The 144179-nt window shown below is 44.6% G+C and overlaps 6 protein-coding genes and 1 long non-coding RNA gene across 13 annotated transcripts in view; 3 read left to right on the forward strand and 4 right to left on the reverse strand.

Annotated features, from left to right (window-relative positions):
* Positions 1 to 1916, reverse strand: part of LOC111982110 (A-kinase anchor protein 1, mitochondrial) — an 8602-nt gene extending 6686 nt beyond the window's left edge. Inside the window, exons 1-4 of the mRNA XM_024013681.2 lie at positions 1826 to 1916; positions 1482 to 1705; positions 849 to 968; positions 1 to 729 (exon numbers count right to left, since the gene is read on the reverse strand). The exon at positions 1 to 729 is cut by the window's left edge and continues 13 nt beyond it. Coding sequence (XP_023869449.1) covers positions 1 to 324 — 324 coding nt within the window. The 5' untranslated portion in view covers positions 325 to 729; positions 849 to 968; positions 1482 to 1705; positions 1826 to 1916. The remainder of the gene's footprint in view (positions 730 to 848; positions 969 to 1481; positions 1706 to 1825) is intronic.
* A 23633-nt stretch (positions 1917 to 25549) lies between these two features.
* Positions 25550 to 96729, reverse strand: nf1b (neurofibromin 1b). 2 transcript variants are annotated; one of them, XM_024013353.2, is made up of 58 exons: positions 96501 to 96729; positions 89305 to 89448; positions 89110 to 89193; positions 87616 to 87806; positions 86528 to 86634; positions 86298 to 86365; positions 85092 to 85167; positions 83423 to 83580; positions 83138 to 83311; positions 82857 to 82985; positions 80416 to 80490; positions 79481 to 79612; positions 72685 to 72819; positions 72075 to 72188; positions 71893 to 71972; positions 71621 to 71744; positions 71129 to 71375; positions 70876 to 70949; positions 70670 to 70753; positions 70220 to 70561; positions 69975 to 70114; positions 69737 to 69859; positions 69362 to 69445; positions 66937 to 67053; positions 66625 to 66806; positions 66148 to 66359; positions 65724 to 65885; positions 62299 to 62402; positions 61916 to 62051; positions 61552 to 61614; positions 60218 to 60376; positions 60002 to 60099; positions 59730 to 59876; positions 59355 to 59501; positions 58361 to 58471; positions 46953 to 47385; positions 46357 to 46697; positions 45992 to 46194; positions 45709 to 45902; positions 43651 to 43791; positions 42304 to 42583; positions 41872 to 42086; positions 38442 to 38503; positions 38088 to 38229; positions 37590 to 37691; positions 37050 to 37190; positions 36765 to 36891; positions 36547 to 36678; positions 36241 to 36376; positions 35905 to 36062; positions 35549 to 35674; positions 34529 to 34650; positions 34347 to 34447; positions 34093 to 34235; positions 33943 to 33989; positions 33635 to 33851; positions 32107 to 32224; positions 25550 to 31752 (listed from the first exon to the last, which is right to left on the reverse strand). In XM_024013353.2, the coding sequence occupies exons 1-58, from the start codon at positions 96558 to 96560 to the stop codon at positions 31593 to 31595; spliced, it is 8424 nt and encodes a 2807-aa protein (XP_023869121.1). In that variant the 5' UTR covers positions 96561 to 96729; the 3' UTR covers positions 25550 to 31592. The 2 variants fall into 2 exon arrangements, with proteins under 2 accessions (XP_023869121.1, XP_023869122.1); XM_024013354.2 differs by lacking the exon at positions 32107 to 32224.
* LOC139029457 (protein EVI2A-like) lies at positions 48274 to 50772 on the forward strand. The gene is made up of 2 exons (XM_070449472.1): positions 48274 to 48399; positions 49352 to 50772. The coding sequence occupies exon 2, from the start codon at positions 49356 to 49358 to the stop codon at positions 50235 to 50237; it is 882 nt and encodes a 293-aa protein (XP_070305573.1). The 5' UTR covers positions 48274 to 48399; positions 49352 to 49355; the 3' UTR covers positions 50238 to 50772.
* LOC111981870 (oligodendrocyte-myelin glycoprotein-like) lies at positions 51652 to 55481 on the forward strand. The gene is made up of 2 exons (XM_024013355.2): positions 51652 to 52018; positions 53148 to 55481. Exons 1-2 carry the CDS (start codon positions 52008 to 52010, stop codon positions 54481 to 54483), a joined length of 1347 nt encoding a protein of 448 aa, XP_023869123.1. The 5' UTR covers positions 51652 to 52007; the 3' UTR covers positions 54484 to 55481.
* Positions 57187 to 58310, forward strand: LOC111981873 (uncharacterized). The gene is made up of 2 exons (XR_002879633.2): positions 57187 to 57584; positions 57862 to 58310. It is a non-coding gene; the product is annotated as an uncharacterized lncRNA (long non-coding RNA).
* A 3242-nt stretch (positions 96730 to 99971) lies between the features above and the next one.
* LOC111981872 (galectin-9) lies at positions 99972 to 110887 on the reverse strand. 2 transcript variants are annotated; one of them, XM_024013356.2, is made up of 11 exons: positions 110438 to 110887; positions 109729 to 109817; positions 108902 to 109109; positions 103063 to 103188; positions 102388 to 102429; positions 102114 to 102191; positions 101907 to 101933; positions 101668 to 101718; positions 101463 to 101551; positions 100617 to 100773; positions 99972 to 100426 (listed from the first exon to the last, which is right to left on the reverse strand). In XM_024013356.2, exons 1-11 carry the CDS (start codon positions 110465 to 110467, stop codon positions 100280 to 100282), a joined length of 1044 nt encoding a protein of 347 aa, XP_023869124.1. In that variant the 5' UTR covers positions 110468 to 110887; the 3' UTR covers positions 99972 to 100279. The 2 variants fall into 2 exon arrangements, with proteins under 2 accessions (XP_023869124.1, XP_023869125.1); XM_024013357.2 differs by lacking the exon at positions 102114 to 102191.
* A 644-nt stretch (positions 110888 to 111531) lies between these two features.
* Positions 111532 to 144179, reverse strand: part of LOC111981262 (kinase suppressor of Ras 1-like) — a 36028-nt gene continuing 3380 nt past the window's right edge. The window contains exons 2-21 of one of the 5 annotated variants that reach the window (XM_024012460.2): positions 133831 to 133971; positions 126300 to 126447; positions 125542 to 126037; positions 121810 to 121991; positions 120713 to 120782; positions 120495 to 120578; positions 120278 to 120339; positions 120069 to 120178; positions 119813 to 119975; positions 119090 to 119131; positions 118653 to 118701; positions 118496 to 118553; positions 118124 to 118411; positions 117818 to 118014; positions 117607 to 117703; positions 115438 to 115571; positions 115217 to 115348; positions 114948 to 115083; positions 114567 to 114700; positions 111532 to 113317 (exon numbers count right to left, since the gene is read on the reverse strand). In XM_024012460.2, the coding sequence (XP_023868228.1) occupies positions 113311 to 113317; positions 114567 to 114700; positions 114948 to 115083; positions 115217 to 115348; positions 115438 to 115571; positions 117607 to 117703; positions 117818 to 118014; positions 118124 to 118411; positions 118496 to 118553; positions 118653 to 118701; positions 119090 to 119131; positions 119813 to 119975; positions 120069 to 120178; positions 120278 to 120339; positions 120495 to 120578; positions 120713 to 120782; positions 121810 to 121991; positions 125542 to 126037; positions 126300 to 126447; positions 133831 to 133971 (2730 nt within the window). In that variant the 3' untranslated portion in view covers positions 111532 to 113310. Of the gene's footprint in view, positions 114701 to 114947; positions 115084 to 115216; positions 115349 to 115437; positions 115572 to 117606; positions 117704 to 117817; positions 118015 to 118123; positions 118412 to 118495; positions 118554 to 118652; positions 118702 to 119089; positions 119132 to 119812; positions 119976 to 120068; positions 120179 to 120277; positions 120340 to 120494; positions 120579 to 120712; positions 120783 to 121809; positions 121992 to 125541; positions 126038 to 126299; positions 126448 to 128242; positions 128328 to 133830; positions 133972 to 144179 lie in introns of those variants that run through there. The other 4 variants (XM_070449473.1, XM_024012458.2, XM_024012462.2 and 1 more) reach the window with 4 other exon arrangements.

Raw genomic sequence — 144179 nt, forward strand, 5'->3', positions numbered from 1 at the left:
CATCCACCGACCGTTAGTGAGGAACATGCTGGTGGCCCCCAGTCCTTCAGCGGGTCCTCTGGGTGGTTGCGGGCTCATACTGGTGCTCAAGTCCTTGCCACTGGAGACCTTTTCGGTCTGAGCAGAGCTGGATCCAGAATCACCTACTGCAGAATCTTCTGCTAGCTCCAGCTTCTCAGTCTCAATCTCAGCTCTACTGCGGTGGTCGTGTTTCACGTCCTCCTGAACTATAGTAGATGAACTGATGTTCTCTCTGCCGGTTGTTGAACACAGAACCTCTTGGAATAGAGGTGGCATCTCATGCTCAGGTTCACTGTTATCCATTGAGATGTGGTCTGGGGCTTTGCAGGGGTCCTCGCTACGGAGAGGACTAACACTATGTCCTAGCTGGGTCTTTTCCTTCAGGAACTGACTCACTGCTGCGGAGACCACATCAGTGATGAGACCTGACGCCAGCTGGTTAATTACTGCGGTGTTGCTCCTGATGAGTTTATATTCCTCAGACTGGTCTTTCTTCTGAGGTGTCCTCAGAATTCCCAATGGCTGCTTTGAGGCAGACACCTGACTGGTTATAAGGTGGCTGGGGGAAGCCAGACACGTGTCAGCCTGTAGACTTGACTCACAGGTTGGTTCTTCCACAGCAGACAGGATGTCTCCCTCTGGCGCCAGTCTAACCTCCTCCTCTGCGGGCGCCAGTCTAACCTCCTCCTCTGCGGGCGCCAGTCTAACCTCCTCCTCCTCTGCGGGCGCCAAGTGCTAACCTCCTCCTTCTCTGCGGGCGCCAGTATAACCTCCTCCTCCTCTGCGGCTCCAGTTAACCTCCTCCTCCTCTGCGGGCTCCAGTTAACCTCCTCCTCCTCTGCGGGCTCCAGTATAACCTCCTCCTCCTCTGCGGGCTCCAGTATAACCTCCTCCTCCTCTGCGGGCTCCAGTATAACCTCCTCCTCCTCTGCGGGCTCCAGTATAACCTCCTCCTCCTCCTCCTCTGCGGGCTCCGTATAACCTCTCCTCCTCCTCCTCTGCGGGCTCCAGTATAACCTTCTCCTCCTCCTCCTCTGCGGGCTCCAGTATAACCTCCTCCTCCTCCTCCTCTGCGGGCTCCAGTATAACCTCCTCCTCCTCCTCTGCGGCTCCAGTATAACCTCCCTCCTCCTCTGCGGGGCTCCAGTATAACCTCCTCCTCCTCCTCTGCGGCTCCAGTATAACCTCCTCCTCCTCCTCTGCGGGCTCCAGTAAAACCTCCTCCTCTGCGGGCTCAGTATAACCTCTCCTCCTCCTCTGCGGGCTCCAGTATAACCCCTCCTCCTCTGCGGGCTCCAGTATAAACCTCCTCCTCCTCTGCGGGCTCCAGTATAACCCCTCCTCCTCTGCGGGCTCCAGTATAACCTCCTCCTCCTCTGCGGGCTCCAGTATAACCTCCTCCTCCTTCTGCGGGCTCCAGTATAAAACCTCCTCCTCCTCTGCAGGCTCTCCAGTATAACCTCCTCCTCCTCCTCTGCAGGCTCCAGTATAACCTCCTCCTCCTCCTCTGCAGGCTCCAGTATAACCTCCCTCTCCTCTGCAGGCTCCAGTATAAACCTCCTCTTCCTCCTCTGCAGGCTCCAGTATAACCTCCTCCTCCTCCTCTGCAGGCTCCAGTATAACCTCCTCCTCCTCCTCTGCAGGCTCCAGTATAACCTCCTCCTCCTCCTCTGCAGGCTCCAGTAAACCTCTCCTCCTCCTCTGCGGCTCCAGTATTTCCCCTTCCCCCCCCCCGGCAGCTCCAGTATTACCCTCCTCCTCCTCCGCAGGCTCCAGTATTACTCCTCCTTCTGCCAGGCTCCAGATAACCTCCTCCTCCTCTGCAGGCTCCAGTATAACCTCCTCCTCCTCTGCAGGCTCCAGTATAACCTCCTCCTCCTCTGCAGGCTCCAGGTTCAAAGTGCTGTTTGTAGTGTCCTCCAGTGTCTCAGACTGTGGTGGTTGATTTAAACCTGCACTTTCACCGATGGACTTAGATTTACCAGAGCCTAGGTGACAGATTGATAAGGAGCAAGTTGACTCGAAGCATAGCTGGTGTTCCCATTGTAATTCTAGATCCTGCTCAGGTCCACCCTCAGCTGCAGTCTCTAGGAACACTTGAGCTGAAGACTCAGTGCTCTCGTAAACAGGCTTCACGGCAGCAGTATCCAGGCCCCTAATGAGACCGTCTGCAGCCACAACCCTTACCTCAGGTTGTGATTGGCAGAATGGGACTATACCCGGCTCTGCTGCTGCTGGTGTGTTTGTACTATCAACAAGCTCCTGTTCCACTAATGACCGCTCCCTCACTGCGTGCCCGTCCATATGCGTCCCAGTCGAGTGGCCATTCTCCACAACACGGTTACCTACGTCTCTGGGGGAGGACAGGTGCTCCTGGTCTGCGGTCGTCTCATCATTTGCGTCATCCTTGTCAGTGAGGTGGTGTTCTTTCTTCCGAGAGGTGTACCACCACAGGCCTAGGAAAGCCAACACTCCTGACAGGTAGAGGGTCAGAACGGATTGAAGCCTCTGCACCATCACCTAACCTCCTACTGCTAACAGCAACACCTGAGAAGAGAGACAGACAAGTTAACAGCATAGAGACAAAACAACACCCTGTCTGTTAACTGGGATAGAAACGGGTAAAGCACTGATAAGGCTCCAGTTAAGAGGGCTAAGAGGTCATACCCACACCATCCTTCTATATCCAGAAAAACCTGTTGGTCTCCACCACACCAACCCTCTGGGCAGCAATCCCATTAACAGCCAGGCCATGGTGACAGCATCTGATTACAGCCAACAGAGCTCAGCTCAGGTGCTACATGGTACCCTCTGCAGTAGTTCACTTAGGGACGCAGGGTCTGGGGCAAAGGGCCCTGATAGGATAATGGTGACACACCACTTAAAAAATAGGACGTCAACAGTAATTATTAGCTACTGTATGTGGGGAACCACTATCCCTTTTATTATCAGTCATATAACCAATAGGCTACATATCTTGTGTATTAATTATCACCAGTAATATACTGAACAAAAATAAAACCCAACATGCAACAATTTCCAAGATTATACTGAGTTGAACAAAAACAAAAGTTTGTTGATTTTTTTTTATTTTGCTCTAATCTATGGATTTCACGACTGGGAATACAGATATGCATCCGTTGGACAGATATGAGACACTATGCTCACAACTTTGACATCAGCAAACCGCTCACCCACATGAAGTGGTCTGCGGTTGGATGTACTGCCAAATTCTGTAAAACTGACATTGGAGGCTGCTTATGGTGGAGAAAGAAACATTCAATTCRCAGCAACAGCTCTGGTGCACACTCCCTTACCCGGCTCTGCTGCCACTGTGGCATTGTGTGACAAAACTGCACATTTTAGAGTGGCCTTCTGTCCCCAGCACAAGGTGCACCTGTGTAATGATTTCTTATTAGCTTCTTGATATGCCACACGTGTCAGGTGTATGGATTCTCTTGGCAAAAMATGATTGTGTTCTTTCCACAGAATATAAGTCAACCTAGCTAGAAGTATTGTTTGTAGTTAGGACAGCCGGTCAGGGTCTGGCCAATGTGCAGGTCCACCCATAACCTTTTTGTGGAGCATTATAAAAAAGTGGTGAGTGAAAGGCATGCCATTCCCTCACAGATCCTATCTGTGCAATGAAACAACATCATGGGCTACATTGCAGTTCCACTAAAGCCTCTGACCTTCAGGCTCTGGCATACCGACAAGCTGGCTACTCCCCTCGCCAGGCATGCCCGTCAAGGCAGATAGGCTAGAGAAGTTAGTTACACAACATGACAAGTACTGTTGCACTTATTTCTCCAAGGAGGGAAGCTAACATATTTACAATAGTTGGTTTCAAATTCCAAAAGGAAAGAATAACTTCATAGCATCATAAATATGCAAATGTAAGGTTCAGGAAAAAAATGCAACAACCTGCCCTATGCTATAGGCTACAGCAGTTTATTTATGAACAGTGATCTTCAAGACAGGACAAGAGGAGCAGCCTAAAAGTTTGACAAACAAGCAGGTTCATGTGATGGTCCAGTCTTCGTATTCCTCAAAGGATTTCCTAACCTATGCTCCATATCCGTCTCTGTTTACAGGGCCTCCACTCCCAGCAGGAGAGGTTAGTGATAGGCCTACCTACCATGCTCACCAATATCCCCTCCCACAAAAGCCAGACCCCTAACTGCAGACATTTGCCAAATCATAGATAGATGACTAATGGCTGTGTTCATGGTCTGACTGTAGTCTAACTAGAGTATGTTTTTATATATAGAATTGTAGCCTATAAGTCTAAACCAAACAGATCAAAATGTTGAATCCTTGTAGAATAGCAAATTATTTAACATGTTTCCTAGAATTTATTTTGCCGTTGAATTTTTCCAACTGTACATACTGATTWAAAAAAATGTATATTTAATGCCTAGCTAATTATCCTAATAGGATTGAGGGACCTCTAGKTATTGCATTTGCTTTAGGTCAAAATAGTAAATTGAGCAAGCATGGACCCTCGGAGATTGGTCCATGCTTGCGTTCCTTATAACTAACAATTCCCTGGTAGCATGTTTCTGGTCTTAGGTTCAGGAATGGCTGAAAAAGCAAAACAAAAGTTGACCCTAGAAATAGCATTGTTGGGACATCTGGACAGATTGTCAGTTAATAAATAATTTTACTAGGAGTATTATTAATCTTCAACTTAGAATTTGAATCTATTGAATAGAATCCACAAATTACATGTTAAACATCACAGCATAGTTGAAAGATATTGGTGCGTAGAAATCCGAAGAGGGTGGCAAGCAAAGATTGGTGGGATGGGCTGAGGGTTGGGATGTGGAATTGGAGACAAGTAGGAGTGGAGTTGCTGGGCGGGGGATAGAATGACGGTCAAAGATAAGACCAAAAATAGTCAAAAGAAAACAAGTTCGAATGACACTAAGGGGAAACGTTGTTACACCTAATGCCCATTTGCCTGAGGCGGATGCCGCCCAGGTGTTTGTACACACACGTAAATAGTGTTGTTCTTGATGTCTTTTGCATCGCTGTTTTCCTTTTTGGTCGTTGGTGCATTAGGGGATGGGGGTCCTCAGGGTGGGGAATGGAATAATTGTATTAATTTCTSGGGGGGGGGGGGGGGGGGGTRTTGGACTGGTGGCMTGGCCTGTGGCTGATGGATTGCTGGTTCGGGTCCATGTTTTTGACCTTGTGGGATATATTTTGTACTGAGTGAGGAGTTCCCTTGTCAATTTAGCTACCAGTACTCCATTGTAAAAAATAAATAAAAACATTTTGGGACGCTATAGAAATGCATTTATACTGAACAAAAGTTTTAAAAAACAGCCTCAACCACAGACCACATGGAACCAAGCCGCCCAGGACATCCACATCCGGCATCTGCAGGATTGTCTGAGACCAACCACGCAGACAGCTGATGAAACTGAGCATTTCTGACTGTAATAAAGCCCTTTTGTGGGGAAAAACCATTCTGATTGGCAAGGCCTGGCTCCCCATGGGTGGGCCTACGCCCTTCCCAGGCCCTCATGGTTGCGCCCCTACCCAGTCATGTGAAATCCATAGAGTAGGACCTAACAAATTTATTTAAAATTGACGGATTTCCTTATATGAACTCTAACTCAGTGAAATAGTTGAAATTGTTGCATTTATATTTTTGTTCAGTATATTAAGGTGTACAGTCATTTGACAAGTATTATTCTATTACACATTCATGCACACAAATGTGAACTGAACATAAATATGAAATGCAACATGGAAAATGTTGTTCCCATGTTTCATGAGCTGAAAAAAAAGATACCATAAACTTTCCATACAAACAAAAGGTTTCTCTCAAATGTCTCCTTTGACAAGATAATCCAGCTACCTGACCAGGTGTGGCATGTCAATAAACTGATTAAACAGCATGATCATTACACAGGTGCACCTTGTGCAAGGGAAAATAAGAGGCCACTAAAATGCGCAGTTGTCACAACAATGCCACGTCGCAAGTTGAGCGAGCATGCAATTTGCATGCCGACTGCAGGAATGTCCACCAGAACTGTTGCCAGAGAATTGAATGTTAATTTCTCTACCATAAGCCGCATCTGTCATTTCAGAGAATTTGTCAGTATGTCCAACAGGACTTACAACCGCAGACCACGTATGGTGTCGTGTGGGGGAGTGGTTTGCTGATGTCAACGTTGTGAACAGAGTGCCCCATAGTGGCTCTGGGGTTTTGGTATGGGCAGGCATAAGCGACGGACAACGAACACAATTGCATTTTTAAATCGATGACAATTTTAATGCACAGAGATACCGTGATGAGCGCCTGAGGCCCATTTTAAGGTCAACTTCCTTTTTACTGTGACCAACAGATGCAGATCTGTATTCTCAGTCATGTGAAATCCATAGATTAGGGACTAATGAATTTCAATTGACCGATTTTCTTATATGAACTGCAAGACCATAAACTCTGAAATTGTTGCATTTATATTTTTGTTCAGTATATAAAAATATGCTTTCGCATACAGTACCAGTCAAAATTTGACATGCCTACTCATTCAAGGTTACTTTATTTTTACTACATTGTAGAATAACATGCTGACCGGACACGTCGCGTGCGCTGCAAAATAAGTGTACATATACATGTTATTCAAATCATTGCACCCACACTGCTCGCGGGCGTCAGCGAGTGTTCGTGTGGCCAGCGGGCTAAAATAGAAAYATTGGTTCTATTTGTGCCGCTCAAAGCACTGCAAGTCCGGCCTCTCCAATCTCCTCATTGGTTCTTAGAAGCATATACCCATGTGGGTGATTGAAAGATGAAGGTCCGCACTCCGGTAGGTTGTAGTAGTGTAAAGTTGGTTGCCAACCGCCATATTGACTCCAAAATAAGAAGCTGGAAGGAGAAGCTGACGAGAAACGAAATCGTTTTATGTGGATTAAATTGTGGGAGTTGAGGACTTTGTYCATTTCAGGTAAAATAACCAATGTTTATATCCCAGGACAAATGAATTAGCAACAGCAAGCTAGCCAAATTGCCATAAATGTTTATTGCTTTTTGACCTGTCCCCAAATTAAATATAAATTGTTTCAGTTTGTTTTGATATTCCAACCTGCGTGTCCTGATCGTGTCTGGTGTGGGGGTATAAAATCAAAATGCGCGCGATGGAGCGCGATCCGTTTGGTCAGCATGTAATAGACAATAAAACTCTGAAATTACACATGGAATCATGTAGTAACCAACAAAGTATTAGACAATTCAAAATATATTTTAGATTCTTCAAAGTAGGAACCCTTAGTCTTGACAGCTTTGCAGACTTGGCATTCTCTCAACCAGCATCATGAGGTAGTCCCTTGGAATGCATTTAAATTAAACAGGTGTGCCTTGTTAAGTTCATTTGTGGAAGTTCTTTCCTTCTTAATGCGTTTGAGCCAATCACTTGTTGTGACATGGTAGGGATGGTATACAGAAGGATGGCCCTATTTGGGGGTAAAAGACCAAGTCCATGTTATGGCAACAGCTCAAATAAGCAAAGAGAAACAGCCCATCATTACTTTAAGACAAAAGGTCAGAAAATTAAGAACTTGAGCTTGCAAGTTTGTAGAAAATAGTAAAAATAAAAATCCTGGAATGAGTAAGTGTCCAAACTAGGGTGGCTTAACAGGTGGGTGTCACTTTCACTTGTGATGGACCAACTAAACAAATCCAGTGTTGTGATTGGCTATTACGAGCCTTCTGTTCCCAATTCACTGCAGACTTTAGCTAGCCGGCTTGAGCAGTAAGCACCGACCGACTTGTGAAACCAAGCAACTTGATAACCAAAATAATTGGATAATAAATTCTAAAATATATACACACACTATACCTTGAGTTGAGTGGAATATACTTGCTGAAGTTTACTTTTCACAGATTAGTAAACTAGCTAACAGTCAGCTCCAGAAAATACCATAAAAACAAGTCCACTATAATTGCAGGCAGGAGACAATAATTTGGAAATTAAGCTCAAGGACACATACACCACATGGAGATATAGACTTTATTGTATTATTGACTGCATGTTTGTTTATTCCATGTGTAACTCTGTCGCACTGCTTTGCTTTCTTGGCCAGGTCGCAGTTGTAAATGAGAACTTGTTCTCAACTAGCCTACCTGGTTAAATAAAAACGAAATAAATTAAAAACATAACCAGACACAAATAATAGAATGTAAACTGAKAAACCAGCTAGTCAGGTTAACATGCCAGAATCCGCTTTATTCGCCAAATACATTTGCATGTACAGGAATTTGACGCAAATGGCGCTACCATAAGACAGAGGATAAACAGAATATACAGACAAAAAAATAAAAAAGTACGCAGAAATTCCAGATCCACAGAGTACATGCATGTAAGAAACGTGCAAAAAGCATTCTGCAGTTCTGGGATGACAGTGAAGGGTACCAGGTCCATGAGTGAGAGCATTATCGTGTACCAGGTGGCCGTTGGTGAGGGCCACGGCATGGGGGAAGAAACTATTAGTCTTCGGAAGAGTGGGTGGAAGGGGTAGGCGATGCTCTTTCCTGCACAATAGTCTTGCAGGACCTTGGAGGGCAGGTGTTAGCCAATGACCCGCTCAGCAGTGATGATGGACGCGGGTATTCGTTTAGAACGTAGGACAAAACACCATGCATTCGCCAAAGATTGCACTGAGGAAAACGTTTTTTAGTAATTGTCTGATTGGAAACTACCATGGTCTTTCAATTACAGAATCTCAAATTATTTCAATTTCAAGTTATTGTAATGGAGTCAAATCACAGGGAGTCTCAGATGTTATCAGCAAGCCAGAGCCATGTGGAAAGTGCACAAAATAATCACTCAACACAAGTTTCCACCTTAAAATAAACACATTAGCTTGGTCCCAATTAAGCTCTGCTCAACTCCTTCAAAACCCATTGGAGGTCTGAGGCAAGGAACCATGGGTTGTCTCCTTCAATGGGGTTTTAGGAGGTGCAATGGTCAGTCCTTGCATCTATAGTTGTCTATGAATTTCAGAGTGGTGACATTTCTCCAGCCCCATCCCTCAGCTTTTTACCAACTGTTGATTGCGACTTTAACACAAATGAGCATACAAGTATGTAGAGAGGGCAGAACAATACAGGAGATGGAATTACACTGAACAAAAATATAAATGCAACATGTAAAGTGTTGGGCCCATGTTTCATGAGCTGAAATAAGATACCAGAAATGCTTCATACGCACAAAAAGCTTATTTTGGTCAAATGTAATATTTATATCGACCAATGCCATCAAGCCACAGCTGGCCTTGATTACATACACCTGTGTGTCCTTCCAAACTATATAAATGAGTGACCCGCAGTGTTTGTCATTATACCCTGATGAAAACAGCTTGTTTGTCGAAACGTTGGTTATTAAATTATTGCGTCGGAGCACCTAGAGTGCGAGGCTCTCCTTTTCTTTCTCACGCATCACAGTTGAACCTTGTGCTGGTGACAATAAAAGGCCACTCAAATGAGCAGTTGTCACAAAATGCCACAGATGTCTCAAGTTGACGGAGTGTGCAATTGGGAAAGGGTACAACAGAAATGGGTATTCCGCATTTAACCAAACCTGTCTATCAGAGAGGTGCGGGGGCTGCCATAACCCACTGTTCCCCGGGCACTGAAGACATCGATGTTAACTGCATTGCTCAGGGGCAGAACGACCGATGTTTAACTTGTCAGCTCAGGGATTCAATGAAGCAACCTTTCAGTTACTGGCCCAACGCACTAACCACTAGGCTACCTTCTGCCCCGCATGCTGACTGCAGGAATGTCCACCAGTGTAAATAGTCTGGGTGACCATTTGATTTATTGTTTAGCAGTCTATTGGCTTGAGTAGAAGCTGTTGAGACTTTTGGACATCCACTTCGCGCTCTAGTACCGCTTGCCGTGCGGTAGCAGAGAGAACAGTCTGCCTAGTGACAATTTTTGGGGCCTTTTCGGGCCTTCCAAAGCCTAGTATATAGGTCCTTGATGGCAGGAAGCTTGGCTCCAGTGATGGTTGATTCGTACACTACCCTCTAGCGCCTTACGGTCGGATACCGAGCAGTTCCCACACCAGGCGGTGATGGAACCGGTCAGGATGCTCTCGATGGTGCAGCGGTAGAACTTTGAACATATTTGGCATGGGTCCTCAGTCTGAGGGGAAAGGTGTTGTCGTGCCCTCTTCACGACTGTCTTGGTGTGTTTGGATCAAGATAGTTCGTTGATGTGGACACCAAGGAACTTGAACCTCAACTAGCTTTACTCCAGCCTGTTCAGCCCTCCTAGTCCACCATCAGCTCCTTTGTCATGATAACGTTGAGGGAGAGATTGTTGTCCTGGCATCACACTGCCAGGTCTCTGACCTCCCTATAGGCTGCCTCATCGCTGTCTGTGATCAGGCCTACCAATGTGTTGTCAGCAAACTTGGTGTTGAAGTCATGCTTGGCCATGCAGTCGTGGGTGAACAGGGAGTACAGGAGGGGGCTAAGCACTCACCCCTGAGGGGCCCCCGTGTTGAGGATCAGCGTGCCAGATGTGATGTTGCCTACCCTTACAACCTGGGGGTGGCCCGTCAGGAAGTCTCGGATACAGTAGCAGAGGGAGGTGTTTAGTCCCAGGGTCCTTAGCTTAGTGATGAGCTTTGTGGGCACTAAGGTGTTGAAAGCTGAGCTGTAGTCAAAGAACAGCATTCTCACATAGGTGTTCCTTTTGTCCAGATGGGATATGGCAGTGTTGAGTGAGAACGTTACCAGAGAATTTACATCTCTACCATAAGCCACCTCCATCCTTTTAGAGAATTTGGCAACCGGCCTCACAACCGCAGACCACACTGCCCAGGACCTCCACATCAGGCTACTTCACCTGCCGGATCTGACACAAGCCGTTGAAACTGGGTTTGCACAACTGAAGAATGTCTGCGCAAACCATCAAGAAAGCTCATCTGCATGATTGTCATCCTCACCAGGGTCTTGACCTGACTGCAGGTCGGCATCATAAGATTAAATGGGCAAATGCTCAACTTCGATGGCCACTGGCACGCTGGAGAAGGATGCTCTCCACAGGTGAATCCCGGTATAGGCTACGGACAACGAACACAATTGCATTTTAAAATCGATGGAAATTTGAATGAAGAGAGCCTAAGGCCAATTGTGGCATTTATCCACAGCCAACACCTCATGTTTCAGCACAACGCATGGCCCCATGTATCTGTACACAATTCCTGGAAGCTGAAAAAAAAGTCCTGGCCTGCATACTCAGACATGTCACCCATTGAGCATGTTTGGGATTATCTGGGACGACAGCATGTTCCAGTTCCAGCTAATATCCAGCAACTTCACAACAATTGAAGAGGATTGGGACAACATTCCACAGGTCTCAAACAGCCTGATCAACTCTATATGCGAAGATGTGAGGAAAATGGTGGTCACACCAGATACTGAATGGTTTTCTGATCAACGTTGCCAAATTTTTTAAAGATATACACTACCGTTCAAAGTTTGGTCACTTAGAAAAGTCCTCAATTTTGAAAGATATTTTAAAACGGACAAATGCGCATATCACATTGATCAGAAATACAGTGTAGACATTCATGTCAGAAATTGCTACTGTAGCTGGAAACGGCAGACTTAATATGGAATATCTACATAGGCATAGAGGCCCATTATCAGCAACCATCACTCCTGTGTTCCAATGGCACGTTGCGTTGGCTAATCCAAGTTTATAATTTTAAAAGGCTAATTGAGCATTAGAAAACCCTTTTGCAATTACAGTTGAAGTCAGAAATGTACATACACCTTGGCCAAATGCATTTAAACTCAGGTTTCACAATTCCTGACATTTAATCCAAGTAAAAATAAATTTTAGGTCAGTTAGGATCACCACTTTATTTTAAGAACGTGAAATGTCAGAATAACAGTAGAGAGAAAGATTTCAGCTTTGATTTCATTCATCACGTTCCCAGTGGGTCAAAAATGTACATACTCAATTAGTATTTGGTAGCATTGCCTTTAAATTGTTTAGCTTGGGGCAAATATTTTGGGTAGCCTTCCACAAGCTTCCCACAATAAGTTGGGTGAATTCCCCCTGACATAGCTGGTGTAACAGAGTCAGGTTTGTATGCCTCCTTGCTCACACACGCTTTTTGAGTTCTGCCCACAAATTTTCTATAGGATTGAGGTCAGGGCTGTGTGATGGCCACGCCAATACCTTGACTGTGTTGTCCTTAAGCCATTTTGCCACAACTTTGGAAGTATGCTTGGGGTCACTGTCCATTTGGAAGACCCATTTGCGACCAAGCTTTAACTTCCTGAATGATGTCGATTCAATATATCCACATAATTGTCCTACCTCATGATGCCATCTATTTTGTGAAGTGCACCAGTCCCTCCTGTAGCAAAGCACCCCCACAATATGCTGCCACCCCCGTGCTTCAGGGTTGGGATTGTGTTCTTCAGCTTGCAAGCCTCCTACTTTTCCCTCCAAACATAATGGTCATTATCAGACCATTATCAGACATAATCAGACCAGAGGAKATTTCTCCAAAAAGTACGAGCTAGCTGACGTTCGCTTCCTAGCTAGCTGACCTAGCTTGCCTCAACTAATTTCAATATTGTAGGTAGCTAGTTTCTCTACTGAAAAAAACTAACGAACTTACCTCGTCTGCCATCGTTCACTGTCCCACTGTTCAGTTAGAGAGCAGTCAAGCTGTGATTGGTCAAAAATAACCTGACCAATTGTCTTTCAGTAGACTGCTACAGGCTGTTCATTGGCTAGAAATGCACAATTATAAAATTATAAGCAGCAGTTGGGAGAGCAAAATAAAGAGCACTGGAAAATTGGTGTGAGGGAGAAAATACAGCCGTGTATTTGAGAGTGCAGTAATCTGAGTGTTGACACAGTACATTCAGAAAGTATTCAGACCCCTTGCCTTTCCCACTGTTACATTACAGCCTTATTTTACAATTAAAATAATTTKACCTCCCTGGTCACCTCCCTGACCAAGGCCTTTCTCCCCCGATTGCGCAGGTTTTCCTAGAGCTGGCCACCAAGACAGTCTCGGGTGTTCCAAACTTCTTCCATTTAAGAACAATGGAGAACAGTGTTCTTGGGGACCTTCAATGCTGCAGCAATTTTTGATACCCTTCCCCAGATATACGCCTCAACACAATCCTGTCTCAGAGCTCTACGGACAATTCCTTCGACCACATTGCTTGGTTTTTCCTCTGACATGCAGTCAACTGTGGGTCCTTATATAGACAGGTGTGTGCCTTTCCAAATCATGTCCAATCAATTTACCACAGGTGGACTCCAATCAAGTTGTAGAAACACCTCAAGGATGATCAATGGAAACAGGATGCACCTGAGCTCAATTTCAAGTCTCATAGGAATGGTCAGAATGCTTTAAAAAAATACAATTGCAATCAATTTAACCTGTTTTTGCTTTGTCATTATGGGATAGTGTGTAGATTAATTTAATCAATGTTACTCATCAATTTTAGAATAAGGCTGCACCATAAGACAAACATTTAAAATAGGCTACATGTCATATTAAACAGCATAAAGACTAAATTGGTCAGGAGCCTAATGAGGATGGAACATGTTTTATTTAGGCTATATTATTTCAACGCTATAGCCTACAAAGAAATACATTGAAGCATTTGAGAGTGCGACACAATAGGCTGGTAGGGACAAAGCGCTCAGCATTTAAAACATTMTTTTTTTTTWWWAATCATTGTATAGTCTATAAAACTGGGCATATAGGCCGTGACCTGTATTACTTTCTTTGCTACAACATACAGTACATATCACATTTTTGGACTCACCGTTGTGCTGTGCCCACTTGAACAGGAAGGTGGTACGGCAGTCCTTGTAGGCAAATTGGCTAAACTTCTGTCTGGCATTTTCTGGATTTATGGTGCTTTCAAGACGACTTTAAACTCGGGAAAAACACGGTTGAAACAAGACGTCAGTGATCTTCAGGACYGAGTTCTACAAAGAGGCCCGAACACCCGATTTGGAATCCCGAGTAGGATGGCCGTTCAAAACGTATTTTCCCAGTCGGAGGTCGTTTTGAGTTCCCAGTTGCCTTGAACTCACGGAAGTATGAGATTTCCCATTTCCGAGTTTCCAGTTGTTTTGAACGCGGCTCATGCTGGATTGACAGTATGGCCAATGTATTCAATTTTCTGTCCCACAGTAAATTGTTGTTTACCGGACTTTTTGGAACACTGGCACTGAAGTTTACATTTCTATCAACTTGTCTGGTGCACATGCCTTAGGTCATGAGTAAACATCTATTGCCACACATACACCCGCGTTTCGAAGTCGGTTCTAATATAATTTTATTAATCATTCGTGAACAGACAAGGGACGTAGATGTGAGTGGTGCCTGCACAATTGAAGGCATCGCCACGTTTAGTGACAAACATACAGATAGGCCTAGTCAGCTCTTTCACTAAAATTAAGCTAACCAATAGAAATAGTTACGTTACCTCTGATCAAATATGTTTGCAACCAATAATTTTTGCTTGCATCAAACGTCTGCTCTGGTTCCTCTCCATTTACTTGCAATGCATTTGGCACTGGTGCAAGATAAAGTAGCTAGCTAGCCCAAAAAACATTGTAAGGTAGATGCTATGTACTCACCACGTTCTCAATATCCTGCATATAACTGCACACCTGCAAGTTGCTCTACCTCTTAGATGTCTGGTCTCCACATGCTTCTTTCAGCAAGCAGCCTAAATCACTCTCAAGTTCGGCAGCTTTGTTCCAAATCCAGCAACCAATCAAACCTCGCGATATTATTCCCCAGGGAGGCAGCAGGGTTTCGTATGCAAGCAGATAATGTGTGAGGAGTTCCTGCATCTACAAGAACGCGCACCCCATTGGTTCCTTCATGAAAGCCCTCCCTGACAACGCACTCCAGTATGGTACAGACATGGGGTATTTCCTTTACATACATTTCCTCCTTCACTCATAACCCAACAACGGCTGTATTCTTTTTTTATCATTATAAAAACATTTTGTATATGCTTGGTTGGTAGTTTTTATCATACTTCCATGTAGTCGTAATCAACAAACATATTATGGTAAGTATAATCAAAACGTGTATCTCATTGTGGTAAGTGGTGAAATAAGTATAGCTAGTTATAATTATAATGGTTCAGAAGATAATAAGAAAAGACAATCAGTCTTTACCTGGTTAAAAGAGAATGAACATAAAAATMTTGTTTACAGGAAACTCATTCTACACCTTTAGACGAAGTTGTATGGAACAAGGACTGGGGGGCGAAATACATTTCTCCCATGGCCAAAGAAACTCAAAAGGAGTGATGATACTAATTAACAATTTTGCAAACTGTTCAAACAGATCAGCAAGGAAGGTGGATCCTTTTAAATATGCTATTGGACAATAAACAGACTTGGCTCTTTAATCTTGTGGACTTGTTTACGTGCTGCTGTGCGGTTTGTTGCTAACGTTACTTTGCTACCAGCCAACTTTACAGTTTTACCATTTTACATTTTTTTTTATTATGTCGCTCAACTTTTTTCATTCAACTTTTTCACCCCGGATGCTTTATCTGGACATGGTTCTACAGGACCTCCACCAGCCGAAGCTAAGTAGTAACATTAACATTATGCCTTCTAACTGCAGTCGTTGTACTCYTAATTTACAGGAGAACGGTCGCCTTATGGCGAGGATAGCCGTGCTGCAAGCCCAGCTTCAGACGCAATCGTTAGTATTGGGAACTTTCCGAACATGTTTGTTCATTTCAGAAGAGTCAGCAAGAATAGTGCACTCTATATGTGCATCTGGGTCATTAGACACCATTAGACATGCACCTGTCTGGGGAGTGGACATGTCTATGCATTTTTGAACCATTGCTATGGCTCTAAAGTGTCCATGCTCTAATGTTAAACCAAACTAAAATTAGTGCAAGGCAAAAAGATAACGGTGGCTAAAAGCCAGAGTGGATGAGTCATTAACATAAAGAGGAGTTACTATGTGTGTGATGTAAGGATGAAACCTGTATAAAGGGTGTGTGCCAAGACTGGAAAGTTAGTTTTTTTCATGAACCACCTCAGCTTATATTACTATTGTAATAAAAGTATATTTGAACTCACAGGCTCCGGTATTTGAGAAATATTATTGACTGAATATTTTCACGACATAAATGGCGAGCTTGCCAGGAGTGGTGAAAAGGGACCAGAGACGGTGAAAATCTGCAGCTGTGGACAGGCTTCTTGGACAAACTGCACACATAAATGGCCACTTGAAAATACATGTAAGCTACGTTCTTACCTATAGTATAGAGTTTTTGTGTGGTTTGCTCTGGGAACCTGCCTCAGCGGTAGGTCACCAAGTGGGTCTCTCCAAATTTGATGAACCAAAGAAATATTGGGAGCTTTTGAGTTCAATGAAATGCATGCAAAATAATGGGGGGATAAAAAGCTTTGAGGGTTCCAATAGTGAAAATATAGTATAGTAATTGGTGTGTGAGACCAATTGCAGAGGGAGATTTATGTGCTTCATCTGTCTTGACTGGCTCAGTTGAGTGGGGTTATTCACTAATTTGTTCGGACAGTTTATGTGGCCAGTTTGTTTGAGTTGTGACTGTGTTGTCTGATTCAGTTTGGCTGGACTTATTTGTTTAGACCTGTTTGAGTTTGCGCACAAAACGCAGGCCATTCATCTTATTCAGTCAGTCCGAGTCAGTGGGCCCTTCAATTCATCCAGCTCGCTCAGTCGCTCATCTGGGATGGTTGTTCAGTCTCGTTCAGGTTATCTGTCTGTCCTATTGACTGTGCTGTTCTAGTTTGAAGTGGCAACTGTCTATCTGCATGGTCGAATAACATTATTTGTGAATTGATTGAGGGCTGCTCGGACAGGAAATGAAATCTGTAGTTACCGCTCCGTAAATTGATTGATAGAGGACTGCTCGGACAGGAAATGAAATCTGTAGTTACCGCTCTATAAATTGATTAATTTACTGCTCAGACAGGAAAATAAATCTGTAGTTACCGCTCTAGAGTAAATTTATCGATACAGGTAAAATCCTGTATAATCAGGCTGCTTAGGAAAGCATAAGAGTTGTGTGAAAGTGCTCTGCTGTTGGTGAGAAAGGGTTGTGCGCCTCTCCTGAACCGTCACTTGAGTGTGACCTGGAGGAGGGGACGCATCTGGTCCTGCACTATGGGAGGTGAATGTAAATGGTATGAGAAAGACTGTTGAAGTAATATAAATATTAGAAGTTTGAACAGTCAGGATAAATAAATAAAATATATGAACATTATAGTAAGATAGTAATAAATGTCAAGACGACATCAGCGATTGCCCAGTGAGGCCATTAAAAATGGCATAATGTATTGCAAGATAGAATAATTTACAGTATAGAGAAATTGGAACATTTGAAGTAAGAATATACTGAAAAAGAGAGAACAATTATAACAACCTAGAGACAGGGGCAATAACGAATAGACCAAGTACAATAATCAGAGAAAGAAAAATAACGTGGATATAAATAGGAGGGAATAGGGTGTGGTCAAGCAATCTAGGGCTTAAACAGACCGTTGAAGATGTTTAGCCCTGGACCTGTAGGGAGAAATCTAAGAGCAAGAGAAAGAGAGTGGTTTTAATAAAGTGAATAGCACAATAAAACGAAACTAGGGAGCAAAGAATAAATACTAATATCACAGGAAAATAGGGAGAGGCTTGGAAAATAGTTATTTTTAATAAAACCATGAAGTCGCTGAAAGAAGCGCACGCAAATTCTACCAATTCGGTTCGAATATGGAAAGAATTGAGCAAACTGGATAATATTGAGCAACATTTCCCTGCTAACGCAGAATTCAAATCAAATAAAGAATTCAGGGAGGCAATTATGAATAGGCACAATCACATAAAACCAGAATAAAAAGCTCAATATACTAGCGTATTGAAGTTAGCGGTCTATCAGCGTAATCACTCGACACTTCCAGCGCCGACAGAAATGGCCGCCTCGCTTCGCGTTCCTAGGAAACTATGCAATATTTTGTTTTTTTATGTGTTATTTCTTACATTGTTACCCCAGGAAATCTTAGATTTTATTACATACAGTCGGGAGGAACTATTGGATATAAGAGCAACGTCAACTCACCAACATTATGACCAGGAATACCACTTTCCCGAAGCGGATCCTCTGTTTGGTCCACCACCCAGGACAATGGATCGGATCCCAGCCAGCGACCCAAAACAACGGCGCCGCAGAAGGGGCAGACGGAGCAGTCTTCTGGTCAGGCTCCGTAGATGGGCACATCGCGCACCGCTCCCGAGCATACTACTCGCCAATGTCCAGTCTCTTGACAACAAGGTAGACGAAATCCGAGCAAGGGTTGCCTTCCAGAGATACATCAGAGATTGTAACGTTCTTTGTTTCACGGAAACATGGCTCACACGGGATACGTCATCAGAGTCGGTACAGCCACCTGGCTTCTTCACARATCGCGCTGACAGAAACAAAAATCTCTCTGGTAAGAAGAAGTGCGGGGGTGTATGCCTTATGATTAACGAGACGTGGTGTCCTTTTGTTTACCTGACCTAGAATCCCTTACAATCAAATGCCGACCGCATTATCTACCAAGAGAATTCTCTTCGATCATAATCACAGTCGTGTATATCCCCCCCAAGCAGACACATCGACGGCCCTGAAAGAACTTCATTGGACTCTATGTAAACTGGAAACCACATATCCTGAGGCTGCATTTATTGTAGCTGGGGATTTTAACAAGGCTAATCTGAAAACAAGGCTCCCTAAATTTTATCAGCATATCGAATGCGTGACCCGGGCGGGCAAAACCCTGGATCATTCTTATTCTAACTTCCGCGACGCATATAAAGCCCTCCCCCGCCCTCCTTTCAAAAAATCTGACCACGACTCCCTTTTGTTGCTCCCAGCCTATACACAGAAACTAAAACAGGAAGCGCCCGTGCTCAGGTCTGTTCAACGCTGGCCCGCCCAATCGGATTCCACGCTTCAAGATTGCTTCGATCACGTGGACTGGGATATGTTCCGCATAGTGTCAGACAATAAAATGTATGAATACGCTGATTCGATGAGCGAGTTTATTAGCAAGTGCATCGGTGATGTTGTATCCACAGCGTCTATTAAAACATTCCCCAACCAGAAACCGTGGGTTGATGGCAGCATTCGCGCAAAGCTGAAAGCGCGAACCACTGCTTTTAATCAGGGAAAGGCGACCGGAAACATGACCGAATACAAACAGTGTAGCCATTCCCTCCGCAAGGCAATCAAACAAGCTAAGCTTCAGTATAGAGACAAAGTAGAGTCGCAATTCAACGGCTCAGACACGAGAGGTATGTGGCAGGGTCTACAGTCAATCACGGACTACAAAAGGAAAACCAGCCCCGTCGCGGACCACGATATCTTGCTCCCAGACAAACTAAACAACTTCTTTGCTCGCTTTGAGGACAATACAGTGCCACTGACACGGCCCGCTACCAAAACCTGCGGGCTCTGCTTCACTGCAGCCAACGTGAGTAAAACATTTAAACGTGTTAACCCTTGCAAGGCTGCCAGCCCAGACGGCATCCCCAGCCATGTCCTCAGAGCATGCGCAGACCAGCTGGCTGGTGTGTTTACGGACATATTCAATCAATCCTTATCCCAGTCTGCTGTTCCCACATGCTTCAAGAGGGCCACCATTGTTCCTGTTCCCAAGACAGCGAAYGTAACTGAGCTAAATGACTGAGCTAAATGACTATCGCCCCGTAGCACTCACTTCCGTCATCATGAAGTGCTTTGAGAGACTAGTCAAGGACCATATCACCTCCACCCTACCTGACACCCTAGACCCACTCCAATTTGCTTACCGCCCCAATAGGTCCACAGACGACGCAATCACAATCACACTGCCCTAACCCATCTGGACAAGAGGAATACCTATGTAAGAATAGTGTTCATCGACTACAGCTCAGCATTTAACACCATAGTACCCTCCAAACTCGTCATCAAGCTCGAGACCCTGACCCGCCCTGTGCAACTGGGTACTGGACTTCCTGACGGGCCGCCCCCAGGTGGTGAGGGTAGGTAACAACATCTCCACACCGCTGATCCTCAACACTGGGGCCCCACAAGGGTGCGTTCTGAGCCCTCTCCTGTACTCCCTGTTCACCCACGACTGCGTGGCCATGCACGCCTCCAACTCAATCATCAAGTTTGCGGACGACACTACAGTGGTAGGCTTGATTACCAACAACGACGAGACGGCCTACAGGGAGGAGGTGAGGGCCCTCGGAGTGTGGTGTCAGGAAAATAACCTCACACTCAATGTCAACAAAACAAAAGAGATGATCGTGGACTTCAGGAAACAGCAGAGGGAGCAGCCCCCTATCCACATCGACGGGACAGTAGTGGAGAAGGTGGAAAGTTTTAAGTTCCTTGGCGTACACATCACGGACAAACTGAAATGGTCCACCCACACAGACAGCGTGGTGAAGAAGGCGCAGCAGCGCCTCTTCAACCTCAGGAGGCTGAAGAAATTCAGTTTCTCACCAAAAACACTCACAAACTTTTACAGATGCACAATCGAGAGCATCCTGTCGGGCTGTATCACCAGAAATAAAATAAAATGTAATGGAACATTTTTACAAAAACATTATAATAATTATAATTAAGGAGCAACAATAAAATAACAGTAGCAAGGCTATATACAGGGGGTACCAGTACAGAGTCAATGTGCGGAGCCACAGGTTAGTAGAGGTAATTGAGGTAATATGTACATGTACAGTAGGTAGAGGTAAAGTCTCTATGCATGGATAATAACAGAGAGTAGCAGCTGCGTAGAAATGGGGGGTGAGGATGAAATAGTCTGGGTAGCCATTTGATTAGCTGTTCAGGTGTCTTATGGCTTGGGGGTAGAAGCTGTTAAGAAGCCTTTTGGACCTAGACTTGGCACTCCGGTACTGCTTGCCGTGCGGMAGCAGAGAGAACAGTCTATGACTAGGGTGACTGGAGTCTTTGGCAATTTTTAGGCCCGTCCTCTGACACCGCATGGAATAGAGATCCTGGATGGCAGAAAGCTTGGCCCCAGTGATGTACTGGGCCATACGCWCTACCCTCTGTAGTGCCTTGTGGTCGGAGGCCGGGCAGTTGCCATATCAGGCGGTGATGCAACCAGTCAGGATGCTCTCGATGGTGCAGCTGTAGAACTTTTTGAGGATCGGAGGACCCATGTCAAATCTTTTCAGTCTCCTGAGGGGGAATAGGCGTTGTCGTGCCCTCTTCACGACTGTCTTGGTGTGTTTGCACCATGATAGTTTGTTGGTGATGTGGACACCAAGGAACTTGAAACTCTCAACCTGCTCCACTGCAGCTCTGTTGATGAGAATGGGGGCATGCTCGGTCCTCCTTTTGCTGTAGTCCACAATCAGCTCCTTTGTCTTGATCACGTTGATGGAGAGGTTTTTATCCTGGCACCACACTGCCAGGTCTCTGACCTCCTCCCTATAGGCTGTCTCATCGTTGTCTATGATCAGGCCAACCACTGTTGTGTCGTCGGCAAACTTGATGATGGTGTTGGAGTCGTGCTTGGCAATGCAGTCATGGGTGAACAAGAAGTACAGGAGGGGACTGGGCCCCCATGTTGAGGATAAGCATGGCAGATGTGTTGTTACCTACCCTTACCACCTGGGAGTGGCCCGTCAGGAAGTCCAGGATCCAGTTGCAGAGGAAGGTGTTTAGTCCCAGGGTCCTTAGCTTAGTGATGAGCTTTGAGGGCACTATGGTGTTGAACGCTGAGCTGTAGTCAATGAATAGCATTCTCACGTCGGTGTTCCTTTTGTCCAGGTGGGAAAGGGRAGTGTGGAGTGCAATAGAGATCGCATCATCTGTTGGGGCGGAATGCTTATTGGAGTGGGTCTAGGGGTTCTGGGATAATGGTGTAGTCATTTAGATTATATAAACGGTATAATCTTTGTAAATTATATCAAATGGGACTGGTGGAGCTATGTCACACTTGCAGTTAACAAAAATATATGGACATGTATGCTCTATTCAAAATTACCAACTGATTGTGGCATTACCACAAAAGTGGAGGAAGCAAGTGGAACTTGTCTGTTGGTCCTGCATTAAAGACTAAAATTGGCTAAAGAAAATTGTGATAAATAAAATAGTATAGCAGTTTCATTTAAGGGCCAAAAACGGCACCATACATGTTGAGAAATAGTTGGGAGGAGATTGTCCATGTACAGATTCCATGGCCCATGAACTGATATACCAAACAACGTCGGATTCAAAACCTAAGAATTTTTAATTTAAATGATTATACAATTTTTTGGCAACCAATAGAATGTTATATATAAACTCAGCAAAAAAAGAAAGATCCCTTTTTCAGGACCCTGTCTTTCAAAGATAATTCGTAAAAGTCCAAATAACTTCACAGATCTTCATTATAAAGGGTTAAAACACTGTTTCCCATGCTTGCTCAATGAACCATAAACAATTAACGAACATGTGGTCAATTAATGAACTGTCACGCCCTGATCTGTTTCACCTGTTCCTGTGATTGTCTCCACCCCCCCAGGTGTCGCTTATTTTCCCCAGTCTCTCTGTGCCAGTTCGTCTTGTAAGTCAAACAGCGTGTTTTTCACGTACTCCTTTTGCTATTCTCTTTTTGATAGTCCTCCCGGTTTTGACCCCTGCCTGGCTCTGGACTACTTTCCCGCATGCCTGATTATCCTGCCTGCCCTGACCTTGATTCTGCTAGCCCTTCGGTACCTTTCAGACTCTGAACTGGTTTTGACCCTTTTGCCTGTTCACAACCATTCTCTTGCCTTCCCCTATTGGATTTATAAATATGGTAAGACTCCAACCATCTGCGTCTGCATCTGGGTCTCACCTTGTGTCATAATAGGAACGGTCGTTAAGACACTAACAGCTTACAGATGGTAGGCAATTAAATTAAAATTAATTAAAATCAAGGTCACAGTTATGAAAACTTAGGACACTAAAGAGGCCTTTCTACTGACTCTGAAAAACACCAAAATAAAGATGCCCAGGGTCCCTGCTCATCTGCGTGAACGTGCCTTAGGCATGCTGCAAGGAGGCATGAGAACTGCAGATGTGGCCAGGGCAATAAATTGCAATGTCCGTACTGTGAGACGCCTAAGACAGCGCTATAGGGAGACAGGACGGACAGCTGATCGCCCTCGCAGTGGCAGACCACGTGTAACAACACCTGCACAGGATCGGTACATCCGAACATCACACCTGCGGGACAGGTACAGGATGGCAACAACAACTGCCCGAGTTACACCAGGAACGCACAATCCCTCCATCAGTGCTCAGACTGTCCGCAATAGGCTGAAAGAGGCTGGATTGAGGGCTTGTAGGCCTGTTMTAAGGCAGGTCCTCACCAGACATCTCCGGGCAACAACGTCGCCTATGGGCACAAACTCATAGTCACTGAACCAGACAGGACTGGCAAAAAGTGCTCTTCACTGACGAGTCGCGTGATGGTCGGATTCGCGTTTATCATTGAAAGAATGAGCATTACACCGAGGCCTGTACTCTGGAGCGGGATTGATTCTGAGGTTGAGGGTCTGTCATGTTCTGGGGCGGTGTGTCACAGCATCATCGGACTGAGCTTGTTGTCATTGCAGGCAATCTCAACGCTATGCGTTACAGGGATGACAATCCTCCTCCCTCATGTGGTACCCTTCCTGCAGGCTCATCCTGACATGACCCTCCAGCATGACAATGCCACCAGCAATACTGCTCGTTCTGTGCGTGATTTCCTGCAAGACAGGAATGTCAGTGTTCTGCCATGGCCAGCGAAGAGCCCGGATCTCAATCCCATTNCGTTCTGTGCGTGATTTCCTGCAAGACAGGAATGTCAGTGTTCTGCCATGGCCAGCGAAGAGCCCGGATCTCAATCCCATTGAGCACGTCTGGGAGCTGTTGGATCGGAGGGTGAGGGCTAGGGCCATTCCCCCCAGAAATGTCTGAGAACTTGCAGGTGCCTTGGTGTAAGAGTGGGGTGGTGTAACATCTCACAGCAAGAACTGGTAAATCTGGTGCAGTCCATGAGGAGGAGATGCACTGCAGTACATAATGCAGCTGGTGGCCACCCCAGATACTGACTGTTACTTTTGATTTTGACCCCCCCCTTTGTTCAGGGACACATTATTCAATTTCTGTTCATCACATGTCTGTGGAACTTGTTCAATTTATGTCTCAGTTGTTGAATTTATGTTCATACAAATATTTACACATGTTAAGTTTGCTGAAAATAAACGCAGTTGACAGTGAGAGGACGTTTCTATATGGTGGATACACCCATCCCAACTCGGCAGATTTTGCTGTGAAAATGCAGAATCATTAGATCACTTGTTTTGGTACTGCCCATATGTACAGTAGCTTGTTTTTGGTTGCAGGTTCAGGAATGGCTGAACAAAATATAACATTTACTGGGAGTTAACTCTGAAAATAGCACTGCTGGGTGAAGTCCTAGTCAATCAATAATATAGTAATACTCTTAGCAAAATGTGTTTATCTTTAACTTACAATCTGTAGAAACTATGAGAATAGAAAGGTTCAGAACTTTTGTGAAACATCACAGCACAGCGGAAAATTACATGGCAGCTAGAAATCAAAACTGGATGGTGTTCAGAGATAGATTGGAGGGGTTGAGGGTAGCTGAAGGCTGGGATTAAAAACAAACAAAAGATAACTAATGTAAAATATACTGTCCGTTAAATGTATGTATAAGCTGGAAGTGGAAGCATAAGTATTGTTGGCCATTAGTTTACTCTAATTAGGGGAGGTGTGTTAGGGGAAAATACATATTAAAACTTTAAAAATAATATATATATTTACAACAAAAAATATGGGGGATCGGAAATGATGCAGACAATTACATTGATAGAAGGCCCAATCTATCTGCAATATTAAAGCTGAACTACCCCCTAAAGAATGAAAATAATAAAACTACATCATACCTAAAAACACTTGGCATGCTAGCCGGCACATGGTGTCGGCTCCGCCTGCTGTGCACCGGAGTCCTCCTTACAGGGGTGTCAAACTCATTCCACGGAGGGCCGAGTGTCTGCAGGTTTTTGGTTTTTCCTTTCAATTATTAAGACCTAGACAACCAGGTGAGGGGAGTTCCTTATTAATTAGTCACCTTAATTCATCTATCAAGTACAAGGGTGGAGAGAAATCCCGCAGACACTTGGCCCTCCGTGGAATGAGTTTGACACGTGTCCTAGAACTAGCTAGCGCAGTGTCCTTCGCTCCCGCCTCCTGAACACCCGCCCTCGCCATCGTTAACAGAACTGCAGGAAAACAGTGCCCGACATGCATGGGCGAAGGACGCCTCTTCTGTGGGGTTTATTTTTTTCTCTCTTATTTGACTAATTAGGGAGGGGCAGCACTATTTTTTTTATCATCAATAAATTGTTCATCAAAAGCACATTCAAAAACACACATACATTCCATTATCTTCAAGTATGACTCCAGCAGCTAGAGGTCAGACAGAAATTATTTATTAGGGCAACATCTGTAAATGTCAGATGAGGACAGCAACCTATCATACAGTGGAGGTTTAGAGTACACAGTCATCTATATCCTCGATTTGAACCTTTTATTTTCCTCAATATAGTTAATGACAATGCAGTGACATGATGGAGAGAGGTCATCATTACTAACACTAGAATAATTCAATTTGTATGTTTTACATGTACAGCAACTAACTGCTTTACAAAAAGCTAAATAATACAATATATCATCACATGTATTTACAGTGTAGTAAATATACCTTTGTCAATTTTTACACAAAATTATTTACAGAGGTGGAGCTTACTGTGTAAAAAAAATGCAGAAAAGAAACAGTAAAACTGTGGCCAGTGGTTAAAAATATTTTGCATAACCTTGAGATGTGCCAAATTAGGAGATATCACACCGCTTTTAATATACAGGAATAGCCATTTGGACTTCCTTTCAAAATGGTAAAGCATAGAAATTACAGCTGAAAAAGTTTTGGATGCAGAGCAACGTTTGAAGAGAAAATATATTTTAAAATTGTTTTATCCTTTGCATTGAACAAAGTGGTTAACTGATATCTATATACTGTCTCTCCTATGCTGCTGCAAATACATGTTAGAGCCTTCAAGTACAGACATGTTCAATTCAGGACACATTGTATGTGAATTCATTCCTTTCAGTTCTTTAAAGTGGCACATTTCCATTAAGTAAAACCAAGGCGAAAACATTCCCTCCGGCCTAACCTTTCAGATGAGACACTGAGAAGAAGGGGTCTATTGAAGATAGGGTTATCAAAGTGTTCTGTCTGCCTGGTATACACTGTAAAATAAAGAAATATCAAATAGAAACAGTTGGTTGGGTTCACTCTTCAAAGCATATGCGCTTGAAACAGAGATCTGTACAGTTCCTAAAAGTCTGATGAGGACAGAGCTAAATAACTAATACTTTCACGATACACACATCATAGTACATGATGACGAAAGCTGCGATTTTGACTAAAAAGCAAAAAGCATTGATTCATAGCTTGGTCCATCTCTCTTTCACTAGTTGTATCATCTCTCATTCCCATAAAAAAAGCAAACTGTTATTTGTGGGTTATTTGTGACTTTATCAACACACAGTTTTAGAGTTTGTTTGTACTATATTGCCGTTCCTTAACTTTGGTTTCCTTCACATTAGATCTTTTGAAATCTTGTTGATTACGTTTGGTAAACTTGCTCCATTTTATCTTTAAATCTTAATTTTTCCCCCCTTTCCATGATGTGGAACTGCTTCTTCTGGACATATATCCTCCTGATTCAAGTATAATAAAATATTTGTAAACAAAATCCAGGCATGGAGTTCAACTTCATTACACATTACACTTCATTACCGCTCAACAGCACCAACACACTTTGAATTTGGAGAAAAATAACTAAGTGTGCACATTGTTCATTTTCTTGTGGTCATGTCAAATCTAAACCAGATTAATAGAATAGGAAAACAAATGTATGGTTGAGCATGGTTGTTGATTGTTAAGATGGCTGGATGTATGTGACAAACTAAATGGCCAGTAAAACACTAGTGTTTTTTAAAACTGTCAAGTCTTCATATCCTCCCTCCTATCTCTATACTCATTTTTATACACCAACTCCTACTCAGTGCACAAAATGCACATGCTCTCCTCAGCAGAGGCAAGTCAAAAACATCTCATGGAATTGTGTTTTACCCCAGGATTATCATTATGATAACAAGTACTTTACAAAAAACATTCTGAAGGAGTTGGCACAAGCATCCAAAACAACCATGACTAAGTCAATGAATGGCACTCGTTGGTAACCTCAAACAGCAGAAATGAGGAACCAGGCTCCACAAGAAATTGAAAGGTGTAACCAGAGGACTCCTGTGCTGCTCAACAAACTGCACCTTGTTGTTACAGAAAGGGAAGTCTCTACAGTTTGAAACACGTTCAGTCTATCTGTGCAATACATATCGGGCRAACTGAAAAGGCTCAGAGAAAGTAAAAAATGATAAAACCACAGAACAGGTTAGATTTTCCTTTCGCTACTGCAAGCTAGTCTTTGGTGCAGCATCCCAGGGCCTGCCGCACTGCATCACGGGAKCCCTATGCCTATACCTTTACACGTGCCACACTATCGACTAATGAGGGAAGACAATGGCAAGAAGGGCCAGTAACACCCTGTACAGCTATACTCCCAATACACATAGTTCTCCTATCTGAGAACAGACTGTCTGACTATAGTCTCAATCCCTTACAATGCTTTTTTTGGCAGCATTTCAGTAGGCTGATTTTAAACATGGAAAACACTATTCAGTAGGTATGTGTCTTGAGGTGATTACTACCATAGGTTATTTTTTACTATAAACTGGGTGGTTTGAGCCCTGAATGCTGATTGGCTGACAGCCTTGGTATATCAGACCGTATACAACGGGTATGACAAAATATTTATTTTTACTGCTCTAATTACGTTGGTAACCAGTTTATAATAGCAATAAGGCACCTCGGGTTTGTGGTATATGGCCAATATACCACGGCTAGGGGTGTATCCAGGCACTCAGCGTTGCATCGTGCTTAAGAACAGCCCTTAGCCGTGGTATATTGGCAATATACCACACCTCGTGCCTTATTACTTAATTCATATTTCTAATCTTTCAAATTAAATATTTATTTTGCAATTATACAATTCAATTAAATTCTAAAATAATTCATAACTATATCATTGTGTATGCGACCAATACAATTTGATTGTAATTACCTTACATTATTTTACTATTTACATCAAGAACAGGGACAGATTTACTTTAGCTTTTGATCCCGGAACATAATTGGCACCAATTTTCACAAAACAAAGAGCAAACTGAAAACAATACTGTTGTGACTTCAACATTTCATTGTCTTAAATACAGGTGCAACATTTGTAGATGCAAACCCTCAGCAAATCTGGTCCCTAGAGTCATGGACTTTCTGTTTGAATACTTATTTGACAAGAGGTACCGAATGTTAACAATGTTTTACATGAATATTTAACCATACAGGTTCATTATTGTCAGGCAGCTGATTAGTAATGACTGTATACTTGTATCATAAGGTATTGTGTGTGTGTGTGTGTGTTTATATACTGTATCAGTCAAAAGTTTGAACACACCTACAAATTCCAGGGTTTTTCTTTATTTGTACTATTTTCTACATTGTAGAATAATAGTGAAGACATCAAAACTATGAAATAACACATATCATGTAGTAACCAAAAAAGTGTTAAACAAATCTAAATATATTTAACATTTGAGATCCTACAAAGTAGCCACCCGTTTCCTTGATGACAGCGTTGCACACTCTTGGCATTCTCTCAACCAGCGTCATGAGGTAGTCACCTGGAATGCATTTCAATTAACATGTGTGCCTTGTTAAAAGTTCATTTGTGGAATTTCTTTCCTTCTTAATGCATTTGAGCCAATCAGTTGTGTTGTGACAAGGTAGGGGTAGTATACAGAAGATAGCCCTATTTAGTAAAAGACCAAGTCCAGATTATGGCAAGAACATCTCAAAATAAGCAAAGAGAATTCACAGTCCATCATTACTTTAAGACATGAAGGTCAGTCAATCCAGAAAATCTCAAGAACTTTGAAAGTTTCTTCAAGTGCAGTCTCAAAAACCATCAAGCACAATGATGAAACTGGCTCTCATGAGTACCGCCACAGGAAAGGAAGACCCAGAGTTACCTCTGCTACAGAGGATAAGTTCATTAGAGTTAACTGCACCTCAGATTGCAGCCCAAATAAATGCTTCTCAGAGTTCAAGTAACAGACATAACTCAACATCAACTGTTCAGAGGAGACTGTGTGAATCAAGCCTTCATGGTCAAACTGCTGCAAAGAAAGCACTACTAACGAATACCGGACATTAGACCGGTGGAAATCTGTCCTTTGGTCTGATGAGTCCAAATTTGAGATTGTTGGTTCCAACCGCCGTGTCTTTGTGAAACACAGAGTAGGTGAACGTATGATCTCAGCATGTGTGGTTTCCACCGTGATGCATGGAGGTGGTGTGATGGTGTGGGGATGGTTTGCTGGTGATACTGTCAGTGATTTATTTAGAATTCAAGGCACACAACCAGCATGGCTACCACAGCATTCTGCAGCGATACGCCATCCCATCTGGTTTGCGCTTAATAGGACTAGCCTTTGTTTTTCAACAGGACAATGACCCAAAACACACCTCCAGGCTGTGTAAGGGCTATTTGARCAAGAAGGAGAGTGATGGAGTGCTGCATCAGATGACCTGGCCTCCACAAATCACCCGACCACAACCCAATTGAGATGGTTTGGGATGAGTTGGAACACAGCGTGAAGCAAAAGCAGCCAAAAAGTGCTAAGCATCTCCTTCAAGAGTATTGGAAAAGCATTCCAGGTGAAGCTGGTTGAGAGAATGCCAAGAGTGTGCAAAGCTGTCATCAAGGCAAAGGGTGGCTACTTTGAAGAATCTTAAATATAAAATATATTTAGATTTTTTTAACACGTTTTTGGTTACTACATGATTCCATGTGTAATTTCATAGTGTTGATGTCTTCACTAATATTCTACAATGTAGAAAATTGTAAAAACAAAGAAAAACCCTTGAATGAGTAGGTGAGTTCAAACTTGACTGGTACTGTATATATACGGTACACACACACAAAAACCCTAGAAAAGGCACACAATGAACAAAACAACCTCCCAAGTGTGTGTTGTGTGTGCATATATATATATATATATATATATATATATATATATATATGTGTTTACAGTAAGTGTGGGCAAGAATGAGACAATTACAACTGAGACTACCAATATTATACATTTCAAGTCTCAAAGCTAAGGCGGATTTTCAATGTCCATTCCAACATAAGAGGACATGGTCTATTCCTGTTTTTCCTCCAGATTTTCCTTCCCAACTTTCCCTGACATAGTGTTGTGAAACGTGAACAGCGTGCTGATTAAAAGCTTAAGTTCTGAAACCTGCAGGGCTGCTGTCCTCCAACACCAGAGTGGCCTGTCTAGTTGACCCTCTCTGGCACTCCATCATGTGAGAATAAAAATACTGCCTAATCAAGAGGAATCTCCACAGCTTGGACAATCAATAACCAATGAAGACACATGGCTTGGCCATCATTGGATTGTGTCTGACAAAGCTCAAACAGAGCAAATTGATCATCCAGCCCCCACCTCCACAGCACAGTAAACCACTAATGTCTGTTATTGGCCATGCTTTTCACAGATGTTGCAAATACAGGATGGTTTTAGTGCTTTCAGTGATTTCCTCCAGAACAGTGTGTGTGTGTTTCAGGGTAGTGCTCTCCCTCTGCAGTGATGGTGGGTGAGAGGGATCCCTTTCCTCAACACTGGGTCCCAAGGTCCAATCTCTATTGTCATGTCCATGTCTCAATGAGAGACATTTGCAGCTTATACTTTGATCTAGTTCAGCCCAATTGTCAAAGCTCTCTCAGCTTGAAGAAAAATGTCCTTCTAACAACACTTAAAGGCAAAAAACAAACAAATGTACATGCATGTTGAATTACAGAACGTTGTGCAAATCACAGAAATGGTTCTCATAATACTTTGTCATTATGATAGAAAATTCAACCAAGACAACAAAATGGCTTCAGATACTATGATCCCTACTGTTTCTGCTGTGTTGTCAATGTCAGTGCTTTCTTTCAATTAATGCTGTTTTTAAAAAACGATTCCAATGTAGCTCATTATGTGACACAAAAAGACCAAACGAAACAACGCCAGACTCAGACACTGACTGCTTCACAAACAAAACAACGCATCATATTCAGACAGTTCTTAAATATATGTTGATCGTCAAGCAAATATGGCTGACTGGACAGGTTAGGGTAAAAGAAACACGCAAAAAACAACATAAGGAAACTGAGGAGAATCAAGGCTGAGAGAGAGAGAGAGAAAGAGAGAGATCGATAAGACAGGAGTTGGAGTAGAAGTGCAGCATGATGACTGGCGTGGGCGGCCCTGGTAGGGTGGTCCTAGTGGTGGGCATCTCTCATACGATCTTCTTGATGCTGGGCCGTTTGAAGCTGCCTGCACTGCGCTGTTTCTGCACCTGGCTGGCAGAACCATGGCGTGTACGTCCGCTGTTGCTGTGACCCGTGGTCGGAGAGAGCTCCACGTTCTCCTTGTCGATGCCTGCCGGAGGACGGACGAACACACACGCCATCAGGTATAATATGTCACACTAATAATTGAGAAACTATTCTATTATATAATTCTACAGAAATGCTAACGCTTTTGAGACATCCACCTGAAGAGTGTATATAACTACAGATATTCTCTGTTATATACAAATCCAACAATAGGGGGAGTAGTCAACCCATGGACTGATGTAAGTGCTCCAACTTATCGCAACAGGGTTGCTCTGTGTTTTGAACAAACAGAACATATGGTGTACGGGCATTGAAACATTATGTACAAAGACTTCATCACAAACGCTCCAGTAGTGTTGTTGGGCTTTGTGATGGGCCTCTGCTACCCCCCACACACCTCTGAGAGGCTGTGTCYTGTGCCTGGGAGTGAGGAGCAGCATGGGGACGAGGGGCTGTAATACCTGGCCGGACGAGGTGTGGGGTGAAAACGGCAGACTTAGAGCAAGGCAGAGAAGCTTCTCAGACACAGAGTGGGAAAGAAACAGGAGGGAGTGACCATGGCAACCCAAAAAGAGGAATGACAGGAAACAAAAGAGCAACATGATTAACAAAAACAAAACATAACAAAGTGTCAGAAATCAATCATGACGGGGAAAAAAATGATTCATTCAGCATTCTCAGGTGTATCAGACAATATGGTTTAGATTATAAGTATACATACTCCAGTCTATCTGTATAATCAAGTCTCTTTAGTTCCAAATAAAATGTACAATATACATTCTTTCTTCCAAATAGGGGCATATCATGAATTACTCAAATGTTCTTCAAGACTAAAACAAATGAAACATTTCCAAAAGTATATAGACATCCAGTATAATATTACATTTTCAAATAAAATAGAGAATAGAATATGTTCTGAACACAAATGTGGATGCTACCATGATTACGGAAAATCAAGAATGAATGGTGAATAATAATGAGGGAGAAAGTTAGAGGCATAGATATCATAACCCCCAAAATGCTAACCTCCCCTGTTACTGGTACTGCATCAATTACTTTCTCACACATCATTATCACCATTCATTCAGAATTATCTGTCATTAATTCATGATTATCACCATTCAGTCATGGTAGCATCCATAAATTATAAGTGAATTTTTCCAAATACTAATGACACCTTCAAAATGGGGGACTAGATGCATAAAGTGCTTTCATTTCTAAACAGTAAAACAGATATGTATGAAAATACCCTCACAGAAAAGGTGACATTCTGTACTGTCGCCTCACATCAAACTTTTGATGGAGTATAGAGCCAAATTAAAAGTTTTAGCTTCTGTCCAAATAAATACATTGTGGGGTGTATATAGTTTGTAGTTGTACCCGTCATTTCTAATGAGACAAATTGGAGATTGTTGGAGATGGTCTATAAACTACACCGCATCAAGCATAACAAATGAGGAAGAAAAGGGAACAAAAACATGAAATTAAATGTGTATGAACACTAAATAATACATTTTGAGAATATCATGCATTAATTAGTTAAAGAGAGAATAAGCCTTACACATGGCCCAGGTTGGGGAACCACTATGTAATGCTACATATAGTGGATGGAACTTTTCAGATGATGTTGGATTCAGTTGGAAATGGATGGATTGGTAATTTATATCTCTCTCTAAGTATGTGTTTGTTAGCACAAGTTGATTCTTCTGATTAGTCTTTCCATTTTACCAAACAGGCCAGACTATATTAAGACGAAGATAAAATGCAGACAGYTCAATGGATCAAATATTTATTTTGTTTGAGATAAAGGTTACTGTAAAGTATCACAGCTATTCCTTAGAATCAAATCTGCCAAGAGACAGAAGGGCTGGATTTGACTGCATGTGTTCGTGTGTGCGTGTGTACACTGGTATCTGTGATCAGACCTGGGGAGTGCTGGGAGGTGGCCAGTGAGGTCATGGAGTTGGAGAGGTTGAGGTTGGCTGTGATGCTGAGCTGGCTCTGGACCGGCGGGGGGTAGGGCGACGTGGGCGTACGCAGACACTCCTCGCTCGTCTCCTCGTCGATCCCCGGCAGATACGTGTCAATCAAAGCATCCAGGAACTTCACTATCAGCTCAGCGTAGTCTGGGAACTGGGTTTGCTGTTGGCACAAGCAGAATGGAATGTCATTTACTAACACTGACAATAAACCTTCCATACTCTAAAGAGGCAAATGAGTTGTGTCTGCTCACCTTTGAGAAGGGCCCAGCGAATCTCCATAGACCGTTAAACCCAAAGCCTGAGAGAGAAACAGAAGAAACACTGATGAGTATTAAATTGGCATTTTCACTCCAGAACCCATAGTTGTAACTGTATGGAGGGAGGAGTGGGTGGAGTCTCACTCTGCAGGTAGGAGGGCTGGTACAGGGGGGGTGACTCCTCGTGGTATACCATACTCTGCACGATGCCATGGATGGGGTTTAGGAGGTTAGGGTCCTGGCACAGTGATAGGAGGGTGTTGATCTTTGAGTCCAGCAGGTTATGACTGGAGAGAAAACCACAAGATATGAAGGATGAAAGTTATTTACGCATGCGTACACATTAAAAGGGGATTGGAAAAAAGACATACTTTTTTGGGTTGAAACGAAACACTTACACAACTGGAAAGACTTTAGGGAAGACAACACTAGCTTCAGCTAAAAACTCGTAGAGGATTCTCTGGTCAAACTCATCTGTTGTATTCTTCACCAACGTAGCCTATAGTATAGAGGCAAGCATGTTAGAAATAGGCACAAACTAATAGAGGAAGTGGGAGAGAAGCGGAGTGAGTGGTCTCACCAGGACAGTGAGCAGCAGAGCCTGGATCTTGGGGTCTGTGAGGACCTCCTCATCCAGCAGCACGTTGGACTCTGACACAGACACCTTCCTCAGGGTATGGTGGGAGATTCTTTGGGTCGATTCTGTGGAATGGAAGGGAGGGGAGGAGAGAGCGAGCGAGGGTGTGAGAGCGAGCGAGGGTGTTTGAGAGCGAGCGAGGGTGTGTGAGAGCGAGCGAGGGTGTGTGAGAGCGAGCGAGGGTGTGTGAGAGAGCGAGGGCGTGAGAGAGAGCGAGGGCGTGAGAGAGAGCGTGAGAGAGAGCGAGGGCGTGAGAGAGAGCGAGGGTGTGAGAGAGAGCGAGCGATAGGGACCTGTGTCAGTTTCAAAGAATCTGCAGTTGCCACAATAATTTTTGGACTTATAAATGAATTATATGTACCCAATGATTCTTGAAGAAAATATATATATATTTTTAACCTTTATTTAACTAGGCAAGTCAGTTAAGAACAAATGACGGCCTACCCCCCCGGCCAAACCCTCCACTAACCCGGACGATGCTGGGCCAACTGTGCGCCGACCTATGGGACTCCCGATGACGGTTGGTTTTGACACAGCCTGGGAACTAACCAGGGTCTGTAGTGAAGCCTCTAGCACAGCAATACAGTGCCTTAGACCGCAGCGCCACTCTGGAGGCCCAATATAACTTATAAAATGCCTCATGAGCTTAGTTCAATTGTTTTACCCCACCAGGACCCAAAATAAGGTTGTTTTACTCCAAAGTAAATGTAAAGAAACACTTCATAGCCTCAGAACATGGTTAAAACTATAAATTTGATATCATGGATTGTCAGTTCTTGAATCAGTGGCGGTCTATGAATTTGAGATTGGTTAAATTTCTCCAGCCCCATGCCTCAGCTTTTTACCGAAACAGTGGCGGGGAAAACGCTTTATTATTGTTTCAACTACGGATTGCCCCTTTAACATCAGTGTCAACAGCCACAATCATTGTGTAAGTGTCTGGTATACAGGAGAGAAACTGACCTGGACACTCATAATCGTTCTCCGCCACCCTCCTCATCTTTGGAGGCGTGGTGATTCCAGACTCCATCTCTGGCCTCTTTGGTGCTTTACTGTCTGATATCAAGTGATCAAAACTCTTCCTAGTGCCTGGTGAGCCAGCGTTGAAAAACTCATGTTAAACAATGGGGCATACATACATAGGTCAACTCCCCATACGTAAACTAGTACATACCTACATGGATATTTTATGGATATCCAAGTCATCCTGTATGAATGTGTATAGTCTAAATACCTCTGATCAGTTGTCACATGTTAAAACTCCTCTGTTGGTCAGAGGCCTGGATCTAGCAGTAGAGAATGACTGACAGGTGTCTTACCCAGCAGTTTCTTAGTGTTTGCTTGGGAAGGCTGGCCCATGTCCAGGCTCATGGACTTCCGTGTGCGCGGGCTGATCTGCCCCCCCGTGGGGTAGTGGACCACTAAGTAGCGCTCCGACACCTTGGGGGACGTCCACGGCTGACTCTCCCTAAGAGTTCTGACACAGAGGGAGGGGAGGGAAGAACAAAACATTCTGAAAGGTGAACACATACACATAAAATTCCTCTTTGACATTGTTCGATACAGCGAGAGACAAATTCTGCTTAGTCAGCTGGTGCTGCAGCTACTCTATCAGCCTCTACATCAACTCAGCAGTTAGCCCTGTTGTCATTCACCGGCAGCTGGGGTCGCTGTGGTGCACAGAGTACGTGTCCATGGGAACATTCTCCATGGTAACGTCTGAGAGGAGCAGGGACTTTCTGTGCTTGAGGCTACAGCGGCTCCGGACCTCCTCTGAGACAGTGAGGAGAGCTACACACAGACATTTCACAGGTCAATTCAATACTACATCAGTCTATTTTCTACACAGAAACAGTTGCCATGCGAATAAAGAATATCATTGTTTAAAGACAATATGAACAATCCTACTATGGCTGAAAAATAAAAGTATGGCTTCATTGTGGAGCTCTCCGTTAACTCACCTGCCAGGTAGGCCACACTCTGGGTGTTCACCTCAAACTTGTCACAGTTGAGGTGTTTTCCCACCAAGGCCAGCAGTGTGTGGAGGATCCGGATGGTCCGCGCCACTGTGTTGGGGGAGGGGTGTCTGTACCCTAGACAGAGAGGTGGGTGGTTAGACAAAGAGCTAAACCATGCAGTCCCCGGCCGACCCGAGGCTTAGACGCCCCCATCTACTTACCTTTCAACAGATGACCCACTAGTGCAAAGTTGAAGTTGGAGTTGAAGTTGAGGCCCACGAAGTGGTCCATCTGTTTACAGTGCCACTCCAGAGGCTTCCTGATCTCCATAAACACCTCCTCTGGACTCTGGACAGGGAGAAACGGGAGGAACACACACACAATTCAAGTTAGGGAAAGATAATGAAATCAAAGTGAAACTGTAAAATGTTTATGGAATGTTTATGGAAGACAAACCTTCTGAATGGGTATGTCTAGTACCGTGTGTATGTTTGTGTGTTTAGTACCTTGTCATTGAAGACCCTGAGGCTGTCCAGTGTGTGGAGGTTCTGCTCCAGCAGAGCGGTGCCGGCAGAGTAGAGGTTGACCTCATCCAGCTGGAGCACAGCCACGGCCACCCAGAACAGAGCCTTGTGCATGGGGGAGTCCTGAAGGAAAAACACAGGCTGTTATTTACTCTCACCACCACTACTGTCCAACACACAATCACCATCCAACACACGCACACACACAAACTTAGGGCCTTGTGCATAGGCGAGCCGTGGAGGGCCAACAAACACACTTGCAGTCAGAGTGAGTCTCACATGACCATTTACAGCCAACATCCATTGTCACTCAGCAGCCAATTCACCACATACAGGCCAGGGCCAAAATAACTTCCCTCCTCTCGGTCAGCCTGCTTTAAACATGTGGGTTATACGCAATAGAATGTGGTTCGCAGGCGCACACACACACACACACACACACGAGGAAGTTAGCTCACCAGAACATTTAGCACATCTCTTAAATTAGCCTTTGAGAGTTGCCATCTGTGTGTTTGTGTGTACCTTGTTGAGGAGCGGCTGTAGCTTGGTGAGAGCAATGACTGTGGCTTCTATTAACACCTGGCTGTTGTAGTTATCAGGTCCCTTTAGACAGCTCTCCAGACCCTATGGAACCCAAGACAGCTGGTCAGTTCAGTCTGAGCAGCACAGGTTATACAAACAGACCCTTTCAACAGACAGGATCAGACACCGTACAACTACTCCCAATACTTGTAGCAGAATCTATTTGAAAACGTGCGAAGTTACCACTAGGAGGAGTGATGTTCATACGGACTTAGAATGTCACTTAACAGATAAAAAAAGTACACAAGATGCAAGCGCAGTTACTTGAAGTGATAAAATAAATGTGTGTTTTTCTCTAACAAAGACACAGTACAAGATACACTACATATACATGTGACAAGATAGTACAGTCATTCAGGAAGTGGTTTCCATGAGATGTCCTAATTCTGGGTATAATATGACGTAGCGAGCAGCAGGGCAGAGTGATGGGACACAGACCCGGTCTATGCTGAGCAGGGGGCTGGCCTTGCTGAGGATCCTGATGATCTGTTTGATCTGGCCGTGGGTCACCCTCTTACTGATGCAGCCAAACACCACCAGGGCTCTGGGCTGCAGGGACGGGTTGTACTGGAACGCAAACCTGACAGAGGGAAGGGAAAGGGAACGAGGGAGAGAGGAAGAGCATGCCTTATAAAAGCCAATCAAGTGGTCTGAAGCCTCTTTACATTGCTCTGACATCAGAAAATATGTACGCTAAGCATCAGGTAATTGATTTAGAGCAGACAGTGTGGTTGGCTCCACAGAGTCAGTGTTAGTTAGAAGAGGGTAAAATGTGGTGTGAGTTTACCATACCTCTGAGCCAGCTCTGTCCACTGGTCCAGCCACTTACAGCTAGGAATGTCCCTCATACAGGCCTTGTGGAGGAGGGGAAACACAATTATGAGCATGTACAGTACCAGTTAAAAGTGTGGACACACTTACTCACTTAAGGATTTTTCATTATTTAGACTATTTTCTACATTGTAGAATAATAGCGAAGACATCAAAACCATGAAATAGTACATATTGAATCATGTAGTAACCAAAAAAGTGTTAAACAAATCTAGATATATTTTAGATTCTTCAAAGTAGCCACCCTTTGCATTGATGACAGCTTTACACACTCTTGACATGCTCTCAACCAGCTTCACGAGGAATGCTTTTCCAACAGTCTTGAAGAAGTTCCCACATATGCTGAGCACTTGTTGGCTACTTATTTATTTTTTTACCTTTATTTAACTAGGCAAGTCAGTTAAGAACAAATTCTTATTTACAATGACGGCCAATTTTGCGCCGCCCTATGGGACTCCCAATCCCGGACGGTCCTTCACTCTGCGGTCCAACTCATCCCAAACCAGTTCGGATGATTGTGGAGACCAGGTCATCTGATGCAGCACTCCATCACTCCTTGGTCAAATATCCCTTACTCAGCCTGGAGGTGTGTTGGGGCATTGTCCTGTTGAAAAACTAATGATAGTCCCACTAAGCGCAAACCAGATGGGATGGTGTATCGCTGCAGAATGCTGTTGAAGCCATGCTGGTTAAGTGTGCCTTGAATTCTAAATAAATCACSAACAGTGTCACCAGAAAAGCACCCCCACACCATCACACCTCCTCTTCCATGCTTRACWYTGGGAACCACACATGCTGAGATCATCCGTTCACTTACTCTGCATCTCACAAAGACGCAGCGGTTGGAACCAAACATCTCAAATTTGGACTCATCAGACCAAAGGATAGATTTCCACCGGTCTAATGTCCATTGCTCGTGTTTCTTGGCCCAAGCAAGTCTCTTCTTCTTATTGGTGTCCTTTAGTAGTTGTTTCTTTGCAGCAATTCGACCATTCACGCAGTCTCCTCTGAACAGTTGATTTTGAGATGTGTCTGTTACTTGAACTCTGTGAAGCATTTATTTGGGCTGCAATTTCTGAGGTGCAGGTAACTCTAATGAACTTATCCTCTGCAGCAGAGGTAACTCTGGGTCTTCCTTTCCTGTGGCGGTCCTCATGAGAGACAGTTTCATCATAGTGCTTGATGGTTTTTGCGACTGCACTTGAAGATACTTTCAAAGTTCTTGACATTTTCCGGATTGACTGACCTTCATGTCTTAAAGTAATGATGGACTGTCATTTCTCTTTGCTTATTTGAGATGTTCTTGCCATAATATGGACTTGGTATTTTACCAAATAGAGCCATCTTCTGTATACCACCCCTACCTTGTCACAACATAACTGATTGGCTCAAACACATTAACTTCTTATGGCTGCAGGGGCAGTATTGAGTAGCTTGGATGAAAGGTGCACAGAGGTGCCCATAGTAAACTGCCTGCTCCTCAGTCCCAGTTGCTAATATATGCATATTATTATTCATATTGGATAGAAAACACTGAAGTTTCTAAAACTGTTTGAATTATGTCTGTGAGTATAACATAACTCATATGGCAGGCAAAAACCTGAGAAGTTCCACTTCCTGTTTGATTTTCTTTTGAGGTGGCAGATTTTCAACAAAGCTCTCATTGAAATTACAGCGAGATATGGATGAGTTTTCACTTCCTACGGCTTCCACTAGATGTCAACAGTCAATAGAACTTTGTCTGATGACTCTAATGTGAAGGGGGGCCGAAGGAGACAGGAATTAGTCAGGTCTGTCACGAGTTGACCATGCTTTCACATGCACTTTCACATGCGCGTTCACATGAGGAGGACCTCCGTTCCACCGCTCTTCTGAAGTCAATCTAATTCTCCGGTCGGAACGTTAATCAAGATGTATGTTAACAACATTCTAAAGATTGATTCAGTACATCGTTTGACATGTTTCAACTGACTGTTACGGAACTTTTGGACATTGTCACGTTATAGTGGACGTGCTTTGTGACTTTGGAATTGTTTACCAAAAGCGCTAACCAAAGTAGCTAATTGGACAAAAATAACGGACATTATCGAACAAATCAAGCATTTATTGTGGACCTGGGATTCCTAGMACTGCATTCTGATGAAGTTCATCAAAGGTAAGGAAATATTTATCATGTATTTTCTGGTTTCTGTTGACCCCAACATGGCGGCTAATTTGGCTATTGTTCTGAGCTCTGTCTCAGATTATTGCATGATTTGCTTTTTCCGTAAAGTTTTTTTGAAATCTGACACAGCGGTTGCATTAAGGAGAGGTATATCTATAATTCCATGTGTATAACTTGTATTATCATCTACATTTATGATGAGTATTTCTGTTGAAACGATGTGGCTATGCAAAATCACTTGATGTTTTTGGAACTAGTGAATGTAACGCGCCAAATGTAAACTCAGATCTTTTGTTATAAATATGAACTTTATCAAACAAAACATGCATGTACTGTGTAACATGAAGTCCTATGAGTGTCATCTGATGAAGATCATCAAAGGTTAGTGATTAATTTGATCTCTATTTCTGCTTTTTGTGACTGCTATTTTTCGCTGGAAAAATGMCTGTGCTTATTGTGGTTTGGTGGTGACCTAACAATCGTTTGTAGTGCTTTCGCTGAAAAGCATATTTGAAATCGGACACTTGGTGGGATTAACAACAAGATTACCTTAAAAATGATATAAGACACATGTATGTTTGAGGAATTTTTATTATGAGATTTCTGTTGTTTGAATTTGGTGCCCTGCACTTTCACTGGCTGTTGTCATATCGATCCCGGTAGCGGGATGCAGCCATAAGAAGTTTTAAGAAGGAAATAAATTCCACAAATTAACTTTTAACAACGCACACCTGTTAATTGAAATGCATTCCAGGTGACTACCTCACAAAGCTGGTTGAGAGAATGCCAAGAGTGTGCAGAGCTGTCAACAAGGCAAAGGGTGGCTACTTTGAAGAATCTCAAATATAAAATATATTTAGATTTGTTTAACACTTTTTTGGTTACTACATGATCCCATATGTGTTAAATCATAGTTTTGATGTCTTCACTATTATTCTACAATGTAGAAAATAGTACAAATAAAGAAKAACCCTGYAATGAGTAGGTGTGTCCAAACTTTTGACTGGTACTGTATTATACCTGTATTGTATACCTGTACTGTATTATATTATGAAAAACATATTTTTTAAAACAACTTTTAAATTCTAGACTGGATTTGTGTGAAGGCAAGTAGAATATTGAATTTGGTTAGTGTTCACCGAACATCTAGACCGGTACAGACAGTAGTGTCATGCTATAGTGATGATGTAATGGTAAGTGATTATGTTAGTGGGGTGATCTCCTGACCTCCATGATCTCCAGCAGGGCCTCAGTGACGGTCTCTAGGGAGGAGAGGGCGAAGGTCTCCCTCTCGTAGGACCCGGGGGAGAAGGAGCGGTCGCGGTAGCTGGAGCGGAAGGCGATGACCGCAGCAGACTTGACCTTACTGATGCCAAACAGCAGGTAGAACTTAGGCAGGGAYAACTCTGTCAGGCTCAGCCTCAGGACCTGCTTGGTCTCCTCTGGAAGAGAGAAACACACATGGGAATAGTTATCACTGAGTCTCAGCAAGGCTATACATCAAGAAAAAAAATCTCTAGCTATCCAACTGCTTTCAAAACACTGAATCAACACGACACTGATCAACCCTCTGCCTTTTAATCATGTTCACTTCTCCCTATTTCTGTCTGTCTGTCCTCAGTCTACAGCCAGGGTGCTGTGTGTGTGTGGCTTCCTCACCGCTGAAGTTGAGCTGGGAGCAGGTACAGAGGGAGTGGATTATGTTGATGACCAGGCCGTGTGTGGAGGCTCGTAGGGACAGGGGACCGGTGGCCACCAGCAGAGTGACCACATGGAACAGGTAGGGCAGGTGAGTGGCCACGTCCAGAGAGTTGTTGAAGGACAGCATGAGCATGTAACGGGCCAGGATGGCGATGTCATCCCACATCAGGTGCTGCTCCAGGGTGGGCGTGGGAGACAGACACGTCTTATCGATGATCTTACACATGCGGATGATCACCTGCCAGACAAACAAAGGTCGGGGTTAAGGTTACATCAAAGGTAGGGTATGTTACCACATTTTACATCCTATCTATTATCTCTCCCTTCCACCCAAGGGAAAGAACAGAATGACTCAGGACTCTCATGTCACCTAGCATCTCTGGGAAGATCCATTATCCCTCCTGTTTTTAAAGGTTACAGGCAGAACTGGGAATGCATCAAGTAATGCTTTATATCCCAGTCTGGTGTTGATCCATTGTACATTCACAATATCTAAACGTGTGTTCAGCTTTTTGCCTTGACATATGAGAATAGATAGAAGAGAAAAGAGACGTCACCCCGACAGACTGGCCTTTGTATTCAGAGGTTATACTCTTCCTGGCACTAGATCACATGATRAGCATTGTACATTTTTTWAAATTATTTCACCTTTATTTAACCAGGTAGGCCAGTTGAGAATAAGTTCTTATTTCRAACTGCGACCTGGCAAGACTACTTCATTGGGCAATACATTAAACTCCCTCTTTCTTTCTGAGAAATCAGCTCAACAGTCAAAAGGAAATGATAAATAACGCAGACCACCAAATGACAGAAATAGTTGTGACACAAACAGCACTGTTGTTGAGAGGTACTGTGGTCATGTTAACTGGAAGAGTTGTTCAATGTCAGCGTGCCAGGGTAGGCACTTGGATATGTGTCTGCCTGCATGTGCAGTTTGTGAGATTTAAAAACAGGCTTCATTCATACTGTAGGAGTACAAATCCTAATCTGTAACAATATGTAATATCATCTATAACATTGGATACTGTATTAGCTACTATTAATTCAGTGACATTACAAGATCACAACTTGCCATAAAGAAGTATAAGGAATGCACATAACAGACTTTTCATGGCATTTGATAGGAAAACGGACATCCGGAAATCCTTTATTCATCTGTAGAGGATCTGTATTGATGCTTGCAGCAGATATTCTTGTCTAGACTCAAGTCACAGAATCAACCTTTGAAGGGAATAGCCTGTGCAGMGTTCAAACTATGAAGGGAATAGCCACAGTGGTAATTCCTGAGGTGTGTGTGTTGCTTACCTTGCTGGACACCAACTTGACGTTCCCTGAGGCCAGAGCCACAGCCGTGTCGGCCATCACCTCAGCCTTGATAGATCCCAGGCCTCCTGTAGCGCTGGTCTTGATGAAGCTGTCCAGCACCACGTCCAGCAGGTCCGTTATCTACAGAACAAGGATGCAACAGGACCTCAGCTCAGAGACTAAATAAATTCCCCTCCATTACTAACTAGTGTATTTGTCTCAAGTAATTTCTATTTCAGAATGCCAGCATCTTTTTCAGTCAGACCACAACATCCCGCTCAACAGAAACACGCAAAGATACGCGTTTCATGATTTTCAGGTGGCTAGCATGATAACAGGTTGAGATCTGAAAAGTACAGGGACGCTGACAAAGAGAGTTATTTGTAATACCTACATAAGGGGATAACACACTCTCATAATATCTGATAAGGCCTCTATAACATCCTGAACAGTGAGTCCACTGAATCCTTCAACCATTTTCCAGATCCTAAATCAGCAGTAAAATAAAGCCAACAGCAGACTGGGCTGATGGATGGAGTACTGTACGGCCTCAATAACTGCAGACTGGGCTGATGGATGGAGTACTGTACGGCCTCAATAACAGCAGACTGGCGCGCCCCTTTGAAATGGATGTCTTTTTGAAAAACGGGTTTTTTTTACGTACGGCCTCATAACAGAGACTGGGCTGATGATGGACGTCACTAGTACGGCCTCAAATGAACAGCAGACTGGGGCTGATGGATGCGAAGTACTGGATCTGAACGCGGCCCAAAACACAGACTGGGTGATGGATGGAGTACCGTACGGCCTCAATAACAGCAGAACCCTGGGCTGAATGGACTGGAGTACTCGTGACCTCAATCATCAACAGACTGGGTCTGATGGATTGGAGTGCTTCGTAACAGAGCCTCAATCAACAACAGAACTGGGCTGATGGATGGAGTACGCGTACGGCCTCCAATAAACATGCAACCTGGGCTTTGAATGGATGGAGTACTGTATCGGCTCCAATAACTAGCAGGACTGGGCTGATGGAATTGGAGTACTCGTTGACGGCCTCAATAACAGCAGGACTGGCTAGACGTGGATGGAGTACTGTACCGTCGTCAATAACAGCAGACTGGGGCTGATGGGCTGGGAGTATTTACGCTAGACTCAATACAGGCAGGACTGGGTACTGTATGGCAATGGCAGTACTTGTAGGTCCTTCAATAACAGCAGACTGGGCTGATGGATGGAGTACCTGTACGGCCTCAATAACAGCAGACTGGGCTGATGGGATGGAGTATGTACGGCGTCAATAACAGCAGACTGGGCTGATGGATGGAGTACTGTACGGCCTCGTAAATAACAGCAGACTGGGCTGATGGGATGGAGTACTGTACGGCCTCAATAACAGCAGACTCGGCTGATGGATTGGAGTACTGTAACGGACCTCAATAACAGCAGACTGGGCTGATGGTGGAGCCTACTGTAAGCGGCCTCATAAGACAGCAGACTTTAGGGCTGATGGTGAGAGTATAGTACGGCCTACAATAACAGCAGACTGGGCTGAGTGGTATGGAGGTACTGTAGGCCTCATAACCAGGCAGACTGGAGGCTGATGGATGGAGTACTGTACGGCCTCAATAACAGCAGCACTGGGCTGATGGTGGAGTACTGTACGGCCTCAATAACAGCAGACTGGGGCTGATGGATGGAAGTCTGTACAGGCCTCATAACACAGGACTGGGCTGATGGGTGGAGTACTAGTACGCCTTCAAATAACAGCAGACTGGGGCTGATGGATGGAGTACTGTACGGCCTCAATAACAGCAGACTGGGCTGATGGGTGGAAGTACTGTACGGCTCAATAACCAGAAGACTGGGCTGATGGATGGAGTACTTAGTACGGCCTCAATACCAGCAGACTGGCTGATGATGGAGTACTGTACGGTCCTCAATACAGCAGACTGGGCTGATAGGATGGAGTACTGTATGCCCTCAATAACATCCAATATACTGGTTGGCTGATACATGGGCCAACACCCACACAGAGCAGAGAAGAGAGATCCCCACCTGTCCCAGACTACCCCAGATCTTAGCCTGGATAGAGGGGTACATCTGCTTCTCGTTGATGGTCATGGTGATGAGCTTGTCCAGGATGGCAGTGACCCGCTGGCGCTTGGCGTCGTCGTTGTGCTTACAGAACCTCACCAGGTTGAGCAGCCAGGGGGTCATGTACTCCAGACACAGGTGCTTCAGCTCAATACCTACACACATCAGAGAGGATGTTACAACGTGTGCGTGTGTGCGCACACACACACACGTGTGTGTGGAGGGCAGGAACAAGGATACTGACTGGATTTGCTGAAGCCAGAGATGCACTCCTCCAGGAACTCCAGGGTGAGGTGTGGTTCGTTGGCGGCCAGCGTCTTGCTGATGGACACTATGAAAAGCGTGTTGTTGGCAGGGATACACAGCCCTGAGGTCTCCAGCAGCTGGCCTTCTATCTTCAGGTTGAAGGTGCAGGTTAAGGCACACAGCAGGTTGTAGGCTGCAGACCTGCACACAGCAGACAGAGAGAGAGAGAGAGGGAAGGAGAAGAAAAGGGTCATTAGTAAGCATAATCCATGTATGATTCAAATATCCCTAAGAAGACTGTCAGCTCTCATAGTCCCACCAAAATCTAAACATGTATGACTATTTTCCTCAGCTGTGTCTGACCTGAGGCTGGGGTCAGAGCTGCCCAYGTTGAGCAGGGCGATGTTGAGCAGGGTGCCTGGCACGTCTTTGGGCCTGATCTTGGTGTGCTGGGGGATGGAGTCTGGCTGGGACAGCTCCCAGCGCGTCCTGATGTGGATGATGGAGTGGACGATGGCCTCACACTCCTGGTGCATGAAGGTGAGCGGTGTGCCTTGGTTGGCAATGGTCAGGGTGAACTGGTTCTCGTCCACCAGGCAGATCTCCTCGATCTCCGAGGCGTAGTAGATGTCGTTCAGGAAGACCGACTGGCCCAGGACCCGGGTCCGCTCTGCTGATGTCACCTGGACCGCTGTGGAACCCACCTGGGTACATAAACACAGAGACATTGAGAGGGAGTTACTATGCTAGCTGGCACACAAAATGGTACCATTGTTCAAAAACGTTGACGCTCCCGACTCCAGACCATATATGCCTCCTGGGGACAAGGATTCAATCTGTCTCAGCCATTTCTGTCATTCTTGTCTGTGTCTGACTTACTTTCAATGATGTCCCACAGCCCCAAGAATATGTAAGAAATGCATTACATTCTGAATCTACTGACTCCCTCATGTCCTAACCTTGATGGAGACCTTGGTATCCTTGTGGGCCAGTTTGAGGGCGTTGTGYAACACCTTGAGGTCCTCCTCCAGGGCTAGCGTGGCCGCAGGCAGCTTCTGCTGGTCAGGCTCCACGTGCTCCGCTAGCCGCGCRGGGGAGTCAATGAACAGCAGCTTCTTGCTCCCCTTCAGGCCTGTCAGCAACCTCTCGTGATACTTGGTGTACTCCCTCACCCACGTGTTGCAGTTGTAGATGTAGATGGCCGCCACATTCTCGTAGGCGAAGCCCGGGAACACCACGAACCACTTGGACAGGAAGTCGGTCTTGAAGCGGTTGCTGGGTCCGGCGTGGGTCAGGTCCACAACGATCTCATAGGGCTTGGCGTAGTAGGGCTTCAGGGTCAGCAGCACGTGGTAGATGAGGAGATCACCATTGATCTGGCCAGTCTTAAATCTGGGAGGGTGAGGAGGGAGAGAGGGAGGCAGAAAGGGACATCACAGAAGCATTTTTAAGTCCTTGTAAATTGAATAGGGTGCAGGGGACAGGAAATGTGTGTGAGTCATGCCAACCTGATTGAGTCACAGTTCAACACTTGACTCGGTTGGAAAATTACACACCGACAGTGTGGGCTAATAAGCAGACAGCCAGCATGTTTTCACTTCCTCTCAACCCCCCACCTGTTGTTGTGTGTTAACCATTGTACTACTGTACCATAGTGCTAACCATGGAGGTCACTGAACCGGGTCAGACCGGCTGGACGTCTGATGCCCATCGCCAGTCGCGGGCGCTTTTACTTGGGTACCATAGTGTTAACCATAGTACTACTGTACCATACCGTGCTAACAATTGTACTACTGTACCATAGTGCTAACCACATAGTACTACTTCTAGTGTAACCTACTACCTGCTAACCATAGTACACTGGATCCACTACGTGTTAACCATAGTAAACTGCTACTGGTAACCATAGTCTAAACCATAGTACTACTGTACCATAGTGCTAACCATAGTACTACTGTACCATAGTGCTAACCATAGTACTACTGTACCATAGTGCTAACCTAACATAGTACGCGTAAAAAGACACCTGAGCGTAGTCCCCACATCTGTTTTTCAGGGGAAACAGAAATTTGGTTGAAAATATTGAATCCCTGAAAAATGGAAACATCCGCTTTCTTCCAAACCCACGGAGAGTGCCATAGTGCTACCCCTCTGAGTGACCAAGCTAAACATCACAGGAAATCAAGTAACTAGCTTCAAATAAATCAGCAAAGGAGAAGTGAGAGAGGAACAGGAAACTGGTCATTACTGAATGAGTAGCTGACGTCGAGGGTGTCTTTCACACCTCTCTTCTCATAGGCATTTCTCGTTTCTGAAACTGGTCACACATACGACTGCGCTTTTTGAATCTCTGCCTGGATTCTCTCGTGTTAGGAAGTACCACACAGACTGGTCAACTCCATCAAGGTAAGTGATATCAACATGTTCAAGAAAATAAACAAAGTTTGAAAATAGTCTACCTTCACAGGGTGGAGGGTACTGTGTTGAACTGAAGGACAAGTATCCCTGAGGGAAGTGGTTTTTTGTAGTGTATTATTTTGAGATCCTAAACGATAAGGAGATTCAGTCTTGAGATTTTGTACATCATACACATACATTATAAAATCCAGTTTATATTGACCAGAATCACTTGATTTAAATTTCTGGGAGATGGAAATTYCACAATGAAATACAATTGTATTTGTCACGTGCCAAATACAACKGGTGTAGACCTTACCGTGAAATGCTTACTTACAAGCCCTTAACCAACAATGCAGTTAAGTAAATAGAGTTAAGAAAATATTTACTAAATGTTTTAGTTTTTAAAAGTAACACAATAAAAACAATAAATGAGGGGGTACCGAGTACATGTGCGGGGTACAGGTTAGTCAAGGTAATTTGTACATGTAGGTAAGGGTAAAGTGACTGCATAGACAACAAACAGAAGTAGCAGCAGTGTAAAAACAAAGGGGTAGTCAATGCAAATAGTCCGGGTGGCCATTTGAATAATTGTTCYGCAAAGGCAGTATTTTTTTATTTAAAWWWWTTWAATAAATGTATGTACTGGCGTAAATTGGAAGTGAATATTGATCATCAACTCTCAAATGCATTCTGGGCAAAACAAATGAATAAATGGTTTAACAAGAAAGCTAATTCAATGAATTAATATATTTTAAATCTCAGATTAATACCAATCATCATTGTCACTCAGATCTCGGACTGCTGATCAAATGACATCAGACAGTATGGAAACTGACACTCACACATGAAACCACAAAGGAACTCAATGTGTAAGAAAAAGCAGAACTTGAGATGCTATAATACTTAGAGGGTCACCAGTAAACCTCACCATGATCTCTTTTTTCCCTTTTTCCCATAGAAATATGAATGGCTCCCGGGTCTGCCTCTTGCTGTACTATGTGGTACTCATGGGAACATCAGTACTTGCTAATGACGGTAATATTACTTCTGATAAACGCTTCAKAAGGGAGCTTGAAAAGGGAACTGAGGCTAACCCTAACGCAACCATGGGACCTTCTGGAACTACACATTTACCACAATTCAACAGTTCAACACTTTTTCAGGCAGAATCAACAACGCCAGCTACACTCAACACCAGAGAAACATCTGGAACCAATAGCCCAGTGAACACCAACAACACACCATCCAGAGCCAACACCAAACCTAGTGCCTACCCTCCACTTAAGGCCCAAACCAGCCCCACGTCCAGCCCCTGCATTGACTGTCTGTTGGATAAGAAGGAGGCCACCATCCTGCTGATGGTMGCAGGTGGCCTGGTGGTCCTGTGTACCATCCTGCTAGTCTCCACCGTGGTGCTGTCATGCCAGGTGTGTCACCTGAAGCGCCAGCCCCGCATCAGCAGCCGCCCCACCCGCAGCAACGTAGACCTGGTGAGTGGTACTGGGTACTGGGGCACTGGCCAGAGGACCAAGGAGAGGCCTGACTCTGAGCCCAGTGAGACCAGCCTGATGATGGCAGAGCGCAGACAGACCCAGGAGGGGGAGAACGGCAAGACAGACAAGGGGCAAGGGAAAAATGAGATGGCGAAAGACACACCCAAGAAGSAAGAGAAGAAGGAAGCCACGGAAAATGGGGCGGCAGCAGCTGCAAACCCTAGCCAGGGGAGCCCAGTCACTACCACCACCAAACAGCCTGCAGAGCCTGCAGAGCCCTCTGACCCCACAGCCACAGCAGTCTCTCCCCAATCACAAGCCTCTAGCGACGTTGTTGTGGTGGTGGGGTGAGGGCTCTCACATGGTGACCTCCTCCTCAGACCTTGGACCAGAAACAAGCTCAAACTGTCCTCAGCTGCATACTGATGATGGGAACAGCACAGTTTTATACAACAGCTTCTATTGGCATGCTGTAGAGATTTGCTTTTGCACTGAGTGTTTGCATAGTGATTGTTTGGTTTTGTATTTTATGCTCGCATTCTCATTCAAAACGTATGAAATAATTACCATTATGATCATGTCTATACAAATAATGTACCACAAGAAGTTGAATATCATGTGAATGTTTAATATTTGTATGAATGTATTTTTGTGTAACAAAAATAGTTATTAGTTCAAATGTATAGCCATCATCAGTGTCACTGATAAGAGGAAATGACTCCTGTTTTGTCTAGTGGTTGTATCACAGCTTGCTTGTTGTCACAACTCATCTGACATTTCCCTCACTTCTCCATTTTTAGACATTCTAAATTCTGCAAAATTACAAAACAGAACCAACCAGCACTAAACTGTAGTATCAGCTTAAGTAGACAATTTAAAAGGAACTGTTTTTAAGCCACAAACCTCTTCCAGAAACTCTCACAATGTTTTCCWACAAGTCAACATCACTTCCTTGGTCTTTTCGATACAGTAAAGAAGAGTTCAAATGTTTCTGCTCTAGCTTTATCTGCCCTTCCGTTTCTAAGCCTTTCTAACAATAAAGAATTAGGACACTTCCTGAGTGTTTCTCTGCTACTGTGTGTCTAAGAGACAGCTAATTGCATGCAAGTGTGCATGTGGATTAATTACAGCGAGAGGGCGAGAGAGGCTGGGCATTAGTAAGCAGTGTGTCTGTGGGGCAGTAACACCTGTTTTCACTGACCAGAGAGGGGAACTACAACAACGCAGCATAACACCACATTCAAAACTGCTGCACCGCCACCGATCCGTTTTATGTTCCCATCCTCTCTCAGATATTTATTCATCTACTTATGGCTGACAGCATGATGAACGTGTGGATTTATTGCATGTCAAGTCTAAAACGGGTTGTCCGTGAAGAGCGCATAATACTGACTACTAACAATTTCAAACCAAAAGTTATCCATTACTGCAATACGTACATGGGGTACATAACTATTATAGCAAAATATGAACATCTTTGTGCCAGAAAATAAATTCCCTTCCGTGGTGCATTGAGTCAGTGGATTTTCATTGACAGTCCTAGCTAAATCCAGATACATGGAAAGAGGATTGTGTTGGGAGAGAGAGAGATTGAAGACATTTCTTTGAATGATAGTGATTATGAAACATTGGAGTCAGCAGCCCCCCCCCCTCGCTCCTCGTCATCAGTAGCTACGGGCCACTCTGCACTGCATCCCTACTCCTCTCCTACACCCCTCCCACTTTCCCCTCTAACTCCCTCCCTAACACACACACACTCCCAGTGTTAAAATGCAGAGCCTGCAGTGGATGCTCAAGCAGTAGGAGTTTATACCATTTAATGCTACCGGCATCACTGGACCTAAAAGGGCAGACTAAGAGACATATACTCTTAATGGTCCATCCTTCAGAGGAAAACAAGAGGGATCAACGACAAAACCAGGGGGAACAGAACAGCCTCAGAAGGTAGGAAAGGAAAAGCAAGAGGGCGTTAAAAACAGTGAATGAGCAAAAAAAACATCAAACCCTAGAAAATCCCTCTTCAGCAAAGCAGCTGCCACTCCAGTGTTTTAGGAGACAGAGGATAGAAAGCAGCCTTGGGCTGAGGACCAGAGAGAGGAGACAAGTGACTGGAATGCAAAGATGAGGAAAAGGTGAGTGTGTCTATTCTCTCTCACACACACACACACACACACACACACACCACATCACACACACACACACACACACACACACACACACACACACACACACACACACACACACACACACACACACACACACACACACACACACACCATCACACACACACACACACACGACCCCCCCCCATGGAATCCAAGACAAGAAAGCAACAATGCACACACAAACATACATGACTAGGTGCTACAGTAATTGAATCTTTGCACTACTCCCTGTGCATCATTTCTCTGACTCCGCTTGCTACGGGACTGGCCGGTGTCCCAGTCCTCTCCTTAATCATTAACAAAAACAATCTATTCAGCCCGTTCTAGTAGGAACAACTCCCTGCTCAATAGCTGACACTCACTGATTGGGCTATATATCGAACAGGCTAATTAACATCAGTGAAATGGGACAGCAGGGAAGTCGCACCTCTAGTGATGTACAACCATCTTCTAAAAGGTATCCTCTACAGCCTAATAGCCCAAGCCAATCAGAACATCCTCTTCAAAACAGACTACAAGCCATTCTAGTCAAAGCATCACACTGCCCACTAGTCTGTTGCTAGGGAGGTTAGGGGAACTCCCTTCCTAAATAAATAGGACTGACTGTAGGGGTTAACGCCAAACGTTTAAACCCTACTCACATACTCTATTGTATGCATAATCATGCTGGAGAAGGCACATCTGCAGCACTGTGACGAGTGTATATCTACACATGCTTGATAACTATACCTGCATATTTAAGGAGGTCACATTTGCAGGTGTGTGTAAGTACTGCGGTCGTGAGCCAGATGTTAGGGAGCCTCCATGGGGGAGAAAGAGGGCGAGGGTGGAGCAGAACGGGAGAGAATGAGATCTTAACCGTTGTCTCCAGTGTGTTCAGCACAGCTCACTGCAGTAACACAGCCTCTCCTCCACTACTGGTGCAGAGAGGATAGTCTCAATCTGCATCTCATTCACCGTGCTCTTTGTCTACTACCTATGTGGACTATAAGCTTTTACTAATACATGTTACTGCTTTGATATGTAGCCTAGCTAATAGTGGGTTTGCTATCATGTTTCTAACTCATTTATCCTGGCATTTCCCCTGTGTTTCAAGGCGTGTGCTACTGATGCCCCCCAGCGTCCCTCCCCACTGTGTGGCCGTGCTATGGCTGTTGATGCTGCTGGGTCTCCAGGCCCTGGCTGTCTGCCCCCCAATGTGCACCTGTAACCACAGCCACAGGGAGGTGGACTGTTCCTGGAGGGGCCTGAGGACGCTGCCCCTGGGGCTGCAGCACAACCTGCACTCCCTCAACCTGTCTCACAACCGGATCCACGACCTGGACGGCCAGCTGAGTACCTTCGTCCACCTCCGCACCCTGGACCTGTCCCACAACAGGCTGGTCCGCCTGCCCACCGCTCTGCCCAGAGCCCTGTGGGAGCTCCACACTGCAGCCAACGGCATCCACCTGCTGGACAAGAACGACACAGCCTACCAGTGGAACCTGCGGGTCCTCGACCTGTCCAATAACAAGCTGGAACGGGCCGTGTTCATCAACAACACCTTGACCTGCCTGCGCCTGCTCAACCTCAGCCACAACCGCTTCTGGACCGTGCCTACCAACATGCCTGTCAGTCTGGAGACCGTGGACCTTTCACACAACTCCCTGGTGCAGATGCTGCCTGGCACTCTGGCACGGCTGTTCAGGCTGACCACATTCTACCTGCACTCCAACCGCTTCTCCTCTGTGGGCCCCGGGGCCTTCAGCCAGCTGGGCAGCCTGCGGCTCCTCTCCCTGGGGGACAACCCCTGGGCCTGTGAGCACCAGACCAACATCACCCACCTGCTGGCCTGGCTCAAGCACACCTCCACCCGTGTGCTGGGCTGCCCCTGCCACACTCACTCTGTCTGTGGAGAGCATCCCCTGGCCAGGACTGGAGGGTGGCACTTTGCCTCCTACACTCAGCCTCCCCTGGCTGCTGGTACTCAGGAGGAGCGGAGCCACCCTCCTCCTCCAGAGTCCCTCACCAGGTGGCCTTGGTACCTGTCCGAGTCTGCCCTGCTCAACACTCAGCTCCACAGCAGGAAATCCCCAGGACACCCCAGTGGATCAGAGGACCACGACCTCTTCACAGACCAATACCCATTCACCTCCACCCCTCTAGCCATTTCCACCGTGCCCACTGACAGGTCCCACACAGACAACAGCTTGACAAGCACAGGCGACCCCTTCCTAACAGACACTGCATTTACTACTGACAGCTTCTATACCACTGACAACCCCTCTACCATCACAAGGAGAACAGCCACCCTCCGCACCAGGAGTGTCAAGAGGCCTAACCAGGGTGGCTCCCCGGTACGCAACACCAGCCCAGGCCCCAGCCCCAGGTCTACACTCCCACTACTACTGAAACTGTGGTTCTTCCTGACTCACACCCGGTATGTCCTCTGAAAATTGAAGGAAATGTCTGGAGTTGGAGTAATGTCCTTGTCAGACTTTGGACATACAACTGCACAAACACACAGAAATGAGTATCATTAAACCAACTTCGTTGTTTTCTTCCCATTTTGAATACTGTTAGACACTTACTCAAACTAACTCTTCTGCATTACTTTAATCAATAACAATATACTGTTTGACATGCACAGGCAGCATCCATGTACACACCCTGCACACTAACACTACTAGTCTACCACTATATGGCCAGTATCATTTTTGGGATACTGAACAAATACTTTAGTACTCACTATCTGCTTAACTCTGTTTTCATCATCAACTTTTAATACTTAAAAAGGTCCAAAGCAGCCGTTTTTATCTCAATATCAAATCATTTCTGGATAATAATTAAATAACTTAGAGTGATTGTCTTCAATTAAATTGTTCAAAAATAGCTTCTTAGCAAAGAGCAATTTCTCAAGCAAGAATGTTGCTAGGACTGTCTGGGAGTGGTCTGAGTGGGGAGAGAAAAGCTGAAGACGAGCTGTTCTTTCCAGGGGAGAATGACTGCCCCCTCTCATTGAGCCACGGGAGTTCGAGGCCGACCATGGTACTGCAGGTAATGACTGGAGTGGAATTGGTGGAATGGTATCAAATACATCAAACACATGGTTTCCAGGTGTTTGATGCCATTCCATTTGCTCCTGTCTGGCCATGTTTATGAGCCATCCTCCCCTCAGCAGCTTTCTGCGCTGCAGGCATTGTTAGCAGAAAACAGGATCCCCCATTATAGTGAACGGAAAAATTGTCATCTTCGTGGTCAATCTTTATGTAAATAAAAAAAGTTTTGAAGACAAACATGGTTCCAGTAATTGTTTCTAATACACCAGATGTAGGTCTTTGAAGCAATTATTTTAAAATCGCACACAGAAGTTAAGGATAATTTAGTTGCTAATGGCAGCTGGCAGTACCCTGGTCGTCCTTCAATTCAACTTGAGTTAATCAATGAGAGCGTTATTTGAGGTCTTTCACTTGGATGATAGTGCACGTGATCGATGGATTTGTCCATTCATATATACACTGCTCAAAAAAATAAGGGAACACTAAAATAACACATCCTAGATCTGAATGAATGAAATATTCTTATAAATACTTTTTTCTTTACATAGTTGAATGTGCTGACAACAAAATCACACAAAAATGATCAATGGAAATCAAATTTATCAACCCATGGAGGTCTGGATTTGGAGTCACACTCAAAATTAAAGTGGAAAACCACACTACAGGCTGATCCACCTTTGATGTAATGTCCTTAGAACAAGTCAAAATGAGGCTCAGTAGTGTGTGTGGCCTCCACGTGCCTGTATGACCTCCCTACAACGCCTGGGCATGCTCCTGATGAGGTGGCGGATGGTCTCCTGAGGGATCTCCTCCAGACCTGGACTAAAGCATCCGCCAACTCCTGGAACAGTCTGTGGTGCAACGTGGCGTTGGTGGATGGAGTGAGAATGTCCCAGATGTGCTCACTTGGATTCAGGTCTGGGGAACGGGCGGGCCAGTCCATAGCATCAATGCCTTCCTCTTGCAGGAACTGCTGACACACTCCAGCCACATGAGGTCTAGCATTGTCTTGCATTAGGAGGAACCCAGGGCCAACCGCACCAGCATATGGTCTCACAGGGGTCTGAGGATCTCATCTCGGTACCTAATGGCAGTCAGGCTACCTCTGGTGAGCACATGGAGGCGTGTGCGGCCCCCAAAGAAATGCACCCCACACATGACTGACCCACCGCCAAACCGGTCATGCTGGAGGATGTTGCAGGCAGCAGAACGTTCTCCACGGCGTCTCCAGACTCTGTCACGTCTGTCACATGTGGTGTGAACCTGCTTTCATCTGTGAAGACAACTAATCTTGTGTTCTCTGGCAAATGCCAAATGTCCTGCACCTGTGGACGTCGGCGCCTCATACCACCTCATGGAGTCTGCTTCTGACCGTTTGAGCAGACACCATGCACATTTGTGGCCTGCTGGAGGTCATTTTGCAGGCTCTGGCAGTGCTCCTCCTGCTCCTCCTTGCACAAAGGCGGAGGTAGCGGTCCTGCTGCTGGGTTGTTGCCCTCCTACGGCCTCCTCCACATCTCCTGATGTACTGGCCTGTCTCCTGGTAGCGCCTCCATGCTCTGGACACTACGCTGACAGACACAGCAAACCTTCTTGCCACAGCTCGCATTGATGTGCATCCTGGATGAGCTGCACTACCTGAGCCACTGTGTGTGGGTTGTAGACTCCGTCTCATGCTACCACTAGAGTGAAGCACCGCCAGCATTCAAAAGTGACCAAAACATCAGCCAGGAAGCATAGGAACTGAGAAGTGGTCTGTGGTCACCACCTGCAGAACCATTCTTTATTGGGGGTGTCTTGCTAATTGCCTATAATTTCCACCTTTTGTCTATTCCATTTGCACAACAGCAATGTGAAAATGTATTGTCAATATGTTGCTTCCTAAAGTGGAGACAGTTTGATTTCACAGAAAGTGTGATTGACTTGGGAGTTACATTGTGCTTTGTTTAAAGTGTTCCCTTTATTTTTTTGAGCAGTATATATATAATATATATATATATAATGACTGTGTGTGTGTATGATTAATACTATATATATATAATATTATATATATATATACACACACACACACACACACACACAGTCATTGGTTTCTTTCCACAAAATTTAGAGGCTATGACCTTGACTCAGCAGCAGGTGGCACCATACTGTACCTTTATGTTTCCTACTGGCACCACAGTGGGCTACATCACTCAATCACATCCACAAATACGTGTGTGTGTGTGTGTGTGTGCGGGAGAGAGTGAGTGAGAGAATGTTCATGGGCTGTAGATGGGTGGATCTCAGCTAGAGACTTGGAAACAAACAGTTTTGTGATTTTCCATGGGTACAGCTAAACAGAAACACCGGCCACCCCCGTTGTGGTGAGTTGCCAATGCCTACAGTCAACTATAACGATGTCATTAGCCAGGTGCAATAAAATACCTCCTCCCAAACTGTTGGCTTCTCACAAACCATCACCACTGAAGCTGAGAGGGTTTATCTCATAATAACCGGTAAGTGGCAGATCTTTGAATGGTGTTGGTGGTCCCGTTGTTGTTATAATTGGTCAGATGTTTATTGAGATCAATTTGCTGGCATTCATCGATCAAATCAGTTTACTAAGATTAACTTATTTAGAATGTACAGTGACCTTAATACAATACAGCTTTAATATGGAAACAGCTCATGAGAAATGTACTAGATTTACAAATGAAAGAGTGTAAAAAATGCTGTTCTACCTGGCATGCTGGTGACTGTGGCATGTTGGTTGTCTTATGTCTACATTGGCAGTTTGACCACAGAAAGAGAATGTATGTTCGTAGTGGTGTGCTGCAAATGGTTGTGATGGCCATTTTCTTGCTGGCTCAACATGGGACTGTGATCGGAACCAACTGCACCAATTCCACGTGCAGCAGCACCAATTCCACGTGCAGCAGCACCAACTCCTCTCCCCCACCCTCCTCTCTGTGGGGGTTTGGCCTCATGCTCCTGGCTCTGTCCCCCACTCTCCTGCAGCAGATAGCTACTCTCTGATGGCAGCAAGGCAGCTGTATTCACCATGTACTTCCTCAATCTGGGATGTCCAACTATTCTTTAACTACATATATTCTCACCCTAAGGAAGACCACGATGACCTGTACTCATTGGACACTTTATAAAAACCTTTTGTTATCTACTAAAATATAGCACACATGTTAAAACAACTATGTTTCTGAATAAATGCATRGTGATAAACTGAATACAGCGTTTCGTGACTTACTGTTGAAATGTGACAGTCTGCATGCCTCACCTGCGTGTGATGTAGTAGAAGACAGGGTTGCCGTTCTTGGAGGTGCCAGCCTGGTAGAAGATGTTGAGGGTCTTCAGGGCTTTGAACTCATCTTTCTCATGTACCTGGTGTCTGAGGGAGCAGGAGCAGGATCAAGACAGGGAAATACTTTCAGAGTACTACTAAAACAACCTCTGCCTCAGATGCTTTCATATCCTGTTTTATGAGACCGCTTTGTGACAGTGAGATCTACAGGTAACTGCCGAAATAAAGGAAATGCTTGAGTAAATAAGGGATACAAAGTACACCGAGTGTACAAAGCATTATGAAAACCTGTTCTTTCCATGACAGACTGACCAGGTGAAAGCTATGATCCCTTATTGATGTCACTTGTTAATTCATTGTTAGTTCTGAGGGCAAAAGGAGGGGGGAGCAACTCAATATTAGGATGGTGTTATTAATGTTTGTACACTCAGTGTATATTGAAAGCAGGTGCTTCCACATAGGTGTGGTTCCTGAGTAAATTAAGCAATTAACATCCCATGCTTAGGGTATAAATAAAAATGCCTACCCATGTATAAAAACACCCAGCTGCCCATTATTTTGGCTACCATGGCTAGAAGAGATCTCAGTGACTTTGAAAGAGGGGTCTCAAAGGAGCATAGGGAGGTTAAAGTGTGTGTGTGTGTGTGTGTGTGTGTGTGTTTTGGTCCCCACAAGGATTGTAAAACAAATGTGTGTGTCAAGTCACCAGATCTCAACCCAATCTTCTCCCAATTATGGGAGATTCTAGAGCAGCGCCTGAGACAGCGTTTTACTCCTCCATCAACAAAAACAACAAATTAAGGAATTTCTCGAGGAAGAACAGTGCCACATCCCACCAATAGATTCTACAAGTGTCTAGAACTCTATGTGAATTGAAGCTGTTCTGGCCCAATGCCCTATTAAGCCACTATGTTGGTGTTTCCTTTATTTGGGCAGTTACCTGTATGTAATAGTAACTTGATGTATGTACCTTGTCATAAACTCCTCGAACTTGGAGCTGGTGAGGTTGAGGCTGGACCAGTGGGTGTCAGCCACAGGTTTGTGCTCTGGGGGCCCCAGGTAGGCCAGGAGGGTGGCCATCTTGTCAAAAGGCCGTCTTCCCACTGCCTTATGATCCCTGATGAAGAACAACAAAGTTAGCAATAATTTCAGAGGTTACCATAACATCCAGTCTACCCTTTGATGCACATCTGCCACATGCAGAAGGTACAGAGGTGTACAATAGTATCAAACAAAGCCTCCTGTGAGATGGGCATTTGTTTATTCTAAAGATCTGGGTTATGTGAAACATCTTCCTTATCTCTTGTAACATCTAAGCCATACATGTTCCATTCTGCCCACTCACCTGTTGCTAGAGAGGTACTGTCCTATCTTTTCCTGGTTGTTCCACAGCAGCCGGTGCAGGGCCAGAACGTTGCCATCACTGATGAAGGACAGGCTGTGGTTGACTGAGTCACTGGCAGGGCAGTCTGATGCGATGTCCAGGAAAAACCTACAACACATAGGTCAAAGGAACAAGATGTAGCTACGCCTGCTAGGGTAATTAGTATCCAGTGAAAACATCCAATACATATCAATGTATTCTCAGAGACAGAAGAGATCCTTCTGTTATCATACCTTCTAGCTGCATCAAAGTTGCTTTTGACAAAGTCATTAAAAGGCCTCATGTGCTCCTCTTTGGTGAATACAACATGGTTGGCAATGCTCTGCTGGATCTGTAAGAGAACATTAAAACCATGTTAACAACAAGGCCAGATCCTCAAATAGAATATAGCATATTATTAAAACATATCAGCTTTGTATACATGTGGCCTGGGTATCCTGTCCACTTACCTTGGACATGAGCTTAAGGCCCCTCTCAATCCTGGGAGGAGGTTTCTTATCCAGGATGCCTGCCTCATAGGGCGACACTATGGCAGGGTTGATAAAACGTAGGAACATGGCACTGCCCACCGCCCCTATGCTGTTCTGGGGGAAACGCTGGCTGACCACCTGTGTGTGAGGGTGTTGGAGGGATGGTAAGAACAGGGGATGATTCATTGTTAGAGAGAGGGAGAGGAGGCGAGGGCATGGGTTGGAGAAGATAGAAGGGTAGAAAGAGTGCAGGGCGGAGAGGGAGACAAAGTATTCCACAGTCTAGAGGACAAGATGGCCACATCATCACCTCCAAACCACATTCACAACGCTAGGCCCGCTTCAAAACTGAGTTAAGAGATTAAAAAGGAAAGCAAGGTACCTGGGAATCTTGAAAAAGGGGAGAGGAGAATCTTAGACCAGTCCTAACTACTAGGGTAGAMGTGATACTGTACGCTTCTGAAAAAACAATGGGCGATGTTCAATTAAATCACTGTCCTAAATTGATCAAATGTTCTGCATGTCCGCATACTAAAATGGTATCAGTTGTAACACACGTGTGTTTTAAAAGGGATATTGCAGCAGTGGAATTACTAGGCTGTAAGATAATGCAACCTCATGAAAAGTCTTGTTTCATTGCTGCTGTAATAAGACAAGCTGTCATTAATGACCTGCAGTATTAGAGTGCTTTGAAAGGTCAGCCAATTACCAGGCCTCCACAGCTTACKCAGTCCCATCAACACAGGATATTTATCGCTAGCAATTTTGACCATCATGCCAATATGACATCAGCCTATGATGGATGCACAACAATAAGCTGCAGATTTCAGATACGGTAAATGCAGTATAGAGAACTGAGGGTGTGGAGGTATTTCTGCACTGCGAAACTTAGCTAGTAATGAATTTCAGAGAAAGCCTTAGGACTTCACAAGTGTTACACATTCCATGAGAGCTTTCAAAAAAGCGGAGTGGATCCTGAGTCGCACAGCACAACTATGTGCCAAAGTGCTCCTTGACCATCTGCAACATGAGCCTGTTTTCATCGACCCCCAAACTCCTTTCAACACCAACCAGTAACAGCAGTGGATAGGAATACTGCAGTTTCACCAGTGCCAAGAGTTTGTTTGTGGTGAGCGTACATTAAAATCCATATAAACTCATTTGAAAGTAAAAGTATTAGTAGTGGGATTTCAGGTGAGGATTGTAAGGAGGGCAGGAGTATAAAGTAGTTTAAGGTGATAGAACAGCAAGAGGGTGAATGACCTTCCCTTTCTTTCAACAGAGTGGCCAGGGAGAATGTTCTCTGAACTTACTGCTTTTTTGCTTTCCTTTTTCTCTTTAACTGTGGCTTTATTCAGTAGAGAGTGGCAAGTTGCCTACAGAACAGAGATGGGCACAAAAAAGGTCACGGCAAACACACACACCACAAACACGCACTGCACAAATACTTCTACATTCATATACAGACACTGCACAAAAGTGCAAATCTTACCTTTTGATGTACATTTACCTAGTTCATAAAAAAACCCCTGAAAACATTATGTGAAAACATAATGGTGGCCATTGCAGAAAAAGTTAAAATATTCAAATAAATGGAACCCTGTCCGTTAAGATGGGGGTTTACAGACTGTGGAGTGGGTTGGAGTTGGCAGTAGAGGTGTGCAGTCTAATATGTACCTGGAACAGGCAGTGACAGACACTGCGCAGCTGAGGGGGGAACTCTGTGGAGGAGTTGATGATGGCCAGGAAGAAACGGTTGGTGATCTGCAGCAGGTTCCTCTGGTTCTCCTCCAGGATCTCACTCTGCTCCAGCCTGCAGCCAGATACATGGAACCAGCCAGTCACAACCACAGACACAGTAGGAGATACTGAACCAGTCAAAACCAGAGACAGCATCGAACAATGCAACAGGTCATGTACCGTACAATTCTTCTTCCATGTTGCAAAAATAAATCTAAGATGGTAGGGAGGGGGCTGCCTTGGTTTAAATAGTACAGATGGAAAACAAAGTGGGTGAATGAGTGAATGTGTTGTGTCTGTGGGGTCAGGGGGTAGGGTACCTGGTGGGGTCCACCTCGAAGCTGATGAGCTGCCACTCTGGGGCGGTGATGACCCCTCTGAGAAGAGGCTCTAGAAGCTTCTGCAGGTATGTGGCCCCATACACCTGAAAACAGCAGAGGGGTGGATACACAAAACACACAAATTCAAAACTAACATTATAGAAAGCAGGCACCATGCTTATTTGAAAGCCAAAGACCACATACAGTTGAAGTCGGGAAGTTTACATACACCGTAGCCAAATTAATTGAAACTCAGTTTTCACAATTCCTGACATTTAACCCTAGTAAAAATGCCCTGTCTTAGGTCAGTTAGGATCACCACTTTATTTTAAGAATGTGAAATGTCAGAATAATAGTGGAGAGAATGATTTCTTTCAGCTTTTATTGCTTTCATCACATTCCCAGTGGGTCAGAAGTTTACATACACTCAATTAGTATTTGGTAGCATTGCCTTTAAATTGGTTATCTTGGGTCAACTGTTTTAGGTACCCTTCCACAAGCTTCCCACAATAAGTTGGGTGAATTTTGACCCATTCCTCCTGACAGAGCTGGTGCAACTGAGTCAGGTTTGTAGGCCTCCTTGCTCGCACATGCTTTTTCAATTCTGCCCACAAATTTTCTATGGGATTGAGGTCAGGGCTTTGTGATGGCCACTCCAATACCTTGACTTTGTTGTCCTTAAGCCATTTTGCCACAACTTTGGAAGTATGCTTGGGCTCATTGTCCATTTGGAAGACCCATTTGCAACCAATCTTTAACTTCCTGACTGATGTCTTGAGATGCTGCTTCAGTATATCCACATAATTCCTCCTCATCAAGCCATCTATTTTGTGAAAGTGCACCAGTCCCTCCCTCAGCAAAACACTCCCACAACATTGATGCTGCCACCCCCGTGCTTCACGGTTGGATGTGTTCTTCGGCTTGCAAGCATCCCCCTTTTCCTACAAACATAACGATGGTCATTATGGTTCCAAACAGTTCCATTTTTGCTTCATCAGACCAGAGGTAGTCTGACTTTTTTCTGGCGGTTTTCGAGCAGTGACTTCTTCTTGCTGAGTGGCCTTTCAGGTTGTGTCGATATACACTGCTCAAAAAAATAAAAGGGAACACTTAAACAAACACAATGTAACTCCAAGTCAATCACACTTCTGTGAAATCAAACTGTCCACTTAGAAGCAACACTGATGACAATACATTTCACATGCTGTTGTGCAAATGGAATAGACAAAAGGTGGAAATTATAGCAATTAGCAAGACACCCCAATAAAGAGTGGTTCTGCAGTGGTGACACAGACCACTTCTCATTCCTATGCTTCCTGGCTGATGGTTTGGTCACTTGAATGCTGGCGGTGCTTCACTCTAGTGGTAGCATGAGACGGAGTCTACAACCCACACAAGTGGCTCAGGTAGTGCAGCTCAGTCCAGGATGGGCACATCAATGCGAGCTGTGGCAAGAAGGTTTGCTGTGTCTGTCAGCGTAGTGTCCAGAGCATGGAGGCGCTACCAGGAGAACAGGCCAGTACATCAGGAGATGTGGAGGAGGCCGTAGGAGGGCCAACAACCCAGCAGCAGGACCGCTACCTCCGCCTCTCTGACATGCAAGAGGAGCACTGTCAAAGCCCTGCAAAATGACCTCCAGCAGGCCACAAATGTGCATGTGTCAGCATATGGTCTCACAAGGGGTCTGAGATCTCATCTCGGGTACCTAATGGCAGTCAGGCTAGCTCTGGCGAGGCACATGGAGGCTGTGCGGCCCACAAAGAAATGCCACCCCATACCATGACTGACCCACCGCCAAATCGGTCATGCTGGAGGATGTTCAGGCAGCAGAACGTTCTCCACGGCGTCTCCAGAATCTTCACATCTGTCACGTGCAAGTGTGAACCTGCATTCATTCTCGTGAAAAGCACAGGGCGCCAGTGAGGAAATTGCCAATCTTTGTGTTCTTCTGCACAATGCCAAATGTCCTGACGGTGTTGGGCAGTAAGCACAACCCCCACCTGTGGACGTCGGCCCTCATACCGCCCTCATACCACCCTCATGGAGTCTGTTTCTGACCGTTTGAGCAGACACATGCACATTTGTGGCCTGCTGAGGTCATTTTTGCAGGCTCTGCAGTGCTCCTCCTTGCTCAAAAGCGAGAGTAGCGGTCCTGCTGCTGGGTTGTTGCCCTCCTACGGCCTCCTCCACATCTCCTGATGTACTGGCCTGTCTCCTGGTAGCGCCTCCATCCTCTGGACACTACGCTGACAGACACAGCAAACCTTCTTGCCACAGCTCGCATTGATGTGCCATCCTGGATGAGCTGCACTACCTGAGCCACTTGTGTGGGTTGTAGACTCGCTCTCATGCTACCACTAAGTGAAAGCACCGCCAGCATTCAAAAGTGACCAAAACATCAGCCAGGAAGCATAGAACTGAGAAGTGGTCTGTGGTCACCACCTGCAGAACCACCCTTTATTGGGGGTGTCTTGCTAATTGCCTATAATTTCCACCTTTTGTCTATTCCATTTGCACAACAGCATGTGAAATGTATTGTCAATCAGTTGTTCTAATGACAGTTTGATTTCACAGAAGTGTGATTGACTTGGAGTTACATTGTGTTGTTTAAGTGTTCCCTTTATTTTTTTGAGCAGTGTAGTACTCGTTTTACTGTGGATATAGATACTTTTGTACCTGTTTCCTCCAGCATCTTCACAAGGTCCTTTGCTGTTGTTCTGGGATTAAGTTGCACTTTTCCCATCAAAGTACATTCATCTCTAGCAGACAGAACGCGTCTCCTTCCGGAGCGGTATGACGTCTGCGTGGTCCCATGGCGTTTATACTTGCGTACTATTGTTTGTACAGATGAAAGTGGTACCTTCAGGTGTTTGGAAATTGGTCCCAAGGATGAACCAGACTTGTGAAGGTCTACAATTGTTTTTCTGAGGTCTTGGCTGATTTCTATTGATTTTCCCATGATGTCAAGCAAAGAGGAACTGAGTTTGAAGGTAGGCCTTGAAATACATCCACAGGTACACCMCCAATTSACTCAAATMATGTCAKTTAGCCTATCAGAAGCTTCTAAAGCCATGACATAATTTTCTGGAATTTTCCAAGCTGTTTAAAGGCATAGTCAACTTAGTGTATGTAAACTTCTGACCCACTGGAATTGAATTATAAGTGAAATAATCTGTCTGCAAACAATTGTTGGAAAAATTACTTGTGTCATTCACAAAGTAAATGTCCTAACCGACTTGCCAAAACTATTGTTTGTGAACAAGAAATTTGTGGAGAAAACAAGTTTTAATGACTCCAACCTAAGTGTATGTAAACTTCTGACTTCAACTGTAGTGTGTCATATCCTTTGTCAGAGAGCAGGGGTATTTTGCATAGTAAAAAAAGTTTGTCCACATTTTCATGCCTGGGCCAGTCATGTTGTGTACCTTAAAGCAGAAGGTCATGATTTTACTGGCTAGACTGTTTCCTCTGAAAAGTGTCTGCATGGAGTCAGCAAGCTCCACCTCCTTGGAGAACATGTTCCACAGCAGCTGGTAGAGGAGGTGGCGTGAGTCAAACAGAGTCACCAGCACCCGCGCCAGCTCATCCTGACATGAGAAATTAATTGTTACTGACACAGCTCACACTCTGACACCTGCAATCTACACAACACTGGCACAGCACTGGCGCAACACTAGCGCATTCATTCATACCTCAACAATCTCAGTGTGGTACAGTTGTGTAATATAAGCTAAAACAGTGAACACTATTTGTTTTAAAAGTTATTCAATTTTCACCCCCAGGTGTAATATAAATGTAAAGATGTCAGGTCCCAGAGAAAGGAGAGTGGGTGGTGAATAGACTACATACCCATTGGGAGCAGGGCACTACGTTGGCCAGAGCCATCGCAATAGGCAGCTCTCCCTGGTCTCCCATCATGGTGACCAGCTCCACCAGCCTCTCAAAACGGTCAGCAAGCACTGTCTCTGCCAGTGTGTCAAACTCTGTCCCCTGCTGCAGGATCTTAGTCAGCACCTCCATGAAGGTGGCCCTCGTCTGCAGGTCCTTATGGTAGCCCAGACCTACACACACACAGAAAGAGAGAGACATGTATTGTAATCTTACCTAAGTCTGACAAGAGGGAAGAACATTGACCATGGGCAAGTATTGTTTTAACAACCCTACACTAATGATGAATTATATGTAATGAACAGAGATCTAATTAAAGCCACTTCCACTATTACATCTTATTTCACATGTTAAGCACTTTAAACATGAAGCAGCCAACCAAAGAGTGAGCCTAAGCCTCATTCCTGATAAGTTGATATGTTAGGTTTCCAGACTGACCAATGGAGTGCATGAGGCCACTGTCCACGTTGGCGTTGAGGAGGTTGGACATGGCCAGGACGGTGCAGTGTCTGAGGGAGGCCAGGCGTCGAGACATGCCCCTCTTCCTCCCTGCCACCTGCTGCCCATCATCCTCCACCTCACTGCAGTCATTCAGCAGGTTCATGAACAGGGTGAAGTACCTGGGAGGAGGAGGAGAAGGAGAAAGATACTCTACTCATTCTCATTTAGAACACTTTATGACGTAAGCCACATTGCATAAGTAATGAACTTCAATAGTAACAGTGAGTAAAGAGAGGATAGCTGACGTACTTGAGGAAGAGCTGGGACTTGGCCTCCATCAGTTCCACTCCATCTCCCTCCTCAGGCTGGAGGGGCAGGCCAGCTAGCAGAGACACCACCGCCTCCATACTGGCCTGGTCCAGGTCCCTGTATATCACACAGCACAAAGCATAGTTCAGGGGTTAGAGGTCAGATCAAATCACATTTTAATTTCACATGCTTCGTAAACAACAGGTTTAGACTAACAGTGAAATGCTTACTTCACAATGACCCAGAATACAATAAAAAAGAAAATTAAGAAAGTAACATGAGGAATAAATACACAATGAGCAATGATAGCTTGGCTATATACATGGGGTAGCAGTACCGAGTCTATGTACAGGGGTACTAGGAAATTGAGGTAGATATGTACATACTGTATAGGTAGGGGTAAAGTGACTAGGCAACAGGATAGATAATAGACAGTAGCAGCAGCGTGTGTATATATATATATATATATATATATATATATATATATATATATATATATATATATATATCTGATGGAGTGTCAGTAAGTGCAAGTGTGTGGGTAGAGTCCAGTGTGGGTGCATAGAGTCAAAGGTTCAATGCTGATAGTCCGGGTAGCTATTTGGTTAATTTAGTACAGGTAGCTATTTGGTTAATTTAGTACAGGTAGCTATTTGGTTAATTTAGTACAGGTAGCTAGTCGGTTAACTTTTGGCTTGGAGTTCAACCCCAGTTATGTACTGGGCCGTATGCACTACCCTCTATAGCATCTTGCGGTCGGATGCTCCTTTGTCTTGCCGACATTGAGGGAGAGGTTGTTGTCCTGGCACCACACTGCCAGGTCTCTGAACTCCTCCCTATAGGTGGTATCATCGTCGTTGATCAGGTCCACCACCATGTCATCGGCAAACTTGATGATGGTATTGGAGTCGTGGGCGGCCACGCAGTCGTGGGTGAACAGGGAGTACAGGATGGGGCTAAGCACGCACTCCTGATGGGACCCCGTGTTGAGGGTCAGTGTAGCGAATGTATTGCTGCCTAACCTGACCACCTGGGGCGGCCCATCAGGAAGTCCAGGATCCTGTTGCAGAGGGAGGTGTTCAGTCCCAGGGTCCTTAGCTTAGTGATGAGCTTGAGGGCACTATGGTGTTGAACTTTGAGTTGTAGTCAATTAACCGCATTCTCAAGTAGGTGTTCCTTTGTCCAGGTGGGAAAGGGCAGTGTAGAGTGCAATAGAGATTGTGTCATCTGTGGATCTGTTTGGGGGGTATGCAAATTGGAGTSGGTCTAGGGTTTCTGGGATGATGGTGTTGATGTGAGCCTTTCAAAGCATTTCATGACTACAGATGTGAGTGCTACGGGGCGGTAGTCATTTAGAAAGGTTACGTTGGCGTTCTTGGACACAGGGACTATTATTTTCTGCTTTAAACATGTGGGTATTACAGACTGGGTCAGGGAGACGTTGAAAAAGTCAGTGAAGACACTTGCCAGATGGTCAGCCTATGCTCTGACTACGCGTCCTGGTAATCCGTCTGAATGTTAACGTGTTTAAAGGTCTTACTCACATCGGCTACAGAGTGTGATCACACTCATCCAGAACAGCTGGTGCTCTCATACATGGTTCAGTGTCGCTTGCCTCGAAGCTAGCATAAAAGGCATTTAGCTCGTCTGGTAGGCTTGCTTCACTGGACAGCTCTCTGCTGGGTTTCCCTTTGTAATCCGTGATAGTTTCCAAGCCCTGCCACATCCTGACGAGCGTCAGAGCCGGTGTAGTAGGATTCGATCTTAGTCCTGTATTGATACTTTGTCTGTTTGATGGTTTGTTGCAGGGCATAGCAGGATTTCTTATAAGCATCCAAATTGGTGCCTGTAATTCCTGGCTTCTTGTTGGGATATGTACGTACGGTCACTGTGAGGACTGTGGCGGAAGAATCAGAATTAGTTAGGTAACATAGATAATTAAGATGTCTTATCTGCATAATATGCTTATTATAAGAATGTATCCCTTCGGACTCTGGTGTTGGCAGTTGCACTTCCTCCCTCAGCTTGGGCTTAGTAACCTGGGGCCCAGAGAGGGGAGAAGTCAGGCTTGTCTTTCACATGTCTCTGGTGCTATGCAGCATATCAGAAAGATTAGAGCACAGGAGAGAACATTGTCTTCATATGTGAATGTGTCTTTACCTATTCTAAACCATGTGAAGGGATGGTGTGATTGATGGGTAACCATGTACTTGTCTCCACAATGTCTGTGAGCCAGTCACTCCCTCCTTGGGGGAGATAAGGTCTGAGAAAAGATATGTGGGGTAGTGTCTGGAACCATTGTATGTCATCTCTGATGTTGCACCTAACCTGGGGGAGTGTATGACCTAGAGGCTCACTCCCCTCAGTGAGCTTGTCCAGGATTGCAGTCAAGYYGGGGGGGGGGGGGGGGGTAGTAGTACAGTACCTGGTAAGACACTTGACATCATCATCAGCCGCCTGGTTTGAGGTGCCCATCACCCAGTCTGTTAGGTACTCCACCATCTTATTCCTGCCAGGGACAAATGGACATTATTTGACTGTATGTAAATGCAACGTCATGGTCTTTGTATTACTCCGTATCAGTTGATATGTTGCGGTAAACCTGGACAGTACAGAACATGTTTGACTGACAGTCTAGACTCCAGGAGGACATTCTCACCTGAACTTCATCTCCTGGCAGAAGGCCAGGTCGTCTCGATCTCTCACCTGAACTTCATCTCCTGGCAGAAGGCCAGGTCGTCTCGATCTCTCACCTGAACTTCATCTCCTGGCAGAAGGCCAGGTCGTCTCGATCTCTCACCTGAACTTCATCTCTTGGCAGAAGGACAGGTCGTCTCGTCTCTCCATCATCACCTCCACCAGCTGGCACAGCTTGGTCTTCATCTGGATGGCATGCACCATGTTGCCCAGGATACGCACGTACCTGCCAACACAACACAGGGCATGGGGAGAATGAGAGTGGGCAGTGTACTCACAGCACCAACGGTCTCATAGTCCAGGATAAGCATGCCATGGAGGAGAGGAGCGAAGGCTTTTACCTGACCAGGTTGAGCATCATGGTCTCTATGCTGGCCTGTCCCAGGTGCTCTGAGCTGCCCTCAGTGTTGTTGTCCAGTAGGTTCTTCATGATGGCAATGGTCTGCTCCACAAACTGGGTGTTAGTGTCATTGATGGGAACCTAAACAGATACAAAAAATTATACATTTTACCACACAGGTTAACAGTGTCTTTGGATTTACAGGTACAACCCTTTTCACTGTACATGTGTATGTGTTCCTCTCACCGGCCCCTGTGCGTCGAAGAAGCGGCTGATGCTGTTCTTCAGTTTGTTGAAGAGCATGGGGTAGAGAGCTGGGCTGAGCTCCAGGCCCACCAGATCCTTAACATTGGTCCGGATCTGAACACCCTTTTCATGGCTGCAAACCATGAGGGACAGCAGGCGGTCCAGGAAGCGGCCCAGGGGCGTCTCCGTGTTCCCCTCACAGGAGCCCATGGAGATCATGGAGCCCTTCCTCTCACTGAGAGGCCCCATGGGGGGGCTGTAGGTGGCCAGGCCTGGGGCGCTGCGCTGCTGCAGACACACACCTCCCAGAGCACACAGGAAGCCAGTCATGTTGATCCACTCCTGGACACAGATAGGAGCAAGATCAATCCACAACCAAATAATTTGTGAAGTGTATTTTGATGTGCGTAAGGAGAATGCATAAGAACAGGCTCATGGATGTCTGCTTACCTGGCCATCCTCTAGCTTAGTTTTGGGATGGGTGAGGATTAATTTGGTCGCCTGCTCCCATTTTGCATGCGTGTCTTCCCATGCCTATGGGGAAGATTATAAAACAAAACAAATGTTGAGTTGATGTGAATATCGTGCTTCACAAACATTCTTCCATATTGAAGCATCTGGGTATGAACAGAAGCACAGCAGCAGGCCACTCTCACTTCTGTGTTTCCTGCAGTAGGATGTTCGATCCTCCTCAACAGAGCCATCACTCTCTTCTGCAGGGCTGACCGGCCTGAAAACACACAAACACACCATGACAGGAGCCTTGGCCTCAGACAGCCCCGACGTCATCACCTGCTTAGCTCTCATGCTGTGACTGCCCTCTAGAGGTGGTACTCTGTCTATACACCATAAGACACAGCACCGTCAACTCCAGGTTATAGGTCATTAGCACGTTCATTCACTACTAACCTGTGGACATCATGTTGCTGACGGAGGCAAACTCGATGAAGGTGTTGTAGTTGGGCAGGATGGTCTGGACCGGGACCTCGTCCACGCCACAGCGGACCTCAGCCTCCTCACACAGGTGTCTGAAGCAGGACATGGCCACCAGAACGGCCTCCATGTCAGGGCTCCACAGGAACATGTAGAGACACACCTCCAGCTTGGTCTGGGCCTGTCTGCAGATCGGGATGCCGCTGCCCACCGTGGCCCGCTCCTGGGGGAGGAAGACAGGACAGAAGGGTTAGAACAATGGAGATTAGTGAAACAAAGGTCACGTTCAGGAGGGGGTTCTGAATGTTATAGATATACAACATGTCATGCATAGAGCTACCTTTTTGCTTTACTCAAAAAGACAAATAAATATGCCTAAATATAATTCTGAACATTCTATAACATTGTGCCCTCCTGGATGAGACCCACAGGTATAAGGACTACAAAACCCACAACACTGTGGCTCACCTTGTTCCTGAGGAGGAACTTGTTCCTGCAGATGAGGATCTCCCTCAGCCACTTAAGGATCTCTGTACTGTTGATCATCTGGTGGCCAACCAGCTTCTTACAGATGAAGAAGAGCACCTGGGAACTGTAGGGTACAACAGCCAATCACAGTCAAACTGGTGACCTCCATCTGTGCTAACCAATCAGCACCAACGAACACTCAATTTTACCTGGCATCTAAGGTAAGAGAACATCTATAAAACAAGGTAGATAAAAAGGAGGGCTGAGGCTACCTGATGTCCCAGAAGGTTTCAATGGGAGCATCTGGGTTCCACAGCTCTATGGCCTCAGGTTGATGCAGGACCAAGAGGGCCTATAAAAAGGAAGAGAACACAAGGAGTATGTTTTAGCTACTGTGGCAAAATGTAACCATAATGGAGAAAAGGAGAGCGAGAGAAAGAGAGATGGGGCTCACCTCCATGGCCTCCTGTGAACACTCTCCCATGTTGGCCAGAGGCACCAGCTGCACCAAGCCGGTGATCAGCTCTGCTGTGCTGCTCTGGATCTCCTGACCCTGCTTACCCGGGTTCTGACACACACACACACACACACACACACACACTAAACAAACGCGTATACAACTACACAGCAATGTACAAACATGCCAAGAGTGGCTTTCCCGGTCTAGTCTGCCTAAAAGTCTTTGCAAATCCCAAACCAGTTTAAAAGGGTGGCACACATCACACCGAATGTGGATCTCCCGTTCTTCTACCGATTATTGAGTGTGCTGTTGACGTCCGACATTTTTCGCACAATTCTACATGTAAAATCGGTTTGAAAGTACTCTCGGCAGGCAAACGCTATTGGTGTGTTCGAGCCCTAAGACTTTCTAACAAGTCTCTAACCTAACACTTGGCTAATTTGTCTAAATCTGACCCAGGAAGTGGAATTAACGATAAATCGCAACACAACAAATGTAGAATTAAAGGATAAGTACAACTACTGTGTTACACGGCCATCATCAAACAGCAAAAGACACATTATTTCTGTCCAGGAGTCCTAAAGTAAACAGAGCAAACACTAACATGTAGCATGAGTTTGGGGTCAGCATGGATGAGCTTGACGAGAGCCAGCAGAAGGTACTTGTGGCTACGCGTGTCCAGGTCTGTGGTCTTCTCCTTGAACTTCAGACTGGTCATCTTCTCCTTGAAGGTCAGACTCTGAAGTAAACAAACAGTAGAGACTAGCCATTAGCAGGAGCATTCTTTTAAGATGAGTGAGAGTGATAGAAAAGAGCAAGGTAAACATTGAAAAAATAAGTAGAGGAGAGGGAGAAACAGATGCAGAGTATCTCTACTGTAATCAGACAAACAAGTTCCCACCCTCAGAGCAACAGTGACCCAGCGCACAGGGATCAGGAGAGCCACCAGGAGAGAAGGAATCAGGGGTCAAACAGGGGGCGCGATTAGAGAGAGAGAGACACTGTTTCATAAGTGCCCTTCATTGGTGAGCCATGAAACAGGAGGTGGACAAACAGACAGGAGCCTAAGGGGCCATGCCTAAACCATCATGGGCTGGCCACCATGAGGGAGTCAGGCCCACACACAAACACCAAGACACTGCAAACAGGAATTATGGATGAGGAAATAGCATTCTAGTTTCGTTTGAAGGAAATATTCAACTATGCACCAACACAATCTATAGGTCTCTCATCCGTTCACAGGTGATAAACACAACCAAGTAGCCATCCATAGAACCTAGTTTGAAGGCATATCAACACTGTGATTATATTAAAATCCTCCATTTAGGAGTTCAAATAAAGATGATGAACAATCCAAAGTATTTGTGAGTGTGCAAGTAGGACTCAGCCTCAACAGGCTGTAGTGCTGAGCAATTAACCAACAAGTCCGTTGTTTTTKTTTTTTAAAACAACTAATTGACCAACATTTGTTCAATTACTTTAACTTCTATTTGTTCAGTTTCAATGTGCAGTTTCTCTAGAAATAAATCAGATCAAGCCCGAACTGGCCGATTTAGTAGAGTTTAGTTTCCAACAGGCCAATGTTCCACATGGTTTAGCGCAGAAAACGTGGTAATTAACTACAATGACCATAATCCATTGCGTGCCTATTTGTCCAGTCTGTGTGGGGCAGACACTGAGGGAGAAGAGAGAAGAACGTGCGAGAGAGAGCAGTTGCTTTGTGAGTTATCTACCTGAAAATACACAATCTAAGTGATTGATAGTTGGTATTCAGCAGTAATAAAAGTATGCCTCATTGACTTTAAAGAACTACTAAAATAGTGATTTTGTCAGACAGCATAGGCAGCAGATCTATAGAGATGAGATGACTTGGAACTAAATAATAAAGTCATCACATAAAACAAACTGAAATATTTTAGTAAAGTATTGTGAATAAATTATGGTTAATAGGCAGTAATGGTCACAAACATTGGCCTTTTATTAATTGTTGTATTCTGTTTTGTTACAGCATTCAACCCACATAATGCATAGTGCATTTAATGTTGAATTATATCTTAACGAAAATCGAAAACCGTGGTTATTTTTTAATAACCGAAACGACCTCAAAAAGCACTACAAATCGCTCAGCACTAACAGACTGAGAAGCATGCTCCAGGAGCTAGCCTAGCATACAGATGAGATGGAGTGGAGGGAGGAGTTGGACGCAGGCTCACTTCAACCAGAGCACAGAGGAGGTGGAGGACGACAGGGGCTCTCTCTTATCTGTGGTAGCCTGAGGGTGGGGTCAGGGGTTAGAGGTCAGCTGCAGAGGAGTCGGAAGGAGGAAGTGTGGGGAGTGGTAGGGGTGGCAGTTATACTTACAGCAACAGACGCCCACTGCCATGCAAAACAGTGACTGTGACAGGTTGGCATCTGAGTGAGTGAGCGGCAGCAGCCAGGTCAAAGAAAATGGAGGAGAAGGAAAGAACGGGGCAATATGAAGAGAAAATAAGCAGAAGACAAAGAAGCACCACCGAGTCAATGATGTCAGAGAGTTCCCTCTGCCGTCCTTCACCTCCATGAGATGAGTAGACCACACACACACAGATAAGAGCGAGATGACACGCGCACACACAAAATGAGAGGGAAGTGAGTGGTTATCAAAGATGGTTATCAAGAGAGTTACTAGATTTATATACAGTACCAGTCAAAAGTTTGGACACACCTACTCATTCTAGGGTTATCCTATATTTTTACTATTTTCTACATTGTATAATAATAGTGATATCAAAACTATGAAAAAACACACATGGAATCATGTAGGGGGAAAAAAATCTAAATATATTTGAGATTCTTCAAAGTAGCCATCCTTTGCCATGATGACAGATTTGCATACTCTTGGCTTTACCTGGAATACTTTTCCAACTCTTGAAGGAGTTCCCACATATGCTGAGCACTTGTTGGCTGCTTTTCCTTCACTCTGCGGTCCAACTCATCCCAAACCATCTCAATTGGGTTGAGTTCGGGTGATTGTGGAGGCCAGGTCATCTGATGCAGCACTCCATCACTCCCCTTCTTGGTCAAATAGCCCTTACACAGCCTGGAGGTGTGTTTTGTCATTTTCCTGTTGAAAAACTAAATCATAGTCCGACTAAGCGCATACAAGATGGGATGGAGTATCGCTGAGGAATGCTGCGGTACCCATGCTGGTTAAGTGTGCCTTGAATTATAAATAAATCACAGACGGTGTCACCAGCAAAGCACCCTCACACCATCACACCTCCTCCTCCATGCTTCACGGTGGGAACCACACATGCAGAGATCATCCGTTAACCTACTCTGCGTCTCACAAAGATACGGCGGTTGGAACCAAAAATCTCTAATTTGGACTCATCAGACCAAAGGACAGATCTCCAACGGTCTAATGTCCATTGCTCGTGTTTCTTGTGCCAAGCAAGTCTCTTCTTATTGTTGTCCTTTAGTAGTGGTTTCTTTGCAGAAATTTGACCATGAAGGCCTGATTCATGCATCCTCCTCTGACCAGTTGATGTTGAGATGTGTTTGATACTTGAACTCTGTAAAGCATTTATTTGGGCTGCAATCTGAAGTGCAGTTAACTCTAATGAACTTATCCTCTGCCGCAGAGGTATCTCTGGGTCTTCCTTTCCTGTGGCGGTCCTCATGAGAGCCAGTTTCATCATAGCGCTTGATGGTTTTTGAGACAGCACTTGAAGACACTTTCAAAGTTCTAGAAATTTTCCAGGTTGACTGACCTTCATGTCTTAAACTCATGGACTGTTTTTTCTCTTTGCTTATTTGAGCTGTTCTTGCCATAATATGGACTTGGTCTTTTACCCAATAAGGGCTATCGTCTGTATACGACCCCTACCTTGTCACAACACAACTGATTGGCTCAAACACATTAAGGAAAGAAATTCCACAAATTATTTTTTTAACAAGGCACACCTGTTAATTGAAATGCATTCCATAAATAAAAATAAGAATGGCATGGCTCAAAGGTTTTGTATTTATTTTCTGTAATACCAACTACCCCACCGAAGACATTCTTTAAAAAAGTATACTCAGTCATAAGACTTAACGTGGGCAAATAAAATTCATAGAATAAAAAGGAAAGTTTTACATCATCTAAATCTGAGGGTGGTTTGAACCTTCCAGACTTGGAACTGTATGAACTCCCCACCCAAGGCTTTTACTTGCGACATATACACTATATGGCCAAAAGTATGTGGACATCCTTTCAAATTAGTGGATCCGGCTATTTCAGCCACACCTGTTACTGACAGGTGTATAAAATCGAGCACACAGCCATACAATCTCCATAGACAAACTTTGGCAGTAGAAAGGCCTGTACTGAAAAGCTCAGTGACTTTCAACGTGGCAACATCATACAATGGCACCTTTCCAACAAGTCAGTTCATCAAATTTCTGCCCTGCTAGAGCTGCCCCAGTCAACTGTAAGTGCTGTTATTGTGAAAAGGAAACGTTTAGGAGCAACAACGGCTCAGCCGCGAAGTGGTAGGCCACACAAACTCAGAACGGGACCGCCGAGTGTTGAAGCATGTAACGTTTATAAATCATCTGTCCTTGGTTGCAACACTCATTACCGAGTTCCAAACTGCTTCTGGATGCAACGTCAGCACAAGAACTGAAATGGGTTTCCATGCCCAAGCAGCAGCACACAAGCCTAAGATAACCATGCGCAATGCCAAGCATCGGCTAGAGTGATGAATCACACTTCACCATCTGGCAGTCTGACGGACTAATCTAGGTTCGGGGGATGCCAGGAGAACGCTACCTGCCCCAATGCATAATGCCAACTGTAAAGTTTGATGGAGGAGGAATAACGGTCTGGGGCTGTTTTTCATGGTTCGGGCTAGGCCCCTTAGTTCCAGTGAAGGGAAATCTTAATGCTGCAGCAAACAGTGACATTCTAGACCAGGCATTCCCAAACTGGGTATGGAGGTACGCACAATGCCGTTGGGGGTACGCCAAATAAAAATGTAAATGTATTCACATTTTCAAACAGTCCATTTATATTCAATGTGCGGGACAAAATTGAGGCTGATTAAGAAGTTGGACAACACACAGGTCTTTCCATCATTGTATGATTTTTTTGTGTGCAAATGAACAAGCTTCCGGACAATGTCAAATGTGATATAGCGAAGCACCTGAGTGAGTTGGGTGTGCAGTTACGCAGGTACCTTCCCGAAACTGATGAAACAAACAACTGGATTCGTTATCCCTTTCATTCCCTGCTTCCAGTCCACTTACTGATATATGAACAAGAGAGCCTCATCGAAATTGCAATAAGCGGTTCTGTGAAAAATGTATTTAATCAGAAGCCACTGCCAGATTTCTGGATTGGGCTACGCTCAGATTATCCTGCCTTGGCAAATCGTGCTGTTAAGACACTGATGCCCTTTGCAACCATGTACCTACAGTATGTGAGAGTGGATTCTCGGCCCTCACTAGCATGAATACTAAATACAGGCACAGACTGTGTGTGGAAAATTATTTAAGTCTGAGACTCTCTCCAATACAACATTGCAGAGTTATGTGCATCCTTTCAAGCACACCCTTCTCATTAACCGGTGGTGAGTTATTCACACTTTAATTTAACAAATAAAGTTTTAAATGTAAGATGGCGAAATAAAGAGCAAAATTATTGATTATTATATTATTTGTGCCCTGGTCCTATAAGAGCTCTTTGTGTAACAACCCGGCTCATGGGAAGTGACAAACTCACACTCATTCTTATGTTCAATAAATGTATCGTATAGTGTGTGTGTGTGTGTGTGTGTGTGTGTGTGTGTGTGTGTGTGTGTGTGTGTGTGTGTGTGTGTGTGGCAGGCTTACAATTACAAAAAACTACATTTGAGAGTGCGCTGACCCTGGTGCTAGAGGGGGTACGCAGCTGGAGGTTGAAAGTTTGAAGGGGTACGGGACTATAAAAAAAATGTGGGAACCACTGTTCTAGACGATTCTATGCTTCCAACTTTGTGGCAACAGTTTGTGGAAGGCGCTATCCTGTTTCAGCATGACAATGCCCCCGTGGACAAAGTCCATACGAAAATGGTTTGTCGAGATCGGTGTGGAAGAACTTCACTGGCCTGCACAGAGCCCTGTCCTCAACCCCATCGAACACCTTTGGGATGAATTGGAATGCCGAATGCAAGCCAGGCCTAATCGCCCAACATCAGTGCTTGACCTCACTAATGCTCTTGTGGCTGAATGGAGTCCCCGCAGCGATGTTCCAACATCTAGTGAGTGGAGGCTGTTATAGCAGCAAAGGGGTAACCAACTCCATATTAATACCCAGGATTTTGGAATGAGATGTTCGATAAGCAGGTGTTCACATACTTTTGGTCATGTAGTGTATCAAAACGTTTCGATTTTAAATATTTTCGACATCAGAGCAACCTTGAAGGAATCTTATTTGAGTTAGAGAAAAATAAACTATTGAAACCAAATGATGTTAGCACAAGATGGAGGGAAAGTTGGAGCACAAGTAACGAAATTACACTTAACGAAAATGTATGTTTAATCCAGTATAAACTAAATGTATAGAATTTATTATACACGAGAGAAAACTCAAAGTCTACAGCACAATAGCAGAGTCATGTCTTAAGTGTAAAACTAATAGCTTTCTGGGAATGCTATGAAGTCCAAAATGTTTGGACGGAGCTAGAAAGTTGGCTGTCAGAAGTATTACAATGTAAACTTACTTTTAATCTATCTGTCTGCATATTTCATGACATTGCATATAGTGGTGTAGTGAGATACCCAATGAGCTGGACGATTCATCACTCATCTTGAAAAAAACATGTACTAAAAACTTGGAAATCAATCAATCCGCCATCATGAACACAATGGAAAAATGGAATGATTTATTATTAAAATAGCATGGGAGACCACAAAAAACAAATTGGTACAATTTAAGGCCAAGTGGCAAACAATAATGCACTAAGGATGGGGGTGTGAGCATACGGGTCTGGGCAGAGAGATGTAGTTGTTGTTTGAGTGCGTCTGTAAGTTTGTTGTTTGTATGTATAAGTTTGTATTTGGAGGGGGGGAGAAAAAGAAAGTGTCTTGGGGCGGGGGGGGGGGGGGGGGGGGGGGGGGGGGGGGGTGGGGGGGGGGGGGGGGGGGGGGGGGGGGGGGGGGGGGGGGGGTGGGGGGGTGATTTGCCTCCCGTTGTGCTGTGAAGCTCCTGCTCTCGCACAGTAAAACCACACACAGACACTGCAGTCTGGCAGTAAATAACACATCTCATCCCAACATGGCCCATTCATTAAAAAAACAATCATGCACACTCACACACACCGGTAAGATTTTGGGTTTCTTGAGTATTATTTTTGTTTCCAAGAGTGTGTGTTTTGTTGTGTGTGTGTGTGTCTTACCGGAGTCATGCGGAGGGGAGCGTGCGTACTGCAGCCCCTCATCACGTGACCCAGCGTCTCAGAAACCATGATCCTCAGCTCTCCTGAGTAGCAGTACACCGCATCAATCTTAGGCCACCAGTCCAATGGAGACTGCAGCAAAGGAATGGACAGAGGGTTAAACTCAATCTTCTAAACAAACCTACTGTAGGCTTCATTATAAAACATTTGAAACAGAAACGTAATCCTGTAGAGAGACTTGGATAATACACGGCTTGTAGGTTAAATAGTAATAGTGGGTGTTGAGTCTTATCCCAATCGAAAGTCATTCAGAAAATGACATGGGGCCTTCAGCCCAGTAGGATTTGTTAGGGTGGAGAGATGGGACTTATCCAGTTTGCCTGGAGGGGAGAAAGATGGTGGCTGTAGTCTGCTACTCTCTGTTACCCACCCACCAACCCAGACAGACAGAGACATGCAGGAACAAAAGCAGCCTCTGACTTCTGCTCACAGACAGGAAGTGCTTTGCGTGAGGGGGGTGAGAGAGAGACCAGTCATACTCTCACTCCCTCACACACACACACAGTCTCCCAGGCACATGGAGAGCTAATAAAAGGGTCTCTGTATGAAATCTTCCCTCAGGCACTTCCTATTGAAACACACAAACACACACACACATAAACCACATGAGTGTCTGCAGCACTTCCTCTCCCTGCATGGCTCATCCAGAGTGAGATGGTAGTCCATCTAATGGCTGGGTAATAGAGCCAGCCCAGTGTATACAGTAGTGACATCATCTACACAAAGTCACCACAGATAAGGTTACCACTGGTCATTCTAGACGTGCACACAGCATTGGTCACTTCATATACTTTGAATAGTGGCACTGGACATTGGCATTTGGTGTGTTGATTGATCCCTTAACCCTATGTTGGGCCATGACAACACACACTTACATTGGTGATGATTCTGTGTAGGGAGTTGACCAGGACGAAGTGGAATGTGGGAGGGGAGGATGACGCCAGGCAGACCTGAAATGGAGGAGAAAAATAAAGAAAGAGAGATAACCCAGAGATCACAGTCCTTACTTCAACACACCAGTATGTGGTTAAAAAGTGTGCATCAACAACCATTTCTATGAAATACTATACTCCAAAACTCAGCTCCATCATTCATTGAATCAGACGGCTCATTCATCACAAAACCCACTGACATTGCCAATTACTTTAATGATTTTTCCATTGGCAAGATTAGCAAACTTAGGCATGGCAGCAACGACATTACACATCCAAGTATAACTGATCAAATTATGAAAAACAAGCATTGTAATTTTGAATTCCGTAAAGTGAGTGTGGAAGAAGTGAAAAAACTATTATTGTCTTTCAACAATAAGCCACCGGAGTCTGACAACTTGGATGGAAAATTACTGAGGATGATAACGGACGATATTGGCCCTCCTCTATTTACCATATCTTCAATCTAAGCCTAGAGTGTGCCTGGAGGAAAGCAAAAGTAATTATGTTACCCAAGAATAGTAAAGCCCCCCTTTACTGGCTCAAATAGCCAACCAATCAGCTTGTTACCAACCCTTAGTAAACTTTTGGAAAAAATTGTGTTTGACCAGATACAATGGTATTTTACTGTAAGCACGCTTATAGGGAAGGACATTCAACAAGCACGGCACTTACACAAATGCCTGATGATGACTGATGATTGATTGGCTGAGAGAAATTGATGATAAAAAGATTGTGGCAGCTGTTTTGTTAGACCTCAGTGCGGCTTCTAACGTTATCGATCATAGTCTGCTGATGGAAAAACGGATGTGTTACAGCTTTACACCCCCTGCTATATTGTGGATAAAGAGTTACATGTCCCCCCCCCCAAAAAAAATGTACCCCTTTTTCTCCCCGATTTCATGGTATCCAATTGGTAGTTACAGTCTTGTCTCATCGCTGCAACTCCTGTATGGACTCGGGCGAGACGATGGTCGAGAGCCATGCGTCCTCCGAAAAACGACCCAACCAAGCCACACTGCTTCTGATACAATGCCCGCTTAACCCGGAAGCCAGCCACACCAATGTGTCGGAGAAAACACTGTACACCTGGCAAACGTGTCAGCGTGCATGCGCCCAGCCCGCCACAGGAGTCGCTAGAGCGTGATGGGACAAGGACATCTCTGCCGGCCAAACCCTCCCCTAACCCGGACGACACTGGGCCAATTGTGCGCCGCCCCATGGGTCTCCCGGTTGCGACAGACAGGTAACTATTTCCAGGCTCTAACAGAACACAGAGGGTGTTCTTTAATGGAAGCCTCTCCAACATAATCCGGGTAAAATCAGGAATTCCCCTGGGCAGCAGTCTAGGCCCCTTACTTTTTTAAATCTTTACTAATGACATGCCATTGGCCTTGAGTAAAGCTATGTATGCGGAGGACTCAACACTATACACGTCAGTTCTACAGCGAGTGAAATCACTGCTTAACAAAGAGCTGCAGTCAGTTTCAGAACAGGTGGCAAGGAATAAGCTGGTCCTAAATATTTCAAAAACTAAAAGCATTGTAATTTGTGACAAATCATTCACTAAACCTCAACTGAATCTTGTAATGAATAATGTGGACATTGAGGTGACTAAATTGCTTGGAGTAAGCCTGGATTGTAAACTGTCATGGTCATAACATGTTGATACAACAGTAGCTAAGATGGGGAGAAGTCCGTCCATAATAAAGCACTGCGGTCTTTTTAACAACACTATCAACAAGGCAGGTCCTACAGGCTCTCGTTTTGTCGCATCTGGACTATGGTTCAGTCGTGTGGTCAGGTGCCACAAAGAGGAACCTTGGAAAATATTAATTGGCTCAGAACAGGGCAGCACGGCTGGCCCTTAAATGTACACGGAGAGCTAATATTAATCATGTGCATGTCAATCTCTCATGGCTCAAAGTGGAGGAGAGATTGACTTAATCACTATTTGTTTATGTAAGAAGTGTTGACATGCTGAATGCATTGAGGTGTCTGTTCAAACTACTAGCACACAACTTGGACACCCATGCATAACTCACAAGACATGTCACCAAAGGTCTCTTCACAGTCCCCAAGCCAAGAACAGACTATGGGAGACTACAGGGAACTCTATTTCACATCAGGTAAATGATGCAAGCAGATAAAAATACACCGTATTGAACAGCAGGGATTGTGAAGAAACACACATGATAAGACATGCACATACAGATGGATGTGGTATTGTAAATATGTGATAGTGGAGTAGCGGCCTGAGGGAACACACTAAATGCATTGGGTAAGTGTTATGTAATATTTTAAACTGTATATATAACTGACTTAATGTTGCTGGACCCCAGGAAGAGTAGCTGCAGGGATCCTTAATAAATACAAATAAAAACCTTAAAATGCTGGTTGTTGTGGGGATTGATGCGGAAACAAGAGACAAAGCAGTCGATCATGAGGTCCACGTCTGCGTTCTGGCTTCCCGCCCCTCTGGAGAAAGGCTTGGCTGGGTTGAAGAGCAGGGCCTGACAGGAGAAGGGAGAAACAAAGTCCATAGCATCAGCTGTGACTGGTTACCACTGGTGACTAATACTGGATACTATGTTTATAATACCTTCCCATAACACTGATGATCAGAGGCTGAGATCAGAGGCTCAGATCTGTGGCTGATGCTCACCTTAAGGTCCACTACGATGGACTGCACCAGGAGGAAGATGACAGAGTGGTCCTCCCAGTTGATGTAGGTGGAGGCCTTGCAGAGTTTGACACAGGCGATGGCAGCACTCTCAGTCAGCTGTTTACTGCCCCCGTGGCCGGCCAGGGCCTTCCTCAGGTTCTCCAGGAACAGTTTCTGTTAGGGACAGAGAAGAGTACTGTATGAGAGAAGAGTAGTGTACTGTAAGACATGGCTGATTAGAACCCTAGTGTGTGTGCACTGCCCCGTGGGTGGGTTGTGTCTGACCTTATTGACCTTGGTGTCCTCTACAGTCTCTCTGGAGATGTCCTGTGTGATGTCGGGACAGAGGATGAGGAGGATGATCTGCAGTGGCCACACGGCTGCCTTCCTCTTGGCACTCTCAGCAAAACTGTCCACCAGGTCAAACAGCTTCTCTGCACAGTCTGGGAGAGACCGGGTCAGGCAACAACACAGTCAGGGAGAGACACAACCAAGCAACAACACACAGGTCTGGGAGACACACAACCAAGCAACAACACAGTCAATAACACACAGTCTGGGAGAGACACAACCAAGCAACAACAGTCAATAACACGGACATACAGTACCAGTCAAAAGTTTGGACACACCTACTCATTCCAGGGTTTTTCTTTATTTTTACTATTTTCTACATTGTAGAATAATAGTAAAGGCATCAAAACTATGAAATAACACATATGGAATCATGTAGTAACCAAAAAGTGTTAAATCAAAATAGATTTTATATTTGAGATTCTTCAAAGTAGCCACCCTTTGCTTTGATGACAGCTTTGCACACTCTTGGCATTCTCTCAACCAGCTTCATGCGTTTGAGCCAATCAGTTGTGCTGTGACAAGGTAGGGGTGGTATACAGAAGATAGCCCTATTTGGTAAAATACCAAATCCATATTATGGAAAGAACCATCACGCGCTATGATGAAACTGGCTCTCATGAGGACCGCAACAGGAAGACCCAGAGTTACCTCTGCTGCAGAGGATAAGTTCATTAGAGTTACCAGCCTCAGAAATTACAGCCAAAAAAGAAATGCTTCACAGAGTTCAAGTAACAGACATCTCAAATCAACTGTTTAGAGACAGCGTCAATCAGGCCTTCATGGTCAAATTTCTGCAAAGGAACCACTACTAAAGGACACCAATAAGAAGAAGACTAGCTTGGGCCAAGAAACACCACAATGGACATTAGACTGGTGGAAATCTGTCCTTTGGTCTGATGAGTCCAAATTTTAGATTTTTGGTTCCAACCGCCGTGTCTTTTTGAGACGCAGAGTAGGTGAATGGATGATCTCCGCATGTGTGGTTCCCACCGTGAAGCATGGAGGAGGTGTGATGGTGTGGGGGTGCTTTGCTGGTGAAACTGTTGTGATTTATTTAGAATTCAAGGCACACTTAACCAGCATGGCTACCACAGCATTCTGCAGCAATGCGCCATCCAATCTGGTTTGCGCTTAGTGGGACTATAATTTGTTTTTCAACAGGACAATGACACAGCCTGGAGGTGTGTTATTTGACCAAGAAGGAGAGTGATGGAGTGCTGAATCAGATGACCTGGCCTCCATAATCACCCTATCTCAACCCATTTGAGATGGTTTGGGTTGAGTTGGACAGCAGAGTGAAGAAAAAGCAGCCAACAAGTGCTCAGCATATGTGGGAACTCCTTCAAGACTGTTGGAAAAGCATCCCAGGTGAAGCTGGTTGAGAGAATACCAAGAGTGTGCAAAGCGGTCAAAATATATTTAGATTTGTTTAACACTTTTTTTGTTATTTCATAGTTTATTTCTTCACTATTATTCTACAATGTAGAAAATAGTAAAACAAATTATGAAAACCCCTTGAATAAGTAGGTGTCCAATCTTTTGACTGGTACTGTATGATTCATCACTAAGTGTAACATTAGAACTGCAACTGCATTCTCACCAGCCATGTCTGTCTGTGGCCTCTGGTACAGCATGGTGAACTCATCAGGGTAGTTCTCCACCCAGTTCCAGAAGGCCTGAGGGGGGAGAAAAGGGGGTCACACCACCTGCCTGGGAAGCACTGTACCCATCTTCTACTCACAAAGAAGACTATCAACAACACACCAACTTGCAACAATATTTCCAATATACACCAACAATATTTTCCAGACACTGCACTAGAGCAGGAGGAGCAGGGCAACAGAAAGTCAACAGACACTGCACTAGAGCAGGAGGAGCAGGGCAACAGAAAGTCAAGACAGAATCGAGTGGCACTAGAGCAGTAGTAGCAAGGGCAACAGAAACAGGTCAACAGAGGCACTGCGACTAGAGCAGGCGAGGAGCAGGGGCACAGAAAGTCAACAGACCTAGCGCACTGAGAGCAGGAGGAGCAGGGCAACAGAAAGTCAACAGCCTACATGCACTAGAGCAGGAGGAGCAGGGCAAACAGAAGTCAACAGACACTGCACGTAGAGCAGGAGGAGCAGGGCAACAGAAAGTCAACAGACACTGCACTAGAGCAGGAGGAGCAGGGCAACAGAAAGTCAACAGACACTGCACTAGAGCAGGAGGAGCAGGGCAAGCAAAAGTCAACAGAAACTGCCTAGAGCAGGAGGAGCAGGGCAACAGAAAGTCAACAGACACTGCACTAGACAGGGCAACAGAAGTCAACAGACCAACTGCACTGAGCAAGGGCAACACAGAAAGTCAACAGACACTGCACTAGAGCAGGAGGAAGCAGGGCAACAGAAGTCAACAGACACTGCACTAGAGCAGGAGGAGCAGGGCAACAGAAAGTCAACAGACACTGCACTAGAGCAAGAGGAGCAGGGCAACAAAGTCAACAGACACTGCACTAGAGCAGGAGGAGCAGGGCAACAGAAAGTCAAGAGCACACTGCCTAGAGCAGGAGGAGCAGGGCAACAGAAAGTCAACAGACACTGCACTATAGCAGGAGGAGCAGGGCAACAGAATGTCAACAGACACTGCACTAGAGCAGGAGGAGCAGGGCAACAGAAAGTCAACAGACACTGCACTATAGCAGGAGGAGCAGGGCAACAGGAGATGAGGACCAGAGACCACTAGGTGGAGAAAGTGAGTCTGTAGATAGATGCGTGAGAGAAACAGAGCGAGAGAGACAGAGTGGCAGACAGAGAGAGATACTCACCTTCTCTAAGCTGTTGATGACACTTAGCTGGGCAGGCTTCTTGAGGGCTTTGAATTTAAACACTGTCTCTGCAGGAGATGACAACCAATTGTGAGTCCACACTGAACCTCAACAACGGTGCACAACTCAAAAGAAACAGAACATCTTCGGCTCTATCAAACGGATAACTTCAAAATGGGATGACTGTAGTCCAAAATAAAGCAATGAGACTGATAAGAATATGGAAATACCTTGTAGCAGTTTCTTTAGCTTGGCACAGTCCACATTAATGTACTGGATGAGCTCGATGTCATGGACATCCACTGTGTCCTCCGAACACACGGTGAGCTCCTGCAACCTGAGGGGAAACACCGCAGAGATGGATATTTAATAAAGATGGTTATTTTAATCTCCTCGAATATTCATATTCAATAGAATCACATCATCACAAAATTGTAGAGAAGAAGCAGTAGAGCATCATAATAGACACAGTAATCAAATGGTAAGCCTAGGTCTCATTTGACTACCGGTAATAACGTGACATCAAATAGGCTAGTCTGGATGAATGGGAAATGCTTTCAAGGTAAAAGCTGAGGACAAAAAGAGAGAGAGAGAGAGAGAGGCAACACTGGGGAGTGGCTGAGGTCAACTCTCTCTCCCTGTTTTAACATCACATAACCAACTCCTCAGTCCTCATGATTTAATAACCAGCCACTTCATCAGTCTGGGCCTGCCAGTCACGGACCAATAAGACCACAACACAGCTCGGTTAACAAGTGCAGACTGCAACTCACAGACGAGTGGAGCAGCACTCTTCTGCCTCAGAACCAACTAGTACACCAGTGCAATGAGAAGGAAGACAAAATATGTGCTTTCTGAGCTTCAAAAAATAATTAATATACCCGAGTGGTTAATATTTACAGATGTTTTCTCCCCACTCCAAACCACTCAGCTCTGACACACACAGGTCAACACACAGGTGCGCGCGCACACACACACGTGAGTATGCCTCCATGTCTTGTGCAGGTCCAGGTCCTTATGGGGGTTGGTTTCACAGTGGAACATTACTCCACGAGACACAGACAAAGAGACTCTTTATGAAGGCTGCTGACAGACTCCCTTTCTCCCTCGATTTATTTCTCCATCTATCGGAGGTAGATGATAACTCCAGCTTCTTTTTTCCTCCTTGCTCTCACTGAAGCCCACAGGCCTGAACTGGTGTACACTTAAAGGTAACCCTTCCTCTACGTACAGCCTGAGGTCTACTACTGTGGCCTGTCGCTTCTCAGAGCAGTTTGGGCTGAGGGTTAGAGTTATGGGTGTTTATGATTAATGTCACCTGGTGGAGATGCGGCTGAACACGGCATTGAAGTTGTTGCAGCTGAGGGAGAAGAGGACCCCGGAGGCGGAGCTACGGAGCTCGGCGGCATGCTGGTGGCCCTCGCGGTACGTGTGGATGAAATGACAGATCTCTGGCAGCAGCTGTTTCACCAGCATGGTCTCATCCAGACGCATACAGTCCTTCGGTTGCTGAGGGATGGAGGGAAGGAAGGAGAGACCAGGAAGGGAGGGATTAGAGGAAAGGTTAGAGGTCAAACATGAGAAAACCTTTGTCCTCACTGCCCGATTAGCCCAGAGAGGAGAGAATAGACCAGAARAAAACCCTGCCACACAGAGAGAACGGTCAGTCAGGTTCCAGTCACAAGGCGTGCATCCCTGAAGTCACACATTCCCTCTCATACATGAAGATATAAAACATACTAGGTCTAAAACATCCTTACCAATAGGTAAGATATCACAAATCGGTAGGCTACAACTTCGCATCACATATTTTAGATACAGTGCATTCTGATGTCTCTCACAGCCATGAAACAATGCTGTAAATCTAGCTGAGATAATGGCTCTGGACAGAGCTATCCAGACTAATGATTCTACCTGCTGGATTTGGACCTGCTGCACTGCAGGCCTGGGACCTGTAATTACCCCAGCACACAGTGGAGGGACTGGGGACAGAGAGCTCTACTGCAGGCCTGGGACCTGTCATTACACCAGCACACTGTTGGGGGAGTTGGGAAAGAGAGGGCTCTACTTGGGGACAGTGGTGGATCATTAAGTGAAATATTTCATTGAAAAGAGAAGGATTTTCTGATTACTAGTACGGGTGTAATATGTCCATTTGAAATGAACTTGCAGGGACATGGGCTACTGAAAGAAAACATCAACGAGGCAAAAATAGTTAGAAAAATGCATTCAGATTTCAAGAAAAAGGATGACTTGAAGAACCTAACAGCTGTCCTCCATCCGCAAGCTCATAGTAAAAAAATGAATACAAATGTCCATAAACTCGGGGCAATCCCATTGGAGGCTCAGAATGCAAAGTCAAGATGATCAAGCACCTGGAAAAGCAATCTTCAGTGAGCACATCTTTACTAAGAAGAGGAGAGAAGGGAAAGGAGCCAGGGGACAACTGGCTACTAACAGAGTTCCCCAAGACTGAAAGAAAGAGACAGGACTCAAACACACAGTTCATGTGTTGGGAGGGGAAAGGGCTCAGATCCAGTCCAGAGCAAAGACCACTGTCCCCACTGAGACAAAACATCTCGACCACAGACAGCCCACCACATTCTATTGTGTTATGCTGATATGTAATGGAGATCTGCTGATAAAAACCAGAACGCTGCATTAGGAGAGCATGCAGGGAGACAAGGAAACAAACCAGGAAAAAAACAGAGGGATGAAAGGAGAACGAAGGAGAGTGAGCGAGGAAGAGAGCCGGAGATATAAAAGCCACATGCATCCATCATTTCCGTTTTTGATGGGGAATGATCCTTACCCCAGCAAGGCACTTCTCCAGTGTGTCCAGGATGATGAGCTGAGAGAGATACAGGTTCTTCTCCGCAGCCTCCCCAAATATTCGCTAGGAGAGAAAGAGGAGAAGGAGACATGGTTGAGACGTCTCCAACATTTTACCTGGCTCCATAGGCTTCAACTGACATCGTTTGCACATACAGCACACACACACACTCACCATGTTGTTCACATTCTTCAGTATGTTTGTGAGGCCACTGATGACCAGTGAGAACTTGTACTTGGAGATGTGTATCAGACAGTCCTTGTTGTGCTCTGTGCTGACTTTGGTGTGAGTGTTCTGTTGGCCCACTTTGACTGGAAGCTGTAGAGGGGAAAAAGTGACAGAGTAAGGATGTTGGGTGTTGTTACATGAATCTAAGTTGGTAACTTTTCTTCGTGTCCAATACAAATAACCCTAACATACTGTCAAGAGCATTGAGTACAGGAATAGCCTTCTGTATACATTTCCTGGTAATAAGTCCATCACTATGTTTTCAAGGAGATAGCCTATTCTAGGTCTGCATGACTGAATAACAATACATTTGGTTAGCAGCGCTCCTTGAGCAGTGATCTCAGTCTCTTTCTCTAGAGACCAACATGTCTGCCTCTAGTGAAGCCTCCTCTGCATCCTGAGCAGGGGATGTACTGTATAGTAGACTACACTACATTCAGTGGATGTGTCTGAGAGAGCCTGGCTGGCTGGGCTCTCCTCTGCCTCCGACTCCAGCTCAGACAGGATGACAGTGCATCAGCTGGTCTGAGGCCCCAGGCTGACCCAGCCTTGCCTAGGCTCCGCTCCATCTAGCCTAATAACAGCAAATCACAGCTCCATGTGACACCCAAACACCATTAAATAACACAAACACTCAAAGCAACCCGACTCTCCCACTTCTTGGAAGTATTTTCCCATTTGGTGAGGGACAGCAGTACAGAGGCATGGGCTATTATAGAGCTAGCAGGACAAGACGCTCCCCTCCCTCATCAGACCGGACAGCAGAAGAGACTTATGGGATAGAGGAGTGGAGCACTGGGGAAGCCTGGAGGGTGGCCCCTCCCTGAGCATATAGACCTACACACACAGGGGGTGGATGTGCTGAGCTGGGCTCACAGACACGCGCTATGGACTATACTCCATGCATTACGCTCAGTCTCTACCTTTCGGGCTACAGTTGCACGACCACACACACAAGTTTACAAGTAGGACTACTAATACAAACAAATGTACTTAGTCTGCAAAGTGCAGAGGAAGTCCAACTTGACAGTTTTGTATAGCCTATGGCTTCTTATAAGTAAGCTAAACAAATAAAGGTTTGGAGATCTTTGAGGTTGACACACTCCCAGTCCCAACCATCCGACAGGTCCTGAAGAGGTTCCTCCCCCTACAGCAGGAAGATGACCTAACACCCTGAACCCCAGTACAGGCCAGGGAAGGGCCGCTCCTCTCCTGGATTAGAGACATGCGTATGTGTGAGGGGACGGAAATGAGAGTCCTGAGACTTGAGCATCTTCCCTGCAAACACACACAGAGAAACCCGCATGCAGAGACGCTGGTTGACATCCATATACAGGCCAGGCAAACAGACACAGGGCCACTTTTTTCACTGGCACGGTCTTCAATTCCTCTAAGGTCAATCCCTTTCCTTAGGAGTGCTTTAGCACTAGCCAACAGGGCACTGCACATAAAGAGGGGAGAGAGGAGTACACTTCTCTTGTTGACGTACTGCCAGAAGACATTCCATAAATGGAATCCTATTCAAACACACTACATTATCCTTGGATGTGGCACGACGGACGTAGCCCACCTTTCGTTGGATTTTGAAAAGCATATTCTGAATGAACTCTAGTGAGGGTTAGATTATTTGTGGGGTAATAATCTCTAATGCTCTGCTTTGACCTCATTGGGTCAAGCTCGAGGAAAGGTGATATAGCCGAACCTATAATATCACAGATGTTGAGCTGCTAATCTCAAATCCGATTCTGACTAAAAGCAGTCCCAATCCCACCAGAACCCAACATACACAATCCTTTTTAATGAGTACAAAGCACTATCAATAGGCTTAACAGTCAAAAGTGGATTTAAAATTAGGCCTAATCTCCATGAAAACTTCATCAAAGTGCAATGAGCCACACCCAGCCACTTCCAAGCCAGAACAGTTAGCTAACGGATAAGGGGGCACAACTTCAACTGAATATCTGCTACAAGGGACAGGTAGGCCTATCGGCCTGGAATAGTCTGAACCCTTGAAGATGGAGAAAGGTTACTGGGGAGCCGGGACATTCGACTATTAATCCCTATGCTACCACTGAAACTTTCAAAACTATAATAGCGGATCTCAGAAACTAAGTGTTGTGATACAGTCTCAGTAACCTAGACATCTGGACTGTTGCATACGGTCTAGCCTCCTCATGTCATGTACTGTATGAATACTTCACTGATGTGGTTACCAACACCTTAGATGGAACTGATAAGATGAACCGGGTCCCGCCCCGCCCCCTCTCCAAATACTACTGCTGCACCATCGAGAGATCGTCCTGACCGGTTGCATCAGAGCCTGGTACGGGAATTGCTCCGTCCACAACCGCAAGGCCCTCCAGGTGGTGGTGAATACAGCCCAGTACATCACTGAGACCACGCTCCCACCCATCTAGGATATCTACTCAAAACAGTGCATGAAGAAGGCACACAGCAACAAGGACCCACACACGAGCTGCTCTCTCTCTTACGGTCGGGCAGGCGGTATCGGAGCATGGTCTGATACAGTTTCAAATCTACAAGTCATAAGACTAATGAACACATGAACCACCTGCTCTGATTCTCCTCACCTCAGCAAACATGCATGCATGCAGTCACTCACACACACACACACACCCCGAATCTACAAAACATTAAGAAAACCATCACCTCTTTTGCCCTCAGAACAGCCTCAATTAGTCGGGGCTGGACTTGACAAGGCATTCCACAGGGATACTATTTGCACCCAGGGGGGGGACACAGGACCGAGTTTGGTAAACATTTTGCTAAATGACTAAAATGTAAATGTAAGTAGGGCCTAACCCAGGGCTCTCCAACCCTGTTCCTGGAGAGCTACTTTCCTGTAGGTTTTCACTCCAACTCTGTTCCTGGAGAGATTCTAATAATTAGCTGGTTGATAAGCTGAGGTTGGAGCAAAAACCTACATGAGAGTAGCTCTCCAGGAATAGGGTTGGTGAGCCCTGGCCTAACCACCTACCCAAAACAAGCCACAGTAGTCTAAACATCCACAATTACTAATCTCTCATCTCCACTGAGCTATTGGGTAAAAATGTTTAAAAAAAAAAAAAAATGGGCTTGCTTTAGACTTAAGAGATATTTGATAGAAAATACATGTGTTAACAAATCATGTTAACAGTGAATGGCAATATGCCCACAAGTCATCTTTCCTCTTGCAACAATGAACAGACCCAAAAATTATTGTTTTCCGGTAATTTGATAGGATTCATTAGCCTTTATTTATTTTTACATATGAAGGAAAAGGAAACCGCACACTGCTCTTGATAGTATCACCGATATTTAATAAGCTTACGTATCGGCCACACGGCCTTCGTCAGAGCTTCGTCAGAGCAAAAAGCTCTGACGAAGGCCGTGTGGCCGATACGTAAGCTTATTAAATATCGGTGATACTATCAAGAGCAGTGTGCGGTTTCCTTTTCCTTCATCTTGTTCAATTGATGCCATGCACCTGCAAATAAGATTGCTCAGATGTGCGAGTGCCTTTTTGTATTTATTTTTACATATAAAACCTGGCATTTCCCATTCCATAGGTTGATCATGTAGGCATTACATCTAGGCCTATACTGCAACATACTACAAACTTTACCGATCATAATCATACAGACTGGGCCTATAAATTTGATGACATCAATTGTATGAAAAAAGCAACACATGCAAGGGAGACACAATGAAATCACTGCTTGCATATAAGTAAGCAATCAAGTTCATTTTATATAGCCCTTCGTACATCAGCTAATATCTCGAAGTGCTGTATAGAAACCCAGCCTAAAACCCCAAACAGCAAGCAATGCAGGTGTAGAAGCACCTGTACAGTACAACCATAGCCCATACTGCATCAGGTAGGCTGGGAGCAATTCCAAGGTAACAGAATTACATTTGACTCCGTTTTTTCACATTAAAATGTATGCCAAACAAAAACCATTTATTTCAAAATTGAACAACATATACAAATCTATGCAAAAGGACTACTTTGAACAATTTCCACAGAAAAATGTACAAAAACGAATTAAGGTGGAAGATCTGTGCAGATGCAAATTTTGGTAACAGAATTGTGGTAAAATCTCCCTCAGGTTTTTATGCCACCACGTTTACCAAAAATTCTTAAATGTCTGCTCCAAATTAAGATTCAAAGGTGTCTGCAGAAAGAATGGGGTGTCAGCTATGAGATGGCACCTTGAGTTTGGAAATAAATCTGTTTTGGTTATTGAACTAGGCCACATTAAGTGAAGTGGATTTACACCCGGTAACAGTGCAGTAGAGTTCAGTACAGTAAAGTAGAGTATAGATCAGCACAGTACAATATACTGTAATACACTTTTCTTTACTGTAATGTGCTTTCCAAACTTGTGAAAGATAGGTTCAGATTTGGTGCAGCCCAGTAGGTCTGTGAACGTTAAAGGAATAGAAAAAAAATGTCTACTTCATGTTCATCGTCTCCAGCACCACCCCAACACTTGAAAATGGTGCGTTTCTATGTTTCGTAGTAAAAGGATGGAGGAAGACAAGTGTTTCCAATGATATCGGTGAGCATTGTGTGATTTTAACCAATTATGAGTAGGCATTGTTTACTAATTGGTTGATGATGTCATTGGATGATGTCATCATCCCTTCAACATCAAGGCCAGGGTGGACTGACCAAACTACTTTTCAACGTCCCTGGACGTCCGGTGTCAGTGGGAGCTCAGTCGGTGAGGATGCTGGTTACAGAAAATGAAAAGACAGGGGGCTCATGGTGTAGGTGTCAGTAACAGCTGGGACAGATGACATTAACTGGAGAGAGAGAGACAAACAGAGAGACGGAGGGAGGGTTTGTCCAAACTGTTTGAACACTCTTAACACTCTTGGTTTGACCAACAGAAAGACAAAGAAAACAGTTATGAGCTCAACATAACAGTATGCAGTGGAAAGGAGTACAGTAGCAGGTGACCCAACTGTGGGTTGAAACTGTTATGATTTCCCATTGTAGCCAATTCAGTTGCAGTAATTCCATTACTGATTTTTCTAATCACTTAATTCATAAACAGAATTGATATCAGTAAAATCACTATAACTAATTGGTAGGTCTACCATTACTTGTTACTTTTGTGAACTTTCATTATCCTCCCTCATAAGGGAGAGACATCAGAAAATATCGTAAAGATGTGGGGTTTTGGTAATGGAATTACAAGGCACAGGGCAATATTTATTAAACTTCCAGAAGGTAAACAATTTCTCCAAAGCTATATAAAGCTTAAGTGTTAATATTGGTTGGCAGGGGTCTTTATGTCAACATTGTGTTTTGATGCATTTCTGATGCCTTTTAAGACTTTCTGGTCAATGTTTTCTAAGCCTTTAGTAATGCCTAATTATGGGAAATGGTTGATGGTATCTATGCCTTCATTTCCCAAAAATACAAACTCATAGCTTTCATTTGACACCCAATGTGATATGCTCCTATGAACTTCACATGCTGGTGCTCATGATGGGTCCTTTTCAATGGAAATGCCCTTAGCCCTGCTTTAAAGTACGACACGGATGAAGACATTTGTGAAATTGTGCTTGTCAATGACATCAGTGAGGGGATTAGAGCAGGTCAATAAAATATTCTGTCTCCCATGTTTTCCAATGCAATGAATGGATGGGACGTGATTGTCAATCTGCATAGATAAATCCATACATACTGTAAACAAACTGGACGCAGCTCAAATAACACAGTATATGACTAGCTACACTAAACAAAAATATACACATAACATGTAAAGTGTTGGTCCCATGTTTCATGATCTGAAATAAAAAAAATCCCTGAAATGTTCCATACACACAAAAAGCTTATTTCTCTCAAATTTTGTCCACAAATGTTCACATCTCTGTTAGTGCGCATTCCTCCAATACCAAGGTAATCCATCCACCTGGCAGGTGTGGCATATCAAGAAACTGATTAAACAGCATGATCATTACACAGGTGCACCTTGTGCTGGGGACAATAAAAGGACACTTTAAAATATGCTGTATTGTCACACAACACAATACCACTGAGGTCTCAAACTCTGAGGAAACTCGCAATTGACATGCTGACTGCAGGAATGTCCACCAGAGCTGTTACCAGAGAATAGAATGTTCATTTCTCTACCATAAACTGCCTCCAATGTCATTTTAGAGAATTTGGCAGTATGTCCATCCAGCTTCACAACCACAGACCATGTGTATCCATGCCATCCCAGGACCTCCACATCCGGCTTCCTCACCTGTGGGATTGTCTGAGGGGGTTTCTGAGGATTATTTGTGTCTGTAATAAAGCCCTTTTGTAGGAAGAAACGAATTCTGATTGGCTGGGCCTAGCTCCCCAGTGGGTGGGCCTGGTTGTCAAGTAGGTGGGCCCACCCATGGCTGCACCCCTGCTTAGTTATGCGAAATCCATAGATTAGGGCCTCATTTATTTATTTCAATTGACTGATTTCCTTATACGAACTGTAACTCAGTAAAATCTTTGAAATTGTTGCGTTTATATTTTTGTTTAGTAATAGTTAGCAGCTAGCTACTGTAGTAGCTAAGTGGCTATAAAGAAACAATGCTTTGTAGTCCAAGGTGAGGCTACTAGTTAATGGAAATGACATTAACACACTAATTACTGGACACTTGCTTCGGGTTGACAAGCTGGCTAGCAACAAGGCTCGCAGGGGCTAACTAGTTAGCACAGTGTTATTGGCAGAAGCTGAATGCATTACAGTAATAACCACGCAAGCTAGCAGCTCGCTGCCCAATTCAACATCTAGTTAGTTCCTCCTTCTTGACAGTAAGAGGCGTGTTCTGTCGATTCCTTTGTTTATATATTGAGGCTACATCCTCGTGGTTTCATCCAAAGGGATTTTAAATGTTATTTCAAATGTTAGGGACAGAATTGGTCCATGTGTTATTTCGTCCTCTCTCTCTCTCTGTCGCTGTCACTTGCTCCTGTGTGATGATGCGGCTCTGCAGGAGAACTATAAATTCTAGATCGGCTCAAAACATACCACTCATGACAGTGCAGCTTTCTTTAAATGATCCCGTCGCTAAACCCACGACCTCTATGATGTTACTGGGAAAAAAGCAGCGGCACAATTTCTGATACGATGTGTTATTCTTACCTGCTCGTCGAATCTACTAATTACGGCCTGAACCCATTCCACGGGTTTATGCGCCGCCATGGCCGGCCGGGTGCGAGCCGCGATGGGCCACTTGAATTATCCGTATAAATAATGATTCCTTTGCTATTTTCAACCAGTTAATCCTCAAATTCCGATGTTGATGGGGTTATTTTTTATTTCTTTTATCAGACACACCACAATATCCCCATGACAGAACCGGAAGTTTGAATCCTCCTCAATGAACAGTCGTCATTAGTTACCACAGCCACAAAGTCATAATTATGGATAAACCCCGCCTATTTCTACAATTTATTTTCTTAAAATCTGTTTTTGAACGTAAGCCTAACCTTAACCATACTGATAACCTTATGCTGAACCGTAACCTTACTTTAAGACAAAAAAGTGCATTTTTGTTTTCATGAACTGGTACGATAGAGCCACTTTGACTTTGTGGCTGTGGTAACTAGTAACAACCTCAATGAAGCAGGCACTGATGCTGTTTTGAGGAGCAGCTACTGCGCGTGCGTTGCAAGAATCTTTACAGCGTCCAGTATGAATACAAAAAACGGGACATTGGACCAATGCCGTGTGTTTTCATCAATGAGAGGTTTTAGATAACAAACTGGTGAGGTCACACTGCCTTAGGATTTTAGATACAGAAGAAACAGAAATATTTAGCAGTTAAAACAAAATGCATAATAACAGTAGCTAAACTCTGTAGCTAACCTTTTTCAGGACCCTGTCTTTCAAAGATAATTTGTAAAAATCCAAATAACTAAAGGGTGTTACTTCAAGAACAAGGTCTGTTTCCCATGCTTGTTCAATGAACCATAAACAATTAATGAACATGCACCTGTGGAGCGGTCATTAAGACACAAACAGCTTACAGATGGTAGGCAATTAAGTTATGAAAACTTAGGACACTAAAGAGGCCTTTCTACTGACTCTGAAAAACACTAAGAGAAAGATGCCCAGGGTCCCTGCTCATCTGCGTTAACGTGCCATAGGCATGCTGCAAGGAGGCATGAGGACTGCAGATGTGGCCAGGGCAATAAATTGCAATGTCTGTACTGTGAGACGCCTAAAACAGCGCTACAGGGAGACAGGACAGACCGCTGATCGCCCTCGCAGTGGCAGACCACGTGTAACAACACCTGCACAGGATCGGTACATCCAAACATCACACCTGCGGGACAGGTACAGGATGGCAACAACAACTGCCCGAGTTACACCAGGAACGCACAATCCCTCCATCAGTGCTCAGACTGTCCACAAAGGCTGAGAGAGGCTGGACTGAGGGCTTGTAGGCCTGTTGTAAGGCAGGTCCTCACCAGACATCACTGGCAACAACGTCGCCTATGGGCACAAACCCACCGTCGCAGGACCAGACAAGACTGGCAAAAAGTGCTTTTCACTGACGAGTCGCAGTTTTGTCTCACCAGGGGTGATGGTCGGACTTGCGTTTATCGTCAAAGGAATGAACGTTACACAGAGGCCTATACTCTGGAGCGGGATTGATTTGGAGGTGGAGGGTTCGTCATGGTCTGGGGCGGTGTGTCACAGCATCATCAGACTGAGCTTGTTGTCATTGCAGGCAATCTCAACGCTGTGCGTTACAGGGAAGACATCCTCCTCCCTCATGTGGTACCATCCCTGCAGGCTCATCCTGACATGACCCTCCAGCATGACAATGCCATCAGACATATTGCTCGTTCTGTGTGTGATTTCCTGCAAGACAGGAATGTCAGTGTTCTGCCATGGCCAGCGAAGAGCCCGGATCTCAATCTCATTGAGCACGTCTGGGACCTGTTGGATCGGAGGGTGAGGGCTAGGGCCATTCCCTCCGGAAATGTCCGGGAACTTGCAGGTGCCTTGGTGGAAGAGTGGGGTAACATCTCACAGCAAGAACTGGCAAACCTGGTTCAGTCCATGAGGAGGAGATGCACTGCAGTACTTAATGCAGCTGGTGGCCACACCAGATACTGACTGTTCTTTTTGATTTTGACACATTATTCCATTTCTGTTAGTCACATGTCTGTGGAACTTGTTTAGTTTATGTCTCAGTTGTTGAATCTTGTTATGTTCATACAAATATTTACACATGTTAAGTTTGCTGAAAATAAACGCAGTTGACAGTGAGAGGACGTTTCTTTTTTTGCTGAGTTTAGATAAGTTAGCAATCCCTTATAGTGTAGGCCTACATCATCACGTGACACTTGTACAATATGATAGGACTCCAGTCCTTCATCAGGCAATATGTGCTGGTATTCTAAGCTGACAATCTATTATTGTCCCTCCCTCCCCTTTTCTCTCAGGCAAGAATTCAATGTTAATAGTTAAGAAAGTAAGCCTATATAAACGGCTTACCTATAAATGATCTCTTAGCAGATTGTTCCTTTGAAAAATATTTTTCTGGATGGCCAAATAAAACCCTGGGGGAACCCTGGTGTATAAGATATCAGTCCTAATGTGCTTAAAATTGTCATCCAAATGTGTTGACATGTAAAGTTGCCATGCTTTGACCCTGTGCCACCTCAGAAAGAATTGCTGCAAAATTAACTAATTTCAATTATCAAAAGAATGTTGAACAGTTATCTTTTTTTTTGCATAGAAAGAAAGTCTAGCTTCTGCAGCACTGGTCTACATTATATTGGTACAACCAGGCAGTCATGGGCGGCTCCAGGGAGGGGCAAAACGGTGCTGAAGCCCCCTCAAGAATAGGCCTAGCACCCATTAGCACCAAGAAATAAGTTTTGCGTATATGCAATCATGTACACTGTAGATTGCAAGCACCCCTACACAACGACCAAGCTACCCCAGTGAAAAATGCTTGGTGCTGCCACTGCAGGCAGTAAGGATGGTAAGGACAGTAAGTGGAGGCCCACAGGTGAAAGCAGTTGCTAAGAGGCAGTCTTAGTGAGAAAAAAAAATATATCTCCAAAAGCCTAACTGATGGCTTCAGATTGCTTGTAGCAGCAAGTGAGGTGAATCTGTACCGCTTGCTTGTAGCACCAAGTGAGGTGAATCTGTACCGCTTGCTTGTAGCACCAAGTGAGGTGAATCTGTACCGCTTGCTTGTACCACCAAGTGAGGTGAATCTGTACAGCCTTCTTGAGGCAGCAAGTGAGGTGAATCTGTACAGCCTTCTTGTAGCAGCAAGTGAGGTGAATCTGTAGGTGCGTATCAGTCCATACATCCGAGACCCAGTCAAAGCACTGTCGACCAGTCTGCAAGCCTACTTCTAACCACCTGGAACTCCCTGAGTGCACAGTCATTCGAATGCACTTCATATAATTATAATGATCCACAACACCGTTCATGTCATCAGTATTTACTTGGTGAAAATCCTTAGAATGCTTTTAATATAAAATCTGAACCTTCCCACTACAATCTAAAACAGGGCCAAGTTATTCATTTTACCAGAACCTCTCTGCCCCCTAGGGGTGATGTAGAATTATGACAACATCTTAGTTCCAATATATTGCTGTTTATTTGCTGTGGAAACATTGTTGTGACAGAGAGCCCAGACATACAGTAGGCATCATGTGGGCTGTCTGGAATATGATCAATAGAAGACAATATTTCCTATAATTGTTTATGGAAGAGAGAAATGTAAAACGTCTCGCCATCAGCAACACAGTAAAATGCCACAGTTTTTCAATACAGAAAATGGCCACACACAGACACATAAGACATGATTTCTCACACATTGGTTCCTATAATGCACTGACTAATCAGACCCTACTATCGCTGAACTTTGACCTCAGTGTGTTTGTAACTCAGACCAGCACAGCGGACAGGCTCACGTCCCCCTCAACCTCCAGGATATCAATCTGCTGGAACAGGAAGTGGCGGTGGTTGTAGCTGAACATCAGGGCTCCATTCACCATCACCCTGTAGCACTGGGTATCACACATGATGATCATCTGAAACACAGGGCCTGACATGAGTGCTGAGCTCATCCCAGGAAAAGCATAAGGTATCATTGAAGCTAAAACACATTCAGATGCATTTCAGCTGAAATTGTTGTCAATGCACAACACATGCAAATATCCGTTCAAATATATTTACTTGTTCCATCCTACAGTATGCAGTTTCCTATAATGGAGTTTATACCGTAAAAGGCTGGCCTCTGTAGAAGGGCATGCCACCTGTCCTTTCCTCTGGACCCCACTGTTCCTTCAGGAGACTGTTACGAACTACAACGTTCTCATTGAACCTGGGGTTGAAGTGGAACGCCACCCCCGAGTTGAAACGCAGGTTGATACAGAACCTAGAACCATTGCAACCATAATCATGGTTATAAGGCTCGACCAGGAATGTCAGGTTAGATTACCCATTAAACTAATGCTCTGTGGTAGATGGTGGAAAATGTGTACAGAGGTAACCAGTTTATAATATCAATAAGGCACCTCGGAGTTTGTGGTATATGGCCAATATACCATGGCTAAGGACTGTGTCCAGGCACTCCACATTGCGTTGTGCATAAGAACAGCCCTATATTGGCCATATACCACACCTACTTGGGTCTTATTGCTTAAATATACCACAAACCCGAGGTGCCTTATTACTATTATAAACTGGGTACTAACAAGATAGAACAGTAAACAAGTATTTTTGCCTCAAACCTGTGGTATATTGTCTGATATAAACAAGGCTGAAATGCATTTTTAGCCAATAAGCATCCAGGACCCAAACAACCTGGCTCATAATACTGTATAGCTCTGTAATGTACTGCTTGTAGAGAGGGATAACTTTTCTGGACTCTGATGGTGAGTGTTACACAATCGTGAAATAAATCATTTGGAGGGTGACAGGCTAATCAAAAGAGGACCTTTTCCTTACTATTCATTTGTATTGTCTGTAATGTACAGGTATACAATTCATAGTACCAACTCTGACCCATAGCAGGTGAAGCAAATGCATTATATAAGATGTGCTCATATTGAGTAAGTTACTTACTTATCAGCGTTGTGGTTGACCACACCCTGGATGGTGATGTTTCTGCCTGGGTAAAGTCCACCTGCCATTATGTTTTTATACGGCACAACCTGAGGACAAAGGATCCATAACATCACCATGTCAACCCAATAATCTGTTATGATACATAAATTAATGTAATTATGCAGTCTGCAATTAGTCTGTAGGTTAAAGAAGGGGTGCTTACAAAGGACGGCTTGGGGGTGTATGGAGGCTGGGCAGTGTATGGAGGGGGTGCCTATAAAATAAACATTATACATCACCACAGTCTCTACAAAAAAACGACTTTAAGCTTGTCAGAACTTAATTTTCTTAACATTCATTTATATAGAAAAAGATTTATCAAACTTCAATGCAATTCCTGATATTGGCCTCTATCTACACATTTTAAACTCTGAAAAGTTGATTCATTGGAATGCAACTGACCTGAAGAAATCCTGCAGCCGAGAAAGCCTACAAAACAGACAAACAGTTGTCAAATATCAACCTTAACAAGGAACGCAAGCAAAATCTACCCTCAAAGCTAATGTTGATTGAATGGAATGAAATGCAGTCACCTTACTAAAACAACCACCACCAGAAAAAAAGCTAAATACACGAAATTAGGTGTCAACCCAGCATGGTAGAATCTACCTGTGTGGCGTTAGACCTTTGAGGAGGAGTTTTGGGGCCAGTTTTGCTTTGACGAGATCTATTTCGGTTTCGTTGACCCTGTAAATAAATTGTCCATCTTGGATTATGACCTATGCTACTGTTTTGTGAAGCCAGATATGTAGTACTGGGTTTATTACTAATTATAAGTGTTTCCAGACCTTGTTCTTGAAGTAACTCCAAATATAATATGTTTTTAACTTGTATAACTAAGAATCCTGTTCATGAGTCTGTCTGTCATATGAAGAATACTCACACTGTGTGGATGGCCAGGATATCCTGGTTGGGGAGGAGGTGACTGGAGAAAAGACAGGACATAACATTTCATTTCTATGTATAGGATATGAACAGACTCTCTTAGTCAGCACATGCAAGTCTGAATAATGATAATAACTTAATTTGAAAAAGCACTTTCAATACAGGTAACAAAGTGCTTCACATCATAAAATAAAAGTACTAACAAAGAAATAAAGACAGGAGGAAGGGCAATGAAAAAAGATAGCAAATTAAAATCAAACATTAAAAGATCTTTATAAAAGTGTGTCTTCAACATGGATTTAAAAAGAGGCACTGAATCTGCAAGCCTGATCTCCTCTAGCAGACCATCCACAGTCTACATGGGCTTAAAAATTTGTTTTATTCATGATAAAATTATGAAAAATATGAGTAGCATTCCACCCATGAGGCCACTAGGTCATTTGACTGCAGGAAAGGGAACTGGGGGAACTCCGTTCTTCTGGATGCCAAAAATATGTCTACAACATCCTTTTACAATCATTACACCACCTGACCATGACCACTGCCCACTTGGTTGCATTCCAGACAACTGATTAAGATGAGCAAATCTGTCCAGTTGCTTGCTCAAAGCTGATCCTACTGAACGCGAAAATGAACTATATTCTCCCATGGGGATGACCTGTCAGATACTCACGGTGACTGCAGGGTTGGAGAAGGCAATAGACTGGACTTCCACTCCCCCATCCACAGAGATGGTGTCCACTCTGGAGAATGACAGCCGGTGCAGGTACTCCATGAAGAGGGCACCATTCACAATAATCTGTGATAAAACAGGATTTAGGAAAGACAAAAAATAATATATAATATATGCCATTTAGCAGACGCTTTATCCAAAGCGACTTACAGTTATGCATGCATACAATACATTTTACGTACGGTATGGGTGGCTCCAGCTGGAAACCAATGGCACATGGAGGAAAAATAATAAATAAGTGAATAGTTATGATACTTTATGCTCTAGAGAAATGTAATAAATCTATAGTCAAAAAACTGCTCTAGAGATAAGGTTAAATTCAATAGGAATGCTATGATTCCAACTGATGACTCCATGTCATATACCCTTGTAAAAGATTGTATCATGAAGGAGAGGCAATGCATGTTCGAATTTCACCAAGTAGAAAGGGAAGAGGTAGAAAGGATGCTGTTGTCTCTTTCGGATGACAAGTCACCTGGTACAGATCATCTTGACGCCAAATTGCTTACTTACAGCTAACCAAATATCTACCCCAATCTCTCATATTTTTATTAAGTGCTTGATGTATGGGGTGTGCCCAGAAGTCTGGAAAGAGTCAAAGGTTATTCCACTACCTAAGGATAAAAAAATCTGCATTCACTGGTCCTAATAGTCATCCTATAAGCTTGCTGCCTGTGTTAAGTAAATTATTGGACATTTTTTTTATCTGTACAAATCAAGGATTATTTCTCATGTAATGGTCTGATAACGGGTTTCCAGCATGCATACAAAGAAGGGCATTCTTTGTAGCCATCTATTTACCACCACAAAGCAAAGCTGGCACTAAGACCACTCTCAACAAATTCTATAAGGTCAAAAGCAAAGAAGAAAATGCTAACCCAGAAGCGGCTCTCCTAGTGGCCGGGGACATTAATGCAGGCAAACTTAAATCAGTTTTACCAAATTTTTACCAGCATGTCACATGTGCAACCAGGGGGGAAAAATCCTAGACCACCTTTACTCCACACACAGAGATGCATACAAAGCTCTCCCCCGCCCTCCATTTGGCAAATCTGACCACAATTATATCCTCCTGATTCCTGCTTACAAGAAAAAACTAAAGCAGGTAGTACCAGTGACTCGCTCAATACGGAAGTGGTCAGATGACGCGAATGCTACACTACAGGACTGTTTTGCTAGCACAGACTGGAATATGTTCCGGGATTCATCCAATGGCATTGAGGAATACACCACCTCAGTCATCGGCTTCATCAATAAGTGCATCGATGATGTCGTCCCCACAGTGACTGTACGTACATATCCCAACCAGAAACCATGGATTACAGGCAACATCCGCATTGAGCTAAAGGCTAGAGCTGCCGCTTTCAAGAAGCGGGAGACTAATCGAGACGCTTATAAGAAATCCTGCTATGCCCTCAGACAAGCAAAGCATCAATACAGGATTAAGATTGAATACTACTACACCGGCTCTGATGCTCGTCGGATGTGGCAGGGCTTGAAAACTATTATGGACTACAAAGGGAAACCCAGACGCGAGCCTACCAGAGGAGCTAAATGCCTTTTGTGCTCGCTTCGAGGCAAGCAACACTGAAGCATGCACGAGAGCACCAGCTGTTCTGGATGACTGTGTGATAACGCTCTAGGTAGCCGATGTGAACAAAACCTTTAAACAAGTCAACATTCACAAAGCAGCTGGGCCAGACGGATTACCAGGATGTGTACTCAAAGCATGTGCGGACGAACTGTAAAGTGTTTTCACTGACATTTTCAACCTCTCCCTGACCGAGTCTGTAATACCTACAGTCGTGGCCAAAAGTTTTGAGAATGACACAAATATTAATTTTCACAAAGTCTGCTGCCTCAGTTTGTATGATGGCAATTTGTAAATACTCCAGAATGTTATGAAGAGTGATCAGATGAATTGCAATTAATTGCAAAGTCCCTCTTTGCCATGCAAATTAACTGAATCCCCCCCAAAAATTCCACTGCATTTCAGCCCTGCCACAAAAGGACCAGCTGACATCATGTCAGTGATTCTCTRGTTAACACAGGTGTGAGTGTTGACGAGGACAAGGCTGGAGATCACTCTGTCATGCTGATTGAGTTTGAAAAACAGACTGGAAGCTTCAAAAGGAGGGTGGTGCTTGGAATCATTGTTCTTCCTCTGTCAACCGTGGTTACCTGTAAGGAAACACGTGCCGTCATCACTGCTTTGCAGAAAAAGGGCTTTACAGGCAAGGATATTGCTGCCAGTAAGATTGCACCTAAATCAACCATTTATCGGATCATCAAGAAATTCAAGGAGAGCAGTTCAAAGAAGGCTGTTGTTGTGAAGAAGGCTTCAGGGCGGCCAAGAAAGTCCAGCAAGCGCCAGGACCGTCTCCTAAAGTTGATTCAGCTGCGGGATTGAGGCGCCACCAGTACAGAGCTTGCTCAAGAATGGCAGCAGGCAGGTGTGAGTGTATCTGCACGCACAGTGAGGCGAAGACGTTTGGAGGATGACCTGGTGTCAAGAAGGGCAGCAAAGAAGCCACTTCTCTCCAGGAAAATAATCAGGGACAGACTGATATTCTGCAAAAAGGTACAGGGATTGGACTGCTGAGGACTGGGGTAAAGTCATTTTCTCTGATGAATCCCCTTTCCGATTGTTGGGGCATCTGGAAAAAAGCTTGTCCGGAGAAGACAAGGTGAGCGCTACCATCAGTCCTGTGTCATGCCAACAGTAAAGCATCCTGACACCATTCATGTGTGGGGTTGCTTCTCAGCCAAGCGAGTGGGCTCATTCACAATTTTGCCTAAGAACACAGCCATGGATAAAGAATGGTACCAACACATCCTCCATGGCCAGGAAAATCCCCAGACCTTAATCCCATTGAGAACTTGTGGTCAATCCTCAAGACATTGGACAAACAAAAACCCACAAATTCTGACAAACTCCAAGCATTGATTATGCAAGAATGGGCTGCCATCAGTCAGGATGTGGCCCAGAAGTTAATTGACAGCATGCCACGGCGGATTGCAGAGGTCTTGAAAAAGAAGGGTCAACACTGCAAATATTGACTCTTTGAATCAACTTCATGTAATTGTCAATAAAAGCCTTTGAAACATGACATGCTTGTAATTATACTTCAGTATTCCATAGTAATATCTGACAAAAATACTGTACATGTTTCAAGCAGACCACCATTGTCCCTGTGCCCAAGGAAGCGAAAGTACGAAGCTCATCGCTAAGCTAAGGACTCTGGGACTAAACACCTCCCTCTGCAACTGGATCCTGGACTTCCTGACGGGCCTCCCCCAGGTGGTAAGAGTAGGCAACAACACGTCTGCCACATTGATCCTTAACACTGGGGCCCCTCAGGGGTGTGTACTTAGTCCCCTCCTGTAGTCCTTGTTCACTCACGACTGCGTGGCCAAACACGACAACAACACCATCATTAAGTTTGCTGACGACATAACAGTGGTAGGCCTAATCACCAACAACAATGAGACAGCTTATAGGGAGGTCAGAGAACTGTCAGTGTGGTGCCAGGACAGCAACCTCTCCCTCAATGTGAGCAATACAAAGGAGCTGATCGTGGACTACAGGAAAAGGCGGGCCGAACAGGCCCCCATTAACATTGACAGGGCTGTAGTGGAGCAGGTCGAGAGTTTCAAATTCCTTGGTGTCCACATCACCAACCAACTATCATGGTCCAAACATACCAAGACAGTCGTGAAAAGGGCACGACAAAACCTTTTCCCCCTCAGGAGATTGAAAAGATTTGGCATGGGCCCCCAGATCCTCAAAAGGTTCTACAACTGCACCATCGAGAGCATCCTGACCATTGCATCACCGCCTGGTATGGCAACTGCTCCGCATCTGACCGTAAGGCGCTACAGAGGGTAGTGTGAACAGCCCAGTACATCACTGGGGCAAGCTTCCTGCCATCCAGGACCTATATAATAGGCGGTGTCAGAGGAAAGCCCATAAAATTGTCAGAGACTCTAGGAACAAAAGGTTCCTCAACAGCTTCTACCCCCAAACCATTAGACCGCTGAACAATTCTTAAATATCACCACTGGACAATTTACATTCCCCCCCCCCCCTTGTACACTGCTGCTACTCACTGTTTATTTGTTACCTATGCATAGTCACTTTGCCCCCACCTACTTGGACAGATTACCTCAACTAGCCCCTGTACCCCTGCCTCGTTATTGATATTCTTATTGTGTTACTTTTTATTATTACTTTTTATTTTAGCCTACTTGGTAAATATTTTTGCTGTATTCGGTGCATGTGGCAAATAAAGTTTGATTTGATTTGATTCTACGAGTACGGCCTTAGCACAAATGACAGATGATTGGTTAAAGAGTATGTATGACAGGAAGTTAGTTGGTGCAGTGTTGCTAGATTTCAGTGCTGCTTTTGATGTAATTGATCATGAACTGTTACTAGCTAAACACAAATGTTATGGTTTTAAGTTTGCAGCTCTATCGTGGATGGAAAGCTATCTATCCAGGAGAAGGCAAAAAGTGTTATTTAATGGTAGCCTTTCAAACAGTAAAGATATACACTGGGGTGTTCCTCAAGGACGCTGTCTAGGCCCCCTTATCTACTCTATCTTTACTAATGATTTATCTTCGGTAATGAACAAAGCAAGAGTGGTAATGTATGCTGATGACTCTACAATGTATAACGCAGCATCAGAATGTAATGAGCTAACAGATGTACTGAGCAGGGAACTAAGAATGGTGTCTGAGTGGGTTGATATGAACAAATTGGTGTTGAACATTTCTAAAACAAAGTGTATTGTATTTGGTTCAAGATATATGCTTGCTGATGATCCCCAATTGAATTTGTCGATGAATAGAACACATATAGAGCAAGTGACAAAAACAAATCTACAGGCGTCATGTTGGACGCAGGTTTATCATGGTCAGAACACATAGATAATATTGTTATTAAGATGGGTAAGGGAATTGCTGTTGCAAGAAAATGTTCAGAGTATGTAACATCTAGCACTCTGAATCAGGTCAATCCCTGGTCCTATCACACTTAGAGTACTGTCCAGTTATATGGTCATCTGCAGCAAAGAGATAGAAAAAAGCTCCAAATGGCTCAGAACAGAGCTGCCAGATTAGCTCTTCATTGCTCTATCTGTATGAATATTATCCAAATGCATCAGAATCTCTCATGGCTTCACGTTAAAACAAATTACTATCTAGTCTTCTGATTTTCTTCAGGGAAAACAACAGTATTTTTCAGGCCAGTTAGTACATACTAGCAACATGCATAACCACCAAACCAGACAGGTAAATTCAGGGCATCTACTGTAAGACAACCGAAGCCAAGGACAAATCGCCTTAAATCTACAGTTTTATATAGAGCCATAGCTGAATGGAACTCTTTACCAATCCATATTTCTCAGGCAAAAAGTAAATCCAACTTTAAAAATAATAATAATGCGATAGACCATATGACTGGACAGGAAATAGAAAGCATCAACTGAATGTTAAATGTGTTTCCTGTCAGATATTTTAATTGTCTGTATTGTCTACTTGTTAAATGTTTGTGAAGTCTTAATTTGTAATTGTTTGTAATGTCTTATTAATTGGTGTTGGACCCCAGGAAGATTAGCTAACGTTACGGCGTTAGCTAATGGGGATCCAAATAAAAATGTACAATTTCACAAATAAGTCCACAGTCAAAAAACTTCTCTAGAGATAAGGTTCATTCAATAAGTCAAGAGTAAAACAAATGTTGTAGCCTAAGCATCAGCAATACYAATCTCCTGACCGAATATGAATCTCTGTTGACCAGGAACATGAGGGTAAAGTTGGCCCCCCGGGTCATGGTTGCAAAGTATTCACGCTCCTCTGAACCCCACTTGGAGTCCTGCTTAGTGTTGCAGACCACAACGTCTAGGAAGCTGTCATATCGGGGGTTGAAGTGGAGTGCTACGTCAGGATTTCCTCTTGAGCCACATTGCAAATTCACATTAAACCTATACGGACAAAAGGAAGGGGCATATTATATTTTGATGTACAATTATGGCCTATACAATCATGTTCTGTCCTGTGTGGCTCAGTTGGTAGAGCATGCAACACCAGGGTTGTGGGTTCGATTTCCATGGGGGACTAGTATGAAAAAAATACGAAGATGTATGCACTCACTACTGTAAGTTGCTCTGGATAAGAGTGTCTGCTAAAATGTAAACGTTGGTTGCATTCAATGATTAGGTTAAACAAGATCCCTTCTGTGCTTATAGTGAGTGACAACGACACCTCCCGGGTGGTGCAGTGGTCTAGGGCACTGCATCGCAGTGCTAGCTGCGCCACCAGAGTCTCTGGGTTTGCGCCCAGGCTGGGCTGGGTTCGCGCCCAGGCTCTGTCGCAGCCGGCCGCAACCGGGAGGTCCGTGGGGCGACGCACAATTGGCATAGCGTCGTCCGGGTTAGGGAGGGTTTGGCCGGTAGGGATATCCTTGTCTCAGTATGTAAAAAATGTAATAAAATGTATGCACTCTACTGTAAGTCGCTCTGGATAAGAGCATCTGCTAAATGACTAAAATGTAATGTAAATGACAAGACTGTGCTAAAGGAGTGTGTCTCTAGGTAGGGCTACCTCTGGGCTCCTGGCAGGACTCTCCCTGTCACAGTGATGGTCTTCCCCTCATGCAGAGCTCCCTGGATACAGCCAGTGAACGGCACTCTCTAGGGGCACAGAGCACAAAACAACATGTGACCAGGGCTGGGTAGCTAGTCTTGTTCACCATCTGTTAAGAGCCAGGCAAGCTAGGGACTTGGCAAATAGAGACTTTGAAACATTAAGCTATCACAATGGCCACATCAAGCATTTTCTAATAACAATCTAAAAGGTTATGGTTTCCTTTCTTCTTTTCTTTCCTAGTTAAAAAATCCTTTAGGATTCATTTCCAATAGAATCATATAAGACTCTCGTAAACCTATAGGATTTTGTTTCACCTATATCAGAATCCTATTGGACAACTTTTTTTCCTACAGGAAACTCTTGCAGGATTTTGTCACCACAATAATTTGTTGTAATTTGTTCCAGTACAATACAACAACATTAATTACAACATTTTGGTTGATTAGAAACAGTTCTATATTAATTTCGGGTTTTATTCACCACAATATGGGAGTGAGTCAAAGCTGCAAGTTCATTTGCAGTATGACCACCATACACTACACCTTCTTCCCCCAAAAATTGGGAAATTACACCAAAAATAACTAACAAAATGACACCCAAACATCACATATAACGGGGCCTGATGAAATAAATGATGTAAATAATATCAAAGTAGAATTCTTACCGGATTGAAGAAGGGTTGCTGAAAAGACATGCTTCAGTGTTACTCTGATCTGTCTGTTCGAAGTACGTAGACGTGATGTGGTTCTCCTCAGTAAAGCTGCAATGTCACTTTTTGGGCGACCCGACCAAATTCACATAGAAATGTGATTTATAGATCTGTCTTTCTAATTGAAAGCAAGTCTAAGAAGCGGTAGATATGTTCTATGTGCGCTAGTTATATGCTTCCTGTTTTTGTTTATTTTACCAGCTTCAAACTGCTGAAAATACAATATTTTTGGTTACAGGAAATATATTTCACAGGGATGGTACAATGATTCTCTACACTATACTTGCTTTCTTTGTCAATAAACTGGAATTAGGCAAACTATTAGAATAGGAACTAGGAAATGGCGGAGCGATTTCAGCACAGTGCACCGTAAGTTTCGTTTCTCATTAATGCCTCCACACACAATCGAAAACCGTGACCCTTAGATAAGAGAGCAAAGAAAATGTAGCACACCTTTTACACCAAGTAGCCTACGACTTTTCTGACTGATTTCCATTAACTTACCACTTTTAAATGGTTTAGTTTTCTTGTATCCATTAATTTATTACTTTCACTAAGTCACTAGCATCAGATGTATTTTGTAGTGAATAGTAAATGGAATCAAACAGCATACATAGCTATCCAAGTGCCTCTTTCACTAGGTGTTACCTCATCATACCTATAACATTTATATCTGATCAGATTTTGTATGTGTCCTCAAACATACAGTATATCTATGGTGTCTGTTATTTATAATAATAATGTATTCTCTATACTATTTAAACATAAACAATGAGAGCCTTGATGAATTGGGAGGTGGCTACATAAACTAAACCATGAATACACACCAAATAAAAAATAAGTAATTTGAATGAAACATACTACACTAGTGTACAGATAAGTGAATCAGTAGATATGAGTTTTTATGGCCCAATGTCCTTACTCCATCATATCTTGTGTTAAAGATTACCATATCACACCAAGGGCACAGATCAAGTTACCAGTGACACCACAGAGAAAGGGAGTAGTTCTAAATATATTTGGTGACACTAACCGTAAATATAACTGTCCATAGCATAACTAAAATACTTTATTAAATTCAGCTCAAACATACATTTTCACATGACAAGCATCATTTTATTGTCTTTCAAGGATGAAAACAGAAACTGTGTTTACAGAATGGTAGCCACATGCAATACAAAAATATGAATTTTTACATGACATAAAAAACATTCAAAAAAAATGTACAGTATTTTTACAGTATTTTGTACATGAAAAAATATAAATATATATACATCTGTAATAGGGGGGCAGTACCTATTTAAAAATGCAATGATGTATAGTACATATAAAATGTTTGTACAAATATTACAATAATCGTGTTAATTAGCTGTACATTAAATAATGTATATACATGTCTATCTTAGATACCACTGATATCGTCAATATAACATTTACTGCAGTCTTTCACTAAATCAACCCTACATGTTCCAATACAATACACTCACTCGCACAAACACCAGCACACCAACTGAGGCAAGCAATCACAAACATAATACACACAAGCGCGCATAAAAGGTCATGTTTAAGGAGTAAATTATAGGATACTTTTGCGCCAGGCTCTTGTTCTATTATTTTTGCACTGTGAATGAATCTACTAAACTACTTGAATGGTCTACCTCTACACCACTCACAGGCTGATAGAAGGCATCTCTTGCTTCTCTGTGGCGCCCTCCTACGTCTTTTAATAATCAGGGCACTCACTTCATCATCAAATACCTTCAGTCATAAATAACCAACATAATTCCATTTCCAGTGGGTAGTGAGATGATGAGAGGAAGGTCCCATTGCATGCTGACACCTGTGAACTGTCAACATATTCATTCGTCATTCATGCACTGAGCCGTTTTCAAATGTATGGTTTCATCAGATTCTACTCAGACAAGCAACACGGAGACAAGAGTCAATTAAATCATGCTCTCCCAACTCCTGAGACATTTGTCCTTTCAAATTTCATGGAACAAAAAAAGAAACACTACAAAAATGATTACTTTAAATAGGAACCAACAACCAAAGGTGACAGTTTGTTACTTATAGTTTTTTTCTCCTGTTGAAATAATGTGTACAGGTAATGAGTGACCAGAAGGCAGACATGGGCCAGCACGATGACAGTGTCGCAGCGCATGCCATCAAAAAACTGCAGATAGCTGAGGGGTAAGAATCAAGAGGCAGTTGGATTACATCACTCAAGCAGCCTGAAGCATCAAGACCACAATGAGAAAAGAGGAGGGAGTGAATGCAGAGGTACATTTGTGATAGGAGTTAAAACCATTGTTTTGGCCCAGCGAGTGTCTGGGCCGTGTCGTCTGGGAGCCCCCAGCAGGAAGAACCACATCACAGCAGCACAGAGAGGAGAGAGAGCAGGGCAGGCTGCAGACGGTGCAGAACACAGTAGAGCAGCCGTCAGCCACCAGGCACAGGCCACAGCACACCAGTCAGTCTTATCACAGACACCACAAACCAGTTAGTCACAAGTCTCAGATAGTCCAAAAAGCAAAAAATAAATAAAATAAAAATGAAGGCAAGAAGTTTTGAGATGAAGGAAGGAAAGTTGAGGGGAGGTAGCGAAGCACTACCCMRYYCCTCCTCAGTCCAGSACCCTTCWCTCCCACACAACCAYACACTACAGTTTAATAGACATGGAAGATCAGGCTGTGGGTTAGTGGAAGCAGTGTCTGTATCAGGCAGAGTCAATGTTTTGATCAATCCTAAGAGTTAAGGATTTCAGGAGCATGCAAGGCAGACCCAGGCTTTGTTTGTTTTGCATTGCTTATATTTCATAGTGACGGCTACAACCTATATTAGGAAGACAGAAAACACAAAGAGAGAGAGAGAACAAAGGAAAACATGGAGGTTAGAGACTGTTGGTGAAACTATGCTAACAGGTGTAACATTAAGAGAGAATAAGACCAGTGCAGTAGAGTAGACAGGTAAATACTTCAACATGAAACAAGGGTCCAGATTTATGTACCACAGAAAACTCAGATGAGCTTTCTCACAGAAAGCTTTTTCAGGATTCACAAGCCCATGCAAAGTGTCCCAACAGACCATGGCAAACACCATGCAAGCTGGTAAGTGCTTCTCTTCCCATTCAAGCTCTGGCATGCTATGCAGACAGACTTTGTTGGGGCATCTGTGGTATCATTCCTGATAGTGTTGGAAGAGGCCAGTGTGTGTTTGCATACAAACAGAAGACCAGTAGTTAAGCCAGTTCCACTAGCAGAGAGTTGTTGAACTGATGGTGGCTGTTACTGGACAACAGGTTCATGTGAGAGAAGACTCCACCCATGGGCCTTTGAGTGACAGACATGCAGTATGTAGTGAATGAGGAAGTTACAGAGAACGAGCAGGAGAGAGATGATAGGAGAGGTGGAGAGAAATCTGGACCAGGTACTGTATATCTAACATATGAGAAGAGGAGAGGGGTGTGGAGATGTAGGGGTACAGAGCAGGTCAGGAAATAGTCCAGGAAAGGGAGGGACAAAACAATGCTTTTAAACACAAAAGTGCATTCAACTCACAGTCACATCCTGGGGGAGATAGAGTTTGGAAAGCAGAAGATAAAACAAAGAACATTCCCTTAGCATCACATATGGTTCATTTCTAAATGATAAATGATTCACCATTAGAAATCATAAGGTGAATGCACCAATTTGTAAGTCGCTCTGGATAAGAGCGTCTGCTAAATGACTTAAATGTAAATGTAAATGTAAATCACCATCCCTCATATTACAGCGGTCAATGTATTTGTAGTGGACCATCAGATGCTAATGTGGCTCATGAATATTATGAACATAAACTACTACCAAGAGTCTACTCAGGCATACCCTGCCTGGTCCCCATTAGTTTTACATCAGTGGGCCTAATACCTCACAGCAATCTGGGGGTCATCCTTTACAAGCCTTCAGTTGAACCCCTTTGTTTTATACACAAGTCCATTCCAGACGAGTCAGAGCCCAGTCAGGGGTCAGAGTGCATCTCAGGGCAGGCAGGACATATACTCCTCCCATGCTTCTACCTCTACCTCCATCTCTAGGATACGTACTCTGCAGACTTCCAGAAGTGTCCAGGGTGGGACAGTCTCCGGTTGAGTTTGGGCAGCTTCTCCAGCATGTCAGCCAACTGGGTGAAGGTGGGCCGCTCCCTCAGGTCATAGGCCCAGCAGGCAGACAGGATCTCCTGCACACACATACACAGGAGGTATTAATGTCTTTAGTTCGTGCCAACACAATGCAGAGATTTATCCTTTACTCAGCTTTAATGTCTCCTCTATTCTAACAAGGTCATCCCGTAAAAACATAGCATTCGTCTAGAAAATATCCTCACCTGCACCACGAGGATACATTTTTTTTAATGTGCATAAATTTCTGCATGATTCCACCACAATGTGATCTGGCCCCCTGAGGTGCTTAACCCCTCCACTCACCGTGACCTCTTTTCCCAGGCTGATCTCAGCCAGGACCTTCTTGATGCCCTCACCACTCCCCACCTGCCAGATGGTAGCCTCCACAGGCTGGTTGGTGATAGGCCAGTCCCTGGCTTGGAGCTCGTACCAAATGGTGCTAAAAGGGGGCAACCAGCAATATGGTCATTCCCCAGAGCCAGTTAACTGTAAACTGATGCATTCTCAGAGAGAAAAAACATTGTGCTACTAATGATAAAGAAAAGATACATCAGAATGTGTTAAGATCGTACCCAAAGGCGTAGACGTCTGCAGCGTTGGAGAATGGCAGGTGGTCCTCATTGTTTCCAGGACTCATCCTGCGTACGATTTCTGGCGCCAGGTAACAGATCCAGCCATGTGGAAGCTTCAGCTCATTGTCTCGCCTGTGAAGCAAGACACACACACACAGTCACCCACTGAGCATCCACCAGCTGAGACGATAGCTGTAGGAACCAATATGCAGAGTCCTTACCTCCCCTCCTGAACCACTCCAGATATTCCAAACAGACCAAAGTCTGTAATAATCACTTTATTGGTGTCATGAAAGACGTTCTTCGACTTCAAGTCCTTGTGGACAATGCCTTTGGCATGCAGATAGCCCATTCCCTGTGTAGATTGAAGGATGCAAATAAGGACATAGAGTAAATATACATTACACATTTATACTGAACAAAAATATAAACGCAACATGTAAAGTGTTGGTCCCATGTTTCATGAGCTGAAATAAAAGATCCCAGGAATGTTCCATACACACAAAAATATTATTTCTCTCAAAATTTGTGCACAAATGAGTTTACATCCCTGTTAGTGAGCATTTCTCCCATGCCAAGATAATCCATCCACCTGACAGGTGTGGCATATCAAGAAGATGATTAAACAGGTGATCATTACACAGGTGCTGGGGACAACACAAGGCCACTAAAATGTGCAGTTTTGTCATTGCAAAATGCCACAGATGTCTCAAGTTTTGAAGGAGCATGCAATTGGCATACTGATTGCAGGAATGTCCACCAGAGCTGTTGCCAGAGACTTGAATGTTCATTTCTCTACCATAAGCCGCCTCCAACATCGTTTTAGAGAATTTGGCAGTAGGTCCAACCGGCCTCACAACTACAGACCATGTGTAACCATGCCAGCCCAGGACCTCTACATTCACCTGCTGGATCGACTGAGACAAGCCACCTGGACAGCTGATGAAACTGTGGATTTGTACAACCAAGACATTTCTGCACAAACTGTCAGAAATCGTCTCAGGGAAGCTCCACTGCGTGCTCGTCGTCCTCACCTGGGTGTTGACAGGACTGCTATTCGCCATCGTAACCGACTTCAGTGGGAAAATGCTCACCTTTGATGGCCACTGGCATGCTGGAGAAGTGTACTCTTCACAGATGAATCCCTGTTTCAACTAGTTGGAATCGGCTAAACTTTGAACATTGAGATATTAAATGAATGATAGGAAATGAAAGAGACTGGGTTATGTTAGAAGTTAATGGTTTTCAGAAGAAAGAAGGCGGCTTTGGAATGTGTTTGATGGAGGAGAGGAGAGCGATGTGTTGATACAGGGGAGACAGATGGACATCTGTGTATTAGATGAAAGAGGGGTTGAGGTCAGAGAACCTGTTACCCTCTTTATTAGTTTCCTGTAGAGCCATAAAATGTAAGGATTGGAGAGAAAGGGGGATGCATGTAAACTGTGAAGTCTGAAATATTTTGCTGTCTGATTTCAGCTGTACAGAACCTTTGGGGATGATTAAACTTGGTTAAAGCTTCTCTAGTGTCCGTGAGTTATTTACTCTGAAAAATAAGAACCTAACAAACTGTACCAGCAGATGGCAGGTACGTAGTGTGGGCGAGTGGTTTGCTTATGTCAATGTTGTAAACAGAGTGCCCCATGGTGGGCAGGCATAAGCTATGGACAACAAACACAATTGCATTTTATCGATGGCAATTTGAATGCACAGAGATACCGTGACTAGATCCTGAGGCCCATTGTCGTGCCATTCATCTGCCGCCATCACCTCATGTTTCAGCATGATAATGCACGGCCCCATGTCGCAAGGATCTGTACACAATTCCTGGAAGCTGAAAATGTCCCAGTTCTTCCATGGCCTGCATACTCACCAGACATGTCACCCATTGAGCACGTTTGGGATGCTCTGGATCGACTTTACGACAGCGTGTTCCAGTTCCCGACAATATCCAGCAACCTCGCAACAGCCATTGAAGAGGAGTGGACAACATTCCACAGGCCACAATCAACAGCCTGATCAACTCAATGCGAAGGAGATGTGTCGCGCTGCATGAGGCAAATAGTGGTCACACCAGATACTGACTGGTTTTCTGATCCACACCCCTACTTTTGTTTTTAAGGTATCTGTGACCAACTGATGCATATCTGTATTATCAGTCATGTGAAATCCATAGAATAGGGCCCAATTCATTTATTTCAATAGACTGATTTCCTTAAATGAACTGTAACTCATTGAAATTGTTGCATTTCTTTCATTGGTTAGTGTGTGTGTGTATATATATATATATATATATATATATATATATATAAATATAAATKTATATATAAATATATATATAACACACACACACACGTACAAATGTGAAAGTATTGAACAGGGACAGAAGTTACCTTTACAATTTCTTGAGCAATTTGCCTCGTCTTGTTTATATCCAGTGTGTTTTTGGTGTCTCGAACGACAGAGTATAGTGTCCTCCCTTTACAGAAACTAGAGAAACACTTGAATTAACAAATGGAACTAAACAAATAAACAACAGCTATGGTTGACTGAATATAACAAAAGGATAAGTTATTATTCTAGATGTGATTTAGCCCCTCCTACCTGGTGATGATGGCAAGGTGGGGAGGGGCCATGCATGCCCCCATGAAGAGGACCACGTTCTCATGACGGGTCTGTCTGTAGTTCATCACCTCCTTCTTAAACAGCTTCAGGTGGTCCTGGTTGTTCCCATCTATCTCCAGCAGCCTGATGGCCACCTCTCCATGCCAACGGCCCTTATGCACCTTGCCCCAACGGCCCTGGAGTGAGTGATTTAATGACAGTTTGAGAAACAGACTTTAGATGGGTTTAAAACTGAAAACACTGATAGTTTGATGCAAATATAGCTCATTCTATATTTTAGATCACCTTCCCAATGAGCTCTCCCAGGTCCAGCTGTTCGAAGGGGATGTCCCACTCCTGCAAGTAGACACTGGTCTGGCTGGCCTTACGGGAGATGGGACCTTTCCAGCGACCTCCCCTTGAGTTGGGCAGGTCATCCAACTCATCACCATCACACTCACCATCCGAACCCCCATTCATCTCACTCCCACCCCCATCTTCATCATCATCATCTTCCTCCTCCTCATCTTCTTCCTCCACTACTGGGTCTGGGTCGATCTCAGGTTCAACCACCTCCTCATCCTCCTCTTCCTCCTGTAGGACATTCATGCATGTTGGGTTTTGGGCATGTGTCTGCATGTGTCACAGTTACTTCGCACGCACATACTCAGTTTTTACCTCTCCGTCCTCATCCTCGGCCAGTTCAGAGTGTATGTCATCTGCTGGTTCAGTCTCACTGTTGAGACAGGGTAAACCACAGTCACAATGTCAGAGTATGCCGAGTATTGTACCATTAAAACACTATTGATAAATTAAATAGACAGGCAAGCCTTACACTGTGTCATGGAGGGCTTCAGAGTGCAACGTAGAAGAACTGGACACATCTGGGAGAAAAAATACAAATGTTCAGTATGTAATAAAAATAATGTGGCTTTTTGCTTGTAAAGACAAAATTGCGTCCCTCGTGTAGTTCCTTTGCCCACTTATATTGTCGCTTTGCCATAGCAATGTGTTGACAACATCCACCATAACGAGACATGCAATTCCCAAACTCCCCAGCAGGTGGCACAGAGACCCATCTCCACATGAGACAATGCAGTCTAAATATCACACAACACATTATTCTAAAACATTCACAAATGCACAACTTTGTCATGTAATTCACTAAGCCTGTGAGTACATGCAGGAGATAGAGAGAATTGACAAGGCTGGGGACGTGGGCAGGTGTGAGCGCAGCACAACAGTCTGTCTGGGACCGTACTGTAAACTCACCAGGGAAGATAAACTGCTGTCTATGCTGAAAGTAGCAGGCAGCTTAGGGAAAAGACAGGGAAGAACCAACAAGCATGGAGTGGAGAGAGAGACTCTGGGTTAGAGTAGCCGTTAAAATAACCCCAGTCACTCCCACCCCCCTGAGGAGTGGTATTAATGCAGAGAGGGAGAGAGAGGGAGGACGACCACTGCTGCCCGGCCATTACATTCCACGTTTAACGTTCAACATTCGCTAAACAGGAAATGTGACTCAGGGAGACCTTCTGTGTAATCAAGAACACAATGCAAGCATGCGCTTTGATAGTGGGAGTATGCTGGCTTATTTTTGTGCAGTGGACATGCTTGTGTGGTTAAGTGTATATTAATTTGTGTGTTTGCATGTGTGTATATTCATTTGTGTGTTTGCATGTGAGAGAGTGTGAGGGAGAGAAAGGGAGACACTCCAGGTGCTTGTGTGTATCTGTTGAGGTGATTGTGTGTATCTGTTGAGGTGATTGTGTGTATCTGTTGAGGTGATTGTGTGTATCTGTTGAGGTGATTGTGTGTATATGTTGAGCGTGATTGGTGTATATGTTGAGGTGATTGTGTGTATATGTTGAGGTGATTGTGTGTATATGTTGAGGTGATTGTGTGTATTTGTTGAGGTGATTGTGTGTATTTGTTGAGGTGATTGTGTGTGTTTCTGTATTTGCATAGGCGTGTGACTGACGGTCAGGGACCTACCTGGGAAGTGGAAGCGGTTGTCCCGGTGGACCTTGGGTGAGGAGTTGGGGGGCGGGGTAGCACTGGGAGGGTTCTGGAAAGGGGCAGGGGAGGAGGGTGTGGAGGAGGTGGTGGAGGACGGGTTACTGCTGGAGTCCAACTGGTTCAGCGCAGGGGGGTGATCCTGACCGAAGGAGAAGAAATACACACTTGTCTGTTCTAACAGCACCATGCATATCATTATCATCAAAGGTGTGATGTAATATCCAATATCTACCTTTTTGGTGATGGCCTTTGGCAGTGTGCCAAACTGTGGTGTCTCTAATGGCCGGTCTACAGGGTTGTTGATGTCAGACGGCACAGACTCAGTCCTCCGGATTTTGGTGACTGGAAAGAAGAGATTGGGACCATTACACTAATGCTTGTTGAATCAAATGGGTAAACCATGAATCCATGGATGAACATGAGAAGCAAGAAAGGGCTTACTTGGCAGGAAAGAGATTCTGCAGGAGGGAGCTTCTTTAGTACACTTGTTATGGCACTTTAACCTGCAGACAGGAAACCACCAATCAGAGAACAGTAGAGAACAACTGATCACCAAAAGAAGATGAAGTTGTATTTTTTTTGCATCGTAGAGACACTCAATCCAACACCAGAACATCTCAGAGACTCCTCCATCTCCTCCTCTCCTTACTCCACTTACCTGCAGTGTTTACACTTCACACCAAACATCATGTTCTTCTGACAGACCTGACACGTCTGGGACAGCCACGACTTGGTGGAAAACCTTCACACAGAATCCTCAATTACTTAAACCATCAATCCTTTTTTGCTCTATATACTGTGGATTTAAAGTATATTTGACATTTGTATCATGGTAGTCTCTGGCCTAAAGGTGTATGACATGAGGTAGTTGCCAACCTGTGAGTGACGGCCAGGCCTATGTCTCTCCTCACTGCCTGTGGGGAGCCACGGTGCAACCCCATGTTATCTGGAGAGAGAGAGAGAGAGATGTCAAACACTAGTAGTCAAACGAACCTAGACAGAGGAGGATTTGCCTAAACATTAAGGATTAGCACAGATATGGCAATTTATTTATGAAGTTTAGTGGCTACTATCAAAAATGAAATCACTGGTGCTTAGAGAATTGCAAAATGTTGTTACCTTTCCCAAAATTCCCAGGATTTCCAGAAATCCCCGCTGGAAGACTCCTGGAAATTCCCAGAATTTTGCAACCCTAGTGTTGATGTTGCTTATAACTTGCCACACTATGTGCCAATCCAATGAAAAACATTTACTGTTCATTTTACAAGTTAAAACAAATTTGCGTGAGACCTAATGACGTTGGTTTGGTAGGTGAATCTCCTACACATTAATCATTATGGACAAATACACTATGTGCCAAACCAATGAAAAACATTTACTGTTCATTTTACAAGTGAAAACGAATTTGCGTGAGACCTAATGACGTTGGTTTGGTAGGTGAATCTCCTACACATTAATCATTATGGACAAATACACTATGTGCCAAACCAATGAAAAACATTTACTGTTCATTTTACAAGTGAAAACGAATTTGCGTGAGACCTAATGACGTTGGTTTGGTAGGTGAATCTCCTACACATGAATCATTACAGACAGGAAACGGCACGCATGCAACTGCACACACACACAACTTTGTGGGAGTGTTAGATTTCTCTCTAAGCTGTCGAATGAATTGGAAGAGTAATGTCATTTCGCTAGAACCAATGGAACAGAAAACGCTCCCTCCCCCACATCACAGCCCTCAGATGGAACAATCCCAGCAATCTACTGACAGAAACACTCTCAGCCAGACTGGGACGGCTACTGTGACCCTACAGCCAGCTACTGGGAAATACATTCGGCTCTTTACAAAGAGCACACATACAAACGGTCTATTTCATCTGAGTAATTCACCATGCATTTACCAATCTATTTCAGTGAAGATTCCTTACATATAGCCTAAACGGGGTAAGTCAAAATGTATTTGTACTCACTCTTGAGGTGAGATGAATGCTCCTCCATCAGTGTAGGGGTGCCAGGTAGGGTGTAGGGGGCGGGGGCAGGGGTGGAAACCCCAGGGGTGCGGGCAGCCCGGTGGGGGGAACGGGAGGGTGAGTCCTCACAGCCATTCCCATTGATCTGAACGTTGAGGAACAACTTATTCTTCTTTGCACACCTGAGGGGAACAAAGAACTCTGGGACGTCAGTACAGTGGCCCACTGCTGCCCTCACACCCTCATATCAACACACAGTCAACACTGGATTACTCAATGACAATCCAAAATGGGCCTCCATACAGATCATCTTTCACCAGAGATAATTATTTAATGGCCATACTGTATGAACAATGTTATGTAAGTGTCAGAGAGGTGAGGCAGACAGGCAGGGAGGGAGGCAGTAGCAGCATGCCTTGGCAGAGAGGAGATACAGCAACACGTATATTGAACATTTGAGTCATTTAGCAGACGTTCTTATCCAGAGTGACTTTTAGAGTTAAGTGCCTTGCTCAAGGACACAGACACATTTTTCACCTTGTTGACTCGGGATTCGAACCAGCAACCTTTCAGTTACTGGCCCAATACTCTAACCACTAGGCTACCTGCTGCCATTTGGAGGACAATACAATTAAATAAATAAAAAAAGGCACAGGGAAGACTGATCCACACCCTCCACCACAGGGGAGTAGAGCTTAGCAGAGCACAGGCCAAAGGGCTTTGCGTCCTCTTCCTGGTCAGGAATAAAGAGGGCTGATCCAGAAGCACACAGCCCCACTGCCTGCCCGCCTGCTTTCTCTGGGCGCCACACAGTGGAGAAGGCCACGTCTGTCTGTAACTCCCTATGCCTCCGCTCACACTCATCAGTGTCCTCACAGGCTAGGTCTGGGGTCATAGGGTATACTTCTATATACATGTACATAATGTATGTATCATTAAGCTGTAGTATCAGTCCTGTTTAAATACTTCTGTCTAGTCAGGTTTCATTATGGCTGAGCTTTCCATCACTAATGCAACATCATTACAAACAGGATATTACTGATATGCGTTAGTAAACTCAGGAAAAAAAAGAAATGGCAGGACCCTTTTTCAGGACCCTGTCTTTCAAAGATAATTTGTAAAAATCCAAATAACTTCAAATATCTTCATTGTAAAGGGTTTAAACACTGTTTCCCATGCTTGTTCAATGAACCATAAACAATTAATGAACATGCACCATGGGAACGGTCGTTAAGACACTATCAGCTTACAGACGGTAGGCAATTAAGGTCACAGCTATGAAAACTTAGGACACTAAAGAGGCCTTTCTACTGACTCTGAAAAACACCAAAAGAAAGATGCCCAGGGTCCCTGCTCATCTGCGTTAACGTGTCTTAGGCATGCTGCAAGGAGGCATGAGGACTGCAGATATGGCCAGGGCAATAAATTGCAATGTCCGTACTGTGAGATGCCTAAGACAGCCCTACAGGGAGACAGGATGGACAGCTGATCGTCCTCGCAGTGGCAGACCACATGTAACAAAAACCTGCACAGGATCGGTACATCCAAACATCACACCTGCGGGACAGGTACAGGATGGCAACAACAACTGCCCGAGTTACAACTGGAACGCACAATCCCTCCATCAGTGCTCAGACTGTCCGCAAAAGGCTGAGAGAGGCTGGACTGAGGGCTTGTAGGCCTTTTGTAAGGCAGGTCCTCACCAGACATCACCGGCAACAACGTCGCCTATGGGCACAAACCCACCGTCGCTGGACCAGACAGGACTGGCAAAAAGTGCTCGTCACTGACGAGTCGCAGTTTTGTCTCACCAGGGGTGATCGTCGGATTCGCGTTTATTGTCGAAGGACTGAGGGTTAGACCGAGGCCTGTACTCTGGAGCGGGATCGATTTGGAGGTGGAGGGTCCATCATGATCTGGGGCGGTGTGTCACAGCATCATCGGACTGAGCTTGTTTTCATTGTAGGCAATCTCAACGCTGTGCGTTACAGGGAAGACATCCTCCTCCCTCATGTGGTACCCTTCCTGCAGGCTCATCCTGACATGACAATGCCACCAGCCATACTGCTCGTTCTGTGCGTGATTTCCTGCAAGACAGGAATGTCAGTGTTCTGCCATGGCCAGCGAAGAGCCCAGATCTCAATCCCATTGAGCACGTCTGGGACCTGTTGGATCAGAGGGTGAGGGCTAGGGCCATTCCCCGCAGAAATGTCTGGGAACTTGCAGGTGCCTTGGTGGAAGAGTATGGTAACATCTCACAGCAAAAACTGGCAAATCTGGTGCAGTCCATGTGGAGGAGATGCACTACAGTACTGAATGCAGCTGGTGGCCACACCAGATACTGACTGTTATGAACCCCCCTTTGTTCAGGGACACATTATTCCATTTCTGTTAGTCACATATCTGTGGAACTTGTTCAGTTTATGTCTCAGTTGCTGAATCTTGTTATGTTCATACATGTATTTACACATGTTAAGTTTGCTGACAAACTGACAGTGAGAGGACGTTTCTTTTTTTGCTGAGTTTATGTGTGTTTAATAGGTAAACTCATCTAGTACCCCCTTTGCTTACAGAACAGCCTGAATTACTTCGGGACATTCGGACATTCGGAAATGTCGGAAATGTTCCAGTTATTGCAGATTGGACGGCGGTACATTCAATCTGCCAACAGCCCGTTCCATCTCATCCCAAAGAGGCTGGGGACTGCGCAGGCTACTCAAGTAAACTGAACTTGCTGTCATGTTTCAGGCAATGTTTTTACACTCCTCAATTGTCCAGTGTTGGTGATCGCGTGCCCTCTGGAGCCACTTCTTGTTTTGAGCTGATAGGAGTGGAACCCGGTGTGGTCATCTGCTGCAATATCCCATCCGTGACAAGGATTGACAAGTTATGAGTTCCGAGATGCCGTTCTGTACACCACTGTTGTACTGCGCCATTATTTGTCTTTTTGTGGCCCACCTATTAGCTTGCTTCCAGAACAGCAGGATTCTTGCCATTCTCCTTCGACCTCACACATCAACAAGCTGTTTTGGCCCACAGGACTGCCGCTGACTGGATGTTTGTTTGTCCACCATTCTCGGTGAACACTAGACACTGTCTTGCATGAAAAGCCCAGGAGGGCGGCTGTTTCTGAGATGCTGGATCCGGCGTGCCTGGCATCGACGATCATACCACGCTCAAAGTCGCTTAGGTCACTCGTTTTGCCCATTCTCATTCAATTGAACAGTAACTGAATGTCTCGATGCCTGTCTGCCTGCTTTATATAGCAAGCTACGGCCACGCTTTCGTGAAGGGGGTGGTGTACTTAATAACCTGTATGTGTGTGTCTTGCCCTGCTTTGAGAATCAGGCCATAGAAAAGCTTCCTGTTTTGGCATTACTCATCATCTCTGGGAATCTGTGGGGATTAGCTCTGGCCGTATACACATTAAGGCAGCAGCAGGCAGGATATGGTGTGTGTGTGTGTGAGTACAAGTGTGTGTGAAAAGCCCTGCCCTTAAACATCCAGTTGTAACATCATAATAGGGTGGAGGTGTGTCCTATATTCAACACTGTTCCAAGATTTTGAGCAGTGTGGAAAACTGCCCAGACACTGGTCACGATGACCTCACACACGCAAGCAAAATAACTTTTTAGAAATCTCTCGACAAGGGGACCACCATGATTACTCTAGGTCATAAAGGACTGGAAGTCACACACAAAGCCTAGGGCACGGGAACAAGAAGTGACCTACTTGTTGGTTGGCGGCTCCTCGATGCGGTTCCCCAGCTGGGACTCGTGGCTCTTGCTGCGAGTCAGGGTGATGTTGGGCAGAAGGTGCAGCACCTTGCGGGAGGGGGGCGGCGGGGTGCAGGGGGGCTTCAGCCTGTGGCGTCTCTTGGAGGGCGGGGTGAGGGGCGGGGTGGAGTTGTGCCCGTGGAGTCGCCCCTGTCGGGCGGCAGAGAGGGGGAAGGGGTCTGTGAGGGGGCTGTCAGCGTAAACGTACGCCCCGTGGGCCTCGGGACCAGGCATTGTAGACACGGAGAAGGACCGGGGATGGGCACAGGCGGTGCAGGGGGTGGAGGGAGTGGATGGGGTGGTGGGGGGCCGAGCAAGAGGAGAGGGGCTGTGGGGGCGCATTGGACCCCCCATCCCTCCCAAAAGCTGGTCGGGAGGCAGCAGCAGAGAGCCACTTTCTCGCCGGGTGGGCTCAGAGAACCAGGGCCCCCCATCCTCTCTTAGCTCTCCATCTATAGGGGAGACACAGAAAAGGGTTACAGACCTGTTAGTCATACTAGCACATTCCACCCCACAACCCCTTAACCTAGTGTCTTTTGTCCTACAACATAACCTTACCCTGGGTGGCAGCCTGCTGCTGCTGGCAGGGCTAATAGAGCAGAACCAGCCTGGCGCTGAGACTAACAGTCAGTAAACCTCCACAGAGACAGGTCAGATCAGGCAGATTCTCCAAGGGACGGACAGACAGAGACAGCCTACCAGCCAGACACCCACCTGATTCAGTGGCACTCTTCAGGCAGGAGAGGGCAGCGCTGAGCCTGGAACACTCCTCTAAACTGGAGCCCAGTCTCCTCATGGTCTCCCGCACGTGAGAACCTGGCATCTGCAGCAAGGCATCCAAGGACAGCTTCACCGGCACCGCCTGGCGAGAGGAGCAGAGAGAGACAAGGTCAGGAGGAGGTGAGTGATCAGTACCACCACACACTATCCAGTCGGACCTCTCCATACAGTACAACGTGATAGAGCACGGATAAATACAACATAACCACGGATCATTTTTTAAATAAAAGAAAACATTTATACCCCTTTCTCTCCCCAATTTCGTGGTATCCAATTGGTACTTACAGTCTTGTCTCAACCCAGAATCTCTGCAAGTCCCGTACGGAGTCGGGAGAGGCAAAGGTCAGGAGAGGCGAAGCCGAACTGCTTCTTGACACAGTGCCCACTATACCCGAAAGCCAGCCGCACCAATGTGTCAGAGGAAACAACGTACACCTGGCGACCGTGTCAGCGTGCACTGCACCCGGCCCGCCACAGGAGTCGCTAGTGCGCGATGGGACAAGGACATCCCTGCCGCTGGGCCAATTGTGTGGCGCCCCATGGGTCTCCCGGTCTCAGCCGTCTGCGACAGAGCCTGGACTAGAACCCAGAATCTCTAGTGGCACAGCTAGCACTGCGATGCAGTGCCTTAGATCACTGCGCCACTCGGGAGGCAGACGTATACATCTTACACTAGTATGCTAGTATCCAACTCGCCTATGCTAGACACAAAAGGTGATCGTTGTTCATTCTCATCAACCAGAACCAGCCAGCACAGACAGACATCTATCTCCAGATATATCCACAGAGCAGGACAGGACAGGCCAGAACAGGAGCTGAGACCAGCAAGTACAGACTGACTGACTGACTGGCCAAAGCCCCCTGGGTCCTTCCACCTAGAGGAGAACAAAGAAACTCGGAACAATGAGGGTCTTCGAACAAATGCTCCATCTTCTGGCTAGAAATAGAGATTTGATTCCATTAGTAGGTGGTGGCACAGCAGCGTGACTGTGTTTGTGTCGCAAACAGTACACACCATGCCTTCCCAGTAGTTTCTTTGTGCATCACTCACAGTCTACTTGTGTGCACTCAAATCCACCACACAAATGAGAAATTAATGCAAAATGGTGAGAAAATGTATTCCATGGTCAATAGAACATAACTATTGTGGCAATAGTTTTGGAATTGAAATTATTCGCAAGCCTGCGAGTTGTTGCCTGTATTGGTTTAGGACTTTCAGTCACCTTTCATGTCATTCTAACATTGTGTACCTGGATATACATTACGCTGTCTAACATGAGTTGTTATGCCCGTACTTCAGACATACCTTTGTCCTCTCATCTATGGGTTGACTACCCTATATTACAGCCTATTTTACCAGCCACTCCCGACTCCCCGAACCACCCTATGTCTCAAAGGTGAGCTGTAACCAATAACTATGTCCTCAGGACAAGCTGTGAGCATGTGCACAAACACCACCAACACAGTTAGGTGCAACCAGGAGACATGACAATGAGAAGAGATTCACTAAACAGCCGGGTCTAGTGCTTCAGGCTGGATCACCACTGGCACAAACCATCAGGAAACCTTCATCTAAACAAACAAACCCAACACTCTGCCCAACACAGTCCTGGGATTAGACATGCGCAGTCAAAACCCAAACAGCTGTGTGAAATGACAATGTCCAATGAGCAAAAAACAGTGGCACACCGCCAAAAATTGGACGCTTTAAGATGGCATGAACGTCATAACAGCAGGAAAAGCCATGTTGTTTCTGTACCATTTTAGTTTAAAAAAAAATCTGCCTCCAGAAAACATTTTTTTTTTACAACCGGATAGAACACGTTTGATTTAAAATATACTTACAGAATTATTGAGGTGTAGCTTTGTTTACATACCATGTGGAAGAGTTAACATGATGAAAAGATCTACTCATTCCAGCGAGAGGAATCCACTACTTCCACAACCCTCAAGTCATACACCACCAATAACCCCACTATCCAGCCATCTCTCCCTCCCCCCTCGCCAAGCCATTGGCTCGTCCTTCCCTGCCCCTCCCTTCCTCCTCTCCCTCCCCCCTCTTCCCTCCGCCTCTAGCCAATGCCATTGGCTCGTCCTTCCCTGCCCCTCCCTTACCTCCTCTCCCTCCCCCTCTCTCCCTCCTCTTTAGCCAAGCCATTGCTCGTCCTTCCCTGCCCCCCCCCCTCCCTTCCTCCTTTCCCTCCCTCTTAGCCAAGCCATTGGCTCGTCCTTCCCTGCCCTCCCCTCCTCCTCTCTCCTCCCCCTCTCCCTCCCTCTTAGCCAAGCCATTGGCTCGTCCTTCCCTGCCCCTGCCTTCCTCCTCTCCCTCCCCCTCTCCCTCCCTCTTAGCCAAGCCATTGGCTCGTCCTTCCCTGCCCCTCCCTTCCTCCTCTCCCTCCCCCTCTCCCTCCCTCCCTCTTAGCCAAGCCATTGGCTCGTCTTCCTTCCCTGCCCCTCCCTTCCTCCTCTCCCTCCCCCCTCTCCCTGCCCCCTCCAGTACAGGTCTAGGCACACAGCTCAGTCAGTCTGTGAGGTAGCCAGAGACACAGAGAGAAGAGGGGATACTGAGGACCTGGCTGGGTTGGGGTAAGTGTGTGAGTATGACTACAATGGGCTACAGTCCGCCTTCTCCCCATAAAGTGCTGATGTCAGCCTGGCTACTCCAGGGTCTGTGACTCACTGGCCAGGTCTAACCCTCAAGTTCAATACAGGTGTGATCACAGAGTCAGGAGGAGCCCCTGCTGGCCTGAAGCACATTGTGTGGATGGGAATGAACCCTGTAACCTTACAGAGCTAAAACCATTGTCTCACCAGCCTCAACAAGCTAAGAAGATATTTCTGGAAATACTGTATCTAAGACAAGAAAATACTCATTTTCTATGTAACAAAAAGCATTTTCAGTTTCTCGGATATGTTCGGTCTGGGTTACATTCACGTGTAGAAGCAGGCTTATCCAGTTGGATGGCTTCCAGGAGCGCTGTCACAATGAGGCTTTTGGCATTACTTTCAATTAAGACCATAAGATACACACAGACCTGCAAGAGGCTCCCAACTTGATTTCCACAGATTTGGCTGGTTATGTAACATTATGTAAGCCTTGCTTGTTAGGCTAGTGGCCAATCTTCGAAAAGGGCTTTAGCTTTTGAGATACTCCTACCTGTTGTAAAACAAGTGCAACCATGCTTTTCCAGATCTCTAAGGTCTTCCATATAATAAATGGATGGTCGTATAAAAATATTTTACTGCAAAAGTGGTTAAATTGGGGATACAAGAAGTCAATTGTCTGCCCTACATACACAAACAAACAGCATTAGAATATCTTACATTTTAGTCATTTAGACCTGTAAACACACAGATACAATAGGCAGAAATATCAACTGTTAATATTTATGACTCCTGTAAATGTACATTTTTGGTAGTTGTTCAATAGATCACTTTTCAAGTCAAATTTGTTCTCATTCAGTGCTGTATGGTCTAGCCTGACAAAAATGCATACTGTTACCCATGATTTTCTATGTAGTGCCTATAGAGCCTCACAGTGGAGGTGCCATAATACCCATAAAATCTAGTGTGCAAACAGGGAAATGGTTCCAATCGTTTTTACTCCATTCATTTTTCCCATACGGAATTTTAGAAACACTTAAGTATAGACTTACCCTGGCGTGAAGTTTTGATAACCATAAAAACCTCTCTCGCACAAGGTGACCATTGGATTGTTCCGGTGCACTTTTATCCTGTTTGGATTGAGCTGGCACATTGCTTCTTCCAGACAATCATGTCCACCATCCTGCCTGTCTGCCCAGGGGTTTCTGTGTATTTTGACTGGGTGATGGTGAATGCAACCACACAAGTGCATAAGGCAGGAGTTCATTATAATGAACCAACACAACCTGACACTCATTTACAATAAATGCTATCAACTTACAGGGCGTGCATTGTCCTCATATGTACACATGTGGCTACCAACCATGGCTGGCCAGCCCATGTGACACCTGAACTGGACTTATGTGAAGAATGAGCTTTCATACTGAGGTGACTCATGCATTGATCTGGGAAACTGCAGCAATCACAACATCCCTATATGGACATTTATGGCAAACAAGAGGCACCTTAGGATGGTAAAACTTGAAGTATGCTTGGGGTCATTGTCCATTTGGAAGACCCATTTGCGACCAAGCTTTAACTTCTTGACTGATGTCTTGAGATTCAATATATCCACATCATTTTCCTCCTCATGATGCCATCTATTTTGTGAAGTGCACCAGTCCCTCCTGCAGCAAAGCCGCCCCACAACATCATGCTGCCACCCAGCGCTTCACGGTTGGGATGGTGTTCTTCGACTTGCAAGCGTCCCCCTTTTTCCCCCAAACATAATGATGGTCATTATGGCCAAACAGTTCTACTTTTGTTTCATCAGACCAGAGAACATTTCTCCAAAAAGTACGATCTTTGTCTCCATGTGCAGTTGCAAACCGTAGTCTGGCTTTTTTATGGCGGTTTTGGAGCAGTGGCTTCTTCCTTGTTATGTCGATATAGGACTCGTTTTACTGTGGAAAATTATACTTTTGTACCTTGGAGTTGGAGGTCTACAATTATTTTTCTGAGGTCTTGGCTGATTTCTTTTGATTTTCCCATGATGTCAAGCAAAGAGGCACTGAGTTTGAAGGTAGGCCTTGAAATGCATCCACAGGTACAGCTTCAATTGACTCAAATGATGTAAATTAGCCTATCAGAAGCTTCTAAAGCCAAGACATAATTTTCTGGAATTTTCCAAGCTGTTTAAAGGCACAGTCAACTTAGTGTATGTAAACTTCTGACCCACTGGAATTGTGATACAGTGTATTATAAGTGAAATAATCTGTCTATAAACAATTGTTGGAAGAATTACTTGTGTCATGCACAAAGTAGATGTCCTAACTGACTTGCCAAAACTATAGTGTGTTAACAAGACATTTGTGAAGTTTTATTGACTCCAACCTAAGTGTATGTAAACTTCCGACTTCAACTGTATATGTGTGGAGCTGTGCTACATCCCTCACAACCAACGCTTCTTAGTCATAGCCTATGACCTAGCTACATTCTAACTAACATCTCAGTAACCCGAGGTCACCCTCACAGGTTCTGTCACTCTCCACATCTCCTGCTGGGCCTGCCCCAGTCCGTAATCAATGCCAACCACCCACGGCCAAATGTATTACGGTTGCTTTCCTGTAACTTGGTTACGCTACTGTGTCCTTGTGTCGTGAACAGTAGTGTAAAGTACTTCAGTAAAAATACTTTGAAGCACTACTTAGTTTTTTTCAGTATATCTACTTTACTATTTATATTTTTGACAACTTTTACTTCACTATATTCCTAAAGAAATGAATGTACTTTTTACTCCATATATTTTCCCTGACACCCAAAAGTACTCATTATATTTTGAATGCTTAGCAGGACAGGAAAATGGTCCAATTCATGCACTTATCAAGAGAACAAACCCGGGTCATCCCTTCTGTCTCTGATCTGGCGGACTCACTAAACACAAATGCTTTGTTTGTAAATGATATCGGAGTGTTGGAGTGTGCCCCTGGCTACCCGTAAATAAATAAAAAACACACAAATTGTGCTGTCTGGTTTGCTTAATATAAGGAATTTGCAATGATTTATGCTTTTACTTTTTAAGTATATTTAAAACCAAATACTTTTACTCAAGTAATATTTTACTGGGTGACTTTCACTTTACCTGAGTAATTTTCTATCAAGGCATCTTTACTTTTACTCAAGTATATCAATTGAGTACTTTTTCCACCACGGGTCGTGAAAGGCTTGTTAATATGTTTTGTGGAATTGCCCATAGTTGATATGCTGTAAGTGTGTGAATGAGATTAAAACATGAATACACACATTGAAAAATTAGTTGGCGTCGGCTATTCAAACACAAAAGAGGTATGGCAGTGCCACTCACAGTCCTAGATATATCAAAAGCCTTACGAAACAATTTTAAAGACAGAATAGCACAATCAAAATGAACAAGGGCAACTTATATACAGGTTAATGTGTTTGAGTGTAATCATGTTGGCCTTAATGGATTCAGAATAAAATTGATTCACACCAACAGTTTTTATAGGCATGAGTGTGGTACACAATTCTGAAAAAATGCCTCAGTTGCAAAATTCTTATTGAAAGGTGATTTAACCTCCATCAAATGTTATTATTGCAGCCAAATTWGATTTTGGACACCATATTGGATTTGAGGCAAAATATCATGATAATCTGTGATTGCCCCTTTGACTTAATTGCAAAACTAACGGCTAAAGATACAAAATCCTTTAAGGAACCTTGGACCCCCCCAAAAAGTAATGTTGATGTCTAAGCCAACTTGTTTTCCTTAGAGCAGATTACAATAGCTACAACATCAAAAATATGTTACTGTATGCATTTCTGTCAGGCAGAACCATACAGCAGAGAATGAGAGCAAATTTGACTTGGAAAGTTGTCTATTGAACAGCTTCCAAAAAGTGAAGTTTGGAATACAAACTTCATATGCTGTGTGTTTACAGGTCTATATTTCCAAAATCGGTTCACAGGGCACTGACAGATCACTCACTGGCCAATGAGTAAAAATAGAGCAATGATGAGAGCTGGGGGGAGTGAGAGCGCGATGGATTAGGGGTGGTGCCGTATCTGGGGTCCATCCAGAGTGTGTGGAATGTGACGGGAGCCTCTCAGCCAAAACAACACTAGTAAGTAGACAACAGAGCACCACTCTCCTCTGACCTGCCCCCTCCAGGCCTGGCCATAGCTAGGCTACAGCCTAGCCTAGCTAGTAGCTTGTATCCAGCCTGGCTGGCTGGGACAGCACATGCCTGAGGGACCTAATGAGAGCTGAGGACATGCAGACACAGAGCAGCAGCCAACAGGGGTCTAGCCTCTCTGTATGGGCTCCTGCAGTGGATTTCAGACTGTTGTATTGGACTGTAAAATGGTGAGTCAAGGTCACACACAGTAGCAGCCTGTTCTCTGAAATGTGTTAAACATTCCTGGTTTGTGGCTTCAAAACTGAGACAAAAAATGCATCATCTGCCATTTGAAATTGCTCTTGGTTACAACAGTATAATTTTTTAGGACACTAAATTGCATGATTTAAGATCCATGAGGCTGCAAACCCACGAGACTTGGATGGCTATATTCCACATTTGCTATCCTTACAAACAATCCTTTCACATGAAGAGTCACATTTAGGCATGTAATTCCCCATACAGCATTCAACCAGCACATTTTATTGCAAGATACTGCTAGAATTGATCAGACCTAAACATTAGTGCTCTATGACAAGGAAGGAATGGGTTTATCAGAGTCTGTCATTACAAAATAAGCCCTGTACACATACTTACATTTGCACCAACACGCACGCACGCACACGCACACACACACACACACACACACACACACACACACACACACACACACTTCTAAAACCTACCTCTATGAGCTCAGGTCTCAGGTTGACGGTCCGCAGCCAGTCCCCCAGCCGTGGGTAGCTGTCCAAGGCCTGAGGCCTCTCTGTCTCCGGCACTTTCTGCTTACACTGCAGCTGCTTACAAATGTACTTCATCAGCTTCACCTGCAGGGGGAAACAGAGAGGAGCACCAACAGAGAAAGGAGGGGCAGGTTAGTGTGATGATTTAGAGCACCCGTTCTGGCCTGCAGGATACCTGCTACTCTTCACTGTGTTGTCAAGTGTGTAGTTTAGTGTGACAGGGAAATATAGGTGAATTGAAAAAAGCCATGAGCCCATTGGACAGTGGAAGCATAACTACAGAAATTATGGTATGCAAAATGTGAATGCACAATCGTTCTTTGCGGAAATAGTACATAGTAAACATTAAATACCAGGGATACATTCATTGAAATGTTAATCATTCCTTTTGCTCTGATTATATGTTGCTGAATTATTCTTTGTGCGTTATACTTCCATAACTATTCCTTGCATATTCAAATCATTGAATAACTGATTAACTAAACTGAAAACCTACCATAGACAGTGTACATATTAACTGGTAAATGAAAGCCAGAATAAGACGGCCACTGACAATGTCAAGTCATGTTTATAGCATGGGCTCTATGCTGGAGATTTAGCAGATGCAAAGCCCCTTGTCAAATATTGGACAAGGACAAAAAAAAAAGAATCCTATAAAACAAACATGGCTGCCCCAGAGACAACGAGGTAGCGTGCTGTTCTCTTTTATGTGTGGACTGTGGTAGAACACTGGGGAGATGAACCAGCACCAGACACACCATCCTTCTGGTGCTTTCTCCCAGAACATGAGGAGAGGCCAATCTGACACAAATTATCCAATCACGCAGACACATTTATTCATTCTACAACGTGGCATTTCTCCTCCATCTATGTTCCCACACAGGCAGTCAGAAAAGCAGGGCTGTCAAATAGATATAAATAGCTGTTATTATATGGAAGGGAACAGCGAGCTGGCCTTCTCATGAGGGTGTCTGCACCGCTGGCATGACAACCAAGTGTCATTTGAACATTGCAGTGGCTGAAAGCAGGAGAACAGTGACATCACAGTCCTGGGAGACACAAAGTTCACAGTGAGGCTAGCAGACAGCCTCACAGCCATCACTGGACTGGCCCCCGACTAAACATACCTCCCCCTCAGTAACCATGTATCAACATGTCAGCCCATGAGCTTTTGTTTTTCTAGGTGCTAACCCAGGTATCACATTGTTCTTTCATCTGTTAAGACCGTGGGATCCATTTTTTTCTATTAAAAGACGTCATAGGCTGTTCACATAATAAACAAAACAGTGAGGATGCTTACATTGCAGAATATGTGAAAGCACTCCACCATGATCCTCTACAAACAAACAGAGCGCTGGCTACCACATTCATTTTCCAGCTCTGCAGACAGGAAGCTGCAGGCTGGACACTGAGAGACAGGCAGCTAGCGGTGAGGATCTGCCCCTCACAACCCCCTCCAACTTGCCTATCTCTCTGTCTTTCTACGTCTCTTGCCCCCTTCTCTTTGTCTCTTCTCCTCTCGGTCTCTCTCCTTCTCTCCCTCTCCTTTTCCCTCCCTCTCTGAGAACAGGTGGTGGTAGCACTGTGTTGTGGTGGCTGATGATGACGCAGGGAGCAGTGCATACTGAGGGGAGAGGAGAAAGGATGAGGCCTGTGCTGCTGACATCAGGGAGCAGTGCATACTGAGGGGAGAGGAGAAAAGGATGAGGCCTGTGCTGCTGACATCAGGAGCAGTGCATACTGAGGGGAGAGGAGAAAGGATGAGGCCTGTGCTGCTGACATCAGGGAGCAGTGCATACTGAGGGGAGAGGAGAAAGGATGAGGCCTGTGCTGCTGACATCAGGGAGCAGTGCATACTGAGGGGAGAGGAGAAAGGATGAGGCCTGTGCTGCTGACATCAGGGAGCAGTGCATACTGAGGGGAGAGGAGAAAGGATGAGGCCTGTGCTGCTGACATCAGGGAGCAGTGCATACTGAGGGGAGAGGAGAAAGGATGAGGCCTGTGCTGCTGACATCAGGGACAGTGCATACTGAGGGGAGAGGAGAAAGGATGAGGCCTGTGCTGCTGACATCAGGGAGCAGTGCAACTGAGGGGAGAGGAGAAAGGATGAGGCCTGTGCTGCTGACATCAGGGAGCAGTGCATACTGAGGGGAGAGGAGAAAGGATGAGGCCTGTGCTGCTGACATCAGGGAGCAGTGCATACTGAGGGAGAGGAGAAAGGATGAGGCCTGTGCTGCTGACATCAGGGAGCAGTGCATACTGAGGGAGAGGGAAGAAAGGATGAGGCCTGTGCTGCTGACATCAGGGAGCAGTGCATACTGAGGGGAGAGGAGAAAGGATGAGGCCTGTGCTGCTGACATCAGGGAGGAGGGCTCACCCGCAGAGATGGCCCTTTCACCAGTGCCCAGGGGAGCAGCTCGCTGACGCACAGCACGCCCTGTTACCATGCAGCTGCTGACCATAAAGCCAGTCATCCTTTTCACACACACCTTGCCGCCACGCCCCCAGCCCTCCGCCACCTGTGTCTGCTAATCAGCACTTTAATGACTGAAGCCTCAGTCACTGACATGCCAAGTCCCCCCCCCACACACCAAGTGACATGCCCCCTCACCTGATATCAGATGTACTGATATACATCACAACATCACTGCTGTGTACCATCCAAACAGCACACCTGACACTGCTGCCCTGGTGGTGATTGTGCAAATGAACACTGGGATATCAAGTCTTTGTATGGGACATGACAGTGGAAAAAGAAAACAGATGAGGGACGTGTTAAGTTAATGACAAGAGTCTGAACATACAGTGGTCTGTGATTTAGAACTTGTTCAGAGAATTCTAAACTAGAGCATTACCACGACATGAATATAGCAACATTATAAGGACACAGCAGGCTCCACCTCCTGCCCCAGCCTTCCCAGACCACTACCAGATACAGTGGTCCTATGAGTAAATCTCCCAGCACTATGGTATTAGTTTGCACTGGCCTTCTCAACTGAGCGTAGCGCTGGGCTCCAGTATACTGTCTCCTTATCTCCCTTTCCATCTGAGTGTCCATTACAGCAGGCTGCAAGCAGCACCACGCCACACCACCAGGTATCACTCCACTATACCCACCAGTCACCTCTCAGGAGCCGGAGCAACAATGAGCAAAACATGCCTTTTTTTTTTAGCTCATTCACTCACACTCTTGTAGTACACACCGCTCAGAAACATGCTCAGCCACACTATTCGGCGAGAGAAAATGTGGCCTTGGGATGTAAGAGGCAGCTTGGCTCGGCGGCAGCGGTTAACAAAAGCCTCTCCACTGCAGGCGAGAGGAGACAGTAGGGGGGGAAGAGAGAGAGAGAGCGAGCGAGAGAGCGAGAGCATAGAGGAAGAGAGAAAAGGAGAGAGGGCATCTGGATGAGGACCTAAGGAGGCGTCAGGTCAGGTGTGGGTGAGGACGGGGCACATATTAACACCTCACCCCGGGCCAAGGGGCTCTCCATAGACCACTCCAGCTCATCGGCTGCCAAATGCCAAGCTCTAAATTGTACTGAGTGCATAGATTGCCCTCCTCAATAAGCTCAATTTCCATTCTTCCCCTGGTCGTGTGACTGGGAGAAATAAACACGGCCTATTTGGTATTTTAATGACATGAAAAAGTGTAGTAAAGAGAGTTGACTTGAAGAGAACTTGATATGATCTTTAGAAGCAACGAACTCAGGGACCGCAAAGGGAAAAGAGACAGAAGGCCATATATGAATGGGAAGCAGGATCTTCTTTGTGACTAGACACATTGAAGCCTCAATAGTACCATGACCACTGAAGGTAATAGTATTTTACTGAATCACTTCAAATATAGACTGCCTGACAGGACTGGTTAAAGGGAACCCTATCCTATTCATATATGTTACTATGCCCACTCAACTCTGCATACTGACCCACTGTGTCTGGACTGTGCCCATTGTTTTAGGTGCAAGCATTTGACCTTTGAAGTTAGCCAATTAGAAGAGCTCATGCTGTGGGTTGACAAGAGAGCCAGTAAGCTTCTTCTTCCCGACAACTAGCTCTCTTCATTGTATCTATGGGTCTTCCTTTAGCGGAGAGACCGGATGTAAGCTTTAGTTTTTAAGCTCAATATTACTTTTCCACAGAGCAGGAATGAGACTGCATTATAATGTAGACTTCTGTCAGCACTTCTCTCAGTATAGCTTGAATGGTCATGAAACATGAGGTACAACAGTAGTACAGGAGTGWGTAGGGCGGCAGGTAGCCTAGCAGTTAGAGTGTTGGGCCAGTAACTAAAAAGTTTCTGGTTCGAATACCCGAGTCATACATTTTATTAATGGTTTCCCTTCTTATTGTTCAACTGTGAGTTGCAGAGACAGCAGTCTCATTGTGGAACATGACGTTGTGTAGTTGGGCACCAGAGACACCTGTCACGAGCACCACACATTCACCCACACACAGGTAGATGGGGATCACGCAGGCAGCACAGTGAACAATACACTGGTGCAAGAGTGACGTCATGTTACCTAGCAACCTCACTCCAGAGTCGTCAGCAGCATTTTGTAGAGTGGGATTTTCCCATAGACATGAAACACAGAGGGTCAGACAGTACACATCGACGTGCAATATCCATTAAAATTACACCTCAGACTAGAGACAACTGCAGTTTCATACTATTAGATTTTTAGGTAACATCTGAATGACAGCTCAATTCCCATAGAAAGACAAAAAGCTGGAGTAGCGTTGCACCATTCTACAGATATGTGTTCAAATAGGGTTGTATTACTGAGTAACTTAGTGGGATTCAAAATGTACCAGTTAGATTTAGAGACAGATTCTCCAGTCAGTCTTGTGATCAGTTAAGGAGGATGGAACTCATGGACTCAGACTGGAGCCTGGTGGGGGATGAGGTGGTCTGGGGGATGAGGTGGTCTGACTAGCCCCAGATCCCACCTGTTAGTCTGAAAATGGAGATAAACAACACCATGGAAATGCTTTTGTGCCTTGAAGAGATGAGTGACAGCCAATATGAACCAGAGAGCAGCCAGAAAGACACCAGCACACCGGTCTGACACAGGGGACAAAGTCCTACTGTTCCACTTGTTTCCTCCAAATTCAGCTAAACCGTCTTGTACTCTAATAAACGTTGGATGACAGCCTTACATCGACATCTTTACCAATGACATCAATGCCTCTCTGCAGGAGAATTGTGCAATATTTATTTTACCCCAGGGAAACAGAACTTAGACTATGAGAAGGTAACAACAGATTTCTCAGAGCTAAAACATTTGGAGTCATCGGTGGTAAAAGAAGACTTCCACGACACTTAGCAGTTTCTATTGTCACCTGTATTACGTATTATTATCCTTTGGTTCCCTCAGAACTGTACAGCAGTTAAGGCCTCTACCGTCTGTGGTCAGTGTTCTGAATCTTCCACCCAGAAGCCCACACATTTTAAAGATGCAAAATAAATGTAGAAGTGTTTAATTGTGTCTCTTCCAACATTTTTTTGTGTCTGTCTTTATAACTGGAGGAGGCACAAGAACACATCACTACACAATAGTATCACCATCAAGCACACAGGACCATGTGAAAGCTTTGTTGTGGATTGTCTTTACGCTTATAGCCTCATCTGTCCTTATCTGCTGGCCCCATGCTGTCCATGGTAGTGATAATAAAATGTGGGCGCCCGGTCAGTGTCACCGTGTGCACTGGGCTCAGGGTAGACGCAGCACTGTGATCTGGGAGATAATGATCATGGAACATTAAGGCCTTTGTAGTGGGCCTTAAATGTTAACAAAGAGCTGTAACGTGTTGCCGCATATTAAGCAGCCCCTAGGTAATAAAAGGAAGGTGCCACAAATCACCCCCACCATGGTGACACGATGGACAGAGGCACAGTTATGGGTGGTGCAGGGAGGGAGGGTCACGTGACACGAGGGCTATGTGACGGTGCTGAGCGCCCATCACCCTGGGTGACTATCAGAGACAATGGCCCGCTGCGCTGACCCCTCCTCTGTCATCACTGGGGCTGACTGACCCCACAGAGAGGGGAAGGGGCTGGCTGGCGGCTGCCATTAATCCTCTGTCCTTATGTTGTAGGTCAGTCCCTGGCATGCTCCAGCCACCGCCCAAGCTCCCCAACAACACAACCCTGGCCAAAGCATGGACTACACACACACACACACACACTTCTTCACAGTTCTTAAAAGGTCTGTGCAGTTAAGAGTGTGTACAGTATAGAGAAAGACACAATATCATTAAAAGTGATGTACTGTAAGTGCAGGTGTGCTCCATCTAGATCTGCAGTATGATAACCTACAACAGTCAGTGGCACACAGCTCTATTCTGGGAGCCATTTCTCAAATGCCTGATACTAGAGTTCCGGAGAGGTTTTTGCATGTTATCTCCTGGTATAGGCTACATGTAGGCGTCTCAGGAAATACAACACAATAGCACAACCTAGGGCTTGCATTTGCATCAAGCCCCTGAATCAAGTGTAGCCTCATCGCATCAATTAGAAGATCATTGTGCAGTGTTATGGGTTACACATTGACATGAGTGAGTTAGAACAGCACGGGGGCGGGCTAATGACTGTCTTCCCCTGAGTTACATTTGAAACCAAACATGCATTATTATCTAACCAGGCAATTCCCATAGAACTTTGAGTTGGTGTTGTATCATTCTCTAAATCGGGCCTCCTAATTCTCTTTTGTGCTGCACAGAATTTTGGAATTGAGATTAAACTGAATTCAATTGAGAAACATATATAGAACCCTTCTAACAAGAACGAGGAATAGGGACTGTTCCTTAGTGCACATGGCTAAAGGCTGTTAGTATGAAATTACAACGCAACTACAGTGTTATTACACAGGTATAGGAGCAACTGCTCTCCAAATATAATACATGCGATCTGTAAATAATGAATGCTCTCACCAAATCTAATAATGTCATATCAGGTTCCCACTTCAAGGAAGGAAGGATAAAAGAAAGGAAGGAAGCTTGTTTGAATAGGGCAAAGAAACCCCTTGCAGCCTACTTTAAAAAAATGTATTCAACCTTTACTTAACTAGGCAAGTCAGTTAAGAACACATTCTTATTTTCCAATGTCGGCCAAACCCGGGCCAAACCCTCCCCTAACCCGTACAACGCTGGGCCAATTGTGCGGCGCCCTATGGAACTCCCAATCATGGCCGGTTGTGATACAGCATGGGATCGAGCCTCTAGCACTGAGATGCAGTGCCTTAGACCGCTGCACCACTCGGGAGCCCATACAGCCCTCCATACATTGAGGAGCCATTTCATGCAAATCCTCCTTTCCTATTACACAAATAATACAGACTTCAGAATTACCAGACAAAGAGCAACGCTGCATCCTCAATACGTTTAAGTATAGCTCAAAGGCTGCCTGCTGGGCTAAAACCACCATGATTTCCACACCATGCAAGCTGACTGCTGGATTACACAGTTTGCTTTACCAATAATAAAATAGGAAACAGAAATAGGGTGGTTATTGCTGTAATCATTTGCTTGTGTGTCTTCTGTGGTGATAGCCATATTCTCCCCGGTCGTCTCCTAGGCCTCTGACAGACACAGCGGTTGCCATGTCAAACGAAGCAGCCCAGCTGATTTGCTTTGATCTCCCCCCTTTCCTCCCTGCTCTCCCCTCCCAGCACGTCATTTGATTTTCTTACTTAACAACCAACACTGAAAATGCGTAGGAAGAATGCTGCCTAAATATAGAAACAGCCACAATAGCTTACACCACAAGCCGCAGAGCAAAACTCTTTCCAACATCATGAGAAGACAAAACAGATAATGATGCATGTCAAGCTGCTGATTGGTAGGTAGGCTCAGGGATGGATTATCTGCACATAACATGGAGATGCATTCATCCAAAAGACTCATTGATGAAAATTGATATCAAGAGACATTAATTAGCTACAGCCGGTAAGCTATCAACTCTGTTCAAGCTCTTTAAGAGTAAAGTTTCATGTACATACAGTGTCTTCAGAAAGTATTCACACCCCCTGACCTTTTTTCCCATTTTTGTTGTACAGCCTGAATATAAAATTGATTAAATTGAGATTTGGTGTCACTGGCCTACACATAATGTCATAATGTCAAAGTGGAATTATGTTTTTAGAAAATMTAGCAAATTAATAAAAAATGAAAAGCTGAAATGTCTTGAGTCAATAAGCATTCAACCCCTTTGTTATGGCAAGGCTAAATAAGTTCAGGAGAGATTTTTTTGCTTAATAAGTCACATAATAAGTTGCATGGACTAACTCTGTGTGCAATAATAGTGTTGAACATGATTTTGAATAACTACCTCATCTCTGTACCCCACACATATGATTATCTGTAAGGTCCCTCAGTCGAGCAGTGAATTTCAAACACAGATTCAACCACTGCCTCGGTTTTCCAAATCCTCGCAAAGAAGAGCATCTATGGGTAAAAATAAAAAAGCAGACATTGAATATACCTTTTGAGCATGGTGAAGTTATTAATTACACTTTGGATGGTGTATCAATACACCCAGTCATTACAAAGATACAGGCGTCCTTCCTAACTCAGTTGTCGGAGAGGAAAAAACCGCTCAGGGATTTCAACATGAGGTCAATGTTGACTTTAAAACAGAGCTGAATGGCTGTGATAGTCAACAACTGAGGATGGATCAACAACATTGTAGTTACTCCACAATACTAARCTAAATGACAGAGTGAATAGAAAGAAGCCTGTACAGAAAATGAACTATGTCCTGAATACAAAGTGTTATGTTTGGGGCAAATGCAACACATCGCTGAGTACCACTCTTAGTATTTTCAAGCATCATGTTATGGGTATGCTTGTCATCTGCAAGGAATAGAGCTTAGCACAGGCAAAGTCCTAGAGGAAAACCTGGTTCAGTCTGCTTTCCAACAGACACTGGGAGACAAATTCACCTTTCAGCAAGACAACAAGCTAAAACACAAGGCCAAATATACACTGAAGTTGCTTACCAAGACAACATTGAATGTTCCTGAGTGGCCTAGTTACAGTTTTGACTTAAATCTGCTTGAAAATCTATGGCAAGAATGAAAATGTCTGTCTAGCATGTCTAACAACTAACTTGACAGACCCTGAATTTTTTTTTAAAGGATTATGTGCAAATATTGTACAGTTCAGATGTGCAAAGCTCTTAGAGACTTAACCAGAAAGACTCACAGCTGTAATCGCTGCCCAAGGTGATTCTAACATGTATTGTGAATACTTATGTAATCAAGATATATTAGTATTTTATTTTTCATACATATTCTACAAATGTTAGAATTTTTCTTGCACTTTGACATGAGTATTTTGTGTAGATTGTTGACAAAAAAAGACAACTCCATTTTAATCCCACCTTGTAACACAGCAAAWTGTAGAAAAAGTCAAGGGGTGTGAATACTTTTCTGTCACTTGAGGCTGTTTGGTAGAAGTGGAAATTTCCATTGGGAGTGGAAATCCTCTCCTGTCAATTACTGCTTAAGTGTAACAGTCAGACAAACTGCTTCAGAGCCACAGAGAGACAATGACAGGGAGACATGGCAAAGGATAGGCCAACATGGAGACAGATGGGTCAGGTGTGTGAGAGGATATCATGCTTCAGACAGGGATTAGTGTGTGAAAACTGAAGCACCACCTTGCGGTACTCCACTTGGAGAGCAAAGCACCATTATCTTTTCACCGGCAAGGCACACTGCAAAAAAAAACAGCCATGGTTGGAGTGCCATAATAAAGCTCTTTCAGTAAGAATCTAATGTGAGTTCAAGCCTCTTGATTGCGCTCAAGTGAGGGTCTCTGGGAGAGACACCCCTGTTTAGCACCACAAGTGTGACAGCCACTTTCACCCGTCGCTATTCACTTCTCTCATTCATCACACAAATTAACTGAGCCGTTAGGCCATTTAGCTGTATTGACAATTTATATTTTCCACTCTGCTGTCGTACACGGTACTCATGGGAACACTTGTGGACCGTTTTGGGAGTGTCAAGCTGAGACAGGCTTGTCTGATTTCTTCCAGTTAGGATTTCATGGTCAAGTCCAAGACAGATCCGGGGGACTTGTGGCTAACAGCCCCTCTCTCTGTTCCAATTGTCACTACAATCTTCTCATACAAACAGATGGGTGGGATTCAACCAGATGGTTATGGCTTTTGTACCTGTGAAATACTGTGACTAAAACTAGCACGTAAGTTTGATGCTGTAATACTACCCAGATTCTTACAGCACCCCCACATTTGATTGGTTCAGGGTGTGTGTGAAGATGGGATCAGG

The sequence above is a fragment of the Salvelinus sp. IW2-2015 genome, linkage group LG20 (genome assembly GCF_002910315.2).
Source record: "Salvelinus sp. IW2-2015 linkage group LG20, ASM291031v2, whole genome shotgun sequence".
Classification (NCBI taxonomy): domain Eukaryota; kingdom Metazoa; phylum Chordata; class Actinopteri; order Salmoniformes; family Salmonidae; genus Salvelinus; species Salvelinus sp. IW2-2015.

What these genes read in the sequence shown, in the direction of transcription:
- LOC111981872 (XM_024013356.2), bottom strand. Translation starts at nt 110,467, where the DNA reads ATGTCTTTTCAGCAACCCTTCTTCAATCCG. An exon ending in TCTCCAACCCTGCAGTCACC is followed by an intron (nt 102,430 to 103,062) that starts GTGAGTATCTGA and finishes TCTTTTCTCCAG; the next exon opens with TCACCTCCTCCCCAACCAGG. An exon ending in CGGCTGCAGGATTTCTTCAG is followed by an intron (nt 101,719 to 101,906) that starts GTCAGTTGCATT and finishes TTTATTTTATAG; the next exon opens with GCACCCCCTCCATACACTGC.